This window comes from Betta splendens, chromosome 15, assembly GCF_900634795.4.
Source record: "Betta splendens chromosome 15, fBetSpl5.4, whole genome shotgun sequence".
Classification (NCBI taxonomy): Eukaryota; Metazoa; Chordata; class Actinopteri; order Anabantiformes; family Osphronemidae; genus Betta; species Betta splendens.
Genome location: NC_040895.2, coordinates 7974821 through 8111591, shown reverse-complemented (window position 1 = coordinate 8111591; position 136771 = coordinate 7974821). Strand labels below are relative to the sequence as shown.

The following is a 136771-nucleotide window of genomic DNA, read 5'->3' as shown; positions in this document are numbered from 1 at the left end:
ACAGCCCACTATCTTTAGAGATCTCAGCCACAACACCCTGTGTGACAGGGTGAAGTTTGAATGTGACACTCCCCAACCCATGAGGCGATCATGCAGTTTGTTATGAAAGGAAACACAATGGCCCCGCATGACATACATCAAATGCCAATTCAGAATTTCCCACGACGTCCGTGTTTAGTGAGACGAGGCCGAGGTCTGAAACACTGCTATAATGAAATTCTATGAAATTCGTGTTATATAGGAAGAGTTATGTGCATTGTACCACGCCTGTATGTCAACAACTGGCGTCACTATTACCACTAGACAAAAAAAAAAAACAGCTGAGGCGGATTGTTATAGGTTTTACGGGTTATATGGCGAAATTATGACAAAGTAAAAAGTCAAATGACACCAAACCTTGCTTTGAAGGGGATGTGAATGGGGGGGGGACCAATTTAATGGCAATCTGTCAAACAGTTGCTGAGCACTTTCACTCAAACCCCAGAAGGTCAACACTCACAATAGCACAATAGTGGAAAAATCACAATGGTGTGATTTGTCCTGTGGAGACCATGAAAAGCATTCAGTGGTTACTGTGGTAATTGAATTGAATCACTGGACCCACACCACCAGCGTGACCTAGAGCATCATCAGCCCTTGTCTTGATTATATTTGTTTATAATTAAATTAGTTCCATAGCATTATAGCTCATTTTAACACCGTTTCTTGTCACGGTTGTCTCTCCAGATGTGGTGTGGCCCTGCCTCGTGTAAACTGGGAGCCAAAGGTCGGGGTGGATGTCCTTCAGGTCAGAGCTGCGTCCCCATCAGGGAGGGCCACTGCTTTGTGAAACCCTGCCCTGACTCGGGAGAGTGCTGGCGCTCCAACCCTCCCCCACCTTCCATCATATGCCACCCCAGCTCCAGTTACCAGGACAACAGCTGCGCCAACATCACCTTCACCTTCAACAAGGAGTTCCTGACTCGAGTGAGTTACCTAGGCACCGAGGAACGAAGAAACAGAATTAAATTAGGGCGGTGTGTGAATAGGGGCACTTTACTGTGAAAGATCAGGATTTTAGAAGCGTTCGACCATCCGTCTTGGGAATAAAGGATTCTAGTCTCGGGCTACTGAATATTTCAGGAGGAAATATGAGTGGAAGCAATGTCTCCCTCTTGTCTTGTTGTCTTTGTTTTGTTTCTGGGAATCATGCATTCATGAACCCAAACCAGTCCCTTTCTAACCCAACCACACAACAAGATTAATTCTAGGATTATGTGGATTTGAGCTACACAGGACCGCTGGCGACTCTGTCCCCCACACGCGATCGTCACTCGCCAGTTGCCTAACAAGCATAACAGCAGACACTGACAAGCATTTGAGGCTGTGGTCTTTAATATAGAGGAGGTGGATCCCTACCAGATAGCGTGTGACATACTGCCAAAATGCAATCTGCTTTCTCTCTGATTCCCCTCTATTTTGTGCATAAATTGACATTTGCTTGATTTCTTCTTCCCGTGCAGGGCTTGACTGTGGAAGGAGTGTGTAAGAAGCTGAGACACTTGTACATAGTAAAGAATTTCTCCTTGGAGCATTCTGTGTCCATAACCTGTGACCCCTCATTCTCAGCCAGCAACGAGATCCACGTCTGCATCGTAAGCGCCTCCTCCCACTCTCTGTCTGCCATATGTTTGTCTGCCTTTATTAGTGCGCACTGAAAAATAAAACCATCATCCAGTTATTGCCTGCGGCGTACGGAACTAATCCCCTCGTTCTTCTTGGCGCTTGCAGTCTACGGAGGACCATCGTCTGGACCCGAGCCCCATTAAAGAGATCACAGACAGGATAACAAGTCTAGTTAGCAAACGCAACGGGAACAACACCATCATCTCCGCCATCACAGAAGTGCGCGTGCCAAGCCCCAAAACCGGTACGAACCACCTCTCCAGCTGTTTCCCAGTCGTTTCACAAACGTTCACACATTTTCATGTGTACAAATGCACGGAAGCCTTTTTTTTATAGAAGACAGAGCCAAGTTCTAGAAGTCTGAGCACTCAAGTAAAATGTGCAGGCATATAAAACAATTCCGAACCCTCTCACAATAAATAGGTTGCCTGCTCAGCTGTAACGGAGCTGAAAACAAAAGTCCAGCCAGTTTTCAGTAGAGAGACCAGCGCTTCTTGGATGCATGGCCTCGGGTTGGCTGGACTCATAATAAGACTCCCACATGTGTCCTCCATTCATCAACATGGTGACAGCAGACTGCTGCCATGGCCAAATAGAAGCAGCCTTCTGCCCTAGCCCCCAGCTCAGAGGTCAGGGTGGGCTGGCAAAGGCATGCTAATGATTTAGCAAGCTTGATGTAGTCATAGAAAACCTTGTGTTGTTTTTTATGTATTATTCCCTGTACATTAATGGCATCTCCGCTTAATTCTTTTTTTTACCCCACAGACTACCTAGTGCCCCTCCTCACCTCCATCTTCATCGTCATCTGGGTCCTTATGCTCGTCTCCATCTTGCTGTGGTGCATGCGCCGCCGGCGGAAACAGAGCAACCACAACGGGACAGCGGCCGCCGGCGCCGAGGACAACACGACCAACAACGTGCGGGAGCAGCTGAACCAGATCAAGAACCCTATAGAGAAGCACGTGGGCCTCACGGTGGCCATCAAAGACTACGAAAACAAGAACTCCATCATTGCCAAAATAAGGACAAATCATCCGGAGGGGGATGAGGACGACAAGGAGAGGCACCTACAGAAGGGCCGCTTTGCCAAACAGCCAGCATACACACTAGTGGAAAGGGACGAGAAGACGCCCATGTCCAATCCCAACTCCACATCCAAACACCCTAATTGGACTAATAAACAGGACAACAGAGACTTGGAGACAGCAAACAGCATAAACAGGATGGACTACATTGTATAGCAGACAGCTGTGTTGCTGAGCAACCAAGCCTTATGCCTTCACACCCCGGTGGTGGGTGAACCAGGGGAGCGTTGGCGCGTCTAGTTGGTAAACTGTCGTGTCAGCTGTGACCCCACAGTATTTTCTGATATTCCCCGTGTTAATTTAAGTTTTGACAAGCTGGCTTACACTGGCAGTGACAGTTGCTTTAGTTGGCTGGAGACGCAAGGCACCGGTATACATTTCACTATAAAACTAGTCGCAAATGTGTCCTCTTACGCATTTCACTTCTTCCCTGTTGTGTTTTTGTTCTCTCTTCCTTTTTTTTTTTTTTTTTAAACTTAGCCGACACATGGGGGTTCCTGGTGTAATAGTTGTACCTGACGTGTTCAGCACTAGAGCTAATTATATTTTAGTACATGTTTGAATTCTTTCTAGTTCCATTTGGAGGAAAGTGCCTTTTCAGCAATGGACTTCAGCAACTGTCAAAAGAGGAAAAAAAAAAAGATCAACTTTATTATTTATTTTTAGTTCTGGGGGGAGGGGGGGTGGGAAGGGCGAGTGGTTCAATGTCAGCAATCGCTGCCAATATGAAGAATTTATGTGTTGATTTAGAAAATGTAGATATGTACATTTTTTTTATTAATCGTTGTGTATATTTGATTTATTAACTTAATAATCAAGAGCCTTAAGATATCATTCCTTTTTATTTATATGTTCTGTCTAGTTTGAAGGTTTTGATAGCGGCAGAAGCCTACCATTTCTTTCAATGACTGTTTTTCAATGCATTCTATAAAAGCTACATTTCAAAGAAGACAAAGAATAGGCATTTTGGGCCTAAAAGAAATCTTATGGGTTGTTTTTTTCTTTTTGGACATTTCATTATTTGTTGATTTGAAGGCAAGTGAGGTTAAGACAACAAACGATCGCAGCTGCGGCGTCGCATGGACATGGTGGCAGACATATTGCTTGCCGCTTATGGAAAAATGTATAAATAAGGGAACAAAAATCCTTCAGCAGCGTCAGATTTAACGAATTTCAAAGGCTGCCAAAATTAAAGTCACACCCGCACAATACGCCAGAATTCCCATCTGCTTAAGTCAGCATAATATCATAAGCTAGACCACTAGTACTTGAACAGTAGGGGGGCAATGGGAACACTGTAGAATCAGATAAAATACACTGCCTTGCTTTGCAAGAGTCCACATTGTTTCTGTGCACATTTGTTTCTGTTTTAAGATGAGGCTCTTAAAGACAAACATGTTTTATCTCATTTGTTAACCCTCTGAGATCATGGCAACATTTTGTCCTATTTTTGACTTTGTTATGAACTTGAGAATTGTGTTGATCTGGCAATATATTTTTGAAAGTCATATTTATTAAATATTTTGTATGAAAAGAGAATTAAAGTTGTCTTTGTTCTGGAGAGGGAGTGAAGAGTCTTGCGTATGTTGCATCAAGCCAAACATGTTGGAGCATATAAAAGGTTTCTCATGGCAGCTGGCGTGGGAACTGCTGCTGGAGAGACATCATAGATTTGAACAAGGTCTCTGTCCAAATGTGTTTACGGCTTATTACATTGTAATATGTTGTAAGTCATCCTTGTATTAAGCCAGTCGTGGAGACAGAAATACCCTTTGCTCCTCGTGATCCTCAGGCAGCGCCGGCCTAAGTAGCGGGATTATCAGTCCAAACAGACAATGTGAAATGAATAGCTGTTAAGATGTACTATCCTGCAGAATCTGTTTAAAGGGATTAAAAGCAAGGCAAGAGATTATCAACACCGTTAACATATTAGGATCTAAAACATTAGGGCTAGTTTCACTAATCCCTCATATTGTCTCTGCTGGTGACTCATATCAGGTCACACTGCTTCATTAGTAACATCACTGCTGGCCTGACACTCACAGTCTAATTGCCATGATTGGACTGTGTGTTTGTTCATCAAAGTAATAAGATCTGCATGTTACTTCATGCTGGCTGACTCATCCCGTTTAAATATTTCCACAGTCCAATTTTTTTCCTGAGGAAATTATTTATTAAAATTTTAAAACATCTTTCCAGTAAATAAAATCAAATAAGGATTGATGTCCATTTGTCCAACATGTCAAAAACAACAGGTTTCATAAGAGACTCCAAGCTGCTTCATGTTCTCTCTGGCCCTGTTGAATGTTATAGCTACAATTTAACTTTAATATTTCAATATTGCCTATATATGTGCAAATATTTGTGGCATGTTCGATATGAAATTATCTCAAATTAAGACAAACATTCCATGTTCTTAGCAACTAAATACCGAGCAACTTGTGCATGAATGAAATAATAGTAAAAAAGTACATTCTTGAGAAAGAGGTGATGAAATAAATCTGGAAACAGCAATCAATCACAGCAGAGCTTCACTGGGGAAACTGGACAGTTTTCAGACACATAGGAGCCAGCGTTTCAGACGGAGAGCCATGACGTACTGCATGGCTCCTGCCTGTCTGAAATCCCCAATCTTTAACACAAAACCAAATCTTAACTCCAATTAAAGGTTTTTGACTTTCATCCGCGAGGCTCTCTTGACCACCACTACTTATGGGTGGAGGCAAAATCTGTTTCAAGTATTTGACAAAGCGTAATTTAAACACTCGCGTATCAGTTGCCATAATGTGTTCAGCATTTGATCTGTCTGTGTGTGTCTGCACCAAATGTGAAATAATACATATTGTAGTAAAATGTGACTCATCTGAGGAGGCTGCATGGGGTAAACATGTAGCCTGGCACAATATCATCTCTATCTCCGTGGCGTCAGGCATCTTTATTGTAGCTTGTCTCTCCCCCTCAGGACCTCTTCAGTCGTCGTAATCTGGAGGTTCTGGGCACATTTTCACTCCCCTCCTCTACGAGTGTGGATCTGGAACTAATAGAGGCGCCTGAGGATGCAGGCTTGACAGATAGGCCCCTCAGACTTGTGGCCAGCCTGTTTTGGTTTGTCTGTGCCGTGTTATTGCTTGTGAGGGGGAGCCTCTGGGCCCGTTTCCCTGGAGTAAGCAGCTCTACTTCCAGTGTGGTTTTCTTGCACTCGGCAACTGGGAAAGCCTTGGATTCTGCGCTGGCCTCGGCTTGAGGAATGGGCAGCACAGGAAGATCTTGCCTGAATGCTTGCGTGGAGCACTTAGCCGAATGACTTAGTGCTGTGGCTAAGGGTCTTCCAAGGCATGTCCTCTTGGCCCTCTGTGGGTTAGGGTCTTCCCCTGCTTCCACTGGCTTGCACCTCTTGTTGTTAGTCTGATGGGTTTCTTGGATGGCCCCATTCGGGTGGATGCTGTCTGGAGCACTAAGCTCAGTCTGACCCACCTCTTCAGTTACAGCATTCAGATCTGCCTCCGGGAGGACCTTCTCTCCAGAGCTGCTCACTGTGTGTTTCTGCCTTAACTCAGAATCTTCAGCTCTCACGTCCCTTCTCGTGTCTTTGGGACGGACACTCTGGTGAGTTTCCCGCCCTCTAATGCTACGGCTGTCGAGCTCCTGCTGGACACGAGATTGTTTGGCTCTAAAAAAGTTAAAAGGAGAAGAGGTTATGAACAGATGCGCGAGTGTCCGCTAAGACTGGTGGGGTTGGAAAGTTCTGCATTAGATCATGCTTACATCTTTTGAAGAACTGTCTTCTTTGTTTTTGCGGGGCTGTTTAAAGGCTCTTGGGTTTCGCCAACTCTGGAAAAATATTCCGATCTGCTTTGTTCGCCCAGCTCAGTCTAAGGAGAATCGGTGTAAACAAAAATATTATTCCTGGCAGCCCCTGAAAACATTCGACTCCACAGAGGACTGTCATAATCTGCAATATTGAACATGAAAAAACAATCCCTAGACCTTTCTAAAAGTCATATTAAACTGAAGGACAAAATAAGCTGCTGTAATAAACAGATACAGTATATACAAAGTTATCTTCTTCTGATCTTGAACTGTTGTTGCCTCACTGTTTGAACTATGATAATTCATTGTAAATTAACCATCCCAACCACTTGAGAAAATAATCACCAGCTTGTCACAGTGTGACATGTGTTTCAGAGTCTCTGCTGTCTCATTTTTGGAGTGACTCTCGCAGCCTGGGGCAGAATTACTAAACTGTGAAACCATGTTGACAAGTTAAAACAATGATTAAAGAAGCGTCATTATTATGTGTAACACAGAGAAAATATACATGCGAGGCAAAGGAATAGAAAAATGTGAAATATGAAAACAAGCAGGGTAATATGCACTTGATGTAGCACAACCTCCAATATAACATTGAAGGTTAATCCCAGGTTTTCTGCCTTGCTGAGGCAGAGCAGGCCCTGAATTTAGAAGACAATAGAACACTGCACGTAAATTGTGCAGAACTTCAATCATGTCAATTTATTATAAATTGGTAGTTGGTATATTAATAACTTTCTATCTAGCTGATTTTGGTGGCACTAGAAAAAGCCCTGGAGCAGCCTAAGGACCAGAAAGGTCACTACAACTCACCCTTAAGCTTGCAATCAAGTCCACAAAGGTCAAGGCACTTTCACTTGGTGAAACTTTTAACCTGCTGTTTGTCAGAGACTCATCAAAGCAAATAGAAATAACTGCACCGATGGGCAAATAACATTGACTCCATGCGCAAATTTTCATGGCAGTTCATCAAAGTGGTGACCAACGTTCCCAGAGCTACAAACTCTACAAACCATTGAAGTAGGAAAATAATACAGTCGAATCTTGGAAAATTCAAATTTGTGGCCATTAAGTTTATTTTAAAAACTATTTCTCAGATCATTGCTATTCTATAAACTATTTAGTAAAATAGCCAAGGTTCACTCTACAAAAAGGAACTGCAATGTGGTTAGCTCTGGATATTCACCACTCGTAAACAGAGGAAAAAATCTTATATGTCCTCTCCTAAAATGTCACAATACCAGCAACAACATAGGACTGACACACAGGGAACGAGTAATTGTCCCAAACTGCAAGGGCACGTTGAGGCATTGTGGCTTTTCACTGGGTGCTGGGGCCTAGCAACTGGGCCAGACAGAGGGAGGGGAGTGAATAAAGAGGCTGGACAACAGGAGTAGGCGGAGATGACAAGGAACAAGGGACAAGATACAACAGAATGAATGAGAGAAAAGAGAGCGCGTTTAGGGGGGAGCACAACAAAAGAAGAGGAACCCCCCAGAGTTGTATCGCCTGACCTCAACAGTCCCTCCAGCATGCCCACAAACACAAGAATCTTCACACAGGAAGTTCTCCACAGGCTGCTCTTTGTGTAGAAACGGAGTCGAGCTAGAGTGTGGGCAGCGATTCAGTCCTTGCGCTCGGTCATAGCCAGAGTCGGCCTTGGGTTCGGATCCGGGACAGTGACACGCATACAAACGTTCATTTGCCCACGCACTCGCCCGCCCACCTCAACAACAACAATTCTGAGAAAGATGTGGGTTCCATTTGCATTGTAATGCCTTGATATGTATTCCCCCCCCCCTCTGTTTAATATGAATAAATGCCGTTTGAAAATGAACTTGAAAGAAAAATCAACAAGAGGTTCCCTGGGAAACTTCAGTGCTTTGCTGTTCCTGTCGGCACAACTTCAAAAAGAGAGAGAGCGAAATAACAGATTGATGGAAAGGAAGAAGCGTGAAGAGAGGAAGAGGTTGGATATACACAGCAAGCAGACAGAAAGAAAGACAGGCATAAATTATTATCACCAGGGGTCTGAGGATTCTGTATATAGCAACTAGAGAAGAAAGGGATTAAAGATGAAGAGGGACAAGAAGGAGCAAGAGCAAGACAGGAAATGAACATTATCATCAGTTATGTGCAAAAACAGTGATGATGGTAAATGATGCAGCCTAATCTGGTGGAGAACAATGCAAGCATCCAATAGCTACAGCACTTCCCATAAAAACGGAGATGGGGATAACAATGTCTAACCGCCCCTGCCTCAGCCAGAGGGATTTAGCCTAGCCCACCGCCAGCCAGTCTGCTCGCCCCCACACTAAGCTGCAAAACACTTCTGGTGATGCAACACATGGAGAGAGCCAACAGTGCCCTTCCGTGATCCCGCAGCCTCCAAAACAACTTGGCTCCGTCACAGGAGCTGCAACGCAGCCGCACATCTGGATGGGAGAACGCTGCGATAAGCCTGGCAAAGGGGCAGGAAGAGTAGTACGAGTGAATCGCAACAGAGGCCGCCCTCCCCGAACGACTCCTGGACGTGACTTCAAAGGCAGCCGAAGGCAGGCTCCATAAAATACGGGGAATGAACAGTCTCTCCTCTGCCATCGCAGATAAGTCGGGAGCTTGGAGAGGAGGACTATCTTTATCTTTAAATGCAGCTGCACTTGAAAGTGAGGCGCTGATACGAGCGGGCGGCCTGTGAGTGGTCTAAAGGACTTGTTGCACAGTGACAAACTGCCTGGAATACGAAGACACCGCTCACTTAATTTATGTATTTTTAATCCTCCATGGGTTCGTTAGAAGCCAAAAGGTCAGTGAACTTACTTAACCCACAAAGATAGAGGCACTGCAAACTGTTACGGTGAGTTTCACCATAAAGAAGGCAAGTCAGAAAACACGTCTGCACAGAAAAGTCCCATCAACCATCAACTCACATCTGCTTTCATGATATTAATACCCGACTGTTTGTTTTGGGATCACGCTAATGCTTTTATCTCACCTGACATGGAGGAAATTGAGATTGCATCATATGAAACCAGTTATTGTCTCACTAGTGACAAATGAATCATTTGTACCACATAAATCCAGCGAACTCGGGTTGAAGAAATGTAATTATTTCAGAAGGCTTTGAGGAGCTTTGTGATGGTGCAACTAAGTACAGAAAATCTTTCAACTGGCACCAAGACAGAGCAGCGCTGTTTAACTGTGAGGGCAGGAACACCTTCTGCAGAGACATACGTGGAGCTGGTCCACGTGTTCCACCCATGGCCCTCCACACACCCTGCTCCCACAGAGGAAACATGCTCTGTTTGCCTAAGCCTTCCACATCATCCATGCACCAAAGTCAACAAACATGCACGGGCACATACCTGTCTAAAACAGATGACAGGTTTTAACCCTGAACAATGATAAAAGTCTCTGGATCCACCCATGTGTAAGGATTAGGACAAGCTGTTAACTGTTTTGACTTCACTTCATGCAAATCAATCAAAGCAGCCGGAGTCGGGGCGGCATGAAGGGAATGAGCGTGTGCAGCGAGAGATTCTAGCTGTGTTTTTTAGCCCGAGTGGGGAGTGGATCAGCCGACGCTGGACGCTTGGGAAACTGCTGCAAGCCGCTGCGAGCCGCGGAGGACTGTGGAGAGCGGAGACGTGCTGAGGTCATGAGTAAACACGCAGGCTCGTCCAAAGCTCGGTGGAGGGGGGGGGGGACTGAAAGCACATCTGCGCTGCCTTTGATCCGAACCGCTGCGGCCCAGCACGGCGCTCACCTCGGCTGCCCACTCTGCGCCTGACTGGAAAACAAGCGGCCGCGCTCCCAAGGCCCCCCCCAGGACGCCCCCCTCGCCGTCGACAGACGCCTTTTCGCCCGTTTCCCGCCGCCGCGTCCAAAATGCCCGTTTCATCTTCAGCGTCAGGAATGACTGCACGTACAGCTCCAGACACGACTGCGAGGGCGTCGCATTTAAAAGCGCCTCAGACACCTCCGGCCGTAGCTTTTCAAAACTGACAATCCAGGTAGTCGGGTATCGCCCTGCGAGGCAGGTGTATGAACATGACAAAGAAAACACGGGTCGAAAGTTTATGATTAAAAAAAAAAAGTGGAGCACTGATACTGATCGCTATCGAGGAAGACAAGACGATCACTATAATTAGTCTTGAGCTTACCTCACTCCTCAGTGGAACATACGGCCTCTTAGCTACTTGATACTCAAGTGTGTTACCTGCTACCGCTAAAACACTAAACCTGCAACTATCAACCCAAACAAACTAGCTATAAAAAACTCCTCTGACAAGTGATGCAGAGTTAAAGAGAAGGTTTTACACTAACTAGCACAACAAATCTAATTTGTTTATGTTGGCATTAAGTGATCTGCACTTACTGAAAAGGCCTAAAACCAAAATGTAGTCTTTGGTACTGACTGAAGTATTTAAAAATCAACCAAAACTGGCATCCTTGTTCCTTTGACACTACTGGAAATGACTAAATCTCACCATGTCCTCTTCCAGCTGCTTCACAGCTGAAAATATGACTAATAAGAGCAGAGTACACAAAGGACATACAGTATGCCCACGTGTGGGAGCGGGACAAAAGGCCAACAATGATGTCACCAGAGTTCCCTCAAAACATAACCCCCTGACCTTCTAAGAAGCCCTAATACGCTGAGTCGACGTTTCCACAGGCATTATGTGTTTTTGCTCAGCGAGTCGCACAAACTGAATCCTAACAACAAAACCTAAACTTTCCCAAATAAAAGGGAAATGTGGCATTTTCTGGAACTAGCCGGCTCATGCTGTCAAGAGTTGAGGGATGAAAGGCCCCTCCTTTTACATATGACCAGCTCTGACACGAAACTCAAGACAAGGCCCTATAATTTTTAGACAGCAACATTAGTATGCCTTACATCAGCTGTGAGTCACTGCATAAAGTTGTTTCATTTAGATTCCAGCTTTCTGGGAAACTTGCAGAATCTCCCCATGTAGCAAACGAGAACAGATCTAGAGATGTAAACAAATAAGTGTTTTTGTCATGTGAATAAGTTGAGCCTCGCTGTCTGGTATCTTTCCCTCACTAAACCACGCTCAAGGTTGGGCTAGTGAAAGCGCCACCACAAGACTCCCACCCTCCGATTCCCAACGCATGTACTGCATGAGCCCAGAGAACCACATCCTGAGGAGAGGAGCGCAATCGACAGCAATGCCTCCTTGAACTGGAAAATTGGTTACACAATCTGAACTTTTCACTGACGACTCTGTTGCTCCACTAAAAATATTACAATCGCTGCTTTCATTGGAAGCCAAGCTGTGGAGAGCGCAGAGACATTTCAAAGAGAGACAATAGCAAAAGCCCCGCAGAAAAACAGTGGGCCACTGATCATGGGATGTGATGGGAGAGATGATCGTCCTTGATGTCAGTGCCAAGGTAAGAGGCTTCACCATTATTTCCTAAAACACTCTGGGGACTATGGGATCAAATAAGCACTGGCCTAAGGGGAGTTGTCTATAATATGGACGGAACCACAGTCGCTGGTCTTGTGACATGGGCAAGGGAGAAACATAACATGCACAGCATGAACTCGTACTGTACAGGGAAACACCCACTGACCCCACCTTTATCAGTCCCATCAGCCCAGACACATGAGCAGACTGCACACAATCCCATCAGCTGAAATCTCCTAGGACGATGAAGAACGTTGGTGGGAATAACATTCTGCTCAGTGAATAATATGACATCTTTATGGTGTACTGACTATTAGCGTTGACACACACAGTGAGGCAGTTGGGAGCATCAAAATGAGCTTAAAGGCACAAAGCTGGTTGCTCTGGGATCAGCATATTTAAGGTGAGAGTTCAATTTGGCAACGCATCCCTATAATAAGACGCAGACCCATGCAGGACTTCTTGCCAGGCGACTGGAAGAGGAAATGGAGTATAAACAGAACTCACCGCGGCGAGGCTCAGGTTTCCACGCTGCGCCGGGGCATCCTCTGGACAGCTCACACACACAACGTATCGCTCAGGAAACACACGCAAATCTGAGGGCAGGAGGAAAAACACAGGGCACGCTGGTTAATAACGTGGACTCTTCTTTAATTGTGAGTCAAATAATTGTGGAATTGCGGCGGCGGTTTGGGGTTTCATCTACAAACACTGACTACACCTCAGCAGGCATTTACCGTCCCTCAAGCCAGAAAGAAAATGGTAGTTTACAGATGACTGCTGAGCTTTATGAGCTGTATAAACTGCATGAAATATGATAAATATTAGCATCAACTAGAGATTAATGGCCGTTGCAACGGCTTCAGGGGCGACGGCCATTCACAACTATACGCTAATACAAGCGTTGCAATAAATCTAACCATCCATCATCACTCCATTTGAACTGAGCTCATTCAGCAACATTAACTGGAACTATATCTGTCACAGAGCATGTAATGAACTGCAGTGCAATGCAAACATTATTCTTTTGCCTAATGACTACATGGGTTCTTGCTGATGATGAATGGCTGATAGACGATAAATTCTTGGGGCACAATCTTGCCCAAAATGATCCACTCATTGTATGGAATGCAATGAGAGAAAGAAAAATCTTTGCTTTTTAGATAATTAACTCTTTGAGATAAGATGTTTCACAGGCTTTTCTCTACAGTCTGTGTTTTAAGGCTGCAATGACATCTCATCTGCTCAGCCATCCATTAAAGGAAATAATAAGAGTCTTGGATTTTACGTAAAATGTGCAACGTCCAATTAAATTGATATATATATATATATATATATATATATATATATATATATATATATATATATATATATATATATATATATATATATATATATATATATATATATATATATATATATTACAACTTCAGATTTACTGACAAATCGATAACATGGTGTTTTTTTCACTCTCTTTCTAACATATACAGCTTTATCAGGCTACATTACACAACCTTTGACCTAAGGAGACTGGGTCTAATTTGAAGTGTAATGAACCTGCTGAGAGTAGTCATCATCTCAGTCAGCAGCAGGTCAGAGCTGCCTTAACATCCAAGCCCCCAGGGAGCAGATATTAACTTTACTGACAGGAAGAGAGCCTTGTTGGTCCCATGAAAAGGTGGCCAAGGGTCACAGACACTAGATGGGCCGTGGAGATAGATTCTCAGTGCCCCCCGTAGACAGCTCTCTCCCACTCTCAGTAGCCTCTCAAGGGAACCACTTAATGGTGGCCTGCTCTCAACGAGACTCCAAGCAGGTAGAGACAGGACATAAAAACAAGTGAGGGGGAGAAAAAATAACACGCAGACCACAGATGACTTGCTGTTTCTGTGGGAAATTTAGCTCAGTAAAGGCCACTGAGATTTCCATTTCTGGGTGGTTTAACTGGGCATTGATTAATTGAAAACATGTATGTTACAGTACATACCCCCGTACAGATGCTTGGAAATACATCTGAGGTTGGAGTGCCGCTTCAAAAAGTTGGCAGCCAAGTGGAAGTTTTTGCCTGTTGAATAAAAAGGACAAAGGCAGTAATCAGTAAAAAGAAAGCACAGAGAAGACGTGAACATACTGTAGACGTGGTACTGTGTCCAACTCTGGAAAAGTGCCTCCACAGACACCAGTAATTCACTTTTGAAAGCTGCATGCTGGCCTGCTTGTAATTCCCAGAAACACTGATAACGTTGATTCAATTTATCATGGTGACATAAAACAGTCACTGTTGCATTCAAATGATGTTTTGGTCAAATGTTATTAACATAATGAGATAAAGTGGTTCATCAAAGGACACATTGTGCAAATATTTGTTATACAATATAAAACTCTGGTAATCCATCATGTACTGTAAATGAAGGTGAAGCACACCAACGACTGACAAACCCATAAAGTATAAACACGGGCATAGAAATAAAACCTATAGCACTGTAGCTCGCTGTCTACAGGACACAAAAAGTACATATCACTCTCACTCACACAAATAATACCTTATCTCATGCTTTGTTTAGGGCCCAGAGGGCCACAGACACGGATCCCAGGTCCCTGGTCTATTTGTCATGGAATCTTTGTCATGGTATGTAGGATGTGCGGGGCAGAAACAGTGGCCTGTTGCTTAATCTGGTAGGAATTTGTTGACTAAGACGAGGGCTTGGCTAACACGCTATCCAGTTGTTCCTAGTACACGCAGCAGCGGTGCTGGGAAGCTGACAAAACACGCTCCTCGCTTTCATATGTTGCTGGTGCCACTTTCCTTTATGTTACAGTGACTGCACAACTACACTTGATTTTACCACCAATTACTTCTTTATTCTGGTTTGGCATTCTTATTTTGCTGTTGTCGTGTGAAAACCTCATTACCTTTTAAATATGGGAATTTCAGCATTTTGACTTCAATTACGGGATTATGTGAGCTCTGTACTTCAAGGGCCTCCTGACCTCTAGCACTTAAGGCATTTTTAGCACTCCCTGGATAACGTCAAATATCACTGCTATCCTTCTAAAACCGATGCAGACATTTCGGCAGCGTGGCGAGTTTTTAGCCCACCACCAGCAGCAAATTTGACAGCCATTCAACAATAAAACCTGGAAAAACATGTTTGTGTTTGGCACAGATGACACAGTCAGCCAGTTCTACATTCATCCACGCACGTCTAAGCCGTGACAGTCTCTCCACAGATGAGCTGGTACGGTCGGGCTCATGAGTAGAGCCTTTTTTTTTTCCCCTCCACACTTCAGCTTTTAAATCGATCCATAAAACTTTGTCCCAGAACTTATGCATCTAATCTCTAGATATCTGAATCCATCTAAATCCAGCCTCATTTTGACGCCTCTGATGGGGGCTTTGCATCTCGTGGCACGGTCGCTGCTGATGCTAGCTGTTTTTCCTTTACCCTTGCTCTTTAAAAACTTCACAGACAGCACGGTAACAACTCTGACCCATACACAACAGTAAAGGGAACTATGTGAACATTCCCATGTATCTGTGAGCTTACATCATCTCAGCGGGAAACTCAAAGCATCTAATTATTGTCTTCAAAAAGAAGCGATATTCTGGATAATGGCATGCAATTACACAGACGGTTTGTCACAAAACTGCCACAGGTGTACACTTAAGTCCACTGGCCAGTGATTAATGGTACCACCTCTGCTTCCTTTCTCCCCTGTGCTCTGGCTGAAATAGAAGCCAGGGTCACTTTTTTAATAGAGAACATTGCAGACGCATTTTATTAGACTATGACAGAATATATCATTATTGGCCCACTTCAAACCTCTGGTTATCATCTCTGGGCTCTAATACTGCAGACGTTACTTCATGGTGAGGGGTGTTTGTTGGTCTTTTCCTAGTCTTCTTACGCCTTTCCTTCATTCTTTCATATTGTGACACATTAGGCTCGGGGGGGTCTGTGACCAACTTGAAACAGCATTTTCCTTTTTCCAATTTGAATAGACAGTGGCCAGTGCAGGGGCTGAGTGAGGAAGTCAAACAAATGCCTGATGTGTTCTGGAGGACAAGTTTCCTCACAGTTATCTGAGCTGAGCGAGTCTGCTGCCTGGTGCCAGAAGGGGCGATGGCTGGGGAGGAAGTGGCACAGCACATTTTATGGTGAGGCTGTGAAATATAAATTATGGGAGTGTGTGTTATAATTCATGCTTTGTAAGATAAAAAAAACATTAGATCCCCTATATATTGTATAGAATTCTAAACATGTTATTGGAGTATGTCTATTACTTTAGGATCTCTATCCTTCACACCTGGTATATATAAAAGCATGTACTACTGCTGAATAAGTCAACACAGTTCACATAAAGCATTTTATAAATTTCAAAGGAAGACTATGCTGGGCATGCTTGCAGTTAACAATAGCCACATTCCTTTATTGGAAAAAATCTGGTATTCTGTTCTTTAAATAGCAAAGCAGTGGTCATTTACTTCCCATTCTGGATGTCTACCCAGGGAGGAATGCAGATATGTATCTGTTTTGTTTTCTCTGCCCATTCTGGGTTCAGGAAACCAACTGTCTTTCATTGAATGCTCATTGCTTTCTATGTTTTTGGAAGCTTTTGATTTAGTCCATTATACTCTGTAGCCTCATGTCTAGTTCAACAACTATGCTCACTGCTTTCCCTGGTGGGTTGCGCTTGCCAGTTCCCAGGACAAATCTGACAGGGATGTCTGGACACAGAGTTGGGAACCATAGCTGCGCCGTGGCCTGAGACATCAGCTGTTGCTCCAACTTTATAATGTCCTGCACAGTGCGGAGTTGCTCTTGGCCCCGTGCCCGGGTTCTCTCGTGCTAAGCTTACATTCATGTTCCTCTCTCACAAACAGCTTGCTGGTGCCTCCTCTGGGAATGAGTGGCCTCTTTCTGTGGCAACTGTGGCCCACAGTGGTGCAATACCCAAATCTGTGGGGTATAGACTTTAAAGGCTTTCATTTGTACTTCCTTTATGTAGATGCTGTTGCTTAATTGTTTTGAAACCCAATGCACAACAATATTGTGACAGGTCAAATCAAACAGTAAACAGGCCAGCGTGCCCTGTTTTCTGACATGTGGTATATAACATTGTAACCACTACTATCTTGGACTGTATACCACAGGAGAAGACTGCACAGGGGTGGTGCCAAGGCTAGAGCACTGTACGTTCAGCAGACACACACACACTCACACACACGCACACATCCCTTCAGCTTTCACCGCTTCCTGGGAAAACAATGACAGAAAAGAAAAGTCAACAAACCACAGGGCATCCAGAGTGACTAGCACTGGAAACTGGAAAAGACAGAGGTGAGAGGCATTCAGACCAAGGTCAAAGGTAAGATCCCATGGATTGCACATCATTAACTTCGGATGTACCCTTTGAAGCTCATTAAAACAAGTGTAGAAAACATGGCCTACATGTACTTCTTTGCACCACTCTAGCAGCCGGCGCTCTCATGGCTCCTACTGGAATCCACCAGAGTTTCTAGCCATGCATGTGTCACATCCCTCAGTCCAGCACATTCACTCAAACTTGCTTACTCAACTTCCTGCAGATTTCATTGATGTAACATAAGAGAGAAACACTCCTTTAATCGCTTCATTCATGCAATACAGTGTGAAAGGATCAATTAATTCAATAACATGTAATTTATTATTTTATTTGCACTATAAAAAAGTAAGTAGTTTCTCAGTATCTTCTAATCACAGTACCCCCATCTGTTCTCAATACATACAATTCAAATTCTGTGGTTGGTTAAGCCTTGTTGAAAAACTTCTACAACTGTAACTCTGTTGCTGGTTTTGTTAAGTACGTCTGGGTCACGCACAGCTTCGAAAGCACTTCTGTACATTGAGATATGTTTGTCTGTTTCTGCTCTTGTGCCATATTTACAATGTGTCTTCATGCTTTGCCAAATCTGCTTCAAAACATGCTACTGACGCGGAACGAGAAATCTGGTTATCACGAGGAAACTGCAAGCCCCACAATAGTCTCGTTATCGCAGCGCATGTAAATGTAATAACTGTGTCAGGAGGATCTTCCTTCCCACGTAACCCCGTTATGAACATTAGTTCAATCAGTAAGGCAGTCAGACATCAGTGCCTGGGAATGCAGCCCTTTGGACATCTACACTTTGATGTGGACCTCCTACCTCTGTCCACAAGTGTGGGTGGAGAGTCGGGGCATAGAGTGAGAGAGTAGAGTGGTGAAGCATGAGAGAGCACGAGGAAGTTACCCATATGTAAGTGGGGGCTTTCCTGGAAGGACATCACACTCTCTGTGCAACTGTAACTACGGCTGCAGCAGAACACTGTGCGTTATCATCCTGCACAACGTCCACCTGAAACAATATTTGCGCATAAGTCTTCAATTTAACATTTGGGTGACCTCTTCATCGCAGTTACAAAATACGCCGCAGCATGGTAGCTCAGGCCAACCCATAATGCAGCATGTGACTAAAGTGGTGGGGAGCACTTTGGAGGACAGAACAATTATCAAGGGGGAAAAAAAGCACTTTCTCAGGAACATAATCTGACAAGAGCAATGCAGTCACAATGCAAAATCTCATACTCAATCATCATTACAGCTCAATTAACACAAGTTCCAACACTTAGATACAAGAGCCTTGGGAGAAAAACAGCTTATCTTGCATTAAGCATCTATGAATTTTTACAGAGCAACTAGTGGATTTATCTTACAACTGTAAAATGCAATAAAAATAAAAAAAAAGCTGTAAACGCTGCACTTGTTGTTACTACAATAAGTGTCTCAAGTACCGGCTATGTTTTAAAATACAAGTGAACTAACAACAAAGTAACAAAATGAATAATAGAAAGCAAATACCTACAGCAACATTTATTAAAGAATTAAGAATTTGTTGATATAATAAGATGGTTTAGAAGTACATACTTACAAAACAAAAACCTTGACAAAAAATGCTATTGTATCTATTTGTTTTCCATGTGAATACCTTGCACTACAGTGACTCTTCAGAGGAAAACATAACAAGAGCTCACAAGAGCATGTGACAAAGGGCCCGTTTCTTTAAGTCAAGCAAAGAGCTGAGAAAACAACAACATCCTCTGAAACGTTTCAGTAATTCCTGAAAGAAGGCACTCGGTTCAGGCTAAACGCTCAGCTTCGGTTCAAGAGAACGCGTGCCATCTTCCCGACCAGACTGTGGTAAGGGGGAACAGTCACATGAATGCGATCTGTGCTCGGGCCCTAATTATATGGGAAAAGAGTGTGGTGTGACAGCTATGGCAGGGATTGCGGTTATGTCGTACGAAACTGCAGCTGACCCTGCGGAGGAGAGAAAGTGAGAAAACACGAAGACGCAACATGTTCGAAGAGAGGCGAGGAGAGGGCAGAGAGGAGAAGGAGGAGGAGAGAGGAGAAGCGAGGAGAGAGGAGAGATGTATAAAAAGGGGAGTGGAGTCACAGTGTCCAGTGCTGCTGCTGAGTAAGGCTCAAAGCATACAGGGAGAATTTAAAGAGCTACAGCAACAGCACAAAGCACCGGGGGGACGGGGGCTGCTCAGCAGGGGCCAAGGGGGGGTGCAGGCTGGTTGCAGCGGCGACTCTGATCAGGATCCATTTCCAGCCTGGGCCTTGGAATTCCTTTGTTCCCTTCACAGGTCTCCATTTCCCCCTTTGCCTTAATCCTAGCCAGCCTCGCGCCCAGTAACACAGAACAGGGCAGGTAACTCTGCCACAGGCATTCCTCTCTATTTACAGACCAGTCCCCACATAACAGCCACCCACATAAATAGTAATAGCTGTGGTAGCACTGGGAAGACATAAGGCTGTCACTATAAAAGTACTGTCTTCAAAGAGCTGTCACAGCAGAAGGTTTCTCCCTAAACTGGACCTCCAGAACAAATACAATAGATCATGTTGTAACAAATCTCTCGCATTTAGAATAAACAGTAAACTGTGGAACTTTGAGCCAAAACAAGGCAAATGAAGCGAAGCCTATCACATATCAAAACTGGGCTCTTCCTTTTGTTCTATCTAGGTTGTCCGGGGTTGATGCCGGAAGAGAGATGGTCATTTGTAAACACATTCTCCAAGAGCAAAGTTATCCGGCAACGCTTTTCTCACAATGGCTGTGGCCAGGCTGCCTTAAGCCCTCTTCATCGGGCTGCCAAGAAGAGTCAGTGGTACACTGTGCAGCACTCGCAAAGCCCTCTCCCACGGCTATTAGTGACCATTCATCTGGAGAGCCTGGGAAAATGCCTCTCCAGTCTGCTGTGGCCATGGGGAAACAGGCTGGCAGGTGTTCCCTCCCCCTAAGCCCTGGCACCTGTGCAGGCAAAAGAAGAAGGGACCAACTCTGCCATGGCCTCAAACGGAGTAGTAGGTACCACTCTGCCTGGGCTCCTCCACCGCGTCCACTCGCTGACTGGAGCTGCTCAAGCACCAGACTGCACACACTGGGCAATCAACGTGGTCGTACCAGCACTGGTTTTCACTGAGACACATCTGGTAATGTGCTTTGGTAGCGTGAAACGGCACGCTACGAAATCATTGTAAAATGTGGCTTTAAACTCTATACATATAAAGAAATATATGTGCCCCTTGTTAAACCAACACAGAGACCAAAAGAGATTAGAGTAGCATGCCATCAGAAAAATGCAATCTGTAAAGTAAAGGAATATATAGGGTATATCAATAAATGTGAGAAATGGAGGTATGGATACTTTGTACACTATGTTTTGGAATAGGAAAACCTTTTCTGCAAAGCAGTGGCATCTTCACGAAGACAACTGACACTCAAATATCATATCAAATGACAAAAATGTATTCCACACTGCACAGAGGACCTATTATGCACTCGTTCCCAATCCGTAATTGCACTGAGAAATGTGGGTGTGTTCAACACGGTCTACCAGGGAGAATGCAAGAGGCCTCTCCCAAGCTCCCCTTCCCTGGGCTAACGTCGAGCATGTCCACTCTGCTCGGCCGGAGCCAAAATGTTTGGTGGGAAAAGTTCCCTCTGTTCATGTCTCTAAAAACATAAATAAATCACATAACTATGAGCTAATCACGAGGGGGGAGGGGGGGCTGACAGTTGACAGTCACTCCAGCTGAGATTTGAAGGAACGGCTTAGTTATGCTCGCAGTTGAATGGGATAAGCCCCTCTCTGACATGTATGTTCATAAGCACATGTTCATAAACGCAATAACCCACGGCGATAACTCAGACACAAACGCTTGCAGGATGGGCCTAGAACCTGTTGATGGCTCATTTGAAGCGCCAACAGCTGAGGCGGTCACGCTGTTCTCACCGCTGTCTGTTGGCGGAAGCCGCTGTGATTTCACGCTGGCACCAGCTCAAACACCACCTCATACGAGACCCACAATCCCCCCTCCCATACCAGCCGACACATCAACACACTCCATTCACCAGTTCTTGGCCCAGACGTGGGTTCCACTGTACCCCACCCAACACCTTTCCCCTATATGCAGCAGCCCTCGCGCGCACGTGTTCCAAAGTTGCGCCAACATTGCAGAACGTGGAAACATGTCTTCCACTGAAACACATACATACAGAGATCCACTTCCTCTCTAATGCTATGAGGATTAGCCGGTTAGTGTCTGACCTGCCTGCAGAACAGGTGACCCCAATGCATAATACCCACCCTGAGGTTTCCCTAAGCCTATAGTCTGTCCTCCCTTTTTTATGGCCCCTGCCTGCCTGCTCACTTCTCCCAATCACAGCCTCCACCTTTACTGCTCTGCCACCTCCCTCACATGGGACAATCAAGACCAAGAATGCCATTACACTCACTTAAGACCTTTAATAGGACTAGAGCGCATGAACTGTGCACGCCTGTGTGAGGCACTAGGGCTTTTCATGTTCTGAGAAGGGAAAAACTCTCCGATATGGTACGATGTCACGTTCCTCTGGTTATATTTGCTTTGGCGATGCTGCTGGGAGCCTAATCATTTTTACATGCATACTTTACTGCTGAAATACTGATAGGTCCCCCGTTCACTCACAGCAGTGAATGCGCGTGCAAAAATGTGTGCGTTGAGCCTCAGTCTGTGATCCCCATCATTAGACATGTCTGTCTCTCTTCAGTTTGTCATGGGGAATATGAGTCAGGCTTCCCGCTAACCTAACACTGTCAACCTGTTCACACCTAACCCAGGGGGAAGATATATATCTCCTATCACGCTATCACTTCTTCCTCTCTTAGCGCTGGTTGTGATGTGATGCTTATCAGTGAGGGGGCATATACAGTACACGTGCATTTCAGTATCAAAACAAACGGGACACAAGGCCACAAACCCTAAACTGGAGGGCAGTAGCGTGAGAGGTGGAGCTGAAGCCACAAGGGAAACTTTATGGGCCTGAGTGCCCTGTAATCCCAGTCTCTCAGTCGGGCCTGCCCTGCTGAGTGAGGCCAGTTAAACTGCCCTTAACTGCTACCTGTGACAAACCTGTCTGCCTTACAACGCACAGCTGGGGGGTTCCTCTGAAGCTTGACTTCCACTGCTTCAAAGGCATGAGCGTGGGTGGCTGGGGAATGTGCACATATGAAATACATAGGGATGAACTGAACAGGTTTATTTACATATATATTTTGAGTATGTGCCAGGGCAACTGTTTCTGTTGTTCTTCTTGGAAGCAGTTAAACACAGACGTGACATCACTGTTTTAATTGCAAGGGTAGCAAGCATTAGCAATTTTAATGGCGTCGCCATCTATAACCGACACATTCTATCGGCTCCTTACCCCACATGTCACACCCAGGGCGTACAGAGGCGCCGTGTCCCAACTAGTTCTGTTGTCTTTACACCCACACTCTTGTCAAAAAGGGAACCATCAAATAATGTGTAGGGTGTTTTAAAAGCCCATTCCCATCTTCCTCACAAAAAGCTCATTGATTCACAGCCGTATCTCTGCCCTGAATAAAGAATTACTCTATTTCATAGCCAGAATAAACCATTTTCCCTATGCAAAAGGTTGAGGTAGACACACCTAAGGCGAAAGGAAAAACAGAGATGACTGCATTCCAGATGAATGACAGGGAATTCAATGCGCAATAACAACATAATGTAATGTGCACTCTTTAGCAAATAACAATTTCAATTAACACACCATACCTTTAATTATATGTTATTACCTTTCAAGTAAAAGGTGGAGGCAGGTGTAAGCTCCTTTCTTTGTTTTTGGTGTTTTTTATTGCGAAGAGAATCTGCATACGCCTTAACCCTCTGGTCGACAGCATCTCGAACAAGCTCTGCCACCTCCTGCAAACAGTGAGCACATAATGTACGTCAGCCGAGCAGATGAGCACAGGCAAACATTTAAACATTTGATATCCATGTTCTGTTGAGCAGAATTTCTGAATTTTGTAGGTTTAACACTGCTACTTCTCGCCACCCTGTGTCTTTACCTCAGTATTGTCTGGAGTAAACCAGCTGGCATCCTGTGGGTCTCGAAGGGGTAAAACGTGGAGATCCACAAGCACAGCAAAGTTCCCACACTGTAAAACAAAGAGGAACAGCCACAGGTTGCTGAGGGGCATCGAGCTTACAGACAACAAAGAAAACAGAGTGTGACTGATTGACAGGCCGACAAACCACAACGACCCCCCCCTGTTCTAACACATCACCCGAGGACGCTCTAAGCAGTTTCCTCTCCTGGTTCTCTGTCTAGTCATCTTCTAGCTAATCTGATTACAATATAGTTCAAATCTTTCCATTGTTTTATCAAATAAAGTATGTATCATGTTCTACAAAATTTGCAACACGTTCCCTGGCTCAAGGACAACAAAGCTGTGATAAAACCCCACAAATTGAACCTGAAACATTCCCTGGTTCTGCACCACAACTGTGTGCAAAGTGCTGTAGAAAGTTGAGTAGGGGGCTGCAGGGTGGATTCCTGTAGCACTATGTCATCATGCCAGTGACAATGAGCTACAAGGGACGGGGAGGCCAGAAATGCCACGGCAGGTTAAGATGCTGTTACATCTCTCTTAGCCCGGCCTGATTATGGTTTACACATGAGTGCTTCCCGCTGCAGAGAGCGAATGGATGTGGGTCTCGTGTGAACTTCGCCTCTTGCTGGACAAGGAAGTAATGGATGGACTGAGACCACCCACAACATGACACAGAGGAGCAGCAAGTTCTGCCTTAAAGTGTCAAGGAGCATCGTCGCAATCCTACAGAAAGCAGGCAACACCAGACGGGCTCAGGATGTAAAACTGCAAAGGTGGGAAGAGAATGAAAAGTTATTAATTTAACGTCAGGTGATACTGAGCGCACACTACAAACCCCACGCCGTTGACAGAAGTGTTCCAGACAGAATGACTAAACCCTGCAAACCAGGCTTGAGGGATGTTGCTAAAAACTTGCTCAGAATGACGTGAGAGAAAGAACGAACAGGGTGTGTGTAGGGGAAGCCCCCCGGTACTTAGGTCCTAATTCTGGACAAAAAAACTCAACGGCCCAACCCTCACCAGCTTTGAGATTAAGGGTTTTATTCAGCGTTATAAAACTCAAATTGGGCTGAGAATCTTTCATGTGGCATTAAAAGGCAACATACTGCGTCTGAGCAAATCGAGCTGCCAAATATTTTGCATTATTTTTTTCCCATGAGAGCATTTTCCTTTCTCGTTTCCTCTTTGCAAATAATAACTCTAGAGAAGCTGTTGTTACTGCTACTAGCAGGGCAAAAAGAGGAGAGGGCGCCCCCACATGACCGAGGAAAGATCGCATCGCACTGCAATATGTATTTTCAAGTCTTAGAATCGCAATGTGTGCCAACTTGCACTAAACCATGTCTATGCATCAGTGTCACCAAAACTAATGGGAAGGTACAGTACAGTAATATTTTCTAAGTCTTATAAAAACAGCGCAACAATCTCTGATCCTCTGACTCATCCCAGCATTTCTTCAAATATGTGAGAACAAAAGCGTGTATAGAAGTCAAAACATCTACACGACCACAAAAAACAGAAAACTGCTGAGCATTAATATTCTCTGTGCAAAACATAATAGCACTTCCCAGAACGCTTACTGTAAAAAAAAAGATCATGGCAAGAGTCGTTGTACAAAGACACAAAGACACAAAAAGGCCATGGATTAAAGTGGGGGCCCCCCTTTATGTGCCAGCTCCTCATGTATAAGTTGTGTGCGTGTTGCCTGTCAGTGTCAGGTCGTCCCTACAGATCTGTATTCGCTTCATCTTCTGCTCTTTGTCTCAGGTTGGTCCACGGATGACTGGCGGTCTCAGCTGACTGCCTCCAACAATTACCACTGTGTAAAGCCTAGCAACAAAGGGTCAAGCCCTTGTCTATCAAAACACAGACAGAAAGGTGGTCGAGCCCCACAATGGTTTCACGGGGGCTGGACTTGATACACACTGGATATAATTTGGTATCAGATTTCAGAGGACTAAGATTGCTTTTACAGATTAGTATTAGAACTCTGCCATTCTGTATCGAGTAACAGTTGATTGGGTATCATATTCAGCCTGTCAGAGAAATGTGGGTATTAACCTGCTTTACAATGAAAGGTGAGTGTTAAATTCTGTTCCCTGCATATGTATAAATGGCAGGAGCCTCAAGATGAGTCTTAAGGTGCTGTACATGTCTTATAATTACGTAAGCTAATAAAAATCCCGCAAAGCAGTAGGATTTTGACATGAAGGGAGAAGTATAGGGTATAGAGTGCAGTCCTTATGGCAAGGCCCAGCAGGGTGAATCCCCCAGAGGAGTTTATGAGTTCCTGATTGAGCCTGTTATTTGGGCTGGAAGCCAGACATCTAGCAAGCCTAAGACTAACTTCCTTTTATCACATTAGGGCAGCAGACGGGATTCGACTGGAAAGCGGACATTAATGATAAACACTGGTCTGCCTCTTACACAAAAACAGCATGTGATTCAGTCAGATTCTCAGAAATTGGGGGATTTTGTCAGGAATGCGAACTAATGCAATCACACTAATGAAACAACTATTAATTTGGCCAGCAAATTCTGGCAGTTTGCTAAAGGCGCAAATTTCCCCCCTAAAGTGTCAATCTCTGAGTCCAAGCTGAGATTTCTCGGCCCCGCTAACCAAGGCTTTTCCAGAGACAAAAGTGCTGAGGGTGGCAGACAAAGGCTAGAAATCTAATTTTACAGAGACGTTCTCACTACTCACATCATGTGGTCGGACTTTGTCGACTCCAAGCACAAAGAGTGATAAGTGGGATCCTAATCTGAACTCTGCCATGAACTGTGACCTCCATGTACACCACCCCCCACAAAGCCCAGCTAAGGCTGCTCTTAGTCAGATCTGTGCAGGCAGCCTAATACTTGCATTAATACAGACCACAAGGTCATTTGTGTTTTAAGTACTTCAGTCTGAAACTCACTAAAAATCTCCATCAACGCAGGACAGCAGAGTTAACTTCTGGTAAATAGCAGCAGATATAAATAACATTCTTTCATTATAGCCCTAATAATTGTATTAACCTGACACCTACTCATTTGTCACATACATGGGCTGAGTATTTTGCTTTGACACATTTAACGTGATGCTTTAAACTGTTGCTGATGTTTGGAATATGTCTTTAGAGAGCCAAGTTCCAGAGGAACTTACTCTTTTCATACAAACTAAAGTGGGCCAGCACTGCTTTGTTCTCTGTCTTGCACGGGCTTTTTAGGGTTATGAACAGAGGCTGGAGGGTGAATGAGAAGCGGCAAGGAGCGCTACTTAATACCAAATCCTTTATTTTGCCACCTTTTGTGTGTTGTCACACACTTAATGAATAGGACAGAGTCTTCCCGGAGGCTAAGCTCATCTTCTCTATCCTAATCCCCCCCAATAAACATGGCCTGCAGTAAAAAAGGGGTTAACAAAGACAAAAACATGAGGAACATTTAAGAAGTGTCCCACAGTGCACAACACATCTGAAGAAATGTTCCATGTTCTTGTCTGCCTGTAAATAAACAAATTCTGACTCAAACTCACTGGCAAGTCTTTTCCCTTTTCTGGACTCGTGAGCTCTGGTCTTCATCACGCTCAGTTCCAAAAACACTCTCTACCTTTCGTTATCTCTTCCAGACCCAGCTCTCCATCCTCCTGCCTGTGCTGCTCCAAGTTGGGCACGGGGCCTAAAGTCTATGTGCAGCTGCACCCGCCTCCCCACCTTGCTGCCCTTTGCCACTGCTATTGCACACTATAAGAACCAGACCTTCTCGGACTGCACTTAGCTCCGAGGCTAACATTAACCAGCCACAGATGTTTACGTTGGGAGAAAGGGGCAGCAGATGCGGTCTCACTCAATAAAACTTCTCCCATACTTCTTTTGTCTCACTGTTTTTCAGATTTTTTCTCTCTCTCTCCCTTGCAAGTCTGCAAAAATAACCCAGGGGAGCTCTTTAAATGTGTGGGTGTGACAACTTTGCTTTATTTTCCTCATTCCCAGCTCTCTCTGTACAGTGAGTCACCTGGGTTTCCCCTTAAAAACAAGACAAGTCTCTTTTCCAGTTTTTCAAACTACCACATTCAGAGCAGTTAAACATGAGACATGATTATTACTGAAGTGAATGTTATTTACAAATAACGTTAGGAAGTTTTTTGTGAGCAGAGCGCCCCTTATTCAGACAAATGTTAGCACACCTGAGTCGTCTTTATTTGATTATTATAAAGAGACACAACCCATGAGAGGAATTCCAGCACAAGAACAGACAGGAATATCTCCAGGTAACATTCTGCAAACAAAACTCAGGCAGTCACATCTTCGGTAGACAGACAGAAATAGCAGGCTGAGAAATGTATGGCCTCATTAGAAAATGAGAATTCTGAAGAGCAACATAGAGCGGCACTGAGATGAAAGGGGGCATTCATCTACCCATGTCACTTTCTCCTACAAAAGATACCCAAGTTGGGAAGTGTCAAAGTGTTTCTAATCAAAGTGCAATGATTGAGCACAGATTGCATTATGTGTGGTCTGATATGAGCTCATCTACAACTCGACAACATTAAACAGCACATAAACCTCTCATAGTGCTCTTTGATACCTTGAACATTTTATTCTTAAAAACCCCCTTTGCTCTCTGACCAACTACATTAAGTGGTTAGACGTCAGCAGTGCATGCTGCTAATAGAAGGCAGATTGCTGGATTTTGCAGCGGTAATGTCCTGGCAGAGAGCAAGTGTTTTAGTTGTTCAGTGATTTAGCCTGCAGGCCCATTTTAGGGGGTCTGAGTAGGGGCAGGTCACTATATAGCCTAAGCCTATTTAAGAAGCAGCATACCAGCACCTCCTGCAGCTCCAGAGACAAGGGGGGAAGCTGCTTTGAAAACATCTTAGGATAAAAGACCATAAAACACACTGATTAATAGTCTGCTAAACATGACATGGTCAGGCAAAGAACATACCTCATAACTCATAACTCTTCTTCAGTAATTTTCTTTTACTTGTACAGGTTGATAAGAGGCGTTTGCAAAGTCCCTGTGTGCTAATTTAGGTTACAACTTGGTGTTCATTGAAAACATGGTGGAAGTGTCCTTCATTTCACAGAAGAAGACTCCGTGGGTAGCGCCTGCAATGCTATTGTTTGGGCTGATCTGTTCTAACATAGTTGTTTGTGGTCAGTTGGTTAAGCATGGTAGATGCTGCATGCATTTTCTCAGGCAGAGTAACACAACAGTATCATTATGTGCCCAGTGGGGAGGAACCTTCCGTGAACCTTAAGAGTTTTACTCTCCCACAGCCAAATGAGGGGGTGGTGGTGGGGTAGTCTGTATGCAGGCATCCATATGAAACAAATAAGGGAGTGAATGCAATATCTGGTCAAGTAGGCGCACATGGCATTATGGAGGATGTGAGAGATTAGTGAAAATGTCGGCAGCCTTCGTCCAAAACTCTCAATAAATGAAACATCAACAAAGGAGAGATGAGCTGCTCTTCCTGCACTTAACAAAAGCATCTGAAGTGTATTATTTGCTACTGAACATAAGGCTAAAGATGAATAGCTTGGCTTTTTAAAGTTACCTTTGCTCTGTAAAAGTGTCCATCAACAAAACAAATTCAAGAATTCAATGAGTTAGGATTTGCAAAAAGCAACCAGAAATGAATAACAGCATGTAAATGACAGTTAACACACGTACCTATACCTCCCTCTAGTGGTCAGTGAGTTGAAATGTTAATATTTTTTTTTTGTCAGAAATACTATGTTTTTCCAAGCATCTAAATACACTGTGAAAGTAAACTTTTCACACATATATATGTTACATAGTTTGGCAAAGTTATGTACAGATTTAAATTATTTTGCAAGGCACAGTATACTGTTTATTTTCGTTTCACTAACCTTAATGACAAATTTACGAGGAGCCATTGTACTGAGCACCGTCAGTCAGCTTTACCTGGAATAAGACGAAACACAATACTTTCTGATCATAAACTTACCTCTACTCTAATACATCTAAAAAAGAGCGAGTTGATGATGTACACTCAAACCACCAGTACACTACACTTATAGCATTTGTACTAGAAGCATAGTATTCTATTTCTTACCTTAGCACTATTACTTTAGGACCTAAAGTTTAGGTCCTTTAGTACAAAGAGTCCTTACATTAAATACTGCATTATGAGTACTTAACGTTAGCAAGCTGAAAGTGTTTTATTAGCAATAGCTTTAGTGGCTAACTTTCAGCATTCATGCAGTTGTTTTCGTATAGGCATGGCTAAACATGGCTTTTTCAGATGTAGCAGGATTAAACCTGAAGTCGTTTAACCAACTATTAACTGTATTTAACCAAATAATGAATTTTACCAGTTAAGGTTCACTAGGTGATCACTATAGTGACTACTTCAAAGGATAAAACAATTGTCGGCATTAACAAGCAAATGGTACTAAGCAGTTTCAAGCACAACGCTATTACATTATAATTTGCAAAAGATTTCATACCGCCAACAGTTTGAATGATTTTCAGAGCACGGGCCGCATGTGATGACGTCACTGTTAATGATTGAACGTCACAACATCCGTTGGATAAATCTGAAGAAGATACATTCTACAACAAATCTGAATAAAGGCGTTAAATGACAGCTCTATGTTATAAAATAGGTTAGAGTCCTAGAATGTTTATTACTGCACTGACGGCAAATGCGACTTTTGATCAAATAAGCCCTCACTAGGACCTAACGCATTAACCGCTACCATGGAAACGAGTTGGCCATTTAAAACGCCTTTTTGATATTACGTTAAAAACGTGTAATATATATATATAACATTTTTCATATCTGAGGCATAACATAATTGCATTAGCAAAATTCAATTTATTTTAGAAAAGCATTAGCAATTTTGTTTGCAAATGTCCCAGCTGCTTAATATTAGACAGGCAGTACTAAACGTCTCCATAGCCAGCTCGAGGTACGTAAGGTTTACAGTGCTTCAGTTATGTTAGGTTGTTATTAAGATGAACCCCTAATTATCGCCAGTGTTTCTAGACGTTGTTTAAATTATGTCTCGACTCGTCAAGAAGTCTCCGTCTGTATGTACGGATTTACCACTGAACAACACGGATATTTGCGCAAAGCTTCGCCTGCTGAAACAGCTTGTAGGATCTTGTTTTGGTCCGACAGGTAGATTAAAACACGTTCATAACAACATTGGTGGACACGTTGTCACCACCTCCACCTCCGCGGTTCTCCTCGCAGCCGTTTCCTCCTCTCAACCTTTAGTCAGTTTAATAAAAACGTCCATTCTCAACCACGTGTCTCGTTTTAGTGACTGCGGATTGTTTGCTGCTTTTCTCTGTTTGGATCTTATTGAGCAGACAAAGCGGACCGCTCTCAGAGAAAGCGTTGCGATCAGAGTGAACAAGCACCTGTTGGCTCTGTGCACCACTTACCTACAACAAGAGGACTGTGGCTGTAAAGTGAAGCTGGACTTCTGCAGCAGCCGGCACCTGTTACAATTAGCTCGCAGTATTATCTCCAGCAAGCCGGCATGTGTTCTAACGGAGGCAGAGACGCTGCACATCAGCAAGCTGGCTGTGCAGGCATTTCTGCTTTCTATACCTTGTGCCAACCCAGGTATAGTCAGTCTGGGAAGGACAATGAGGGTCTCCCTCGAGGGTTACTCTGTGCTACACTCTGCGGTGTTTCCAGGTTTACTGATAAACATCACTGATGATTTGTGTGTCAGCGAGCCAGAAAACCTGCATTCAACGCCCCTGAGAGTGGTTCTGTTCAGTGCATCCCTTGCTGGGGACCTTTCTGAACTAGGAGATGGGACAATTGAACTTCACCCAGGTGCTGACACGGATTCACAGATTCTGGATGAACTCCTGAAGCTTGGCAAACAGGCAGTTGATCATGAGGTGAAGCTCTTCATGTGCCAGAAGGTCATACATCCGGTCCTACAGCATTTTCTCAGGAGTCAGGGTGTCATTGTCTTAGAGAGACTGGGAATCGCACTGATGGAGCCGCTTATTCAGCTGACAGGTACAGTCCATACTTCTAAAAGTATATCTGACTGAATTTAACTTTAACTGTTCTGTCCTGTTTGACATTTGCCTGCTTTCCTAACTAATAGGTGCTCAACCAGTGGCCACATTACATTGTGCGATCCCAGCAAAGGCCTATGGGATAGTGAGTGATGTTAGTATTCGGCAGTTTGGATCAAAGAAACTGTTGCACTTGCTCCCCTCTGGAGAGACAGCAATTTGTACGATGGTGCTTTGCCACAGAAATGAGACTATGTTGAGTGAGCTGAAGGTAAGATGAAGGGAGAAGTATTGAAATCCATCACATATCACCGGTATTAGATTTTTAAAGAGGATTTAAATTTAAACACGAATATCAGATTGGATTTCCTATTAATGCAAGGTTAATACTATGTTTGTGTTTTTGTTTCTCCCTCTGTGACTTTGACTATTCAAGTTGGTGTGCCAGAAGACAGAAGATGTGTTGAGGCTCAGCCTGAAGGAACCATTTGCCTTGCTTGGAGGTGGGTGCACAGAGACGCACCTAGCTGCTTATATCAGACATAAGGTGGGCTCCAGACGTTATCCTCACACTTTAAATTTGAAAAATGTCACAACTTTACAGGTCATGAAAACATTTAATATTTTCATTAGACTCTGAGGGAGGCAACAGATGCAGCATCGGTATTGGGTTGCTCACAGGCTGAGTACCTTCTTGGCATAGAGGGATTCTGCCGCTCTCTGGAGTCTGTGGCCACAACGCTGGAACACAGCGGTGGATTTTCATTAATCGATCTGACTCATGCTCATCACTGGCGTCATGCCGCTGATGTCATGCCAGAACGCACAGAGACCATCTTGGACCTCTGCGGCTGTGGACTGCTAAAAAGTAGCCCAGACAAGAAGTGGATGTACCTGAACACTGAGCATGCGGAGATCTCACCCACGGCATTGTCTAGAGACACTGTAATGCAGCCACGGGTGCTGGACTCATTCACGGCTAAACTTAATGCTCTGCATGTCGCTGTGGAAACCGCTAATCTTGTGTTAGACGTGAAATACATTATTCAAGATGTGAATTAGCAGGGAATGTGTGGTTGGTGTACTGTGAGACTCTAGTCTAATCAAAATGCAGCAAAAATGCTGCAACATATTTTGGAGATATTGTAGAATTCAGCTGAAATAAATCATCCTGCTGCTACATCCTTCAACGGGTTCTCTCTGTAAAATGTTTTTTTTCCTAACCGAGCTACTATTTCACCTACACTTATTCAACTGTATTGTTTATTGTATCAAGAGTTTATTTAGGTTAATAAAATGTATCAACAATCAGCAATTTATCTGTTACAAACAAGTGTCTCCAGCCTGAAGGTAAATTAGCATTGCTAAACAAGAAAGTCAGAAGGTCTTTTGCAACTTTAAACATTTGTGGCATTCTTTCAGCTATTGTCCTGCGTGAAAACTAACAATCCTCCTTCTAAGGGCAAACCAGATGTATTGGCATGTTGCTGTGTAAAATGCTGCATCACTGTTTTCTCACCAGTTCACCAACAAAGCATCTCCACAGCATCACACCCTCCTACATGCTTTACATACAGTATGGAACCATCCATTCACCCTCAAACAAAGAGTTTCAGTCTGAAGCCAAGCATCTGAAACTATTCCAGGTGTTTATATGTTTACTAAATAATTTCTTGTTTGTTCCATCATAAGATCTTGAACTAATGTGTAAGAGATTCTACATCTAGTATTTACAGTACTATGAAACACACTTTTATAAATGTCTGCAAAATTTTACTTCCTATGGGCTGTAAGTTATTTTCTCAGTGTCTTTCTTTTTCTTGCACAGCAGTTGACAGACATGACTGCAACTTAAAATAAACAGGTTTTCAAGTACAGTGACGGGCATAAAAAACGAGTCATGTCAGCTTCACATTCAATAGTAAGTTGGTCCTCGGTTTGGCTGTTCGTTCATTTACGTCTTTACACAGTAGTCAGTGTTTCATTTAGAAAATGAAGGGGATCAGAGCCTTTCTCGCTTTGGGATACTGTTTGAATGTTTCCTGGTAAAACCTGTAACAGAAGATCAAGATAATGATTATCACTGTGCCATGTCAAGACCACTGAGCTTTCCATGGACGTCTAAGGCACCTGTGGTGATAGTAGGCTCTTGGTCCAATGAAACACAGACTGAACACTGCGAACGACAACGCTGGCAGTGACCAGGTGGCCACAGCATAGCCAAACCACTCCACGATCTCTCCTAAGTAGTTGGCACCAGACACGTACTCAAACAGACCCCCTGCAGTGAGTTAAGCAGATCACGGATCACTGACCACAGAGTCCAGAGGTTATTCAAGTGCAGTTCAAGTGTTTTCCTACCTGTGGGAATTTTGTATATTACTTCCCCAGGTTTCCTCAGGTTGCGTAAGGTGTAGTCGCTGTGTATATTAACAGCCATGCCGATGAAAAACAGCAGCAAGCCTAGAAGAAAATCATACTTTTATCCACATGTAAACACAAAAATACATACATTGTAGACATTCTTCACGTGAGACATTAAAACACCTGTTGATTACAGTGACGTGCGTTGAGGTTCATGGCTGGTGAGGCACTGGCTCCTCATCAAACTATTGAAGTCAAACTATTGAAAAGGCAGGATACATATTGACTACTGGACACGTTTGGTACCTTATCAACATTCCTTTCTCACCCACAGGAACATACATATTTAGTTTAAAAAGAATGTTTTCTCTTATAACAGTAAGAGACAACAGACAAGGCAAGTATGATCTGTGCCCTTCATGCATTCGTCAAAATAAATACTTGTAAATTATTATTGTAATCATGTTATCGTCTTCTCTGCCTCACCTGCCTCCCCTGGCTGCACGTCACAGGTTTAACAGTGTTCTAATATTTAACTAATAATGACCAAATAATGTTCCAACCAGCTATAAAGCGATAGTCAGAGGACCAGTCATCACTGAACTGGGAACAGTGCAGCAGGTAGTGTCCCTGCAGGAATCCATTCACGGAGCAGATGCACCATGCGTTGACCATCACGCCCAGCGGGAACGATGTTCCTCTGATCAGCAAGGAGTAGATAAATGTCCTGAAAACAGTGGACACAGTAAGTGGAACGAGGAGAAAGAAAATGGTGCCGGTACAGAGCATGAATGGAAATTGCTCACAAGCAGATGGTGGCTGTGGAGGGGGGTTCTGTAACAATGGTTCAGCATTGAAAGGTGTCATTAAGCCCGACATATCAGTGCATGCCACTGCGTTCCCTACAGTGATTTTGCTTTACAATTCTAGCAACAGGTGTCGTGTTTGAGTCCTGCTTGTGACTGAAAGCTAATAGTTTACCCACAACTTTTGGATGCATTAGTTTTATTAAAATATAAGATATTAATACCACAATTTAATTATTTTATAAAATGCTAACTGACTGGATATAGTAGATATTTACTATACTTTTAATTTTGACGTAAAATATTCCGTTGTTTCAATTTCAATGATAAATTAATAAAAACATATTCCATAATGAATAATTACTTTATAGAGAATATTTCGCATTTACCTGTGAAAATAGTGCAAGCAAAAGGTTCCAAGTAGCAAATACTTTCCCATACTGGAGGGTGTGTCCGACGTAAGCATTAAGAGTAGTGGAACCAGAAAAGCTGGCATCTCCTGGAGGAACCAGGCTGCTCTGGCTGGTATCATCCAACATGGAGGCCCTGGCGACCTGTGGCGCCCGTAGGAGGCCTGCGACTTTCTGTGTTCAACCAAGTTCCAGAGTCCTAGTATAACGAAGCCACAGTTGAGACAGGTGACCAAGCTCCCATAGCAGTGCATCTTGCCGGTCTGTGCCTCAGGGCTGCCAGTGTTGCAATAATAGGTTTCTTCCTGTAAACCAATCCTGAGTATCTGATTACATTTAAAACAACATGAATAGCCTCCACCCACACCATAGAGAGAGGTGTGTCCAACTACCCAAGGTCTCACCTTTACCATCTGAGAACAGGGGCTGAACTGCAGCATTTGCTTATTCATGATCAAAGATCTGCACCCGTCTCAGATTACGCAGCCGTGTTCATTGGATTCCAATGCACGAGGAAATTGCCTGTGTTAATTAAACACCATTAATTCCCCTAAAGACAAAATACAGCAGCTAAATGTCCACTTGTCCCTGTAACAACAATTATCACAGGGACATTCAGCATTTTATCAGCTTTGATTAGTGGTAAGGTGACCAACTAAACACACAGCTTAGACTTACTGTACAGTATAAAACCTCCTGCATCCAACTGCTGCAGCTGCTTCCAAAACAGAGTCATTACTCTTAAGCCAGGAGCATGTTTTCCAGCATCATTATTCAAATGTCAGCTGTAGTGCACATATTTTCAAAATTATGCTAATTATCCTCTTTGGAATTTGTCATCAGTGGTGGAATGAAAAATGTATGGTTAAAAGTGTTGGGAATAAATTCATTTTTACATTTTTTTTTACAATTTTAATTTTTAGTATTTTTGATCAATTACACTTTAAAATAAGACTTTTTCTAATTATATCTATTGTAAAAACCAGAACATGTTGTAGTATTCCGTTGTATTTTGCGTTGTAATGGTGTGTTGGTGAACTCATGGCAGTAAAGAAGGATGGTTTTGTTGAGAATTCATTAGTGAAATGTTGCTTTTCTAAAGTGTGATGTGTGGAGATGCGTGATGAGAATAGATGATATGTAACGTCACTCTAAACTTGCTCAAGAATAATGACTGACTGATTGACTGAGAGAAGGTCATGCATGAAGGTCAAACATGAAGCTGTCATGGCAAAAAATGCTGGCTGCGCCAAAGACAATAAAAAGGAGGCTTAGCATTGATTCTGTTAATTCGACGTGCTCTTTCACTCTTTGGATGTTGTCAGTATCAACGCACTATTGACAATAAAGTGAGTACTGACCCATAACCTAACTTAACTGATAGTCATGAGGTAAAGTAAACATTACAAACATTCTCAGAATGTCGCAATAAAAGCACAAACAACGACCTGAGAACTCACTAATGAGTTTGAAAAGGTCAACTGAAAACGAAACATTTTTCAGGGTTTGTTCAATCATTGTTGTAAGTCCACAGCATACTTTAGACTATATACTAAATGCATATATATTGGTATCTGGAAGGCCTTTAGTTATTTGAAATGAGGGAATAATGATTTCAATTCTATTACGTTCCTCCAACCACTGGCTCCCTCTACTGGGGATGTGGGTTTACATCTGCACCAGCCCAGGACGTCTACTGCTAATGTGCTGGCAACAGGTGGCAGAACCACAGAATGACAAAGTGTGTTCCCTGAAACTCACTTCACAACTTCCAATCTTAAAGAGTATGATAAGTTATTAAAATCTAAATCATTGTGCAAATGCATGTAAATGAAATATTTGTCACTAAAGGCAAGAAAAACAAACACATTGTTGGAAATAGAGGTTGTAAATGCAAAATATGTGAATAACAAGAGACCAGAGCAGACGTGCTTTTCAGTACATTTTACTTATTTTGTAACATGAAACCTCAGCTTCATCTGAAGAGCCTTTTGGGATGCTTTGTCAGTGGAACCTGAGATTAAAAAAACTCCATTCAGGGAGTAGTTAAGTAGTATACTTTAGGTTTGTGATGTTAAGTTTCCATTCTCTAATCAAGAATAAAATAATATTACAAAAAAACATTTCTGAAAGATAAACAAAGATCCATAAACATAAAATGAACAGTGTTGAGGTTCAGCCTTTGTCTCTCTCTCTCTAGAGGAATAAGGTGAGGTGAAGAAGACAGAACACCACTCCCTGCTGGAGAAAGGAGATAACAGTTGGTGCCATTTTAGACCAACGCATGTGTGGGGCAGGTCTCACACCCCTGGAGTGCTGGGTCAGCTGGACACACTTCTGGGCACGAGTCGAGAGGGAAGGTACAAGGAAAAAGAAACCTTCTAAAACAAACAGAAACATTCTAAAATAAGAAAAGAACACGCCATATATGTATATGTGCAACAGTGAGAAAAGGCACAATAGCACAGTGTGTCATGCTTTACTAGATTCCCTTAAATTAGTCAGAGGTCCAGAGAGTCTGGGGATTAAGCTTTCGGGTTTGTGCCCAGTTGCCTCATGGAGATATCGTAGCTTAATTGCCAAGTGTGATAACAGGAGGAAACGTTGGACTGCGTCGTTTCATATTAGCAGCAAATACCCATCGATGTTTGCAGCACACGCCGAGCACTGCTTGTATCACACCGTCACTCCACGTCTGCATTGCCTCAATTAATCAGCTAATTTTGCAGTGAGGTTTGCGGCCTGTTTACACGTGAACATTGGAGGAGATAGTATTTATTTATATAGAAATTACGTGTCTTTATAGACTCAAATCCAACAAAATAAAGAACGCAGCATAGAACGCGCCACCATTCTGAGTCGATTGTTAAACCCTATAACAGACCATTATTATGTAGACCTGGTCTTAAAACCAGGACCCTCCTAATACTGGATCTAGCCAGCATTTCTAATTACTACGCCAAAGTGTAGGTGCAGCAAAACTGAAAAGGCAAAGCTAAAAAACAAAGATAAAGATGAAATCTTATCAACACCTTTTGGCATGTTCAAATAAACACAGTAACAAGAAGTGTTATTCACGACCCGGTGAACAGGTAGAGCAGCAGCTCACTAAAAGAAAAGCTTTGATAGAAAAAAAAACGAACAAAAGACTTTTGTGCTCGACTCTTCTATGCTGCATCGACTGCTGGGTGCAGTACACTACGACTACTTTAACTGGTAAACTATGTTGTTGGCCTTAACAGACAACACTGCTTTAATTCAAATCTACACACTACATGAGTAAATACAACCACATCTAATAAAGTCAAAGAAAATAAGAGTAAAATAGGATTAATAAACAAATGTGAGAGAAATTATGTTTTTGGCTTTGTGCAGGGGGTTAGTGAACTGTGTTGGGTGCAGCCCTTTGTTAGCAACTACAACGGATGTGGAGCAGTCGGTCAGAACACTCACTTCATTTCCATCTGGCAACATTTGAATATTCTCCTTTAGGATCTGCATTTTTATATTTTCCTTCCTTTTCCAAGTCACATGACAGATCGGCAGGCGTCCAAATGTAAAGATTGAATTTTTTTTACAAATAAAATCTAGCATCTGTCAGGAGAACAAACAAAAGGACTGAGAACAACTGCAGTCCTTGCAAAACCTGAAATAAGACTCCTCGCTTCCAGCTCCAACTTCAAGACAAATATAATAATATAATATGCACTCTTTCTGTGTTTTAGCTCCTACACAGGCTCTGACACACTTCAAACTGAGAAGAGGGTAAAGGAGAGCTGAGGGAGAGACAGAGAAAGAAGACGGTATTGGCTTTGACTGTTTAGGTCCTTCCTGCAAATAGTGGGCGTAGGTGGGGATGGGTAGAGAGAGAGAGGATCTGGGTCGGGTTATGGCGATAGACAGTAAGGGAAGGACAGCAGCGCTGCGGCGGCCCCCGCAGAGGTCGACCTCAATGAACGACGAGCGCCCCGGCAGCGTAACTCACAGAGCTGTCCTGCCAGTTCCTGCACTCACTTGACTGAGCATAGTTCAGGAACGTGAAGTTCATTTCTAAACCAGACTTTCTTAGCTCAGCCACAGCCTGCAAAACAGCACAACACACATAGTGATTCATTCATATTTAAATCTGGAGCATGCTGTATAACTGGTTGTCCAATCAGAGCTTAGGCACCACACCACGCAGCGCCTGCTGTATCTACCAACCGCATCAAGCCAGAGGCTGGACTGGTCTGTGCTACTTACATTTAGCAGCACTCCAATCGGGTGACGCCCACAAATCGTGTTACGATACTTTTTCAAGTAGTTGGTGAAAGACATGGGATCCAGCTGCTCTATAATGCTCATCCCCTTTAAAAGCAGACAAAAAAAACTTATGACTTTTATGAATCTGGCTCACTGTGACATTCATGTTTATGTACATGTTTGTACCTGTACTTACCATTTTATCAAGATGCTCGATAGACCTGTAGATCTCTCCTTGAGATTCATCATAGTATGTGTAACGGAACCGTTGACCTGAAGCGGAAAATGGGCATCAATACAAAAAAGAACACGATCCTGGATTTTTACTTTTATTAACCAAATAATCAAAGATAATGTGTTAGCTTCATTGTTTTCTGCTGTTAGTACCTACCCCAGTGGCAGAAGTCAGATGAGATAATGAATAGGTTGGTGGGGTCTGCCAGATACTTGCTGAGTAGCTTCCCATATTCCTGTTCCTTGGATTCACTCAGCGCTCCCACCAGGACAGGAACAATGCTAAACTCATCTTTGTGGCTGCAACAGCACATAATTCAATTAACGCCTTTGGTCAATACATGCACATTAAAAATATAATCTGCGTTTATACAGTTCAAAGGAAGCAAAGATTAATAAATAAATAATCCTAATTTAGCTTTCTTGTTGGCCTGCACTACAGATGTATGTGTTTATTTCCTACATCCTAATCCCTGCTTTATCTCAACCAAGAAATGTTTGATTCCTGCATCATAACAGACAGCTATATCAATGATGCTTACAATACTTTTCATCCACTATTGAGTTTCTGCTTTAGAGAATATACAAAGAATGCAAACAACGAATATCAGCATTAAAACTAAAAGCTCCTCTGGTTTGGTTTTATGAGTCGTAGTCGATAGATCTTTCTTGTGTTTGTCCTTTAGTTCAATGTGTGTGCTTCAATGTGCAGTACCTCTCCATGGCTTTAGCAGTGTAAGGCAAATGCATTTCAATACTGTGCTCATCTTCATCTGTCTGCAGAGTCATTCGCTCAAACAACCCAGTTTTCCAGAGGTCAGCATAAACTGTAAAACAGAGGTGGATTTAACTTTGATTTGTGCATATTATCATATAGCTTGTCTACTGAGTAGGTCCTGTGTAAAAACAGTAAATACCCTTCTGGTCAATTCTCAGGTCATACAGAGGCGTTCTATAGATGTCTGCAGGTGACAGGGCACAGCGAGAGAGGGGCACGTGGTGTGAAGGACCCAGGATGAAAACCCTACGACTGAAGGACAATTTCCTATTATCTCCCTGACATTCTTTGCCAAGCAAAACCATACAACCATACTGTTATAATAACTAACATCTGTTCACCCTGAGGGGCTTGAGTAAGATAAGAAACAATTCTAGGAAATATGTCCTATATACTGTAGGCAGAAAACCCAATGACTTACGTAATAGAGGGATCAACCTGCTTGTAGGCATGTGCTGCACAAGCACCACAGTAGGTATATCCAGCATGCCTGCAAATGGAAACATGCTGAGTTAGAACGAGCCATCGCCACAGACACTACTTGTTCAAATGATTTTTTCTTTCTGCATGTCAATGTGTGCTTACGGTGCTATGATGGCTCTAGCAGGTCTGATTGTGGATTGAGCTTGGGACAGCCAGCCTTCTAGTTGTGCGTTCAGCTGGGACCCTGGACATGTAGAATACACATGATGAGTAAGCAAACAACTGGAGGAAAAGGAATCTAGCAACCCACAATGTTTCCTGCCAACAAATAACTCTAAAAAGGATTCCATCAAGAGATGGGAGCAAAGAGAGCGTTTTTGCATCAATATATAACTAAGATGCCAAATGAAGGACACACTCAGGGTCAGATCTACCTGATGCGGAAGTATAGTAAGTGTTATATAATATTAGATGAGTAACTGAGATGAAGCAGCATGAGATTTAATAAATCTAAAATGTATTGTGTATAGATAATAAGCTGTCTGCAAGATGTTGGACAGTTGTTCATGATTTATAAGATGTTGGACCTTAGAAGAAACCTTTTCATGGCTAATTTATATGTGAATGTTTGGCACTGACAACAACAGGCAGATGAACGATTCTGCAGGAAAAACAAATAATGAACATCATTAGTACAATTTGGAAAACACGGGATCAGGGTGGATTACCGCTAGCTCTAGTGTATCTTGCAGGTTCTGTTTCCATGCGAGACATATGCTGTTTTACGCGTATGGCGGAAATCTGTCATTACGAACAATGAAGTAAAGCAAGCTTGGAACGATAAACAGGCAGACTTGCAGCCAGTGACTAGCGAGTGAAATGGGGGAAGGGGTGCTACATGAACCTTTAATTTTTTTTTGCCCTGCCCAGTCCTTTGTTTCACGCTGTGGTATTTGTGCCGTTATTTCTGTCACTCGGGGCCCGACACTAACTACACTACGGCAATCGTAGCAGTTTAGGTTAAAATATTTGCGGACAGGCTGTTTCGAGAGATGTCTAACCCAGTCAGATATCAGGTAGGCCGGGGAAGTTCAGCAATATTAGCCGAGTTAGCCACTGGTGAGTTGGAAACTGTGATCGCTCGTCAACAAGCTGAGCGGCAGAGGTCGGTTTTATTGGAAACGTGCTAATCCACCATCTGAAAAACAAGTGCTGCATAAGCGCAAAAGAACCATGGACCATAGCAGATGAATCGGTAAATGCCTGCTAAAGGTTAGCGTGCAGAGTTTCCATCAGATGGATTAGCGGTACAGCCCGAACGTTAGCTGTCGTCATCTGCCGTAGCAAGACACACGTTTAGCCTTTTTTTCGCCCTCAAGATAACAAGAGCTGTTCAAAATAAAACTCCCAACCAATCAATTTAAACATCGTAATGGAAACAAGGCAGGTAACGCAGTGTGCTAACGCGAACGGTGCTGTGTTGACAGTTACCCGAAGCAGAGTACCAGCTCCCGGCGTGACTTGCTTCTCTGCACACCACTCGGTTCGACATCTTGGTTCCCAAGCCGCCTATCTTGGTTTTCTTAACTCTTGTCAGGTGAAAACAATAAAAGAGCAAAAGCCAGCGTTTGGAGGAGAAACAACGCTTGTTACGATTAGCTAACTTGGTTGTAGAGACAAAGGGTACTTGAACTGGAAAGACGGCTAAGCTAATAGGCTAACAGCTCCGTGCTCCCGTCAGCTGGCCGTTGTGTTGTTACCGGTTAATAAGTTAGCCACACAGAGCAGCTAACGTCACGTTCTTGGACAATCTAGTAAAATAAACATGGAAATTTGGAAAGGCACGGAACATAAAAGATCTGTGCTGTGCCAATATAGAACTATAAGAAGAGCAATAACAAAACCAAGAGCTGTCACCGTCGGAAAGTGTGGATTACTGGTTGTCAGTCAAGCCAGGTAAGTGGTGTCTCTGAGATGTCATCACGGTGACGCAAAAGCATTCTCATTGGTTGCAGGAATTGACCATCGTTGTGTGATTGGTTAAAAAGTTTGTAAGGCGTGGCCGTTTTTCAAGCAATTGTTTGGTTATAGAATTGCTCTGCCCGTAAGGTGAGCGGATACAAAGTGATGCTTGTGCCTCATATTAAAAGTTGTTTGATATTATTAAAATTATCTTTAAAACATCATCACCCATCTTATGTGACTTGCTCCACTGGCTTTCTAGTCAGCTTTATTGGAAAGTTATTGCACCATCTGCAGTTTGTTAAATTTGTTCTCTTAACGTAGTCTCTCTCTTAAGGTAGGCTATATTCTGTATTTATATCAGAATTATTACTATCTAACCTAGTTCACTTCTCAAATATTCTTGAGTTTTGACTTTTCTCTGTAGTTACTTTGCCCTATTAAATAAATACATATATTAAACGGCCTTATGTCTTTTCAGTTACTTTCTGAGATATCTATCATCTTTCTACTGTATATCTATCGTATCTGAGAGCTAGGCCTGCTCAGTTACCCAAAAACCCACACTGTGTAATTCCACTAATCCAATTGTACAAAGGTAATAACCTAAAATCAATTCTTCCTGTTTTACCATCAAAATAAAAGTCTAGCCCTTTAGCTAAATATTTCATGTGGGTCATGTTCATTTCCGCCTATAATATGTAACCCTCAGGTTTGTGTTGTGTACGGTTTAAATTATTGTACATCATGCAGACCAAAAGGCAAGCCTTGGCTCAGGTGTGTTATACAACCCCGACACTAAAAATGAACGCGGCTACACCAAATGTGACTCACGCCGACCTTTTTTCTGAAAATCCACAAGGAAGTTGCGTCTTTGTTTTCTACACAGCTACAGAACGGGAAGGCGGGGACTCTTCGGGACTGCTAGCAAGCGTACACACGGGGGAAGCGGAAGCTAGCTTTGAAAATATTTATGTAGCGATGATACCAATAATTCTGTGAATTACGTGGTAAAAAATGTTGTTTTATGACTCTCATACTGCACATAGAGCTTATTGTAAATGCAATTTAAAAGCCGAAATCCCATATATTCTCTTTGACTAGTGACTAACTCCAGTTACAACTGAGGACAGGGAGCCAGGATCGTAAACGTGAGAGGTAATGTCGGCCAAAATAAACCCAAGTAAAGGCAAAGACAGCTGTGAAGTTATCAAAAGCTATCACAAGCAGGCGTTTGAGTATATATCGAAGGCACTACGGATCGACGAAGACGATACAGGTTTGTGAGTTGTGTTTAAGAGCTATCAAGCTAATGTCTTGTGGCGTGGGACAGCTTGTAACAAACCCCTGTTTGTGACGGCAGGAGAAAAAGAGGAAGCGGTGCAGTGGTACAAGAAAGGGATCGCTGAACTTGAAAGGGGTATTACTGTGGAGATCACGGGAAGAGGTAATGTGACTCATGCATACACGTCTTGACGTCACTATGAGAATTGTTGACATGCTTTAGCCTAACACCGCCGCATCTTGGCTGCAGGGGATCAATATGAGCGAGCAAAGAGACTTCAGGACAAAATGGTCAACAATCTCACCATGGCAAAAGACAGGCTTGCACTGTTAGGTGGGTGTCATCTGTGCCTTTCCATTCATCAATGAGCAGTCATTGAAGTTGCAAAGCAATACTGTTGTTTACAGAGACGACGCTGGCGTCTAAAAGGAGGAGTGATCCCCAGAAGCCCTCGAATCAGTTTGTACCACAAGCGAAGCCCGTTCCTAAAAGCCAGCCGGCTGTGCGTGGCGTGGCCGCAAACATCAGACCCTCCACTACATCTAGATTCACACCTAGACCCACAGATCCAAAGGTACTTTTTCTATAATATTCAATAACGCACGCCTCTAATAGTGTTTAATGCTTTGTGGATATGTGTGCTCCCACCAAGACGACCCCTCGGGTGGGAAGAGCCCAAAACGGAAGACCTCCAGCTGCGAAACAGCCACCGAAGAGGGATATGAAGAACTTTAAGAATGTGGACAGCAAACTGGCCAACTTGATTATGAATGAAATCGTTGACAGGTATTTAGAGGGGAAAAACTGCTTCTGTAAAATCACTGCTGTCGTGCACATGCAAATTTTAAACAGTAGCTCATTCTGTTCAACACAGTGGAGCATCTGTATCCTTTGAGGACATTGCAGGACAGAATCTGGCCAAGCAAGCACTCCAGGAGATCGTCATCCTTCCTGCTTTAAGACCAGAGGTGAGTGCTTAGAAATATTTAGTTACTGTTTACGACAGTTTGGGCTTTTCCAATTGATTTCGTGTTGACATTTTTGCTGTGTAGCTCTTCACGGGTCTACGAGCACCAGCACGGGGTTTGCTTTTGTTTGGCCCTCCCGGAAATGGGAAAACCATGCTGGTAAGTGAGCTGTTAATTCTAACACAGACGAAAGGTTGTGGATTCTGTGACAGTGCCCTGGTGTTATCTCTTTAAACATGTCTCTACTTCCTTTTACAAGGCCAAAGCAGTCGCAGCAGAGTCAAATGCCACTTTCTTCAACATCAGCGCTGCCAGTTTGACCTCTAAATATGTAAGAAAACAATGTTACTACATTTTCTCTGGTAGCTGTTACTGTAACATTACTTTATATTTAGTTGCTTTACGTCTCCTGCCATCTTCATTACAGGTGGGGGAAGGTGAGAAGCTTGTCAGAGCACTTTTTGCTGTTGCCAGAGAATTGCAGCCCTCTGTCATCTTTATTGGTTTGTACTATTATTTTTTACATATATAGAATAGCATTTTTTCGCATCAGCTTTTGGTCAACATCAGTATTTCTACCAATAAAAGCACATTGCCTCTTTGTTTACCACTCAGATGAAGTGGACAGCCTGCTTTGTGAGAGGAGGGAGGGGGAACATGATGCATCTCGCCGCTTGAAAACAGAGTTCCTCATCGAGTTTGATGGGGTACGAGCTTCTGACATAGAGTCAGACTGTAGAGTGTTTATGTCACTGTTCAACACCGCATTTGAGTAGAGGAGCATGATGTACAAAAACAGAAATGCCATGTAGGTTGTAAATAGTTTTCAGCAGTAGTTCGCTGACAGTTCTCTGTAAACCTTATGATGCACAACAAAAACATTTTAAATGCATGACATTCCACAAAGTGCACTTATAACACGTAAGGAATGGGGCCCACAGTGACGCCTGCAGTGTCCTTTGGTATCCATGGCAACCAGAGGCTTGCTGGGTTTTTTTAATCTTTATCTCTAGAGTTTATGGCTAATCTGTGATGATTACAATACAGTTAGTAATAATTAATAAAGTCTCAATTTTTTTGTTGGCTCTGAATGTTTTTCTTTTCAGGTACAGTCAGGAGGAGACGACAGGGTGCTTGTAATGGGAGCAACCAACAGACCTCAGGAGCTTGATGAAGCAGTACTAAGGTACATGATGCACAGTATAAATACAGTCTTATTACTCCCTATGCAAAACTCATTATCTCCTGTCTATCTTACAGACGCTTTGCAAAAAGAGTTTATGTGATGCTGCCAGATGCAGAGGTACTGGCTGTGGAACCTGTGGAAAAAACTGTGATTAATTTCAGTTTTTGGTTATATATATTACATGTCATTACATTGTTCCTTCAGACAAGATTTACACTGCTGAAAAATCTTTTGGGAAAGCATGGGAATCCACTGAGCAAAAACGAACTGGCCCATCTTGCAAAGTAAGTTTTATATTTGGATGCTACAAATGCTGACGGTCATCGTGAAGATCATTATTACTTGTATTAACTCTTGAAAATGTATTGACAGAATGACTGAAGGATATTCAGGAAGTGATCTCACATCATTAGCCAAAGACGCTGCACTCGGCCCGATCAGAGGTACGTCCTTTGTGCTGTATAGCTCATACACATTCATGATGGGTTTAATGATATTATAGAATCTGTGTTACAGAGTTGGGGCCAGACCAAGTACGCAGTATGGCTGTTAATGAGGTGAGGTGGAAGTACTCAGAACCACAGAAACTCTATTACATTACCATATTACCATTATGTGAAAGTATTAGGTTCCTGTTTCTATTCACAGATGCGTAACATCAAGATGAAAGACTTTGAGGATTCCCTGAAGCGCATTAAGCCCAGCGTTAGCCCGGCCACGCTCAGCATGTACACCAAATGGAACAAAGACTTTGGTGACACGACAGCTTTTTGAAATGTACTTTTAATGACCAGTTGTAAAAAAAAAAAAAAAAAAGTGAAGTGAAAGTGAAAATAAAACACCAGCTGATGCATCTGTTTCTCCTCTACGGGTACAAGACATCAAGTACAGTAATAAGCAAACCTTTTGTAGTTTGGTAAAGCCTTACAAGGAAAATGTAGAGATGTTTATACGTTTCCTTAGTTACCATGATTCTATATTGTATTGTTTTACTTCTCTAACATTGTCTTACTACTTGAAATATTATTTATTCTTAAGAATGTCCTGTGAATCTCAACATAGATAGTCTCACTGGTTCAGGTAGTTTTTGCACATGAGAAATCTGATGTACGGATGCGCTGATCACCAAGTGCTCTCTGTGCTCGTACACATGCAAGAATGAGGATTAGAGGAAAAAGATTTATAAGTTTGAACCATTGTGTATTATAAATCCACAGCACTTAATGTCTACATGCGTGATGTTATTGACAGGAGTGGACTGCAGTGCAAGACAAATATGTCTTCCCCCAGAGGAGTCATCAGTGTTTAGATTCAAAGCGCTTCATAAAACTGTAAAGACTTCCCAATTTTCTCATGCATCAATAAAAACATTCTTGAAATGCTGTTTGTTTTCTTCAGTGACAGATTGCTTATTTAATAAATCAGATATTAGCTGCAGTATTAAACCCAGATGACGACTAAAGTTATTTTTCTACTGGGAAAAACAAAATGTGTCATCACTTGTATGATTATTTATAATAAGTCAGAAAGAAGAACAAAACGCTTTATTGACAAAGGGATTAGTTTTTAATATAAGCGAGTAGATTTTCTGGTTAAAAGCTTTTTAATAAAATAAAAAAAAGGTTTTGAATCATCCCTACTGTACAAAGAAAAGCTTTTTCTTATGAACATTATTACAGTGGAAATTCAAAAACATTTTTATAAAGGCATAACATTTAAAGCAGGTCTTGTGATTCCATCTACTACAGACCTTAAAGAGCTCAAGCAAGTCGTATCCTATCCTTACTGAAGCTGCAGTCTTGCAGGTAGATGGTGCTGCAGACCTGTTTTGCGCTACTCCAGGATTATGTCCTGTGACTTCAAGTTGCAGCCTTATCCCTGCCTGCAACCACAGATGTGTGGAATGCAGTAAATCCCTACCAACAAAAATAAGTGTCCTGCCATGATGAATGACGGACGTGATGGTGCATTTGTATACATACATGTCACGTTGTCACGTGTGTGTGTGTGTGTGTGTGTGTGTGTGTGTGTGTGTGTGTGTGTGTGTGTGTGTGTGTGTGTGTGTGTGTGTGTGTGTGTGTGTGTGTGGACATGAGACCAGAACCTGCCTCTATCTAGTGTGCAGGCGTAATAACCAGGCGTGTGCACAGTTACCAGCTGTCAGGCCACAGCTGATTCAGCTGAAATATTCATGCTCAGTCTGGGATCTTTAATAAAATCAAACCACTTGAGTCCAACTCTCCCGAAGGCCTCTCATATGGTTTCACTCGTGCCTAATGATCCTCAGGGGCTGCAGCATTTCTTCCTGCACATGTTTACAGACTCTACAAATAAAAACATTTTTTCACAATTAATAGTTTTTCCAGCTGAGATGAGGATCTGCACATGCGCTGCAGCCACACCTACCGTAGGACTATTCTGGCTCCCTCAGGGGAGAGACGTTGGCTGGAGTGTGTTTTGAACTTGTCACGACTGAAGAGCTTCTTTCATGACGCCAGACGGGAATGGAGAGTGTGTTAGGGCTCCGGGTGAAGTCGTCACCTCTCCTGTGTTTACTCTCCGACGAGTGCATTCAGCACCGTCAACAAGCATCCTCACCTTTCACCTTGTCTGAGTAGGAAATAAGTGCCTGCAGGTGGTATAATGAGCCATTACCTACCATGTTACCAGCAGTCTTACTCGTGAAATATCCTGTAATTATAGCAAAAAAGCAATTATCACACTGTATGTACACGATGGGCTTTAAAACTGGTAACAGGCAGGAGACAGAGCATGACTGAGGCGGTTCAGGCCTCGCAGGTGATTGACAGCTTCCCTTTCCACCTCCACAGTGGCTCATTGATGCTCTGCCACTCAGGGGACAACAGAATAGGTGATCATTTGATACCTCCAGTGAAACAGCCCACCCTGTAGTGAATAACACTTAACACACTGAGCGCCTGAGGAAACACTGGGTGATTCTTCAAGAGGCCCTTTATGAAAACAGTGTGCGAGTGCGAGGGCGACGTTACAGTAAATGCACGTGTCTCGCTTTATTAGATTAATCTTGGGATGTGTGGACGTAAGTTTACAAATCTGACGTTATGCTGTACATTATGAAGCAGAACCCCAGAGCTCTATGTGTAGCACTCTTATGGACATGATTGGGTTTTGTTTATGGGAAGCGATTTCCTTCAAACTGTGTGATTTGGCCCTTTTTTATGACTCTGAGTTTAAGGATGTGGTTCAGAGCTTACACAGTGGAACGCCTTCAGGGCTGGGGTGCGTTCACTTTCCAGCACTGGCTGCTACTGTTCCACAGGGCAGCACACCCCAAACATCTCCTGAGTTACCATGGGAGTCTTATCTTTCTGCCTCACGGGAGTCTGACCTTGTATCCAATGGCGAAGTCTGTGTCTGTTATGAGTTCATTTGTTTATCTTGCTGTGTGTGTGTGTGTGTGTGTGTGTGTGTGTGTGTGTGTGTGTGTGTGTGTGTGTGTGTGTGTGTGTGTGTGTGTGTGTGTCGGGGGGTTATTGAGGCTACAGTAGGTCAACTTGAGTTTTTAGCAAAACAGCAAACTGTTATGTGTCAAATTAAAGAAATGTTTTAAAATTAGATGACTGGCAATGATGAAAAGTCAAATTATGGAGGTACAGTATAAGATTTAAATCCAACACTTGGTTTTAGTTCAATAATTCAATATGTACTATCCATTTTATGAGTTTTTGGTCGTGCAAACGCATAAAAAATGACTTTAATCAGATGAATCAATCGTTCCACCCGCTGTCTGTGTGATCAAATACAAATGTGAGAACACTTGTACGTATTTGTTTTGACGCATCAAGAGCCCAAATAAACACATAATAATGTGGGAGGAGTTTACAATGACAATGACTGACAGCAGACAGACGGATCTGTGCTAAATGCTGTTGTTTAATAGCTGATTTCTCAACCTCACTCTCACTGAAATAGCTTACAAACAAGCTATTTCAAACAGTTTTATACTTCAGCCCACAGGGGTTTTGGATAAATGATTAATAATATCAGCTTTATCTTACACCTGCGTGTCTTGAAATGCATGAAGTTTAAGCCAATGATTTTTTTTCCTCTCCCACTTCAGCCTGCAGCCACGGAGCCGTAAAAGACAGAGGTGGACGGAGCAGAGGAAAAACTGTCGTGTCTACACATGACCTGCAAAGCCATTAATCTCAGTAGCCTTCGCGAGGTGACCAGGAGCCAAATCCTCGTCTTTGACACCGTGCAGATGTACCAGACCTGACACCAGTCGATGCAGCTTGTCAACACGTCTCCAGCAATGTCTGTTTTCAGTCTAATATCCATTGGAGCCTCCAGACAACGCAGCAGATAAGATTTGTGGGAAGGATAAGCGACACTGTACACCTTGAAATGGAGGAAAATGGCGTTATCATTCTTCTGCGTGGACATATATCCCTTCCAGATGATGCTCTTGTGTTCAATTTGAACTCAGGCGGACGTGTCGAAACACGGGGTTTCGCGCGGTGAACGGGGGGGTGTCAGAGTGAGTTGCAGGCTGCCCTGGGGAGCATTCCTTCAGCTCATGTGCAGCCTAAACACTTGATGAGCAGTGAAAGTGAGGAGAGGACTTATCGCTTTGACAATAATAACGCTGTGTCTGTCTGTCATCCTGCTCTTCCCACTCCCCTTGTTCTCTTGTTTTATCTCTTTGTTGCCCTTCCCTGGGGTCATTCATGTGAGGACAGGAGGCCTCGGAGCCGCCCCCCTGACTCCGCTCAGGTTCACTGTGCTCAAAACAGAAAACCACCCCATTCCCAGCACAGATCACATGAGTGATGGGAACTGGTACAATCACTTAACAGCTAAGGTATGTCCTAAATAAATGAGAAAGTTGGCCTTATTTTTCTGGCTTAAATTTAATCTCGTGCCTTTCCTTGCACCAGTTGTTAGGAGTTTTGCTAACAATCAATCCCTCATAATGGACAAATGGAAAAAAGATTTTCAAGAAGATAAGAGCTGCTCTTATCTAAACAACATTTGTACATATGTGGTGGGAGAGCAATTAAATGCCCCGTCGGCCCTCTGATATGATTTGATTTGGCAGGTACCGAGTGAGTCAAGCAGAGCACACATTCCTGCCTAGGCTTTAGACCCACGGGAACCGAAGCAGGCTGACCGTATTGTCATGCAGGCGTATTTGCTGCACAGATGTGACTGTGATTTGCAGGAGGACTTCAGGCGAGACCTCGGCAAACACCGGGATCCAAGGTTTCACACTGTGCGCTGCCTCCGCGTTGCTGTGATAGCTGGCAGAGGCCATGTGTACCTGTTTTCACAATTCAGACATCAAAAACTAGCAGAGATGAGCCCGGGTCGCTGAGAAGCAGGCTGCCTTGGCCACGAGCCCGGGTCGGGCCCAGAGCCCTTTCATCTCTCCGTCCTACAGCGCATCGCAGCAATACTCACCACACACATCACACAATCTGAGATGTTTCGTGGGTCTTTGTGGCACAGTTGAAAACATTCCCCTCCAGGGCCACAAACCGTTGCTTTTTATTTAATCTATGTTTATATTTCTGGCAACGCTGATTTTAAGTACTGGGTCGCACGTATTACCAGAAACAGCTGCAATATAAAATCTCACGGCTTGAGTCTGACGTCGCGCTTGGAGCCGAGGCGAAACCTCCAATAACAAGCTTTGAGGAACCAGGCTTGCACATATTAGAGATGTCACAGGAGGAGCTACATGTGGAAATAGCCATTAAAGATAGTGCCTCATGCACGTCATCACTCATCATGAAGATTCAATGTGACACAAGGCGACAACGTAAATGTTTCAGTACGTTCAGAGTCGAAGGACCTGAATCTGCAGCTGGGCTCATGGGGAACCTCCAACTGTGTGCTGGCTGCACACCGCTGAGTATGTTTACATCCGGTGTCTAGCTGTTAGCATGGTGCTAGCAGTCACGCTGGGAGAGAGGAACAGATGATGTTACTGACTCTGATCACATTATTAAATGGGCTCATGACTACGTTCACTCGATGCTTCCACTGCTCAGATGCAGATGCAGATTCAGGAGACAGGTACAGCTCATGTGGATGTAAATGCAGACAGGAGGAAACCGATTTAAGTTGAGGCGTGGAAGGCGAGAACAACATCCAGCTGATCTGCTTGCTCGTGTTTTCTATCGGCAACAGATGCTGACGGTGTCTCATGTTTTAAGTGAGAGCTTAGATCCTGCCAGATGTTTTACAGCTGGACACTGAACGGTTGAGTGAGACACTGTATGGACAGTCTGGAATGCTGGTCAGTAAAAAGCTTCCTTTTAAGTCAGACCAGAGCCCAGAAGCTTGGACCTTCAAATGTTTTTAAATGAAGAAGAGAAAGTAGTACACAAACCAGTAATTTTAATATTAATATTACTGCGCCTACTAGTAATAACAGCAATCATAATTTCAAACAGATCTTGTTTTGCAGTGCCCTGTTTTCCTCTGATGTCTAATTCTGTCCGTGCGCTGACCTAATTTCTTCACGCAGCTCCGTGGAGCTTGGTGGAATCAATAAAACACAAGGCATGCATTGGGTTTTCCATGAGGCAACGCATGGTCAGATTTTTATAATCTCTGTATAAATACTTTAATCTTTTTAGCGCTAAAATATTGTACATGCTGCAGTTGACCGGGTGGGGGTTAATGGGCCACACTCATCCAGGCATCAACAGGTCAGTTGGAAAGTTATGTTAATTATTTCCTAATTAGGCCCAAACCCTCGTGTATCATGGGTCAGCAGGTGTAGCATGTGTGTCATCTTTAATGATAGCATGCTTCTGCTAACGGAGGGCGCTTCCTGTCACATGGGTCGGCTCACTGACCCCGACGGGGAATCAGGACCGCTGAGGGAATGCACGCCGCTCCCCGGGGTGGTGCTCGCTCAAGACCATTCAAAACGGCTCTTTGATGTGACTCTAATCCCGAATGACGGCTTCGAGCGTGTTTGCCTCCGTCCGCCGTCAACAGAGGCACTGGAGTGTTGCGGCGCGTCGGGGTCGGGTCCAGGTGGGCTCCTCTGAGGTTACAGGTTATAAATCCCCTCGACGCCCGAGCATCCAGAGAGAGGATCCCGGGGCTTTACCCTCTCAGCTGGGCCAAATAGAGCCTCGAGGCTGCCAGATGCAGGGAAGCTACTGCCGAGGACATCACACCATTCTGGATCCCCACGGATCCTTTTATTGGGAACACAGCCGTGCGCTGTGCGTCCCGCTCGGTCCAGATCCCAGCGGGATGTGGAGTTTTATTTGCGGATTTTACATTTCCGCGTCCGTAGTTTGGCTAAATATTCCCTCGTGTCGAAACCGATGTGAGGACCCCTTCAGCAAAGACCTGCTCGCATAAGTTACCTGCCTAAATACACAGACGCTGGGGGAGGAACTGCAGGCTGCACCCAGCGCCCGCATGAATGTTTGCTTGTGGTTCCATCTTTGGAGCCAAAGATCTTGAGCCACAAAATCAGTCCCCGATCCTCCACACAGGCCACGTTCATTTGCCTTTTAACGCACACTGAACCATTCATTTATTGTTTCCCTCATTTATTTATTGCTCACAACAAGCTCCTCGGGCAGCGGCGCAGGCCCTCATTCCTGGACAGGCAAATAGAAGGTGCTCCTTTCCGGTGGGCGCGTTTATCAAGCTCAGCCGGGCACCGAAATTACACTTGTGCAGCGCGAGGCTCTTGTTTCTGTGTAATTAAATTTCAAACATTAGCCCGGGCTTCTGCAGGCTGCCCCTGCGGCTGCGAGGTGCAGGAGGAAGGAGCGGAACAGGCCCGTCTTTGTACCTGCGGCGAAGCCAGTGCGTGACCCATGAGCTGCACTCTGGGATTACTGAGACGTGTGCACGGGTCTCGGAGAATGACTCTGTGCAGCAATGGTTGTTCTTAGATCACCATCGTGCAACAAGACCTGCATCTGTATCTTGACCTGTAAAATTATTGGAACCACATGAAACGTAGAGGAAGTGTAAAGATGTTGTGGGCAGGCAGATGTGGTTCATCCAGATGTGGGGTTTTCTCACCCAGCTGGATGCTCCATAAAAATACCTGCCTGTCTGCGAATATTACAGGAAGTATATTATTTATATTAATATTCTACCTTAGCAGCCAGAGTAATACAAACCCGACCATATCCTCCACAGAGCCACGTAAAGGAGTGACAGGCAGGTCGTTTACCTCCATCCTGTGTGGAGCCTTCACACAAGCAGACCCTGTGTCTGGCAGCAAGCGACGGGTCTCTTGACCTGGTGAACGTCCTCGGTGAAGAGGAGCTTTGTTGCCCTCAGACAGCTCGCACCCTTTCACGCACGCCTCCATAATAGCATCTGTGTCTGACTTTCCCTTTGGAACATTGTGGGCCTCGCGTCCCAGGCGTTGCTCGGCAGAGAGCGGCGAAGGAGCGGAGGAGAGTAATCGTCCTGAGCCTAATGATACAGTGGCCCAGTGTGGTTGACCTGGAGTCACACACACACACACACACACACACACACACACACACACACAGACACACACACACACACACACACACACACACACACACACACACACACACACACACACACACACGTGACGAAAGCGAGAGTTAATCCAGGCTTATGTCTTTTCTCCTGTGACGTGCCATCACCTGAGCCTCCAACAGTGTAAAGTACAGATACCTGTTATATGAACTATAACGCTTGGCTCAGTCTCTGATCTATGATTGTCCCCAGCGCCTGTTGATTATTCCACGTTCTGTTGGTTTGGCCACAGTGTCTCAGTAGCGACTGTCCTCAGGACCAATGGAGCAGCAAACACTGCTCACTTGGTGCCAGGCAGCGTAATCTTCTAATAGTCTCCCTTTCACTATAAGCGGATGCCATTTCTACCTCATCTAGGTGTGATCACCTATGGGTGGTTTCATAAAGAACACGAGAATAGCATAGCTCCGTAGCATCAGCTACAATGACATAAATTGTTGCCAGATGATGATGCAGAGGGACTCAACAACACTCTCTACAGCCAGAACTTTAACATAAAGTGCAATTTAGCCAAGAATTATAATAAAAAGATAGATATACAAGCCTTTTATGTTAAATATCAAGCTGGAGCCAGCAACCAGTTGCCTTTTGCAAATGTTCAGTATTGGCAATTACTTTAAAACCAGTCCAACCTTCTAAGTGTAATTTTAGCTGACTAGACGTTTCTCCGCTCCCTGGTGTTTCCACCCAAACCTGTATCTTCTTATCGGTTGAGAAATAGATGGGATTAAACCTGCGGTCATTTGGCCAACGGGCAGTGAGGCATTAGTGACTGTGTGTAAGCTGGATTTAAAGCGGGCGACCGTCCCCGCCGGGGAACCGCAGTGACGAGTCCGCAGAGGGATCGGATTCATGCCTCGGCACCAAAGCGCGCGCCGACATGGAGATAACGCTGAAGAGCTTCCCGCTGAAGATCGTGAACATCCCGTGGAGGAATAACAACCTGAGCACGCTGCGCACGGAGGCTCACCTGTCGGAACAGGGGGAGAACCTCATCGGCGTCTACCTGCTGCTGCTGGGTGAGTTCTCCTGCAGTGGACCTGGACCTGGACCGGTGCCATGCAGCACCTTTAAACTCTATTCTATTTTTGTCTACTCTACTCTACTCTGCTCTATTGCCTCTACTTCACCCTATTCTACTCCTAGGAAGCTTTTCCTCCTCATCTTGAATCATATTTTTATATTTCAGGTCACATTCTATTGCACAATGCTGACTCATCTATTATACTTCACTACTCACTCTACTTTGATTCTACTTTTCTATACTATTCGCCACATTGCACAGCAGTTACTGTACTGAATGGACTGCCCGTGTCTGTCGCCACAGGATGGATGTCCTGGTTTGGCAACAGTCTAGTGATGTTCGTCCTGTACAGGCAGCGCTCGTCGCTGCAGCCGACGGATTTCCTCACGCTAAGCCTCGCCGTGTCCGACGCCAGCATCTCGGTGTTCGGCTACTCCCGGGGAATCCTGGAAATATTCAACATCTTCAAGGACAACGGGTATTTGATCACGTGGATCTGGACCTGCCAGGTAAAAAGCACACACGTCCTCAAGTGATGAAGCACATTAAAAGAATCCGGCGACGGGAGAATCCATGCGAGCGTGCGGGATTATGCTCGTAGCCATGAGGGCTGGTGGCTGAATCTGTAATGAGATTACCACAGTGGAGGCCTTTATGTGAGGGGGGCACGTTGAACCGCGTGGCACCTGTCAACAAGCACACAGGAAACAAACAAGCGCAGCGGGAGAAGGATTTGTTGCATAAAAATAAAATCAGCGTAATTTGCTGTGCTCTTTTTAAAATCCGATGCTTGAGTTGAAATAGTTTTCATACTTCAGTCTGGAAGTGATCCAGGCTCATGTTTTTGCCCAAGGTTAGATGTGGCGATAGATGTGGGCTATCCATGCCGCCGCGAGTGAACTCTCCGAGGAATCCTAGCAAAACAGGCCGTAACCAGAACACCTTCAGCCTCAGACGCGCAGACCCCAAACGCTGAGGTGGAGAGTTGCTGTAAGTCAAGATCTGCCTCACGCGGTCTTCGGCACGAGATTGCGCTGCACTCGGCTCACATCTCCTCTCCCGAGAGAGGCGGCGTGGAGGGGAAATGAGGGGGAAGTGAGAAGTGCTGTGAGTGAGAAGTGACAGAAGTAGAAAGTGAGAGGGAACGACAAGGTGAAGGAGACAAGCATGTGGAGGGTATTAGCAGATTACCGCATGGAGCATGACGGGACATGAACAGAGCCGGGCCGGATCCCTGCATTTTACTCCTAAAACCGGATGCTACTGAATATAATACATCCTTGTGGGACTCTGTGACGGTGTAGGAAAGGTCTCGTAGCAAAAAACAAGGCAGAAAAAAAACATACATCTTCTCATTTAATCGGTTAATTCAACTTTCTCCCGTGGATAAAAAAATTTGAGAAAATGTCTAAATCAGAATCATGCTAGTCTAGACGTGGCACAGCCGTGACGAGTGCGAGGGTGAAGAAACGTGATGACTGACAGTAAGAGGATCTCGGCTAAGGAGGATCAGGGGAGTAATCAGCCAGGCCTTAACTGATCCATGTCACCTGGAAATTGCACAGCAGGGTGCAGGGTGTCGCACAGCGGGGGGCCGACCCAAACAAAGACCCATAATTCCCTTTAGGAAGAGCTGTGATTAAAAGATTGTCTCTGTGGACAATAGGCTGAAAGCCACAGAGCTCGTGCTGTAGTAGTGGGAAAATGCCAAAAAGCAAAAACAAACTCAGAGGTCTGAAACAATTAGTCAAGCAATCGCTCCACAGCCCGGGGCTCCAGTGACAGCTCAGACGTGGCGATTCATCCGCCCTCTCCATCTGTCTCCCTCCAGGTAGACGGCTTCTTGACGCTGCTCTTCGGCCTCGCGAGCATCAACACTCTGACTGTGATCAGCGTCACCAGATACATCAAGGGGTGCCACCCGAGCAAAGGTCAGGCCGAGCGCCTCTAAATCCAAGCGAGGGAACACGAGGAACGCCGGAGAGCAGGGTCTCTGCCTTCCCCACATTCCAGTTGCGCTTATCTGACGGAGAAGCGCGTTGTTCATGGAAATAACCATCGCTTTTCGGTGGAGATTTCTCTCACGTTCCACCAACGTGTCATTAAGTCACCGTGAGGTGACGGTGGCCCATTTTTTAAGGGCGTAAGAGAGGCTGAAGAATGTCTTAATTACACGGACGTTTACTTCAGCAACTGGTGCCATTGTCAGTGTGATGGTGGTTTTCCATACAACATGTGGTGCATAAACCTGCATGTGGGTATTTTTATATCTGGGGTCAAGCTATGAACATCTACTGAGACCTGCGCCGACATTGACCCAGATATAGAATACAGCATTCAGTAACTCATAGCAACAGCTGTATTTTTTTTACTAGTGATACATATTTAGAAGCTAAATTTCACTTTGTACAGAGGAGGTTCTGTAGATATTTGTGAGATTGATCTTTTTCCTGGCCACAACACAAATATTTCAACTTTCAGCTTCTGTTCAGCCACAGATGTTTGCAGAGGTGGTTAAAACAAGACAAGAACTCATTGTCCATTAAATGTCACAATCTTGACATTCGTAACACGTCAGGAATGTCCCATCTCAGTTGTTCCGTCTCATTTTGGCCAGACTGGTTAAATTTAACCTTCTTCGTGCGCATCATCACTCACTGTGGGCTTTTCTTGCAGCGTACTGTATCAACATTAACACCATCATTGTTTCGCTCATCTGCATTTGGACCGGGGCGGTTTTCTGGTCAGTGGCTCCATTGCTGGGCTGGGGCAGCTACGCAGGTCTGGTACCACTCACTCGACCTATAGCGGAGAGAAAAGCCAATGGATTAATTATTATGAAAGATCTCACCTTTATATTTTCCCCCTTGGTCTCAGATCGGGGTTACGGTACCTGTGAGGTGGACTGGTCCAAAGCCAATTACTCCACCATCTATAAGTCCTACATCATCTCCATCCTCATCTTCTGCTTTTTCATCCCGGTGATGATCATGCTCTTCTCCTACGTCTCCATCATCAACCAAGTGAAAAGCAGCAACGCCATGTCGGCCGACGGCTTCCTCACTGCCCGTCAGAGGAAGGTGGAGAGAGATGTCACACGGGTAGGAAGGAAGGAGGAAAAGGCTGGTTCCAGTAGTATTTATGGAAGAGTTTAAAAAAAGACTCTTCAAAGTTCCACTTGAAAGCTCCCTCAGTAATAAACCTCTCTCGTGTAAAGCAACTCCTGACAATTGTTCAATCATGTTCCCCGGTCTAGATTTCCATTGTAATCTGCACGGCTTTCATCATGGCCTGGTCGCCATATGCCGTGGTGTCGATGTGGTCAGCCTGGGGTTTCCACGTGCCCAGCACAACCAGCATCGTCACCCGCCTCTTCGCCAAATCCGCCAGCTTCTACAACCCGCTCATCTACTTCGGCATGAGCTCCAGGTTCCGCAAGGACGTGTCGGTGCTGCTGCCGTGCGCGCGGGAGCGCAGGGAGGGCGTGCGCCTGCAGCACTTCAAGCCCAAAGCCGAGGGCGAGGCCGCGTCCCCGGCACCGACGCACCCGGTCCGGAAGCCGGAGGCCAAAGACGCGGCCGCGGACCTGAGCCAGTGCAACACGGACAGCGACTCTGGGGTCAACAGCCCCCCGGAGACGCCGCCGTCCGACACGCAGGAGGTCTTCCACATCGACGTGCCCTCGCACACTGAGGCACAGTCACAGTACTGGTGCGACAGACTGTGACGCCTCTAGTTCAGCCAATACTTGAATCACAAAGGGAGATTGAGAGTATTTTTATATGTTTTGGTCTTACCTCTGTCATTGACCTGTATGTGTAACTAATGTGAATAAATCATTTTCTGAACCTCCGCTGACATTTGGACGTTCAGCTTTCATTCCGCCCAACAGCGGCCGGCTGGACCTTCTCAGAGTGAAAGCAGCCGATGAAAGGTGCGCTCCGTGACGTGTGCAAACACATCTGGAAGCACTGAAAGGTCCTCAGCGTGCGATGGCCGTTTGCCCCGCTGCCCCCGAGGCTGCTGATTCCAGATCAGATGCACCCCCGTGCGTTACATTACATTCCCCAGAAGATGCCAGACTCTTTCAAGTACATTTGCCTCCATTGAAGCATCATCATATCAGTCAATTAAATACAAGTCAGAGCGAAAGCAATCTTAATAATAATTAATATTAATACCAATAAATCTGCTGACAAAAATCAAATATCACCTAAATAGAATTTTTTTTGTGTCTAATTGCCTCAAAGAGAAATTACCTAGGTTCTCTAAACAACACAATACACCACCATCAGAGCAGCCATATGCTTATAAAGTGATCTGTTACTGTGGACCACAATATTAAAGGAAAGCCACAAGTGAGAGTGGATTTGACTCTGTTCCTCAAACAGGTGTTAATTGTTCTCTCTGATGGAGGAGGGTTAATCACTGTGGTGAGTGTTGACACAGCGCTCCTGGTTGTCTTATTTCCCAGTCAGAGGCTGAAGTGAGAGCGTTGCAGAGAATCACAGCTGGACTTTGGTTTCCTCTGTTCTCCTTTCCTTCTTCAGTGAGACGCAGATCCGTTGTAAACACGCGGTAGCTGTTGTCCCGCACGTCAAACAAACAAAAAAGAAAACCCGTTTGAAGTGATGAGCCGCAGGGTTCCAGCTCGTTGCATCCTCCCCTGATGACCTCGGGGCACCGATCGTCCGCCTGGGTGAGGAGCTGGGAGCCTGAAGTGGGACGGGCAAAGAGGGGAAGCTCTGGCCCCGTCCCGTCCTCCGCTCATTCACGCAGGAGCTGCAGCCCAGGTGGAAGAGCTCCGCGCTCGCACACGCGCTCCGAAACCGCCGTTCAGCAAAGCGCGTGAGGGAGTTTCCTCCTTTTAACGCCTTGAGGATTATTTTACCTTCACAGGTAACTTCGTTCTGCTCCACGGAATCAGGATTTCGATGCGTTGTTTTTGCTGTAGCGTGACTCCAGTCATTATCCACTTTTCGAATGGTGCGTAATTGCGCGCCGCGTTTTCAACACGTTAGTCTTAAAAATCGCACCTGTGTATTAAACACCGCATGTTTTTATAGAATCAGATGACATTTATATCTATCTTTTTCAACTTTTTAGCCTCACAGTGTCACTCTTTGGTTAATTTTTTTCAGTATTCAGTATTTTGATAGTGCCAAAATAAGAGCCCTGTTTAGTTAATGTTATGTGGATGTTCATATGGCTGATTTAGGAGATATATTCTAAAAGATGAAATGTTTTCCTTTTGTTTGATATTTCTATAAAGCATGTTTGACATCTCTGCCTTGTTTGAAGACGCCAGATTAAGGCCAGGTGGGTTCCACAAGGTCCAGCAGCTTGCTCTGGCTTGCACCAAACCGGTGCCAAACAGAAATAAGAGCGATTCAGCCCCATCTGTGCTCGGTAAATAAATGCTCCAGCAGCAGCAGCAGCAGCAGAATACTAACGATATGACCTTGTAGAGACATGTTAGTTTCCTTTTGTGACTGATCTCTGCTGTGTTCCTTTCGCTGGCTTGTTGCTACAACACTTGGCTCGTGTAATGTGCTTACAGTACAACCCTGTCACACTCGAGCGCTGGGATCTAACGCCGCCTGGCACTGGGTGCGTGTGAGCACCCGCTTCGGTGAAACCAAGTTTTCAACTGCAAGCGTTTCCCTCTGGTGCCTAGTGGGTCCACAAGGAATGTGGGTGCTGCTGAAACGCAGTCCTTGTGCGTCGAAATAAGGCTGCGTGGCCCTAAAGTTCACCTTCTTTGGAAACTCCAGGAGCAGAAGTTTAAAGCACCGGCATCAGTCACTGGTGTGTGTGGTCTGTCCGTTCTTCCAGAAGCTATTGTGCGCCGTCCTTTGAAAACAGGCACCGGCAGCTGCTGTGCATCCTGTTTGCATTATGGCTGGTGTACAGTACCTGTGCCATTCTCGCCAGGTGGGATTTTCACTGCATTATCACATCGCTGCTGCAGCTGAAGTCAAGCCGGCAGAAATTCATTCATGCCCGGAGCAGCTTGGAGTTGTGTAATTGTGCTGAGCGTTTAATCCACATTGTAGTAAGATTTGAGATTTGAAATGAAGTATGCCCTTTAATTCCTTGAACTATGCGACCTGCAGTGGAAGGGCAGCAACCATGCATCTTTTCTCCTTTGCAAAAACCACATCACTTGTTTTGTATGAAGTATCTCAAAGTTAATTGTCGGCATGTGGACGGCTTGTTTGTGTCCCCACCCAGATGAAATTAGATGCTGCAGAATAAGAGTGATATGATGGTGGAGGTGAGGTGAGGTGGCGCTGGGCTATGGACTTAATGGCTCACTTGACGTCGATTACAGGTGGATGCAAACTGTACAGCACTTCCACAGTATGTAAATCAGCCTGGCTGTGATTCATGGTGGCGGTGAGTGTGGAGTCTGAAAGCCCTCACATAGCGTGACATTCTCTACCCGGGCATGTGATAAGTTATCGCACATCTCCGTGGAGTGTGTGTGTGTGTGTGTGTGTGTGTGTGTGTGTGTGTGTGTGTGTGTGTGTGTGTGTGTGTGTGTGTGTGTGTGTGTGTGTGTGTGCGCAGGAAACACCCACCGTGTTGTGTTTTCCCAGGCATATCATTTGCCGTGCATCTCATCTCGGGAACACAAATTAGGAGTTCTCAAATTATTGTTATTTCTTTGCACATGGCGTTTTCCTACAGTGATGTCACCTTTTCCCCTAAAGACGTCCTTACGGGACCAGAGTCGCTGTCGCATCACTTTCTCTGAGCCTGGATTTTCAAAGCGTTGCCGGCGTCGCGCGCAGGAGTGCGACGGCTCGCGTTTGTGTTTGGCCCAGTGGAGCGTGCTCACCTCTCGTGTAGTGGAGGTGTTCATATCTGCCCCAGCTTGTTCCCGGCCTCGGCTTTCTTCCCCCCGCGAGGACAAATGGTAGCCCTGGCGGCGCAGCGGTGATTTAGCTGCCTGTCAAAGCACAGCGCTGTGGAAAAACCACGTCAGTGCTCGTGATGTCAGGTAGAAATGTCGGCCTGCGTTAAGGGAAGTTCTATCACTCCCTCAGTGACACGTGTTCGTGGCACCATACACATTGTCAGCCTTGCTCAAGGGCACACAAACTCCCTGGAGCTGCTGCTGTGGGGCGGCGGTGACGGACGCGCCGCCGCCGTGGTGGGAGGCGCAGCATTCCTCCGTTCAGTCATGGCCTTTCCCAGCAGGCACAGCAGGGGGCGGGGCCGCTCCCCCTCAGGTCCTACTCAGCCCAAACGCCGCCGCTGAGGTCATCGCCGGCGCTGTTATTACTGTACAACAATCCTGCCGCGCTGTTAACACAAGCATTTACTGAGATTTATACCTCTAGCAGAACCTTTAAATGACAGGAGGCAAAGGAGCCAGCTGATCCCAGTTCCTCATTCCGAACGCCTTAAATGATGTTTCTAATTGAGCCTGACTCCTGAGGTAGTTGTCTCGGAGCCCAGATGTGAACTGCGGTGCGTGCGATTGACAGCTACTCCGCTGGAACAGCAAGCACAGACGAGCTGATAACTCAAACCTCATTTGAGGCCTGACAGCGTGAACAGAACAAATCAGAACAAAGGCTTAATTCTTTGTTATCTGCTCATTGTCTTCGTCTCTGTAATTCATCCAAAGAGCCTCTGGATCGCGAATCTCTCTCGTTTCCAGGCGACAGCAAAAGACTTGTGGTTTTTTTCTTCTTTGGAAGCTCGCGCCAGGCCTCCCGGTTGACCCGCTCCTCCAGCCCCGTCGCATCATGACCAGCGCTCCGCCCGCCGCCGTCTGCCTCGGTGAGCCGCCCGTCGCCCTCCCTCCGCAGGCGCCGCCGTTCGCTCCACGTTTCCCCTCCTGGAATCCGGAGCGGCGGCGGCGGCGTGTTTACAGTCAACACGCCGGATGATTATGTTACTTTGTCTGCCGATGTGTGACACTCCCTCTGGCTCGCCCGCAGTGCTCCTCCTCTCCTGCGCTTGCTGGGCCAAGCCCAGCGGATCAAAGAACAAGAAGCCAAAGCAAGGTAGCGGTCATGACTGTAATCAGCTGATAAGCCTGCAATGTGTGTTGGTCCCAGCCTCACTATGGCCCTCAGCTGATTCTAACTCAGAGATATATATTATTATAAGGTGTTTGGAGACCATTGTACGAGCATGTGAGAGAAACCTCTACTTTTTATGCGCTTCCTCTTCCCTGCACAGTGGTTCCAGACATCGCGTGCGACCTGCGCGGGGGACGGATCAACATGCCGGAGTTCATCGTCAAGTGTCCCGCACACTGTAAAGAGTCCAAGCACAAGGTGTACGGAGCAGGCGTGTTCGCCTCCATCTCCAGCATCTGCAACGCCGCCATCCACAGGTCGCCAGTAAACCTCTTCCCTTTCAAAATAAAAGCTCGGGGCGAGGCCCGCGTCTGATGCGAACTGTGCGTCCGCAGTGGCGTCATCACCAACGCCGGGGGCAAAGTGATAGTGAAGAAGGCGCCGGGGCAGGAGAGCTACAAAGGGAGCAGCTCCAACGGCGTGCGCTCGCTGTCTCTGCCCAAGTGGAGGGAGTCCTTCGTCGTCGCAGGTATTAACGATGGCCGTTAGACACCAGGAAGGGACGCCTTGAAATAAGCTGCTCAGCCTCCACGCGTGTGTTGCGTTTCAGCGGGGAAGCCCCAGAAAGGCGTCGTGTACCCGCCTACTCTGGACTACATCCCCACTAAAGCCACCTACGTCCCAGGTGAGAGGCCTCAGCGCCATGATTTACCCGCAGAGTCGCCTTCAGCCCCGTAAATCTGCCGAGCTCTGCTTGTGGGGACAAAGGGCTACCAGACGGCTGGTCGAACCGTTGTAACCGGTGTAAAGGAAGATTCCGCCTGCTGAAGAATGTGAAGAATGTATTACAGCGCCGCAGTAACTGTAGACGCGCTTCCTCCTCTGTCGTCTCCTCACAGGTCAAAGGGAGGCCAAGACCACGACGCCTGAACCCAGCACCACCACAACGCCCAGGCCCACCACCACCACCACCACCACTACCACCACCACCGCGGCTCCCACCACCACCACCACACCTCCACCATCATCCACCACCACCAAGGGCCGAGCTGCTGTTCGAGCTGGTGATTAAAACAAACACACATTTAAACCATAATTATTGGATCTGCGTATGCTGGTGTCCAACTAACAGCATTAGCGAGATGTAGCTGATGCAAGCTTTGATTTGTGTGATGACGATGACGATGAGGATGAAGCTGGGTGATTGCAGCTGGTAATTACGTGTACACCAAATTACAGCTGGTCTGCGACACCAGCTTCATTGCGTATTGCGCTGGTGCGCTTGCCCAGCGGACCTTTCATCGCTCTCATTAAGGCATCGTCAGATGCTAATCGCCGCGCGTTGGACAAAAGACTTCAGAGCTGCGGCGTCTGAAGGCATGTGTTCCACGGAGATGGGCTGAGCGCCAGGCCGGCGTCCAGCCCATCTCCGCCTCCTCTGTAACAGTATCTCCTTCCTCTCCGTGCTGGCACCCTGTCTGTCCCTGTTCTATCCAGGCAGCAGCCACCCGTACCTCGCCTCTCTGGCGGCTGCAAGTTCAAGTAAGTGAAGCAAAGCGCGGCGGCGAAGCTTATCACTGGGGGGTGCGTCACATTTAGCCTGGGGTGTTTGCTGTACAGTATGTGCAATAGAACACATCCACATTCACCCTGGATCAGGGCTTTGAACGCTTTTAAAACCCTGAGCTGCGCTATTGTTACTATTATTGCAACTATCTTGATTTTTGTTGTAAATATTTCTCCGTGAGCTACATCTTTGCCTAAATTTGCCCACGATGTGTTACTGGTGTAGGACTTTCACAGACGGGTCAAGGACGGAGTCCCAGCCAAGGTACAGTACGTCACTGTCTCATTCTGAAGCTCTTGGAAAGCTTTAGAAACAATCAATGACTCAGATTGAACTAAACGTGGCGTCTCTTCAAAGTATTCAGAGGACCTTCCTATTCCAGTAGATTCCCACAGCGTACCAGTGCAGGTAAAGCAAGCTTCAGTCCGTCACTCGCTTTGTCCATGTTTGCTTTGCCTTCCTTTATGCTAAGCTCAAAACTCTGCGTGTGTGTGTGTGTGTGTGTGTGTGATCTGTCAGCTGCTTTAATAAACCACCTTGAGCACAATACAGAGTTGGCTCATTCTGGACTCGGGAACCAGAACGCTCCGGAATGGCCAAGCATCTGTTTTGCGGATGTTAAAACAAATCATGATGATCTAATAGCTTTAATTTTATTCCTCGTTCTCCAATTTTTGCCCCCAGGTGTTCGCAGGCCCGAGACAGGGGCGACTCGAAGGCAGCCGTCCTCTCCAGCTGTCCCAGGTCAGCCTCGTCAAAACACACACACACACACACACACACACACACACACACACACACACACACACACACACACACACACACACACACACACACACAGACACACACACACACGCACGCAGGCACGCACGCACGCACGCACGCACGCACGCACGCACGCACACACACACACACACACACACACAGGTAGAGCAAGGGCAATGCAGGACACAGATCTGTTGGAACAAGAATCCACTAGACATGAAGACACGGGCTGCTGTGAGTCTGGCTCATCGGCCCCTCTGGTTTCACCTCCGAGGTCACCACTTATCATGCCCATCAAGCATCTCGGCTAACATTCCTTTGCGATAACCGCTGTTCTCTGTCATCAGGCACATCCTCTCCTTTGTGTTTTCATTTTCTAAGATGAAAAGAGGCAAATGAGGCTCAGTTTAGGTCTGTAAATGCTCCCAGTGTATGTCCTTTAGTTTTTCGATTTCATGCTGCGGAGCGTAACTGAAGCAGAACAGCTGAGCTGAATCTGTGGATGAGGCCTGAAGTTCTTTTCCGCCCCACTCTTCCTCTGTTTCTCATTTCTACACACAGCTTTTAACAGGGTTCATCCGGCCTCGCCCGAGCGGACTCCAACCATGAGCCAGTCCAGCCCTGGTAAGTGTCTCCAGACCCGGACACCTGTAATGTACAGTTGTGATCAGACAGGGAAATAACGACAGCCATAAACCAGTGGTAGAGAGGTTTTATAGAGCAGCACTGATGTTTACTCTCTGTGGGATGCTCTGGTTCAACGCGGACACTGGGTTCACTGGAACCAGCAGGAGGAAACGGGTCAAGAGTAGGTCAAGGAGCCCAGATGAGCGATGATGTGATAACATTATCCAAAAAATCCTTTCTCATTCAGATCAGACCAAGGAGATGAATGCACATTGTCTGTGCTGTTATAATATTCCTTATAACAAACGCTACAGCACCAGAAGGGTCCAGTCTGCAGCCTGTCAGGAATAGAAAGCTGTCACCATTCAAACCAGGCGAGGTTTGGCTCACTGAGGAATGCGCTTTGGTTTTTGCTTCGGTGGAATTCAAACCCCATGAATCCTTAAAATACAACAGGACTCCCTCCATGGAAATGATACAGCAGCTGATTGTACGATGTGAAAACACACGTCGCTTAGCTACTCAACCTGATGGACATAACGTTTAGAGCAGAGAAGGAGCTCTGTGATAACAATGTGATGCTTTATTGAACGCCTCAGGGAAATTCTTCCTGCTAGAGGTCAGAGGTCAGGATGAGCCGCAGAGCAGCTGACAGATCAGCGTTCTCAAGGACACTCTAGCACAGTAGAAGCACTCTGACATTTGATTTACCGGTTGCAGGCTTTTCGCCGGGGTCACTGCTCCACCCAAACAGGTGTTCGCGGCCATTGTCGACCTGGAAATCTGCTTTTGACAGAGATTTTAGAAGAGCCATGGTCAGGTGTGAGCATTCAGGAGGCTGCCTCTCATGTTAGGGCTGCTCTGCCTCTCATGCTCTGCTCTGACCTTCTGGCCGCAGTGACCACTGAACCGTCTACGATCAAGAGTTTAATTCAACTCTTTCAAAGCAGCGTCTCATCTAAAGCAGCGAGGCTTTGACCAGCAGCAGATGACGCTAATCTCTGCTTGCTATTATCTACACTGTCCCTGGTTTGACACCACTTTTAGAATAATACTCCCACGCTTGACTGGGCGGCGGGATGGTCTCCCTCATCCCGGTCCGGTCAACAAAGGCCCGGCTCGCTGGCTGCGTCTGGATGGGAACCTCGGTGCCCGGGCTGTGTTTGTGTAAGCCGCCCCAAGCCCAGCAGGGGGGGGGTGGAGTGTGTGGTCAGGCCTCCGTATGACAGCTGTCTGGGCTTCACATTCGAATTAACACGGATTCATGCAAAGATCAGTCCTCCCTCTATTTCCTGCAGGATTCAGTGGTTAAAAGCAGTCGCTCTTCATTAAAACAGCCTCGCGTTGCTCAGCTATGGTCTGTTTGAGTGTCTACTACAGCCTACTGTAGGTCTAGGGTTTAATGCAAGCCTGAACATTCGACGCATACCCCTCTAATAGTGCGGCTGTTTAATGGAGGTCACACGTGTTGCTCCTCCTCGATGCTCGTCTTGAACGCAGCTTTCTCGCATTTTTCCCTCCACAGCGTTTCCCAGAGGGGACTGGCTGCGCTTTGCTCATCCTGATTGGTTCCCCGGCGCCAGACGGACGTCAGGTATTCCGGACTTTCTTATTCTACTTATGGTATATAAGAATATATTGCAGTTTGAATGTTATGTTATATTGAATGTTCACACTGAGAAAGACCGATGGCCGCAGGGTGTGTAATTAATCGTTGATTGATGATGATGAAAATGTTGAAAATGATTCATTTTTTTAAAGCTTTTCACAGATTTTATTGCGACAAAATGTAGCATGCCTCACATCATTTATGGCAAAAATCAAACGCTAACTGCTGGTGATTTGATCTACAAATTGCAGCAGAGGCCAATTTGAAAATCATTTGTCTGAATCAGCATTAGAGCTCACTGTAAATATAACCCTGCCTCCACCTTCTCTGCTGCACATGCAGATGTTGGCTATGCAGCTCCAGACTCAGGCTACACATGGAGCGAGACAGACACACCTGAGACTGCAGGTAGGGTACATAACCCCCCCCCCCCCTTTTTGACGGCCGTGGGGTCCTCACTCCTCCACTGTGGAAGGAGCACCCTGTATCCATTAAGGCTGCATGTGCATGTTTGTGTGACTGGTGAACTCCAGCATCTGCCGGACATGTACAGTATGTGTTGAATTGGCTCCACGTGTAAGTACACGTCTCCCGGGACTCCATCGTTCACCATCTGCCCGCCGTGCGGCCTGTGAGTCCTGTGAAGAGTGAGGAAGACGAGCACAGGGCGGGTTTATCGTCCGTGCATGTGATGCTGATGATTCTGCACAAAGCCAGTGTTTCCAGTGGTGTGGGGTTGGTCGGTGGGGGCGGTTTGACCAATCGCAGCCATGGAAACGTGTGCTTTTTCCCTCTGACGTTCAAGGTGGTCTTACTAATGGGTTTGTAAACATCCCCCTCTAGCTCGGGATCACAGGCCTGATCTGTCAGAGTATGAGCGCTGGTTTTATAACTATGGACCATACCGTAAGTGTTCTTCTGTTCTTCTCACTGGGGACTAACAAGAGGTGGGGTGTGCAGTTCAGTCATACATACTGTATGTGTTGGTTGTGATTGTGTGTGAACGTATATTGTTTATATATATACATATTTTTTTATATGTTTAATGTTCTGACACTTTCACATTTAAGGTGAGATCCATGTGTTATTGCTATTGTTTCATTAGTAGATACAGAATTTTAAGTCAAATGTCTAAGTCTGGTTCTGTTTAAAACTGTATAATTATTATTTTTAAACTTTGAGTCTTCTAATATTACACACAACGTTTGCGGGCTTAACTTCTTCTTTTGAACCTCTGAGTGATTCATGCACAGTGTTTGATGGGTGTATCTGGTGGTCCTGCATCAGTTCTTTCATCTAATTGTGTTTAACCGTTCATATAAACAGAAAACACGGTGATTTTCTTTTTTCGCCGTTCCGTCACCATTAACACCAAAAACATAGACTTGCTGAGGGCTCGGTAAACTGAAGGGGCATTCACAAAGCCCACACTGTCAGATTACAGGCCTCCGTCTATTTACTGACAAAAAAAACATTCTCCAGATCTAAGTAGAAGGGACATGGTTTGGAAAACCAAGCGGTTGAGCCGTTTCCAGTGCGCGCCACAAAAATACCACCACGCATCCAAGTGAATCAGTCGTGGAGCTGATGGGAGCAGGCTGCGTCTTACGACAGTGTGTGTGATCACTGACAATGTCTTCACAGCGCCGCGGCCCAGTGACTCTGATGCCAACCGCAAAGTGCAAGTGGATTCAGTCCATACTAGAGGTGAGTGGCGGTTACCATGGCTACAAACATCTGTTTCGGCCTACGAGGGCATCACTGGGAGGTTAGTATGATTTGTATATTTGCTGTATATTTGTAGTGGAGCCAGTTGATGCCTGGAAGCCAGACGTAAACCTCTATGAGTCAGGTAAGGGGCTCTTTTTTCTGCCTCCACAATAATCAGTTTGCCAGTAATTCTCATTCCTGACTGCGAGTGCAAACCAAACAGAGGCTATCCGAGGAAATGCATCTGGATTCGCCTGTAATTGAAGGGATCTGGAGTGCGATGGCATGTTTGCTTGGGGATAAGATCAGTTCCTGTTGTGTATAATGTTTGCCACAAAAAAACACTGGAGAAGAGTAGGAATGTTAGAATAACATACTGCATTTACATGATAACATGTAACTTGGGTTTTGTGATGGATGCAAATGTCATGACCAAGTCAAACAGAACCAGCCCTAAGGATTGTGATTTAACTGAATTCAGCCCCTTGTGTGTTTCTCAATGCTCAGGCTTCAGCCTCAGGGAGCAAGAACCTGCACCCAGAGCCCCAGAGCCTGTTTCCCAGGGAGACCCAAGTAGGTTGCAGTTGTGTTTCCGTCTTCAGGGTGACCTACTTCAACACTGACACGCTGTCTGTTTGCAGACTGCAAGGTGGACCTGGCGTTCCTAATGGACGGCAGCTGGAGCATCGGGAAGCGGCGCTTCAAGATCCAGAAGGACTTCCTAGCTGAGGTGGCGCAGGCCATTAACGTGGGTGTGGCTGGGCCCATGATGGGCATCATACAATACGGGTAACCTCGCTGCTCCTCGGGTGTCGCTGCGTCCATCTGTCAAGTAGGAGCCCGTGACCTGATTGCTCCTTGACTTGTGTGAAGGGATGACCCTGTGACAGAGATCAACCTGAAGTCCCACTCCAGCTCCAGGGAGATAAAGGCAGCCATCGATAAGATTGTGCAGAAGGGAGGCCTCTCCAATGTGGGTGAGTGACCGGTTGGCTACCAGCTATAGTAAATGCCTACAAACGCAAGTGTGAAAGCAAGAGGGGGGCAATTATCGCGTGGTTTACTGCCCGGGCACATTTTCACATGCAAGGATAGAATTAAATCTAAATCTGATGCAAGACACTGCGAGCTAAATTACAGTCTTGATGCTGGGAGTCGTGTCTTTCTCCTGCTCTGACCCAAGTGTTGGTTTTACCAGCCGTTGGGGGTCAGCTCCCGCAGGACAAGTGCTGTTTTTCTGCCTCGCTTGGTGCGTCAGCACGCATCCACAGCCACATGTGTCTTTATGACTTGCTAAATTTTGCGTCCTGATACAAAGATTGCAGATTGTTTTGTTTTTCCAGAAGTGCCTTCTCATCATATATAGTGTAAGTGGTTGCACGGGCCTCACTAGAGCCACCCATGCTCTGCCGTCCTCAACCGCCAACCATCCTCAGCCTAAATGATGGCCTCTCCTTCACGCCCGCGTTGTGACCGTCTCTCTGCTGCCCCCTGGTGTCCCGACAGGAAAGGCCCTCTCCTACATCAACAAACAGTACTTCAGCGACGCCAACGGGAACCGCGGGGGGGCTCCGAACGTGGCCGTGGTGCTGGTGGACGGCTGGCCCACGGACAAGGTGGAGGAGGCGTCGCGGCTCGCTCGGGAGTCCGGCATCAACATCTTCTTCGTCACCATCGAGGGCCCCGACGACAACGAGAAGCACAACTTGGTCGAGGCCCACTTTGTTGACAAGGTGGAGTGTCCTCGCAGATGTGTGAGTGTCGGGTTGGTCCCGGTGTGAGGCACGGTGTGCTCTTCCCCCCCCCCAGGCTGTGTGCAGGACCAACGGCTTCTTCTCCCTGCCCGTGGCCAGCTGGTTCGCCCTGAGGAAGGCCGTGCAGCCGCTGGTGAAGAGGCTGTGCGACACGGACCGCCTGGTGTGCAGCAAGACCTGCCTCAACGCCAACGACATCGCCTTCGTCATCGACGGCTCCAGCAGCGTGGGCACCGGCAACTTCCGCACCGTGCTGCAGTTCGTGGCCAACGTCACGCGCGAGTTCGAGATCTCCGACACGGACACGCGCGTGGGCGCCGTGCAGTACACCTACGAGCAGAGGCTGGAGTTCGCCTTCGGCCAGTACGACAGCAAGGCCGAGCTGCTGAACGCCATCAAGCGCGTCAACTACTGGAGCGGCGGGACCAGCACCGGCGCCGCCATCACCTACGCCGCGGAGCAGCTCTTCAGCAAGTCCAAACCCAACAAACGCAAAATCATGATCGTCATCACGGACGGGCGCTCCTACGATGACGTCAGAGCCCCCGCCCTGGCGGTGCATCGCCAAGGTGAGATGTGTCCACAGCCAGCTTGTTTCTCCTGGTGTGTGTGCGTGTGTGTGTGTGTGTGTGTGTGTGTGTGTGTGTGTGTGTGTGTGTGTGTGTGTGCGTGTGTGACCGTCTGCCTTCTCCCGTGCTGCAGGTGTGATCGCCTACTCCATCGGCATCGCCTGGGCGGCCCAGGACGAGCTGGAGTACATCGCCACAGACCCGGACAAGGAGCACTCCTTCTTCGTGGACGAGTTCGACAACCTTTACAAATTTGTGCCCAAGATCATTCACAACATCTGCCAGGAGTTCAACTCGCAGCCCAGAAACTGAGCGACGGGTGGGGGGGGGGGTCGATCCTGGGCCGTCTTTAAGCAACACTGACAGTAGATTTACTCTGTTTCCCAGATGGTGGTGCTGAATTGAGCAGGGAGGGGGTTTGACTTTAGGTGAGGATTGGAGATTTGAATAAAACAAAAAAAGCAAAAGCGTTCTAAATGAGTGATTGGTGCTAATGACAAAAAGGGTTGATGTGCAGTGTTGACATCTGACGCTGAGGTTCCAGTTCTACTTTGTTTGTGCCATAAGGAGAACAGATTGTTAATAATTCTTTACAATGTCTGTACCACTTCCTATTAAGGGATGGTTTTATAAGTTGTACCTAAGAGTTTAGGTCATTTTAATGAACAAGCCATAGTTTGAACCTTTGGGTTGCCACACTGCAGAATTCCTGTAGAGTTACAGCCATGAGACTTCTGCTTTTTATAGTTTTAGTCAATCCAAGCCTCAGATTCACCGTTGAGCTCAGGGAAAAGAGCTGCAGAGCACAATCTAACAACTGTTAGATGGTGTATAACAAATGCAAACTGGGAAACCTGGAGGTAATTGTAAACAATACAACTCTTAGACAGAACTTATAGAACCTTTCGAAGAAATGGTATTAAACAACCTCACGTGGTACCGATGTATTTAAAGCATGCTTAGCACTTCCTCTTCTGGCTTAATACAGTACATTTCATAAACCTAATAATATGATGCTTTTTCATACAATTCTCCGTAGAGAAGAAATCCTGGTGCTTTGTGATCTTCCTCATAGGAGAGATTTGTTAGTGGGGACCTTGTTAAAGGTCCTCGGAGACTATGGTGCTGTGCAAAATGCAAAAGATGAAACAAGGCAGTGGACTTCGACGACAACACACACACTTGGATGTGTTTGTTCAGAGCGATGGCCAAGGATGGAAGCGATTCATTTCATCACTCCTGTCTTCAAATTATGTGGTTGCTTCAGACGATGCAGGCATTTCTCACTTTTGTTTGAAGAGTATTTATGATTTTCTCCCTCCTATGCTGCTTGTACATATGCGTATTAAAGGTTTAGTGCTACTAATATTCAGGTAATTGATCAGAATTTTTAACCATTTTTAATAAAATAAAGAAAATTAAAAGAACCTAACGTGACTTTTCTCTTTTTTTGTATTTATTTGTTATTCCAGTAACGTATCTGTACCAAATCTGATTCAGTTCTTCAGGTACAACGCAACATCTACAGATACGTCATTATCTTCTCTTTTTGTTGGTAGAACAGCAATGACACTGTATCAAAATCACCAAGATCAGAGCCCTTAAAACTTTTTACAGCAGGTTTTATTTGAACATGTTTCATATACAAACCAGTGACTGAGAAAATGGCTCATTGGAAGCTGTACATGTACAACATCTCGATAGATTCGTTCCTTAAACCCACACTCGTTCCCTCCTCGCTGCTTACTGTAAACTGGCATTTGCAGGACGCCTGCTCCCTCAGTGACAGATGGTTAACTCCTACAGTACTGCACTAATGTCCTGCTAAACGTCAGACTACTGTAAATATCTGGACATGATACATCACATTGTAGTCAAGCGCGTCCACACAAGTGGGGGGAAAAAATAACTACATACAGTACAAGCCATTCAATTCAAACAAGAGCAAACTGGCCAAAGTCAGTGATTCCTAACATGGACATCTACAACCAAGTTTGAATTGTATTTATATAACCAAGATGGTTTACTTTGGACACATAGGTTTGTAATTTACTTCTGAAGTGTACAATTACTTGAATCTAACAAACAGGCATTATATTTAATGGTCTGTATCTACCAGCTTTGCCTTGAAATGCACAAAATTGATTCCCCAACCACACTTATCAAAAAGGACCACTCAAACTCACGCTGCACAGTAAATCTTAAGACTGAATATATATTTTGTTTATTATAAGCATTTGTAATTTTACATCCAATGTTAAAATCGACAACATTGTGACAACCGGCTCCGTTTCTCCGCCATCCCGTCCCTCCCTGTTCCCCAAAACAAGCTTGTTAAAATAACATTTTTCAAGACCTTTTTAAAGCAAAGGCACATTTGTCAATACGTGTTTTAAAAAGGAAAACAAAGGCAGGCTAGCAAGCAGAGTCAGTCTGGGAAGCAGAGGAGGAGGAGGAGGAAAGAGGCTTCCGCGACAGCTCCAGCAAGCCTTCAGTACCCCAGCTATCTGGAACAATACAACACGAAAACCTGACTTGGAGTAAAGGGCGTGGGCCTCGTGTCTGAGGGGGAGAGCGAGGGCCTGAGGGATTCGGAGGGTCCCAGGGAAAGAAAACCACGTTTCTCTACTCCACGCTTCTAACACTTGTCCTGAGCCTCCTTGCTATGAGGGTTGAGTTGGAGTCTGTCTTCAGGGGCGCTGTGGCCGGTCACACCAGGGCCTGCCTGGATGGGTGAAGGGAGGGGGGGGCAGGGGAGCAGTTCTGCTGACTGGCCTCCCTGCTGACCCTTTTATATGGAGAGTCACAGCCCGTTTGGGGCTAGTGGCTACATAGTCTGCCAGTCCGACAGGAAACCAGTGGGCTGTGTGAGGTGGGACTGGACCTGTGGCTGAAGGTCTTTCCCCTGCTGTGTCTCCATTGGTCCCTTATGATGGGAGGCTGAATCAGAGAGCTGGGCTGCAGGGACAGACACAGCTCCGCGTCATACGAACACCTTTGCAAGAGCGTCTGCTCCGGCGCTGGCGATGTAACATTTAGTCGGGTGAAAAGCTACATCGTGGATCGACTCCTCGAACTTCTTCCTATGAACTGTGAACTCCTGGATGCAGGTTTTGCTCTCAAGGTTCCAGAGGCGAATAGAGCAATCGTGACCTGGGGAGGAAATGAGGAGTTACAAAAGTTAGAGACCAATACCAATTGTTTCCAAAATATCAGCATCAACCTGTACTATATGTGCACCAACATTCATTTATTTTGAACAGTAAGTGTTACTTACTGCCTGACATGAGATAAAGTCCATTAGGATCGACAGCTAAGCTGGTGACAGCATCAAGGTGAGCCACCATGGAGTGAATTAGTTTCCCGCTGTTGTTGTCAAAGAACTTGATGTGTCTGTCCTCTTGTGCTGTGATGGTGATGGGAAGAGTCGGGTGGCTGAGGACCTTATTGATCTGACAGGGAGTGCCTGGGGAACAACACAGGAGAATATTAATTCCACACAGGGGGAGCCTTACTACATGCAGAGTCACTCACACAAAAGAACTACTAGCAAACACACAAAGCAGCTTAAGTGATGCGTGAGCATCCCATTCTACCCAATTGCTGCATCGACAGTACCTGGCTCTGTATTTGACTCCAGGCTGAGAACCATCTGGCGCGTTTCCATGTTAAACAAGCCGATCTCTCCATTTGTGAATGATGTGACCAAGTGGGCTGGATCACTGCAGACCAAGTCTACAGAGGAGGGAACTCCTAGTTCTTGGGACGCAAATAGACGTGTCAGCTAATCACTAAAGCAAATAAGAAAATAGAAATGAGAATAAATATACAAGCAAAACAAAAGTCAGTACTTTTGTTTTCATTGAACACTGCAAGAGCAGGGGAGGTGGTGTTCGGGTCCCATAATCTCACGGTCCCATCTGCAGAGCAGGAAAGGAGGCGCTGGTGTGCGCTGCTGTACACCAGACCCCAAACTGAGTCAGTGTGTCCAGTCAGTGCTCCACGTAGCACCGACGGGTCTGTCAGGAAAAACGCAACAACCGAGTCAGCAAACAAGCTTCGATTTTAAAATCCTTGGATCTAGATAAAGCCATTACCATAGGAGTCGTAGGAGTCGATGTTGGGACTGGGGGTGTTCCAGCACTGTATAGTCCCGTCAACACCTCCACTGAAACACTGTTCCCCTGTATTGCTCATTACAACACTCAGTACAGCCCCCCTGAACATTAATAAATAAGACAAGATTAAAGATGGTTTTATTTAAACCAGTGTTTAGACTGAACTTACATTCATGTATGTTCAACTTTTTACCTGTGGGCCCTGAAAGTGTAGATTGGTTCCACATCTAAAGATGTACTCCTGAGGACACACAATAACAATCAATGTACAGCAACAAATACAGGGATGTATTCATTCTGTCATGCTGCTCTATTGTTTTTATTCACAATAACCTTAACTATAAAATGACTTCCGCCTCTAAAAATAAACATGACATCACTAGAGACTGTGTACAGGCTGCAGACTTGTGATGCGACATAATGAGTCTTTTGGAGTAGGATCTTTGTTATATAGAAATAGTTTCTTGTAGCTAAACTATCATACAGTGAATTAACAAATTAAGGTGCTGTATAAGCCTTATGGGACTGTAATCACACAATGGCTTTTCCTTCTAATGATGCTCAGTCTGCTGCTTCTAACACAGGAAATTAAATTAAATACACAGACATCCGAGTGTTGATGTGAAAATGGAAGACTGGAGAGGAAATCATCAAAACATGGGCACATCTAAAATTCTTGACTTCTCTTCTAAGAAGGAGTGAAACCAAAAGTAGGAACTGATAAGAGACTAGTGAATAATTAGTGTGAAGCTAGTCGTCGTAAATGAAGACATTCTTACTTTTTGGCAGGAGCAGTTTTTTGCAGGTTCCACATCTTGAGGGTGTGGTCCTCTGAAGCTGTGATGAGAACCGGCTCGACGGGATGAAACGTCAGACCACGAATCCCATCGAAATGGCTACGCAGGGTGAATTTGGGGTTCCACGTCTTTCTCATGGCATCCTTGTTGTTGCCAATCTGAAAATAGGGAATTATGTTACTCACTTTCTAAGCAATTTCCTGTTAAGACACAAATGTCTAATTTCGAGCGATGTGATGTTATAATGACGTAATTCATGTAGACACTTCCTACTCACATCGTATCCAAGGCTGTCGGCCTCGTTTGCCACGGTGAGTCCAGCCAGCTCCCCCAGTCCCAGCTCGCTCTCCATAGCTTCATCTGTGCCCATGATGAATGACTTCCCTGAGGTGGGTGGGAAGGTCAGCGCCTCAACTACACACAGAACAAAGAAGTAAACAACTGCTGTTGGCACATTTTACATTCAGTTAATGAGGGTGAAGTGAGAAAAGCAAACAGTCGTTTACTACAATCGGAGTGTTTTTGCTCAAGCACCTTCATCGGTCCGGGTCCCGTCGTGCTCGTTGAAGCGGACCACGTTGGGGCGGGACTGAGGGGTCGATGGGGGTTGCATGTGGGACAAGTCCTCTGCATCTCTCAGGTTGGCCAACATGTCCTGCAGTTTGGACCGGTTTGGCCCTATTTAACAAGTGATGGTCACCATTGTTACCAAACAGACACACAGTGATGATAGAGGAGATGCAATTACAGAAACAAAAAAATGTGAGTATTGGGGCTGAAAACAGAAATCACATAAACATGTGGTAGGAAAGCAGCACTGAAAGGTAAGAAAAGAAATTATTAACTCATAAGAAAATGGGAGAAAATGAAGGGGAGCCAAAAGCAAAATCATTGTTAGCTGAATTAAAGAAGTAGAAATCTGTATAGCACATTTATCTCCAAGTGTGGGCTGTGTGGAGAGAATTCAAGATGAAGCTGCAGAATCATTTCGTGACAAAATTATTGCGGGTTATTGCGAGTTTCAACAATTTTTAGCATTAGAAAAAGAAAAACCTACAGTACAATACTGTAAATAACGACACAACTGCGTGAAAAACAAATCTCCTGATGAGCTCATACACACATCCACAAAGGTGATAAAGTGCTGACACAGTGTGAAGAATGCAGACAGATTTCTGCTGAAACCAGAAGAAGAGAATGTGAAGTGTAAAAAAAAAAAGTGAGATAACTGAAGTGTTATTTTCATTTCATGATTTAATCACAGCATGAAAAAAGCCAAGAATATACAGTATCTAGATCCGGAGAAATGGAAAATCTAAGAGCTCTCAACCCTTGTGGAGTCATAGTACTGAGCTGAGTCAATCCACTGAGTCACTGAAAGGTTTTAATTGACATTACTTATGTTACTATTATTAAAAAACTACCCAGCCGACTACTGCTCACCCAGAGGTGACTACCTTGAACCTTAATCTTTTAGTACATGAACGTGATGGCCATGAGAAACATGGTGAAGGTAATGGCTATGATTATGAGAAATGAAACATTTAAACAAATCGCGAACAAATCAGGCACTGCAGTCTGGGTGGGAAAAGCATGAGGACTGATTTCAAAACAGGAAACACTGAGTAGGAAATGACAGACAAGAAGACAACAAGAGGAGGAAATGAAAAAAAGAGGAGGCGTTTGTTTTTTTTTAATTTGGCTTTTTAGCTGAAAGTCAGGCTCTACAGAGAGAGAAGGGAGGAGGCATCGATGCCTGACAGGACTTACTCTTCACCCCCTTTTTCCCCTTGCGCTCCTTTTTGTACTGCTCCTTGAGTTTGGTTATCAGGCCCGGGTCCACGTCCCAGGCCTCAGAAATGGGACCTTGCTCGTCCTTCTCTACACAGGGAGAACAAAACCAGACCGAGAGGCTGTTGAAAAATCTGCCCTGAGTGACGCCCGAGGCGTATGGCAGGGTGGCTCAGATTCGTTCTCTCCTGGAGGATTTTCAAGTCTCCAGGGGAGCAGCAGGTACTCGAGACCCGAGATGAGCAGGTCCCAACCACCTCAGTGATAATAGACTTCTAATTGTGAGCAGGACAAATCTTAGCTATTTAGCTTTTTGTATTGGACAAAGCAAGTGTGGTGAAAGGAAAGTTAATGTCATGTGGTGAGTTCTTTCAAAGAATCTGAAGAAAACATCAGCATGACATTAAACCCACTGGAGTCTAAGAATGACTGAGACTCCAAAGAATTTAGGTTGATTCGACAACACGGGAGTGGACACTGTGGTCACAGGCTGGCTATGGGAACACAGTGGAACAGATCACAAACTATGGGTTAAACAGACAAAAGTTCAAACATCATGATTTATGACCACAGTATGACATGAATGATGACTACTCCATTAACAGTCACACACCTAAGTTGGTTTAGAGAAGCAGGCAAATGTTAAGGATGTAGTATTAAATAATTAAAAAGCCATTTAGATTCTCAATGTGCAAGAAAAGATAAACTAGCACTGTATCTGTAGTGTTTAGATCACAGCATTCACTCACCCCAGTCTGTGCCGTCCCCAGTGCCTCTGGACTCCGGTGAGGTGTCCATCTCGTCGGTGCTGGACAGAAAATCAAAGCCCTTCAGTGCCTCCTCTGCGTCAGGATCCTCACTGGTGTCCATATTAGCAGGAGATGAAGATGATGGAGGCTTCTTCCTCATGATCTGGGAGAAAACATTGAGGCTGTTGCTAAGAGATCTGGGGCAACCTTCTACTTAACAGTGCAAGAAGAAGGACAAGCTGTTTTCTTACCGTCCTGGATTCCACGTGAGTCCGGTCCTTTCCCTCACTGTCCTCATCCTCATCTTCATCACTAAATTCAGCTGCTGCATTCTCAATGAACTTGAAGGCCTCCAGCACAGCACTGGTGTCAGAAAGCTCAGCTTTCCTGTCGATGAATCAATACTGTTATATTAACAATGCCATGGTGTTATTACAATGCCTACATCTGAATTCGGTCTGAATGCATCAAAGAAAATGAGAAAATAAAAACAGGGTATCTGTACATAATCTGTATCTGTACATAATTACTGCAACATACGTCTGTATTGCTATTTAAAGACATTCTATGTTTTGTGATATTCAACTGTTACCCCTGAGCAGGCACTCACCCTCTGCTCCCCATGCTTTTTGTCGTGTCTGTTCCATTGACCAGAAGATCAGAACCGGTTCTTTCACCCGTCTTACCGCCTCCGTCGCCCGCTAGTCCAAGCAGTGCTCGGACACGTTGAGACTTCACGTCTAAGATGGTGTCTGTGTAGCCCACCTCCTGCAGGTACCTGCAGAATAAAGAAATCAGCCCTCTTTGTACAGTATATGGTTTGACCAAAACATATACTGTAGATGTGTCGAAGTGCAGATAAAATGCTACAGCAGCCCCAGATTTAATGATCATCAGATAGAAGAGAGAGAAACCTGCTGTAGCCAGATGAGCCTGTAATAAAATATTTCACCTACCCAGCAAGGATGCACAACCTGTACCAATTTGAAAGGGTAACCGACTGTAAGGGACGGTGTCCTAGCACATTACTGATCTGTCCCTTGACATAGTGAATAAATTGTCAGCTTCATCAACCGGCCCATTGGGCCAGCTGACAGAGTCAAAGCTTAATTTGTTTACACAGAAAGAGAGTAGGATGATAGGATCACGATCCTCCCAGTCTACTGTGTACACACACACAGGGGAGGAAAAAATTTAAATATAGAGCAGGTAGTGACTAACAATGTCCATGTGAGGGCACTGTAGTCCACAGCTGTGAGAGTTCCTGCTGGCAAAGCCTGTTCCGACACTGGAGGCAACACTAGGACTGTAACTAGGGTCCTGTCATCCTCTTGCTTTCTAGATTCAGTTAATTTTAGAAAACAGCACTGATTTAATGTTTTTGTCTCGGTGACTTTCACAGAGCACAAGATAAAAGCGCCTACTGTCTGAGGAGCTGACGGCCTTGTTTCCAGGACAGCTGATTGTTGAGCGATCCAGACGTCTCGTTCTCATTGGCCTCATCTGGAGAAGAGTAGGACACAAATCAGGGCTCCTCAAATAGCACAGTCTCTGACATTATTTCCACTCTGTAAACACAGACACCACATTCCTGCATCCTGGCAACTCCACACATCCAGTGCTTAGTTGCTTTAAAAAGGAAATCAGCAATGGATTTGCGTCAAATATGAGATGCAAAAACCTGCAAAAAAATGGCAGGAGTCTACTCCATTGTGCCCACAAAGCCACGCGTCAAGATTTCTAGCCATCTATACTCTTAAAAAACAATAATGGGACTCAAAGCTTATTTTGATATTCAACAACGTCAGCACTCTGCTTGCGAGTCAGCTGGGAATTTTGCATTGGCAGGAGACGTGTTAATACGATTTGGATAAATTCAGTGTGTGTGCGTGTGCGTGCGTGCGTGCCCACACGGCCAGGGGTTGATTTGACAGGGCAGAGAGCTGAGGATGCACTGAAAAGTGGGTCACTCCTGATTCAGGAGGGTAAGGGAGCAGGCAGGTGTGCCACCATACAAGAATCCCCTCCATCCCTCCCCTCCACCTAACCCTCGCCTCCCTTCTTTCATCAACACTTCAAGGGATTGGGTACTTTGAACAGCTCTCATGAATAGAGATGAGGACAGAGGAAAAGAAATATCGCAATCTGACTTAATGATGGCAGAGGACTGAGATGAGAGACCAATTAAACTACAATGTTATAACAAGAAACGGGTAGTGCGACGGTGGGGACATGAAACTGGGGTTAGAAGTGGTGAACACTAGCTACTGTAGATGAAGCTAGATGTTTAAGTTAATGGATAATCGTGTCTTATTCCTGGTGGTATTCATCCAGGACAAGTGTTTAAAGGTTTGCTCGATTACTAATAAATCAATCAATGTTGTCAAGTCAGTGGTATTTTTTCCACCAGGATACTAAGACATTCCTATTCTTGTTCAGAATGGAATTTTATCTGTGCTAAACGTGTGCAATGATGGCTGCTAATGTACTAGCAATATTTTTAGCATCAACTCCCCTGGAGAGCAACTGTTGTCAATGTAAACCACAAGACAATTACGTAGAAAGAAAAGCAGAAGTAATAGTCGTAATAATAGTAATAGTGAGTGGAAATTTTTCTAAACATAGGAAATACGCAGCAAGTAGAGATACAAATGTTTCTAGTCCTGCTTCTTGCCGCTTGGTCAATGTAATAATATGGCTTTCACTATTCACCTCCATGAAAGATCTCAGCCAAAATAACTATATTCACAGCAGCACTATTACAGCAACAGCTGTAATGAAGTAGCTCTTTCCGCATTCTGTAACATACATTATGAAGAAATCTATTGAGGCAAACAAGATTCAACATGAACACAGCCTTCATGTAAAAGACCTGCCACTTGAAAGTATGTGAACGCAACAGTCAGTGATTTTGTACAAAGAGGCGGAGTCAGCTGTTCAAGCAGACTTAAAAACAGACTTACCAGAGTCGTAGCTTGGAGGCTTCATGTCACCCTGATTTAACTCTGTCCCATATTTTAACTTGTGGTACTTTGCTCTGAAAGTAAAGAGAGAAAAACAGAGGAATACAAATCAGGACTCAGGGTTCTGAGAAGAAGCTGTTGGCTTAGAAAGACATCCCAACTGCAACCTGTTCCAGTCTTCAAAAATAAATTAGCAGATCGACTTGTACGTAGAATAGTCACGCGCCTAAATTCAATGTAATGTTTTAGAATGTGATATGCATTATTATATTCAAAAGAGCTTTAAAAATACAGCAAGTACTCACTTTCGAGCTTACATGTTCATTTTAGTGTAAAGAGTTAAAATAACATGTGCGTGTCTGGTTGACACAACCACCACGTGACTCAAAGGAAGCAACCCCCATCAAAATCAAATTCATTTTAAATTGGGTGCATCCTACATCTAGAAAGTCATTTCTTATATTGCTTCCAGATACCCTCTGAGACATGACCTGTTGCTTAGCAACCAGGCAAAGTGGTAGTAATTCCGAGTTAAGTGTTGCTCCTGAGGCAGAATCTGCAGTGATCTCACTGGAGGAAAGTAGATAAATATACACTACAAACAGCCAGAGGAAGATTCCACGCTTAACAAATCTAATGATGACGCTTCATGCAGAGCACAAAAGGCAAATTCCAACCAAGAGCTGAAGAACAATAACAACAACAACAGCCTATTTTGACACTAGTTGTGTTTAGGTGCTTAGCTTAGACAAGCCCCTAAATTCTAACATCTGCAGCCAGTCACTCCCAGTTTTCAATCAGCTATTTCTACATCTTTTCACTCTGTGCTCATTTCCCCCATGCGTTGCGTAGTCATTCATAGAATTCCATACATTCCTATGTCACAGCTGTCCAATCCAGCCAAGTCTACTGTCACAAAGCTGTTCAGTCCATTCACTGCGGTTCATGTTGACAGAGGACACAATCACTGCACAGGCTACACAGTAAGAGCATTAAATCACAACTTCAGATTAGTGGTCAAATATCTGATTCTGTGGATAATTTGGTTTAAACACAACCTTTTAAATCTGGTGACAAACATCACTTAAAATGTTGGGTCAACGTTGAACCAGGATGCCAGACTGTGACCAGTGAGAGATATGTAACATGATTTGGTTAATACATTTCACCTTGTTGTGTTTTCTCAAATTTTGTTCAGCCATGCAGAGGGCTGGTATACTCCATACGAATGACCTGAAACCCTCATAAAGCACAGCACTGTTGCAGAGAGTGAGTAAAAACCAAAAGAGGAAGATGAATGCAAAACATATTACATCAAGACTACAGACACCCTTTGTGTGATGGTGTTGGTAACCGCGAGAGGGACAAAGCTCTGACTGTGACCTCATGTTAAGGTAGAGAGAGATTTCTTCTCCTCTGCACCTCCTTTGTCCTTTAGCTGAAGATGGTGCAGAGTTATCAGCAGCCAACAGCAAACAAAGCCTTCCTGCAAATACACGCTCCTGTCCAGAGACTTTCTAGAATCTCTGACACTCCTACTCTTTTACTGAGCCACCATATCACAGCCACTCAATCATATCTAAACTAGCAGACAAGTTATTTAAAAACATTAATAATCCTTTGACACAACAATATTTGCTCTGTGCAGGTACAGCAAATGTTGAATTATTGACTTCTGGTCTGCTCTTTTATTCTATATTTCCTAGCAATATAGAGCAATATATATTTAGAATCATATGAAGCAAAGAATCGCTGCTATTGTTGCAGACAGGCAGAAATGTTTGTGTTGTGGGAAGACTGGAGCAGCAGTGAGCGGTGAGGCACTCACCTCTCCTGTTTTAGCGCGTACTCCAGCATTTTGATCCTCCTCACAAGGTCTTTCTTCAAGTTCTCCTGGCCCTTCCTCTCCCCCTGCAGAAAGGCGATTTGAGCCTGAAAACACAAAAATAGGATTGTCAAGTCAAATTTATAATTAATAGGAAATTTACAGTAGTTGCTTTTATAAATAGATTTAGTGATTCTTGTGTTTTTGGATGTTTTGGATATGAGCTAACTACAAAGACGTGACTTTTAAGACTAGTTCCATGAGGCAACATCTAAGAACAACTACTGAGACAGAAATAGGATGATGTCAAATCAATATGCGTGGCAGGATGAGAAATAAGAAGCCAATTTGCGCTGTTCTATTTTAATCTAACCTACTCACTCTCCCACACATCTACAGCCCTCCTCTCTCCTCTCAAAACCCTTTCTTCTGTACACAGCTGTCCCTCTTTAGTAACACAACACACGCAGTTTGACTCAGCATTACAATATTACATTGTTAAGAACAACACAAACACACACACACACACACAGCTGCATGCAGCCGTGCTCACTTACAGTGTAGCACACCGGCCACTGGCTGCAGCTGATGGATTATTAAACTGGCGAAAAACATGCTACAACTGGGTCTTTAAGCTAGGTTTAGCTGGCTGGTTTATTTTTGCAGGTGTCTATGCAATCCGAGCAGTGATGTAGGGGTTAATGAAAGATGGAGACTGCCAAAAATTCTAGAAGCTGCTAAAGTCTTTAAAGGCTGCATTGTTTAGAGAAATGAGGATAAGCGTGGTGGGATTTCAGCATCACATTAAGCTCTACTTCAGAGTACATGTCTTCATCCATACCTTTAAACCTAAACAAAATTACTTTGATTTCCCGCATTTCACTCATGCAGAGAGGATGGTGAGAGTTTGAGTGGGCAGGATCACAGTTTCACACGGGTAGAGAGGAGCACTGCTGCCTGCAACAATGACTCATGACTGCACTCCAATCTGCCTCACATTAATAACAGCATTTCTTACAATCCACAGTTCTCCACAGAAAAAGTCATAACAACCTGCCTACTTACGATTTAGGGTACCATTTCCCAGACCGACAGCATAAACAGTGTCGGGTTTAGTTGGCATCGGTCACGTTAGCCGCCTGCGTTGTTGCCAAAAGTCGATGTTTTTAAAGTGGGTCAGCACAGCACGACATCAGTCTGATACATCTACAACAGACTCCAGTCCATTTCATGGGCATCTCCATCTATACTAATGCATTTGAGACTGACAGCAAAGTTAATGATATTTAGCATGCATTGGACTTCCACATCCCTGAGTCAGTATCACTGTGCATTAACGCAGAAGGGCAAAACATGTTAAACTTCACGCTGGTGCATTTATGAGATCAGTTACAGTAACATGGAGAAGGGCAGACGATGAATAGAGGAAATACCAGCAGAGCCCAGTGGCAGCTCATTCTTCTCTTGGACAATATCGATTTGTCCTGGTCCTGACTGAAATGGTTTTTGAATATGACAGCCTGAGATGACAACTAATGAATGAACTGGCTATAATCAATAAAGCAGGGGTCTGTCTTTACTGTTCTTGGAGGGTGAATAAAAAAGGATCATACAGCATATTTGGCATTTGGCAGTAAACTTCCTTTAAACTGCTTAACTGGCTTGTTGTGTCTATTACTGCAATATTCTAAAGTGGTTACAGTGTAAACATTAGTAAGGATCCGTGCCTCAGGTGTCGCAAACAGTATCACATGCAACAGCACTGCTAGATCTTAAAAATACAGTATCTCAAAGATAACAGGCATTTAAACAACGGAATAAAAGAAGGTTATGTCCAAAACAATGACAACATGTAACAATTTGTAATTGTGTTATTGTGGACACACAGTAATACTTCACTGCAGTGTAGGTGAAACTGTACATCTGCGTTGCCTAAAAGAGTGTGCGACCAGTTCTTGATCCACATGAAGAGCTGGCCCAGAGACCCCTGGGGTCCCGCTGAGCCAGAGACAGAGAAGAGTGCAGCTCTGTGAATCTCTGGCTCGCCACATCTCCTCCATCAAACATTAACCTTGGGAGGAATGCAGTCAGTCAACTCGGGCCATAAAGAGACACAGGAAGCATTTAATTCCCGGCCTCACACTGACTGCATTATTGGGCTGCTGGATAAGGGCTTCTTAGTCTGTCTGAGTAGGAGACATGTAGAATGGAGCATCCATCTAGAGCTCAGGGCTTTTCAGAGACAGGAAAAGGAGGCAGAGGCAAAAGGTTAGCAGCTAGTAAGGAAAATAAACACCAGAAAAAAGTCACAGTACTTTGCTTTGGTGTATGATTAGTACTTGTTTAGGACTTGATTATATACATTTTCAGTTGAAACATGTAAGAATGTTGTGCCCCTAACTTTAATCTAAGCAGGAAATTATTTTATTTTTCCGCACTTGACCATGACATGGACAAAAGCTAACATATGGGCTAGATATTGCTGATAATGAACTACACAACAATTCACAAATGTTTGATCAAGTATTGCAAATTGACTTTATAACTACATGCTCACCATTTTTATTTTGAGGATCTCAAAGTACCTCAAGGCCTGAGATTTGTGAATTCCAGACGTGTTTTCTTTCAGACTTCTGCGTCACAGCTAAAGACATCTTTACAACAAGATAAGGCCATTTAATTTACTGTACACAGAACTAATTCTATGAAGTCTAATACGACCCAACAAGGAGACTGAGATCACTTCATCTGTTGACAATTAAGACAATCTCAGGCTTTACACACAAACAAACAAAATGGTCCCAAGCTCCAGCCCATTAGCGGTTATAGTTGTAGAGAAATGTACTGGTGTCAGTCTCACATTTACTGTACAATACAACGACCGTACTTTAAGCAAACACAGTTTGCTCTCGGTGCAAGCCAATGATGGCCATGATAACTAGCCAAGAACATTCCACACATACCGCTACACTAGTAGCAACAGAAAAAAGGCAAAAAACATACGAGGTTGAGAAATACATACATACATACATACATACATACATACATACATACATACATACATACATACAGTACATACAGTACATACAGTTGTGTTCTCTGTTAATGAAGCTACTCAAAGACCGTTTCACTTATACAGACCAAACACTACAGACACTGGATCAGTCTTAAGAGAATATTCTTTTTGCTGGAAGCTGCTTTTCTTTTCAAGACAAATACTAAGCAGTTCAAGTAAATTTATGTTAAAGTGCTTCCTGTTTCCTGGAAAGCTCCATTAAGAAATAGTTAGAATGTATTGATATGTTAGTTTCTGCAGTATTCCCAAAAATACATTTAACACCAGAAACAAATGAATGGCAGCCGCTTATACAGTATAAACAATTCCACCCACTTTGATATGCAAAAACTCATTGTGACCAAGATGACTCATGCATATAAAAGGTGAATTATGCCATTAACCTCCTAAAGGAACTTCAGTAAAGATTAACTCCAGTTTCACCACTATTCCTGCTCAGGGTGTCGAGGGTCAAGTGCTCACATTCTTTTTGGAACCATATTCTGAGCATCTCCTAAAAGCTCCGACTGTACTGTACGTACATGCATTACACAATCATCTGCTTACTGTTGGGCGTGGGCATCAAACAAACAGATTAGTTTAATCCACTGCTCCATTTTCTCCTGCCGTGGCACAGAACCGGCGAGTTAATGTAGACGGCAACACACGGAAGACCTGTGATCATAGCTGGAGCTTGTTCCTCCAAAGGAGGACACTGCAGATTAAAGCGGCTGGCTCATGTCAGCGAGAAGCACATTCAGGATCGCTGAGGGTCATGGTGACAAGTTGAGCTGCTAAAAGTGTGATTAAAAAAAAGGCAGTTATCTGGAAGGAGACGAGCTTAAAGTGCTGGATATTCATCACAGTTAAGACCCCACATTCTCTCATTTGCTAAAGCTGAATTTGTCGGTTTTTCAATTTAAGCCGACTTTCCACTGTCCAGTAGCAAAGATCACACAAAGTTTATACGGATGCTATCTTACAAGAGGGCGCAAACAAAGATGGCGTGTTTGAGTTTGTAAGAAGAGTGCTGCATCCCATATTGTTGCATAAATATTACATATAGCTAATGGGGCACATGGACCTATTTATACATGCAGGCAAAGAGCGGTTCTTTTCCTTTATCAGCATTTTGTCTGACTGGTGTCTGACTGTTGTGTGACGCTTAAGGGTGCCGTGCTGGAGGAATTGTGTTGGAACAACAGCTTCTAGGCAGTAAAGATGTGCAGCAATGGAGCAGTCAAGATCTAAAAAAGGTTTAAATGGACCTGTTCGTAATCATTTTTAGCTTACCAGAATTTAACAAAATGCATATTAAATTTAAATTTATAAATATATGAACGAGTACTTAATTTTAGAATACGAAATTAGGGAAACGATAAGGATACTACCCTGCTCAAATCAACAGAGGTTGCTTTTTTTTTTTTGCTATCTTCATGTGTGGGCCCATAAGACAGAACCCCTGGACTGACTTTATCACTGCAGAATATTAATCAGTGCATTTAACTTATGCTGGATGATCCCTTACCTCTGCTGTCGATTCAACAAACTTAAGACATCACACATCAACATACTCAATCAGAACAAACGGCACACTTTACAACTTTAACAATACTCCCTTTCTACTGTACAAAAATAGCATGTTGATATTGTTCCTCAATGTAAAGGTTGTCAGTGTTATCAATCACATGCCTTAAAAACGATTGCTGTAAAAAGAACTAAACACTATACTTAGACACAGGCTGGATACAGAGTGTTTGCAGAAGCATGAAGCAATTCTAGTGCTTTAACAATTCACTTTCATAAAAAGGGACCGTTTGCGGGGGAAAGCAACACACCAGATTACATCACAGCATAACCCCACATCACAGTGAGACAACACCAATGTGATCTAGCGAGTACACTAATTTACAATTCTGACAGACCCACGACATCAGATTTACTGTAAAATTGGTGGAGGCAGGCAAGTTTGTGGCAGCTGTCCCACACACCCACGCAGATAGACAGGCTGTAAGTGTGAATGAAGGAATGAGAGGGGAATTAACAGGGCGTTAAGGAAGCTCTACAGCACAGAAGAGCTCTGGTGTGAGTCCAACGGGGACAGTGGCGTAAAGCTCAGGGCCAGTCTGGCTTTACTTAATAAACATGGGTCTCCTTAGGTTTTCTCACAGGGAAAACACAAACCGGTGTGAACTACTTAGCATTATCTGTACACAGTGAATGTGTTATCTGAGCTGTGATGGTGCTTTTATTGAATAGAACTTATCTATTCAATAAGAGAGACGAGTGTCTTTGTCTAGACAGACAAAGTTGGTGAGTTATTTCATTCTGGTTACGCGAGAATCCTCCGAGTCGCCATGTAGCATTAGTGTCTGTGTAACCAGGGTTTGTTTTTTTTTTAACATTTGTGGAGCCTCAAACAACCAACCAAGAGAAACGACATTTACAAACCAGCACTTATATTCTTGAGGGGACCTAGGCTTCTTTTTTTAAAAAAAAATAAACTTTTCCACTCAAAGGCACACACTAAGAAGGCAAAAATAACTGCAGCTTGGGGGTGGACGCAGTGGATGTAGTATCGACTGAGGAATGACGGGAGACTCCCATTTCTGAATGCCACAGTATTTCCATGTGTATGTTTGTGCATGTTGCAGCACTTCTTAGCGCTCCAGCAGCTTCCCTATGAGTGAAGTTAAACAAGACGAGACACATGAATAGGTCGTCTAACTGGCTGCGTCACAGCTAGAGTCAGATGACACAAAGAGAGGTAGAATAAAATGAGCCACATGCTAATCTTTTCCTTTACGCGTACAAGAAACACCATCGTTTGCTTGAAACTAGGCAACCTCTCAATCTGCACCCTTACAGAGGCATCTCACACCCCAATTCACCTTCAACCTCCTCCTGGTGTCAAATTATTGCTTTTGACAAATACCCTTAGCAAGGAGACACCCGCTGGAGCAGGGATTTCCCCATAGCTTGAGGGCTGGTCAAGCACACAGGAGCTTTTCTTGCCTGTACAGGGTGTAACATGAGCTTAAACCTTTTATTAGATGCATCTTATTGGTCAGAATAGGAAGCTTGCACTTGATAAGGCTCAGAGTATGCAAGGACCCATTTGAAATGTGTTTGAAGGAATCAGGTCAACAAATACTGTATCACAACATATATATTTATTTTACGACCCTGTCAAAATCGAAGAAATGCGTGAAATTTAGTGGCAACCTGTTTTATTTTCACTGCTAATTAGAAAATAAATACACTTGACTTGTGCCTGACCACTACTTAAGTAACACCTTCACAAACTGCTATTACTCAGCTTCACTGCCAAAATGAAGCTACTCTAGGTGCTAAAATTGTTAGCCAAATAACTGTTAATTAGACAAAACCAATTAAATAACAAATGAATTGAAACTCTAAGAAGACTTTAGGATAAAGTAAAGGGAATTAAGAATCATACTACAGGTAATGCTCTCATTATCAAAAATGTGATTTTTCTTCCTCCTTTTCATTTTTATGTTGTTTTAGGATAAAGAAAGACATGAGAGTATAATTGCAACAAACATGACATTTCAGAGATTTAGAGACAAATCAGCTAGACAGCTCCGTGTACTTTCACTACGACAGATTGACTCGAGCTGTAACTTATCACTAGCTAAGCAGATCAGCCTCATTGAGTCAATCAATAGCCAATAAACTGGAGTCTAGTCAGGCATGACAGCACCCTATGCATTACACAGCAATTGCTTGCCATGGAGAGGACAGTCTCTCTACTATTTCACTGCTTCCTATTAGGAGTGGCTCTGAGCATGACCTAACTGGCTGGATGGGTAACATTCCGAATCTACATGCCCCAGGCTTTGCCTTACACTGAAACAGACAGATTAAGACACAGCTTCAACTGTCTAACAATTAATTGCTCAAAAGCAAAGCATCCCACAGGAGCGCATTAACTGAGATTTTTTCCCCTTTTAGAAAGGTTTTACCAGAAGCCATGTGTGTAGCTTTCTTAAAACATAAAAATAAGTCTATATGTGAATATGACAATAAATATACTATTTTAGGCAGGAGGTGGATGGAGAACACACAGTAGACTCTACCCTAGTGGTTCTCATCATTCGCGTCTATTTACGTAAAGGTAACTGGCTTTCTAATGTTTTATACAGCACGGTGCTCATCTCACTAAAAGTTAATCCACCAATAGCGATCACTCAAGGACACTACAAGGTTGCATCTCCTGCGAATTTTCAAATCTAGGCAATCCTTGCAGCACTGTTGCAGGGAGACATACAATTGTGAGCAAACCAGAACACCAAGACTGCAAAATACATACGTATTGGATGCAACAATAACAAGAACTCAAATTTAGCGCGCACCATTTTGCCGCCACAAACAAACCACTCAATAAGCCATTTAGCAACCTCACTTCGCTTTGCCGCAGTTGCTGCTGCCTCGCCGATAAGCTTGCTTCATGACAGCAGACAGGAAGCTTAATACTCACAGGCCAGAATAAAAGCACTACGTGAGTCTGATGAGTCAAGATCCTACTACAGCAAATGTGGTGTACGTCACCAGTCTACAAACAATGCACGGTCTTCCTCTGGTCCCTTTGTTAACTGAGCCCTGTCTGTTGATGGACTTACCTGCTGCCAAACTTTAAAAGTGATCCAATAATTGTAGTCCCATACATGGGTAAAAATAATGGAAATAAAAAACAATTTTTCCCCAAACACTAAGCATGAAGACAAGCAGAACAGATGAGTTATTGCGTATGCTGGAAAATAGGAAAAGAGACAAATAAGGACACAAATAAATCTGTTATAATATTATAAAAATCAATTTGAGCCAAAACGTTCAAGGCTTAACTTGTTGACATTAAAATCTGTGTATAAAACATCTAATCTGATTTCACCCTCAGAAGTGCAGGGGGGAAAACAAGCAAAAAAAAACAAATCAAACAAAAAATTGACAAAATAAAATAATGGCCCTTTAAAGAGCATCAAATTAAGTTAATCACCCTTTTGCCACATTTGCTTCTGAAAAATTCAGATTCTAAAATAAATTCTGTATATGAATTATCTGTGCATCATCTCGAGCAATGTGACCTTTACATACGATATTTCTGATTTTTCTTAAGGAGTGGCAGTAACACGCTTAATGCATCATTAGACATAAAGACGACATACACAGCCAATACATTAAGTGAAGCATACTGTACGTTTAGTTTAAAACACCTACGAATGTTAATACTACATTTTACTGTATAATATGGTTTTGGGGTTCAGTCATAAAATTAAATAAAACAGAGTAAATCTTTAGCTATAGAAGGCAGTTAGCGGTTTATGTTTCTAGTCTCAGTCACAGTAGAGAGCTCGCAAACAGTCATCGTGCCGTCGGGTCAGGGGGCGCTGCAGCCTCTTTAGCTGCTAGGCTAAAGCTAACAAGCTAGTCTGGTAACTAGAACAATCAAGCACAAACTAACGAGAGTCACTAGAGAGGAGCATCGCTACGCCACGGTTGTGCCGCTGATGTGTGGCCGTGAGCGCGTATTCTGTGGTGGTTCTCACCTGCAGTTCGGCGCGTTCTACCTCCCATTGTGCTCTCTCTACTTCGAAACGGGCCCATTCGTGCTGCAGGAAGTGCAAGATCCCCGGGATACTGTACTGCGCCCTCGCCGCCTCCCCAGCGTCGCCGTCAGGCAGCGGTCCTTTCCCACCGCCGGGTAAAACAGAGTTGTTATTGTTGTTGAAGAACACGCCGGGCCCCGCCTGCTCGTCCATGGCCGGGCTCGGGGAAAGGTTTGTCCGTTCCCTCGCAGACTCGGAGCGCTACGTACCAACGGAAGGGTAAAAAGCTGTCGACGGCGCTCCGTCTCCTTGGCTCGGGGGAATGAACTCACTTTCTGACAGCTAGCTGTCACTGTGTGACGTCAGCAGCCCCGACCACGCCCACTGGATGGTACGCTCGGTTCGCTCACCCACATACCCCGGAGGGTTTTTTTCCAAAAGAGAACCTTGGTTTTCTATTATGTATTGGTATGTTTCTCTACCACCAGTGGCCAAAATCTGCCCCCAATCCAGACAACAAGCACCACGACGTCATCCAAATTTTATTCATGTTTGAAATAATTTTACAAGGAATATTTTTTAACAACTTATTTATTTGAACAACTATGCCAATTTGTGATAACTGTAATAGCTGATATGGACTCAACTACAGTCTCCATCACTCATAGTGGACCACAATCAAGTGAAATGAAAACAACGTAAATGATTTGCAACACTTACATTACATGATGTACCATTTCTCATTTACCAAATTCAATCAACTGTCTGTGGGAATATTTTGACTACAACAACAGAACATATAGTAGGAATGTTTACACCCTAAATTAAGAATAAGAAAAACAAAATAAGAAGACACATACTAGTAAACATAGGAATAAGGTACAGCTACAGTCATTGTGGTTGTGTCAAGCAGCAAACCAGCTCCATTAAATCATAAACACACAATTTGCAATCTAAAGAAATAAAATAGCTCATGCTTATTTTGATGTAACATCACAGAATAACATGTTAATGGCGACACGACAGAAATAACCAAACCTGAAGGAAAAAATAACATTGTAAATGGAGTCCCTTTACACATGTGCACAAACTCCTGAAATTACATTTCCTACAGTAAACATTCAGAAGATTTTTAAAAAATTCACATTATTTTCTTCATAACGCCAAGGTCAATTTCTATTCAACAAATACAAAAATGAGATGTTGAATAAATAAATACATTTAATAAGATGTAGTACAGGTACAGATGGAGATACAGATATGGCATGTGGTACTTGCAGACAGAAAACAGACTTTTAGTCAGATAGGCTGTGAGAATGTGCAGTGCATTTTTGGGAGTGTTCAGAAGAAGCTTTTCTTGAGTTTGATGGTTGGTGCAGTTTGCACAGTTGGCTGAGCTTGCCTGGCTGCAGCTTTGGCTTTGCTGCTTGCCTGATTTGCCCGTATAGCAGATTCCAGGCGGGTTTTAAGCTCAGGTGCTGCACCAATTACTACTTTGAAGGCAGCTGGATAGAGGGGACCAATCCACATTAAGTTCTGAAGGGCAAAATCATGCAGGCCCTTGGAGACTTGGGGCGCAGAGGATATGGCATTTTCATCCAAAAGGTAGGAAACGAGAGTTGGTACAAGAAGAGCAAGCAACTGAACCCCTATTAAAAACACAAAAACAGTGGTCACTTGAAGGTTGTAGCCGATTAGCTGCAGAAAAACTCAGAACTTAAGTACAACACATCTTATTTATGAATTATACGTTAAATAGTAAATAATACAGAAAAACAGACAGGCATAATTAAAAAAAGCTTCTATTTGAATAAATACTATAGAACATAAGAAATGCAGGTCTTAAATGTAACATTAGAATGGTACTTACGGTTCTGTTCTTCACCCATGCTGACCAGGTTCTCTAAAACCCTAATGCCCTCCTGCACAGCCTGCAGCTCGGCAGCAGTACCTGGCCGACTAAACTCCACTGCCTTCAGTTTCTCCACCATGAGTGGAGCCAGGGCGTGGATGTATGGGGTAGAGAGAGCACGGCTGGAGTGCTGAAACACTGACAACAGCAGCTGGTAACACCGGGCCTGAACCTGTGGAGAAAATGAATTCATTTGTTTAAATTGTCCACACAGCTGGAAAGCCCAATACGCCTTCTCCCCTACTTTCATTTGCTTATACTAGAGTGTTTACCCATGGATCACTGGAATTGAGGCCATTCTGGAAGCAGTCTATGCAGCCCTTCTGCAGGACAGTCACTCCAACAAGCTCGTTGTTGGCTGAGAGCAGAAAGAGTGTCATCGCTGTCAGCATACTGACCTGATCCATATCAGGTCTGGAATCATCTGCAAATATGCACACCCATAAACAAACATACAATCCGTTATTAAAGATTAAAGAGAGTCCTTCAAAAAAAGTGTCTTGACACTCAGATATCCAAGTGCTTATGGCTACCTGGCTGTGAGTACTCGAGCACAGATGCCAGGCTGCTCCTGACTAGTCCAGTCCACTGTGTGTGTATGCTCTCCACCCGCACCAGTGCAGAGGTTATGATGGTCTTTATGCCCTGCAGGGCAGCTGCTACCGGCACAGGCACAGAGTTGTCAGAAGTCTTAAGTGCAGTCTCCCTCAGTACCCCAGTGATTAGGAAGAGCACTGTAGGTAGGATGGTCATGCTTCCTATAAAAGGAGATGAACAACTGAGAAATTCACATTCAGTGAATCACACAATGCTATGACAATAGTGTTTGAACCTAAGTCCAACTGCACACATTTTATAACTATTTTTTTATTCACCAAGAAGAAAATTATTTTACTAGAGCACAAAGCAAACATGAAATAATCTGTCTTGTTAATAAATGTAATCATGATGATTATTATGCTAATCATATTCTCTGCCAATCTGAACTGTGCAGAATGAGAAGACAACATTTTCTAAAAATTGTGAAAAAGATAAAAACTGGAACAGTGTCAAGCTGTATTGTGATTGCATAGAGAAGGCAAACATTGGTTGTTCTTTTGCCTCAGGCCTCACCAGCAGGAGAGCAGAGGGAGGGCAGCTCTGCCAGGATGGAAACTGTGTTGGCCACCAGCTGTGCACTTTCGTCTGAGAGTCGTTGAGGTCTGAGTGGGGCATGGCTGGGTGATTCCTTCACACGCGTATTAAGCTGTGGTAAGTGGCGGACCAGGATAAACACAAGCAGCTCCATGGCTGCAAACACCAAAGACTTTCCCGGGACCAGCTCCCCTGTGTTTTCTCCTTCCCCTAGGCTGGGCTGGAAGTCTTTCTTGCCTTCTTCCTCTTTGTCTATACAAAATAACACAGTGACCTAGATCACTCAAACAGCCACACAACCAAGATAATTTTACTATAAATTTAAAAATCAGCTGACTTCATTTTAATGTTTACATCTTTTGTTCAGTCATCTTTCAGGTGGACAAATTAGCATGACAATTTTGTGTTTTCAGAATACAGCAGTTTTTAAGTAAATGTAATCCTGTAGTATGAAAAGGTTGCTAACCTTTGCTGCTCCTCTGTCGCTGAAGATGATCCTGTGCAGCCCTGATGGTCTCCTGTACCACTGCAGTGACTTGGAGCTGTACTGCAGGAGGATCCCGCGTCAATAGCAGCCTGTGAAGCACATTGAGGAGCTCCACTGCCAACTGCTACAAAAAAACAACAGTGGCACCAAGGTTAAACAGTATGGATGTCAATATCATATCATTCCTAGCTCATTGCCAAAAGGTCCAAAAAGCAGTTTCCTGAATAGAGACTAGGAAGTGAGGTAGGCAGACAGACATTTTCATTCTCAGCTTCAGAAAAAACAGCTCCACAAATGTTTACATTGTTTAAATTGTATTCTATTACGATCTGTGACAAAGGACAAAGTGGAGAGAGGCATACCGTGTCCCAGTTCAGGGACTCTATTTTCTGAATATACACTTCTTGATTTAGGGTTGTACAGTTGTCCCACTTAAAGGAGAAAGACAACCCAAAACTGTGTCTGTCAATTGTGTAATGGAGCAAATCTTGTCACCTTGGAAGGTCTGTACACGTAACACATCCCTGTTGTTTTTAGCAAATGGATGACTAAATTAAATCAAATGTTTGTGCTTGATGCTTTGTGAAGTTATTGTTTGCTTGTTAGGCAACATAACACTTTTCCTTGAATTTATTTATACATTTCAATTGAAACTGCAATTGCATTGCTTAACTACTGTAAATTTAGACTTTAAAATAATTTAATGGCACATATTTATCCATAATTCCTGCAGACTGACACGTGTCTTTACCTGGTCCTCTGCAATGTGGGTCTTGGCGCAGGGGGATTCAAGCAGAGTGCACAGTGCCTGCAGGCAGGACATCACATGTTCAATGGGCTCCTCAGGACGTGGGAAGCAAAGAAACTCTATACTGACACCTAAGAGAATAACACAAAATTGCACTTAGGTTGTTTATTTACAGTAAAGGAAGATGAAATTTTGAGAGAAACACTGTAACTACTGTGAATGTTCTACACCACTGATGGTAGCCGAAACGCTTTACCCAACATAAGATGCATCCTGTCTTTCGCAGACTCCTCAAAGGTTTTTGTAGTGGAGGAGGCTCCTTGAGGGAGGGCAGGAGTCTTTAAAGGAGCCGAGGACATTTCTTCTTTTTCTTCACCAGCTCCAAACCCAGTGCTGCTCAGCCACAGGGCCACAGCATGCAGCACAGGGGCCCATGAACTGCGGTAATGCAGCCTTGCTGTGTCTATAGTCTCCGGAGTATAGAATGCTCCACCTAAATACAGACACATAATTGTTAAAAAAAACACTTTGATATCAAATTTAGTGTTTGGTCAGGTAAACTGACTCTTTTACCATCAGGGGGCAGCTGACTGGAGAACTCAGCCGGCAGTGTGAGCAGAGCATAGTCTCGCAGCATAGCCAGCCAAAGGCGGCTCAACGAAGGCAGTTCCGGCTGCACCAAGGTGATGAGGCTATCGGGTGGCAGCACGTCGGCGCCTAGATCCTCCTCATCTTCGTCGTCATCTCCACTTCTGACCGGCTTAGAGGGTTTAGACTCTGCTTCTTTTTTAATTTTCATTGCCACCACATACACCTGTGCAAGTGAGCCAGTGCTTACATACAGTATATAACGATTTTTGTGTATCATTTGCAACACAACAAACGTGGGCTCTGCTCAGACACTTTGGTCTCACCTCAGCCCATGCCTTCAGCACAGCCAGTTTCTCCATTGTGGTTGCACTTTCACTGTACAGTTGACTAGATGAGCCTTTCCCAGTCTGCACTTTGTCTAAAGATGACACAAGCAGGTTGTGGACTCTCCGCAGGTCATTGAGGTCACTGACTACACCACTTCCAATCCATGTACTGCACACCTGTATCAAGACAATAAGGGGCAAAAGTAAATGCAGATTTTTCACCTCCTCTCTCCCCTATACGTTTAAAAAACTACTATACACAAGAGATTATTTATGACTGACAGGGCATGATGTCATTATACTAGATGGAGGAATCAAATAATATTTATTACCACGTACAAGACTTTTTTAATAATACTGTAAAGACGGTTAGGTAGAAAATATGTTACAGCAGAAGCACAGCAGTTTTGTGTTCATCTTGTGCATCTGTCAGCTTCTTGGCAAGAACATTACAGGTGAAAAAAAATGTTTTACTGTACCTGGCATGCCTTGGCTGTTATGTCAGAGGGTGTATCAGGTGAAAATGCAGGTCTGAGTGCAGCTCCAACCTAAAACATAATAACATAAGTTGAATCATCTAGTTTGGTGTACATTTAGCGTTTTATTCTTAAGTAGAATGCGGTATGCTAATGCAACTCACATTGGCCTGGTATTGTTCCAGGATAACATGCCCTGGGAACTCAGGCTCTGGTACAGATGCAAACTTTTTAATGATATCCTCTAGGGCCTGAAGGCCAGCCATCCTCAGCTGGTTACTATGATCTGTGGCTGCCATGAAGGCCATGCGGATGAGGTCAGACAAATGGAGCACCAGCAGATCTCCTGGGCAGAAAGGAGGAGGAGGAGGCGGTTACCTCAGTGAACAGCAACATTAATCAATTACAATATTTTTACCACTTCACCAAGTCCCGCTTGCATTTCTTTATACCTTTGTCTTGTTGTAAATGAAACACGTGCTTGCATCGACTGAAAAGAAATACTGATCTTGAGACTGTGCTTTAATTGAGTTTTAGTTAAGCTGCACCTTTGGGGAGATTAGCTGGAAGCACCAACATGGAGATGACCCAATCACTCCCAGTCACTATATTTGGCTCAGCTGCTTCCCGAGCTGCAATATGTGCTATTACTGTCTAGCCTGCAGAATGCTTTCTTTTTTCTTAGGAGTCTATATACAAACTGGTCACAGTAAAAAAAAATTACATTACCTCTGCTTACTCATGTCTGTTTTTTTGCATCTTTACATAACATGAACAAACTACTGGAAGGTATCTGTCAGCATTGCATATCATACCTTTGGGGTTCTTAGCCTGTGCGGATCGAGCAGCTGCCAGGTCAAAATGTGCTTTGTTTGCATTCTCACAAAGTAGGATGATGCGGCACAAGCAGTCAGCGGCAAACACCCGTGTAACCCAGCGTGGAGCCACAGAGGGTTTGGACTTGTCATCTTCACCCAGGCCTGTGAACATGGTGTCATCATCCATCTCGTCTTTCTTCTCTGATTCTTCCTCATCCTTTTCCACCTCAAATGCAACAGCTCCTCCCACATCTGAACGAGAAGATGGACACAGAGCTGTGTTTGTTTTTTTTTACTAGACTGGAATGTCTCATATTGTGCACAAAGTTTGGTGAGTAGTACCAACATTCCTTTCTTACACTTTCAAGTTCCTTTGAAGCAAAAAATAGTAATATATCATATTAGCTGTTTTTAAGATATACCTGTAGTTGCTGCCAGGACATCCTTGCAAAGTTTAAGCCAATGAGAAAGCTTTTCAACAGCAAGAGAGGACAGCATGTGGCCTAATGTGTCATGAATATCAGAGCACAGCTTCCTATCCGTCTCACGGTCCAGCATTCCAAACAGCACACCCTCCAGTCCTGTCTCTGTGATGTTCAGATCTGAACAAGGGAGAAAACCAACATCATCAAGGCTTACAGTGCCTTACTGAGTCAGACAAACAAAACAGACTGCTCCTGTCAGGTTCACATTTTGCACTCACTGATGGTAGTGTTGTCTCCTGCTCTCTTTGCTAGGCTCATAGCATATTCACAAACTTCTGCAGCCTCTCTCTGGGCAAGTTGTCTCAGGCAGGCGACAGCAGCACGCCGCAGCAGCAGGTGAGAGCTGCATAGGTGCACCTGCAGGTACCCCATAGGAAATTAAAATTAAAATAAAGACAAAAGTAGAGCTGTCTTATAGATAAAAAAAAAACATATCATGTCTTACACAGAGACAGGGCACCAGGCTGGACAGGTTGACATGTCGTGGTGCAAACATGTGTAGCTGTTGCAAACATGAGATGGCAGCAGCCTGTACGAGGGAATCAGAGTGGTCCTGCATTATAGCACAGCCAACCAGGCAGGATGAGCGGATCGTGGAGATAGTGGCTCCATTTCCTTGAAAATCCACACATCACAGATAAGGGAGAGAGAGAAACATAAGAACATTTTTACTGAGAAAATAAAACCAATCTGCTTCAATGACATGGTGTTATAAAGATTATTACACTGCCACCTGCTGGCAAAGGTAAGGTATGTTTTATACATTATAAAGAAATGGGTCAAACCATAATAAAAGGTGTGTGATTTAGTTTTTGTCCCTGTTACCCTGTAATTCTGGGCCTACAGTAGTGATGAGAGCTCCTAAACAGCGGCCCAAACACTGGTGCACTTCTGTGTGAGATGGGGGGACAGTGAGGAGCAGGGTGAGCACCAGGGACAGAGTGGGCTCCACGTAGCCTCTGTACATAGGACCACTGGAGTCCACGATCAAAGCCAGGGAGTGTAAAGCCCATGTCTGTCAAAAAAGCACAGACTATAAGTACTTGTAAAGCACAAATGATAAAACAATGCTTGATGTTTTCTCATTAAAATTATACTTAGAAATTAAATACAATCAAACCTAAAATGTACAGCTCAAAACCATAAAAAGGTTTAAGCAAAAAAACAAAAAAAGTAAAAAATATTTAATGACTATGAATAAAATATAATATATAGTATGGTCCTGCTTATTAGTTCACTGTACCTGAACCTCATGAGAGGATCCATCCTGTGCCAGAGCCAATAAAATGCTGACACTGGTCTTTAAGTGCTGACCAGAGCCAATTCCTCCAACATATCGATGTAGACAGCCAAGAGCCAGCGAATGGCCTGTCCTTGAAACAACATCGCGGGCCGACTTCAGTCTGGAGGTTAAGAAGAAGTGATATGAATCACATGATTAAAACCAGGGATAAGAAGGTAGTACAAGCAAACACACAAGAAATACTTACTTGTCAAAGCTGGTCTGAGCCATTCTGGCAATGAAAGTAGCCTCTCCCACCACCTGAGCCATCCTGCCCAGTGCCTCTCCAGCAGCACAGCGTAGGATGGGGTTTGGATTGTCCAACGCTCCCATCACCAGGGCAAGGGCTGACTTACGTACCTCCTCAGGACCCAAGGTACTCTTATTTTCTGCTAAGCCCTTCAGTCAGCAAGGTAGAATGACAGATATTAGATTTACTCAAAAACATGGTGCCATGTCCATTTGTATCTGAGAGTTTTCTCACCTTGAGAGCACTAAGTACTGCAGTAAAGATGTTCAGTTGGACTGCCTGCTGCCGAACACCTTTAGCCTGCTTGATGCACTCTGCAAAGTGATCTAGCATCTGCAGTCTGAATCATACACGGTTATATAAGTTGGGTACAATGAAGAAAGTGCATGGCAGAAAGATTTTAGATTAAAAGTAAATGTTACATATAAAAGAAACATACACAAATATGACATCTGGTGGTGACATCTTTTGAATGTTTAAACTAATTAACATATTACATTACAGAAAACATCTAAACTTAATAAAATACACACCTGTGTTTGAAGGAGACATGGGGGAAAACCACACCAAACAAGGCCACTGACGCATCAATAACCGACACACCCAAAGGAAGAGGCCCAGGAATGGCCTCACCAACAGGGATACGCAGGTAGATGGAGGAGGGATCATGCTCCAGCGCTCCACTGCCAGACGCACTATTGGGCTGCAGCTGTTAATACAGCAGTATCAAAGTCAATCAGGACATGATGTTAAATAGTGACCAAATAACACAGCAATCCTAAGAACTACCAATCAGAAGAGATTATTCAGCAGTAATCTCTGTGCATTTTCTAAATCTACAAGTAATTTTAACAAACCTGATCCTCTATGCATTTGTGGTCGGTTTCCTGTAGCCAGGAGCCCATGAGAACGCTGTCATCATAGTGACAGAGGGAACGCAACAAAGATGTGGTGGTGTTGGCCGAGTTGTCAGTCAAAGTGAACTCAGCCACCAGCTCCCTCAGAAGGGCGTTGAAGCTACCTACAGAAGAAGATTAGGAAGTTTAAATTGGGAGGTTTGATTATGTTCTTACAGCTGTTGGAAAAATGAACAAAAATGTGTTACCTTCATAGGACTTAGGAGGTAAAAGAGCCAGGATGTCGTACAACCTGAGCCTCACCATCGCCGCACTTGCTTTGAGGTGAGCTCCATGGACCTTTATGATGGCAGGGACCCTAACAAAACGTAAAAATATGATCATTAGCAGAAAAACACAAACTAATTCTCAAAAGGACTAAACTGAACCACTCTGAACAAAAATACTTAACAGCACTGCACTCACTGAGACATCATTGTCATAGCACATTCAATGGGAGTCATCAGTCTTCTGATCACATCTTCTGTGAGAAGCTCAGGACAGTGGGCCACAAAACTACGCATGGCTAGGAAAGAAAGAAACGGGGTGTCAGCTAGAAATAGGTCTGTTGAAATTACAGACTTAAAGGTGTGAAGGTAAACAGGAAGGTATTTCTTTACCACACAGGGCTCCGGCTCGGCCCTCCAGGGTGACCTGCCAAGTGAAAGAGTCTCCTCTGGCCTTTTCTGCCTCCAGTTCTTTCTGAGAGCGAGGAAACACATTCCTCCATAGGAGCAGCATCTTGGGGAGGTGATAGCGCACCAGGGAGGAACCTGGCAATACATGCAATCAGAAACTGGTGACATGGTTGCCAAGAGCTTAACGACAAATTGCCATGAAATGTCTGGAAGGCTCACCTAGGGTCATGAGGGCGCCCAGCAGGAGCCATCCAGCCTGTGTGCGCTGAAGAGACAGTCGACTATTCTGAGCTGCTGTCCGCAGGAGGTCTTCAGCTATACTCACCACCAACTACGAAAAACAAAAACAAATTGAGTTTAATGTTTAGGTCTGCATTACCTTTAGAATGTTTGACAATTCAAATGTGTTCTTATGTAACACATATATGTATATTTAACAAAATCAAAACATTCATAAAGTTATAAACCATCCTGTTGGAAACTTCAGTGAAGTTGAACCATTAGGTGTGAATATATGCATGTCATAAGGGGCCACACACCTTTCCTTTGGACTGGGGGATACCCAGTGGACACTGATGTACCCCTCCCAGCAGGGCAGCCATGGCAAAGCTGTAGCCACTCACAGCCTCAGGTGAGCTCTTCAGGTTGTTTATTCTCTCTGCACAGCGGTCAAGCAGTGGGGTCAACTGATACGGCAGTGCCACGGCGACACAGCGCAGGCACCACGCAGCGGCCAAACGAGCTGCCATGCTTGGATGCAGCAGCACTGAAGTCACAGTTTCAAGAAGTCCTGGGGAACGGAGCAGACAATGCAGTATAATATTTGATTAATTTAGTCTAAACAAAGGATTTACATCCGCTCTACTGTTATTAATGTGTTATGTGCTGTTTAACACTTTGTGGCCCACCTATGGACGGTTCCTGGATTAGTGGGGAAGCTGTGGCACTCAGACTCTGAACTAGACTTCCCAACTCTTTCAGTGCACACACCATAACATGCTGACTGGCAGAGACGTCAGCTGCCCCTGCTTTGTTCTCACCACTGATGTCATTCACAACTGCCTCTGGAAGAACACATGGCAGAATAAAAAACAAGCAAAGAGCATGTGTTAGTGTAAAATGTCAAAAACAACATTTACCAACAGCAAATTTTACTAAACCTTTCACAATAAAATTACTTGATTCAATATTCACTATGTGTGCAGCACTGATGGAAAACATGGCCAGTGATTAATTGTAGCTCAAAGGCTGAGACTTCAGAACGTAATTAGAATCCTTTACAATCTATTAAAATGATGCTGTATAGTAATCATTTTAATTAGTTTATTAATTAGATTCCCGACTGACCACATTAGATCATGCATTGCTGTCGCACATGTTTTTTTTTAAGTTCTTTAACTACTATAAAAACCTACATTACAGAAAACAAATAGAGCCTACTGCTATATTGCCAAAACTCAGAGCTCTTTGAATTTTTAGAGATGCAACAGGCAAACACCAATTATATTAGTAATAAATATGGCAACAGAGAAACTGTTAATGTTTTAACGGGTTGCCAATAAGGTCATCAAATGATTATTTATCAGTCACTGATATCCTCAGAGCTCTAAACAGGCAACAGTCAACAGATCACGCTTAAGAAAAAAGTCAATTCAATGATTTCAGGAAGAGATTTGAAACTAAAACAGGGGAATACAGATTCAAGTCTTCATTGTGACTCCAAGAAATGTTTTACCAGTTACTTTTCGCACAGGGATTTCACAAAGTTTCATTTCAAGAAGTTGCACAAATCCAACCATTTGAAAAAAGTTGTTTTTTTTAAACAGGTTTAATAAAAAGTCCAAAACCAAGTCTTGACTGACACCAACATCAACATCTTCGAGTTCTATTTTAAACTAAGTAAAGTTGACATAGTTTTTGTAGGTGCAAAGCAAATCAGAGTAAGAATCATCCTTTTGAATAAGATTATAAAATGATTGGTGTATAGTTGTAATGCAAAAACAATGAAACTTAGGTGTACAGTAACTTAAAATTCTGCAAAATACATGCATCAAAGTTGTGAGTGGAAATGGCTTGTTCCTAATGTCAGTCCATTTAGTGTCACATGCAGTTTTTATGATGGTTCAAGCCAAATGGCAGAATGAGTTAAATATATGTCATCTGCCCCTCAAGCAAAAGCATAACGTGAATATGAAGGCAAACAGCCATAAGGGTAATGCCATAACAAATGCTTGACTAATGAATATCCTGACCTGGCTAAAATTCAGTAATGTTACTTAGTATGATGCTGATCGTGGTTAAAATAAATTGGTGAAGAAAAGCAAGTGTGATCCAAAAGAAGCAAAAGCAGAAAGCAAAGGGGAAGCAGAACCAGGCAATGCCATAGTATAGACCACACAGGAAAGGAAAAACAAGTCCTTACACAGCACAAGCACAAAGCATGCAAAGAGGTTGGAAACTAATTGAAGAGTGGATTAAAAGTAAAAATAATGGATGAGTACTTACTCTGTAATGCTCTGAACCGTGATATTTCCCCCCCATCCTCCTTACCCACAGCCCTCATTTGCTTGCTGATGGCTTGGCAGATTTCTTTGCCTGCTGCGATTTGAGCTTTCTCTCCGAGTAAACCCCCCAGGGTGGCGCGTAGCATGAAAGAGACGCAGCGGCGCGAGTACACAGCCTCAACATGTGTCTGGGTGGCCCGTGGGTGAGATACCAGGTCCAAAACATGTGACAAGAAGGTGGCAAAGTTGCGCTCCAGCCACTGACCACCAAGTGTAGTCACAAACACAACATAGGCCTGAGGAAGAACAGGGAAGAATATGTGTCAAGTATCAGATCAGACAAAATGGGTTTGGTTGCTATTAGATTCTAAGAGGTCAACTCACCTGTGTAACGCCCACCCGCACCTCCCTGCTGACAGAGCCACCACCCTTTAACATTTCGCCTCCGCTCTTCAGGAAGCCAGATCCACCACGCAAAAAGCCTGTAGCCATTAGCTCGAGCACCTCCTCCAGAGTAGCTCGCTTCACATTCTGACGCATCACTGTGAAACAATATTAGAACTATGAACTACAAAAGTGTGTTAGCCAACATATTTTTACAATATTCGCATAAAACCTTGAAGTTACCAGCTGCTTGTTTGGGCATCAGTGCAGTAGCCATGACGGTCCCCAGCAACTTGGCCACTACTACTCGAACACCATAATTAGATCCCTCCAGGGCCTTGAAACACAAAGTGGCTACGTTCTCCAGCTCTGTGGTCCACATGAATACTGCCTCATTCTGCAGCTCCAATAGGCACTGACCACATAAAGACAAAGAAGATATAAAGACAAAACATCCTTTGGGCACCTTCTGTATTTTAGAACAAATAGTCCAGTGGCAGTTTGTGCATTTGTGTTTACCTATATCCTAAAATGAAAATGTATTTTGTAAATTGCACATTTCCTACTACAAACCTTTGCGACTGCACAGCGCACAGCCATTGACCTGTCTGTGAGTAGCGAGCGTGCATTCTTGTAGATATCTCTGTGACATGATGCTGCAGCTCCACCCAGTCCACTGAGCACCTTCTGTAAGCTAAGGAGGATCTCCCCTCTGCCTTGTGACTAGATCAAAAATTAAAGCAGAGCAGTACTGCACCGATATTCTACAAAACATAAAACATTCTTCCTGTATAACACTGATCAGTTCTCCATTCAATTTTGCAAATTTGTTCTTTTAAAAGTCATACCTCTGCACTTTTTAAGGCCTTCAATAGGTTATTAATCGTGTCTGGAAAGGAGCTCCCCAGCATCCTGCCCATCTTTTGATAAAAAGCTCCAACACATGCCACTGCAGCACTAGAAGGAAAGTTAGTGTGTGCATTAAAATTAAAGTATATTATACATCACTGTGCAGTGGTTCTCAACTGGTCTGGATTCGGGACCCACCATCATTTCTCAAATGCATTTAATCTTAAGGCAGACATAACAATTTAAAACTTTTCAGCAACATTTTTCTAAATGTAATCATTTCTATTCATAAATTGACTTGTTTTAACTGAGAATACTCACTGAATCTGAACCAACACTGAATTATGGAAAAATTCTGCTTTTTAAGAAGCAGTTTTTATGGAGTCATACTTGCATTTCACCATGATCAATTAGTATATGTGGGTTTTCTTCTATGGTCAAACAGTGGGTGCCAGTATTACAGGGCATAGTCGTCACCTACTGTTGAGGAGTGTGAATAAACCACACATTGTAAAAAAGGTAAAAAGCCTGGCAAAGCAACCCACTGAAAGCGGGTCTGTGGCCTACCAGTTGAGAATCACTGATTTAATGCTGCATACTGGGGTCTTACAGTTTTGTAGGCAAGTATGCAGGTGTGTCGTCCTTGCTTTTGATGATGTCATTACATTTATCCAAAGTCTGAAAAACAGTGAAAGTGTCGCCGATGCTGTAGAGGGTAGCAAGGTTTTTGGCCAGCAGTTTTCTTGTTGGAGGACCTGGGGCACTGCTGATTAGGCCTGTCAGCTGTTCCACCAGCTTCTTCTGCTTCTCTTTCACATCAACCTGCCATTCATGCAACAAGAGTTCAAACAAAGATGCCTCCAAAAACATTCAGTGAGAAACAAAATATCTAAAAATTCACCTTATTCTCGGCCACAATAACTTTATCCAAGAAGCGGAGCCATTCGAAGATGAAGACGGGCCTCTTGGCTTCAGTAATCTGGGCCAGAGCATCCTCATTGAGCAGCAGACTGTGAGCCAGCTCCATGACGAGGACTTTTTAACACAATGCTGTCCTCCCTCGTCCTGTAGTTACACTGCAAATAAATGTGACTCCTTCAACATTCACTCTTTCATCTCATTAACCTAATCTCTAAATAGTTTAGTTAAACACAGCAGTTGGGTTGCTTTGTGAAAGATTTCGGCTGAGCCAAATAAAGTATGTCTTTCTACTAGCAACAGAAACCATCTATGGACCCTTTTCTCACAGTGCCTTTAATAGTTAATTGGCTAAATGTCAGTACACTCGTAATATTATACCAGATGACGCTTTTTTAGATATTTAAAAAATGAGTTCATCTTTAATTCATACTTGGGTAATACTCGATAACACCTGCTTCCAGCTGTTGACAGCAGAGCCGAGCTGGTTAGCAACGTAACATTAAGCTAGCTAGTTCCTCAGCGGAACAATCTAAAACCTGTGTTTGTTATGGCGCAAACTGAGCGTTAGCTCTCGTGTACTTAATCGTCTAGCTGGTCAAAAACATATCTGCAATCATTATGTCCCAAAAGTGCAACATACATAACAAAAATGTTAATCTTACCAGTGTTTCGAAGACCCAGGACAAATGACGACTAGCGTCAGCGGTGTCGCATTGGGATGTGTCCGATGTGAAAATAGGGAAATAAATAAAAGGTCATATAGCTTTAGTCTAACCAGCAAATATTGTTTCATTTTATATCAAATACATTTATCAATATACTTTATGCGTTCATAAGCAAAATATTTAGTCTGAATGACTTTAGTCAAACGTTGCGGAACTTTACACAAGATTGGTACGTTGTAGCTCGTCGGAAGGCATATTTTAACGAACTAAACATTCGTGAATTAAATACAAATCGCCAACCTTACTAGAAATTAGTCGGTGTGCTGGTTTTTCTACATATTCTTCTATAAAACGATCATAATGTCTGACGAAGAGGATGATTACATGTCTGATGCGTTTCTTAGTAAAATGTGAGCTTTTGTGAGGAGTATATGTTGGACTGATGGATGTCGAATACTTTTATGTGGTGTAAATTAATGTAGAGAGCAAAATTAGAGCGATGGCTTCGCAGACATAGTTTTAAGACCAACTATCACCGATTTGACTGTGTTCTTTTATCTGTTAGACAAGATGTGAAGCCCGGTGTCAGCATGGTGAGACGAGTCAAGGAAGCAATGAAGAGGGAGGAGCAGCAAAAGGAGAAGAACATCCAGAACCGACAGAAGACCTACAAGGAGCAGGAGAAGGAGAGTCGAGAAGCAGCTTTACAGAGCTCCATTAGCAATGAAAACAAAGGATTTGCACTTCTGCGAAAAATGGGTTACAAAGCTGGCCAAGGCCTTGGAAAGGAAGGCAAGTTTCTTCTTTGGGGAATAATAATATTCTTCATCTACTTTGCAGCTGTTTAGTATATTAACATAAACCTATCACCTCTTCAGGAGCAGGCAGAGTTGATCCAATTCCTCTTAATATAAAAACTGGTAAGTGCCATATTTTTTATATTTTGAGGCAACTGGGGGTTTTGGCTTAGTCTTCTTTTCTGATGCAGACAGAGGTGGCATTGGAATGGAAGAGGCGAAGAAACGAAAAGCTGAGGAGGAGCTTGAACATTATCGACAAAAAGTACGAGCCAAACAGCAGAATGAGACGAAATCTTTGGAAGATTTCAGGTGAAGGTTGCAGCTGGCTGTGAGAGGTGTTTTGCCGCTGAACATGCCTCATTGATACTGTAACACAAAAATATGGTATTAATATAATTTTGTGTTTCCCCATTCCAGATCAAGAGTAAGGACTGAGAGGGAGGAACGAAAGATTGAAGGAGATCTCGGAAGGAGTCAGCGAGCCTGTGAGCAGCTTGACAGTCAAAAGGTTGTAGAAGTTATGACCATAACAAAAACTCATCAGGACATTCCAATAATCATACCATAAAATAATTATAACTTTTATGTAGTATTAGAATGCTGCAGTTGGTGTTATATTTGAGTTGCCTTTCCATTGCAGGGTACAACTGTCCCAAGAGAGGACTGGTACTGGCCTAAAGCAGATAATGGTGAGGAGGAGGAGGAGGAAGATGTTCTTAACCAGCAGCCGGAGGAAGAAGATGAAGACTTTGTGGAACTCACTGTTAGTATTAATTCATCTTGTATATTCAGTGAAGTTTTTAGATCAAATATATGACCATAAAGTAAATTGTTAAATAGCGTTAATTTGGTGCTGGTGTAAATACTGTGAACTTACACTATATAATAAAACTATGCTTTATCTTTTTATTACAGTCTTTTGATAAACTGCAAATCTTAACATCCTATTTGAGAGGAGTCCATTTTTACTGCATATGGTGTGGAACCACTTATAATGGTAAGAGAGCTAATAACATGGCTGTACATGTGTGGCACTTCTTGCTTATAAAAATATATATCATTTTCTTTTTGCAGACGAAGAGGACTTATGCTCTAACTGTCCGGGGGATACAGCAGCTGACCATGAATAAACATGGGCTTTATTCTTCATGTTTTGGGCTGGCAGTTTTTGATTTTTTTACATTTAGAAAAATTAAGTGATATATTTGATATTATATTTAAAATACATTGTAAAAACATTGTGCTGTGTTTTCATTAAATATTTTATGTTCTACTTTGCTGTGTAATGGTTCATTTCATTAAATATTATTAGTTTTATTTACGTTACTATTTTATTCATCTATTTTAACTATCTCCTAATGTCACCACAGAAAGCAAACTTTTTTTTTCACCAAAAATTGGATTCTCTGAAAACTATCTACACTATTATAATTTGAAGTTAAAAGGATATAACCTATAAAACGAATACTTTCCTCGTACTCTGAAGTGCTGAAATGTAATGTATGTAAGTCTTCTATTTGCTGTGAAGTTAGATTTCGTGTGACACTATAAACTACATTTCCCATGAGCCTTGGTTGCAATAATACGGAACGGAAGCTGTTAAAAGCTACATATAAGGACGTTTTGGTAAGTGTGGTGACCCACATTTCATTACCTATATGTAGGTAAATAAAGAAACAATAATACTTAGAGAGAACATGGTTTATATTGTCAAAAAAAACTTTAGTAAAACGTTTGTTATATTCAGACGCATCATGTGTGACGTTGGCCGACAGAATGAAACTTAATGCAAACGGCCCACCCTTAAACAACATGGACACGGAATGGATGACTGAGTGAATCTATGTTCTTTATTTTTATGTACAATTGTTTATGTAGAGATTGCAACCGTAGAGTGACTTATCATGGAAGCGAAAAACTATATAGCTAGATTAAACGAATTCGCACAAAAAACACGGTCGGACGTGAAATACGAAGACGTAGGAAGCGTTGGCCCCGACCACATTAAAACGTGAGTTCAAATAATATTCACGTTTATCTTTTGCACAAGTAGCAGCTGAAACACCTGTGATTTTAGAAGGACTGGCTCCCATTGAAGGGGAGCTTCGTATATTTCCGTATGCGTCATGCAGTTTGACATTAAGCCCACTGACTTATAGTAAGATGCGATATAGACTGAAGTAAGTTCAGAGTAAGTTAATAAACGGCTTTGAATGTCACGCAGAAGAATTGGAGTATGTTCTTATTGTGCCAGGTTGCATTTAGAGTTCCCAGATGTTTTCCGCATGTTAAAAGCCTGTGTTTAAAAGAAACACGTCTTGAAGTGAGTGTCACCATGTGACTGCTTCTGGGAGTTAAACATTAATAGTATTTGTGTATGGACTGAGCTGTGTAAAGCGCATAGTGCCATTACACAGGTCGATCAGGTGTTGGCACAAAAGGTGCACATCCTATTAATACACAAATTTCAAATACTCTATACTGTATAGTACTGTACCACTGTAGCACAATCAGTGGATCCATAACTGGGCATGGTCCTCTGTTTCACATCTTTCTGTTACATACATGCATTTCTAGAATTATTTTGCCATTGTAAAAGGGCTGTTATCCTTTTCCTTCAGATTCACCCAGAGAGTTATTGTGAATGGTAAAGCGTATCCTGAGGGCGTGGGCAAGAACAAGAAAGAAGCCAAGCAGAACGCAGCTCAAAATGCTCTGACGGGCTTGTTGGAAGAATCCACCGATAGTGTAAGATTATGACGTGTCCATTCTTGTGTTCCAAAGTATTTAGATTATGGTGAACCCATTACAGCACACATTTTTTAAATTTATTATCATTTTTACAGACAGAGAATGTATCAGAAGTCTTTACTTCCCCAGTTCAGCAGAGAAATATCAGTAACAGTATCAGTATCAACTACATAAGTTGGCTGAATGAGTATGGTCACAGGAACAGGGTGACTGTAAGAACTGTGGAGTCAACCAAGCTGGGACCACATAATATTACTCAGTAAGTCTTGGCAATGTGTCTGTATTCATCCATCGTTAGTATATTCAAATGGGATGTGTAAAATGTGACTTTAAATCTTTTAATGTATTTGTGTAACTGTTAGGTACTGTAGTTTTGTGGTTGGTGATAAGGAGTTCCCAGCTGCTTATGGAAATTCAAAAAAGGAAGCTAAGGAAGAAGCAGCAAAGCTTGCATATCAAGAGATCCACAATATTAAAACAACAGAGGTAAGTGGTTCCGTAATATGTCTACATGTAACCCAGCACAGTATCATCCTATGAATCATAAATACTGTACGTCCCATGCTTTGCAGACTGGAGATGAGAAACACACTGATGCATCGAGTCAACAAAAGGAGGAACTGAAGCAAAATGTGTCAGACCTTTGGTGAGTGTGAGTGGCTTTAATTCAACTCTGTTTGGTTCTTCAATGTTTTTAATGTGCTTTGTTTTGTTTTTTAGTAATATGACAAAAAATCTGACCATAAAGACCGAAAGCGTCAGACAAACCAATGAGACGAAGGAGAAACATTTCATCCAAATCATCCACGAGTACTGTCAGAAAGCAAAGCTGCCCCACGATTACGTCTTTGAGAGGAAATGCGGCCCACCTCACAGCCCTCAGTGAGTATTAGTGAAGCTGCAAAACAGAAATTGAAAAAAAAAAATTAATACTGGGGTCTAAATGTTCACTGTTATAGATTCTTCTATAAATTAGTCATCGATAAGAAAGACTTGGCTGTGGGCGAGGGTAAGAATGTGAAGGAGGCCAAGCAAAATGCAGCTCAGCAGGCCTTGCGTACTCTACAAGCACAGCCAGACTGGGACAGTAAGGTATTCCATTCATATTCTGTGGCTTTAATACAATGAAGCGTCTACTAAACAGTGGTAAGAGTTTATGGTAATGCTTTCAGGCTATGTCTGATGATGATCCACCATCCAGTCTGTCTACACCACCAAGCACATCGTAAGGCTGCAGCTGAGGAGTGAAACATGCTAAAGATTAATGAGAACAGTATTTTATTAATGTGTCTGTTTTCTTTAAGGGCTTCCCTTGATATACAAATGAAAAACACTCCAAGTGACTTGACCCCTGTAAAGGATCAGGTTTGTTTTTTTCTATTCACCCCTACAATATTTAAGAAATAAAAACCATTGGAAAATGCTTCAATAATTTGCATATTTTTTATTACAAAGGGTCAGAGTCCTAGTGTTAAGCCAAAAATAAGGTAAGCTAGTCTTTTGAGACCGCCTGAATTATGTCTGTATGATAACTAACATTAGTTTATGTTAGAAACCCCATGTTGTTCCTGATTATTTGTGTTTTATTAGACTTGCAGCAAATTTCAAAAATCCGGACAACAACAGGAAAGAGGTAAATCTTTGCTGTTAATCATATATATTTTGTGTCACATTAAAATCTTAAAAATATACTATACTTTAAGGATGTAATGCCCAACTTTAGTGACGTGATTCCAGAGTCTGTCCCAAGTGAGAAAAAATCTACCCAGTCAGTAACTTCAAGGTATGAAAAATGACATCAAATCGATTATTACACTATTAGATTCACTTTGGTTGCCTTTAATTCATGTTGTCTGTTCATATGTTTTCAGTTTGGATGTTTTTGTGTTCATGTAAAAGGTTTCTGTTAGAGTTTGACAACATCGAGTGCCTCGGCAAAGGAGCGTTTGGTCGCGTTTTCAGGGCGAGACAAAAACTGCTTGACAGGTTTTATGCTGTAAAGATCGTCCGTTGCAAAGAGTAAGTAAAGTTAAAAGTGCAGTATTTGTCTTTTGAATATTGGATTGTAGACAAAATATGGTTTTATGGTTCAGAAAAGCTCTACAAGAGGTGGGAGCACTGTCAGACCTCCACCACAGCAATATTATCCGATACTACACATGTTGGATGGAGGACAGTCAGTACCAGTGGGACAGTACCACTGAAAGCTTTAGCAGTACCCAGTAAGATTCATTCACTTACTAAAATACATTCCGTGTTTGATGAGATAAGATATTTTAAGATATATTTAATTTTACCTTTCCTTTTATTTTTAGGTCATCTCATAATTTATCTACAAAGTTCCTTTATATTCAGATGGAGCTGTGTGACTCAAAAACACTCAGGGTGTGGATAGATGAAAAAAATACTCAGAATGTGAAGAAGTCTCTTCGAAGCTCCAAAAGGAGAGAAGAAAGTCTGCAGATTGCTCAGCAAATGGTCAGCGGCGTCGAGTATATTCACTCCTGCATGCTCATCCACAGAGACCTGAAGGTGAGCCGAGCAGAGAGCATCATCTTTAATGGGGTCAGATCTGTTCTGAAGCTGTTTGTTTGTTTGTTTGTTTGTTTGTTTGTTTGTTTGTTTGTTTGTTTGTTTGTTTGTTTGTTTGTTTGTTTGTTTGTTTGTTTGTTTGTTTGTTTGTTTGTTTGTTTGTTTGTTTGTTTGTTTGTTTGTGTCCTCTGCTTAGCCGGCCAACATCATGTTTGGACAAAACAGAGAAGTGAAGATCGGCGACTTTGGCCTGGTCACTGCTGAGAACGATGCCGATGCTGAGAACCTGCTGGAGAGAACAGTGTGTAAAGGAACCCCGTCGTACATGGCCCCTGAGCAGGTCAGAAGCACACTACGCTTTGAATAGTTTAGATGTTTAAGGCACCAACTACTAATGTCTTTAAATCATGTGCGCTTATGTTATCTGTGACAGAAAAGCAAGACCACGTATGATCGAAAGGTGGACATATTTGCTTTGGGCCTCATATATTTTGAACTTTTATGGAACCTCCCTCTTGGACCTGAAAAGAAAGAAGTGAGTGGTTTGGGTTCTATGGTGAACCTCAGTGTGATACCACAGCAGGTTTAATTACAGTCATCATCATCCCAGAACCAAAGGCTGATTATTTACATAATTAACCAGTCATTACTTCCTACAAACCACTTCCATGCACGCCAGATTTTAGGCTAGATGTGGGACAGTTCAGTCCTCGTCAGTCATATTTTGACCTGTGCTTTTCCTTTTGTGACTCTCCCGTCATCACTGCATAATTCCAGATTTGGGAGAATGTCAGGAAGCAGCAATTTCCTTTGGCATTTTCTAGCAACTTTACTGAAGAGGTAACTTTTTGTCTTCACTTAACAATGTTAGAATCACAAACAGGGCAGGGAGTCTGATGTGAATCAAATAGTAAAATAAAGTTTGTTTTCTTGCAGAAACTAATTATAAAGTCAATGCTGCATGTGAAGCCAGAAGAGCGACCGGAGGCAAGTAAACTAAAGATGGACTTGGAGCAGTTCATTACTGATCTTAGGCAAATTAAAAGCATGTGCAGCGAGAGTAAGAGCGTCTGAACACTATGAAGAGGACCTTGGTTGACTGAAGCCTCCGAACGTCACAAGCACAAATATTTGTTTAAAGCTATTTTTTATGTGTGGAAACGTTTTTATCATGGACTGATATGAAGAGAATGAATTGAATGTGGTACTGCACTGGAAACCGACGGATGCAACATATTTGTACGATCATGTCCTTAATGTGTTGTAATGTATGTTTTCAGTAACTGAATACATGTGTTTGTATTGTAAATAAAGCCTGTAGATCCAATGGATACATGTAGCTGTCTTTGCAGCAAATGGGAGGTGAAGTGTTGTAGTGTACGTGTATTCATAATAAATATGTGTCACACCTTTTGGGGTGTGGCACAATAACCCGGAAATGAGATCCGACCCCAAGTCTGTTCACATGAGCCTGCAAATAATATAGTATAGTAAAGTATAATATAATAAAGACTGTGGGTATATCAGACATTAATACACAACAACTAAACCAGCTGGTGCGTGTAATCAGGTGTAATTGCGCATTTATAGCGCAACCTCTCACAATTATACAACAATTTCTTTGTGGCGTACTCGATGCACGGTTTCAGTTTCGATTCGTGACGTTTACGTGACGAAGTTAAAACTGGCCTGCTTTTTTATTACGGTATACGCATGCACGGAGAACGGGATGTGACCACAGGAGCGCAGTGACTGAAGCTGCGCCTCTACGATGGAACCTGGACGTTATGTCGCTAGACTAAACCAGTTTCTTCAGAAAAGACATTGTGATGCAGTGGTAGAGTATTTGGAGTGCGGCGAGGATGGCCCTCCCCATGAAAAAATGTGAGTCAAATACAATTGAATACATTATTATTGTCATGTTTATTATCGTAAATTATTGTAAAGTGTTGAATTTGGTCAAAGTTTCTCAATCGTAAGTTTGTATGTACGTTTAAACGTACGACGTTAAAATAAAGATAGTTTGAATCAAGGACTGTGCAAAACCCCACACATATGGTTATTATAATGTTCAGTGTATGGGTGGAGTCGATGAATGCAACAAAAATAGGAAAAGAAGAAAGTAATAAACGTCGAGGAGGAAGTCAGCAAACCGTCGCCCCCTAAAGGCTGTCGGCGGTAGCGCAGATTCAAGAAAAATAGGATCCGCTCAAAGCCACCAGCCACTCTATGATGTCAAATGAGCGTTTCTGTTTAATGAAGATGTGACATTTGTTTGCAGTTTCACCCAAAGAGTCCGACTTAACGGGGTCGAGTATCCAGATGGGGTCGGGAGGAGCAAGAAGGAGGCTAAAAATGTTGCTGCTAAATATGCCCTGGAATGTTTGGAGGGCCAACAAGACACAGATAATGCAGAGATATTATCGTCCCCTCAATCCAACACATTCACAGGGGCAAATTTCGTAGGACTTGTCAACCACTACTGTCAGGTTAAACACCTCCACCCCAAATATGATGAAGAATGGAAATCTGGGCCGTCTCACAACCCTCAGTGAGTTGAACCTGGCCTCCTGTAACACCTGTGACACCTGTCATTTATGTGAACAGTGAGCTAAAATGTTGCCTCTTTTTCAATACACAACACAGATTCTTGTGCAGATTAGTTATTGAAAACAAGGAGTATCCTGTATGCGAAGGTAAGAACAAAAAGGAAGCCAGACAACGTGCAGCTCATCTGGCCTGGTCTGCTCTACAGGAGCAGTCTGACTTTGACAGTAAGGTCTGTAACATTTGTGTTGCTCGTGTTGTATGATTGTACTGTAGGCTACACAGTAGTGAACACTGATTAATGACTTGTCTCACTGTGTCTGTGTATTTTAGGTGTCACTCAGGTCAACATGTTCAGACGACAGTGAATCAGCAACTACATCGTAGGTGCCATACACAGTACAGTCGCACTGTAATTAGAGCTAGACACTAAAATGTGCGCTATAACAACAACAGGCAAAGCTACTTTAAAAACAAACTACCAACTACTTCACACGAGATGAAGTCAAACTACTGCAAAACTAGTTCTGTGGATTAACACAATATTAATTTATTAGATAAGGTGGCTACATGTATTTCTTGACAGGTCCTACATTAATATAAAGTCATTGGTGACTGTGACTCTTTTTTTTAGAGAGCCTCTTGTGTCATCTGATGCAGCAATGGATATAAGTGACCCTGTAACGTCAAAAGATTCATCCAAGGACCAGGTGCAGTGTATTGTTCCTCTCTTATACAGAACCTCGTTTCCTGTTGAATCATCTAAGAGCCTGTGGTAAATGATTTGATCCGTTCATGTTTTAATTTTATTGTCTACGGATGCTGTTAAAAACAAGAGTATGGAGCAAAGTGTCAGTGATCCATCCGCCCAGTCCAGGTAATATATAATAACTGTATGAACATAGAGTTATTGCTTTTGTGTAAATTGTTTTACATGTGGCTGTTAGTGAGCTTTACTACACACTCAAACAACTTGTTGTTTGTGACTCTACAGATTCACATCAGACTTTGATTCCATGGAGCGTCTCGGTAAAGGAGGCTTCGGTTCTGTTTACAAAGTCAGAGATAAAATGTTGAACAAGTACTGGGCCGTGAAGATTGTCGCCTATCATGAGTAAGTTGAGAACTGTTCAGTATCATATATAGTTTGATCATTCAAATAACTGAGCTATTTCTGTCCAGAAAAGCTCTTGATGAGGCAAAGATATTATCAGACCTCCAAAACAAACACATTGTTCGATACTATCATTGTTGGAAGGAGGATTCAAAGTATGAAGAGGAGAGGGGAGACAGAAGCACCTACTGCTCTGAGTAAGTACCAGGTGTACAGTATACTGTCGTAGTACTGTGACGTTAGGGTAACATGCCTCTTACTTTTTTAAGGTCTGCCAGTACATCAAACATGTCATCATCACAGTACCTCTACATTCAGATGGAATTATGTGACTCAAAAACACTTAGAAACTGGATAGATGAGAGAAATCAGAGGACTGAGCACGTCTCCAAGAGAAGCGAAGACAGTCTGAAGATTGCTCAACAAGTCGTCACTGGAGTGGAGTACATTCACTCTAAGAAGCTGATTCACAGAGACCTGAAGGTGCGACAACGCTGATGTTCTTGGCTTCTGTTCCCTTTGCTCTCTTTGCTCTAATTGTTGCTGTTTCTCTGCTTAGCCTGATAACATCATGTTTGGGGGCGATGGAGCAGTAAAGATCGGAGACTTCGGTCTGGTCACTGCTGAGATGCATGACAGCCGTGAGACCTCGCTGGAGAGAACACTTCACAAAGGAACCCCGTCTTACATGGCTCCAGAGCAGGTGAGAGGTTCTGCAGTGTTCATTGTTCTGTTCCTCACTCTTTTCATTTGTTTCATTGGTCATAGTTGATGTGTTCCTAATTATTCCAAACAGTAGCAAATCTTTCCACCTGCCAATACTGTCATTATTTTATTACAGAAGATTGATCCAAAGTACGATCACAAGGTGGACATATTTGCTTTGGGGTTGATTTACTTTGAAGTTATTTGGAAAATTTCAACTGTACATGAAAAATTTGAGGTGAGTTTGTCCTAATTAAACTTAAAATTGCCTTTAAATACTTTATCCTGTAGCAGTGATACAAAGGTAACAGAGCTGACATCTGTGTTTAACTTAAAATGTCCTGGATAATAATATTAATATAATAATATTTTGTGTGTTCAGAACATAAAATGAAATATATTTTATTCCAGACAAATGAATATGTTCTTTTATCTTATTTTGCCAGATTTGGGAGAACGTCAGAAGTTCCCCAAAGGCTTTACAGAGACATTTTTCAAAGAGGTAGATTGACTTAATCTTACATGAACCTGTATTTCATGAACTACAGACTATCCTGTTCGGTACCTCACCGAAACAAAATCATGTACAGTACAGTATGTTTGTACAGTAACAAGAGCTTTTAAAGGTGGAAAGAAAGATATTTACTCCACAACTTATATTAGTAAAAAATCTACAACTGCACTTACAACTTCAAATGTGGTGCATTAGAAAATACAAACATTAACATGAAGTAGAAATACTCCTGCAAGGAACCACACAATTGTATTTTATTGCTAAGTTATGTACATTTTCTTTTTTTGGAGGCACCAATAATAAAGCTGATGCTGAGTGAGAGGCCGGAACAACGACCTGAAGCACGTTCTGTGAAGAGAGAGATCGAAATGTTGACTCAGCAACATCTGGGACGCGTGACTGTCTGAGGCTGAGAATTTGGAAACGTATTTGCCCTGATGCCTGTGATGTCGTCCAATGAAATTACGGGAATTTATACCCAAATCAATCAAGCAAAGGGACCAAATCTAACGGTTTTAATAGTATTTAGCTAAACACAAAATCAGCTTGTAGACATTTCTGTCTGGATTTAGTTTTAAATAATTGCATTTGTTGGGAAATTTGTATTTGAATTTACTATAAAGTAACTTTTACTTTAAAAACCAGTGGCCTTATGGCTCAGTGGGTACAACTTTGGCCTGGGAGGCAGGAGGTCGCCCTCAGAACCCATGTAATCCATCCAGGCGTGTCCTTGAGCAAGTCACTTCACATTAGCTCTCTGAGCGCCGCATGTGTGGCTGCTCGCTGCAGAACGATTTCCCCAAGGGATCAATAAAGCATGACTTATCTTAAAATATTGTTTGTGGCGATGAAGGTTTTATTCACAGGACTTCAAAAATTCTTCATGAATACTTTTATTTTCAGTACCATCCATCTATTTTTCTAACAGCTGTGCTTGCATCCAGTCACCATTGGGTGAGCGGTGGGATACAGCCTCCAATTAGAACCATCAGTAGTCTGACTGCATGTGTGGGAGGACACCAGAGCCACTGCACAGACCCTACACAGACCCGGTCACTCCAAACAGAAGGGCAGCTCAATTTTAATGAATGTTATATGGTGGGATATTACTAATCGGTTCATAAGCTGTGGGTTCATTTTTGATCAAGATAAAAACATTTTTTCTATTTAATCTGAGTATAAAACTTCCTGCTGTCGTTTGGTCTATGAAGCACTGAGCAATCATTTGAACTATTTAAAAAAAATACATCAAATTACAAATCACAATATTAACAGCAGTATATGTTACAATACTTCTACTGCTTTTAAATTAGTATCTGTCTATTAAAACCGTTCCCGTGATTCTTTAGTCTGAGCTTTCGAAACATTTTAGCTAAACAAACACTATCATTTCCTCACTGTTATCTAACGTGGTGTACAGTCTCAGGTGGAAATCCATTAGTTTGTTCTCCGCCATAAACCTCTGCTCCAATGCTAAACTATGAACCCAGCTCATAGCCAGATGTGATGACGTCACCGTGACTGGACGTGGCCGATCACATGCTGAGTCCTCTATAACAGAGGTGTCCTCATTAAATGGTTGCTCTGCCTGAACACCTTCCTCGTGCAGGTGACTATGGTGATGTATTAATTCTGCAGCATTCCTTTAGTCGTGACTTACTGTACTCGTTCAGCAGTTTCAGTTTCGATGAATGACGTTTATGTGACGAAGTCGAAACTTATCGACGGTAGGAACACGGGAATCAACCGCAGCAGGACGTCCAGGGACGAGCGAGACGCGCAGTGATCCCAGCACTTTGTTCGCACATTCATTGATTTACGCTGCGTCATAACGATGGAAAATGTGAACTATATAAACTACATCAGTAAACTGAACGAATATGCTCAGAGAAAGCAGTTGAAACCAAATGACGTGAAGTATCTGGACCTCGGCTTGGATGAAACAACGCAACTGTGAGTTAATATGCTGCATTATCTCATTACTGTTTCTTATATATGCCTGTTTAAAGCTACAGTATATGCTTATTATCTTGGGTTGAAGTGTAAGGTGATAAATTAACTGTTTGGTTGGAAATGGAAAGAGTTTTACTCTTAGATTTTTCAGTAAAAAAAAGCATTTTAAATATAAAATACACTCTATGGAATAAGTCCATTACTGTAGCAAATTTAGGAAAAGAAAACTTCCGGGACATGATGATGAATAAATGGCGCCTCCTGAAGGCAGGAAAAGGTAGCGCAGATTCAGGTACATTAGGCCCTAAACAAAGCTATAACTGAACAAACAAATAAACCCAACAGACAAGCAAGATGACAAATCTACTTTCTCAGTAAAGAGCTGATGCTTGTTGTACAGATTCGTCCAGAGAGTGGTACTTAAAGGTGTAGAGTATCCACAGGGTGTGGGGAGGACCAAGAAGGAGGCGAAACAGGATGCTGCTAAAAATGCCCTCAAGTGCTTGGAGGACCAACAAGACACAGATGTAAGATTGTTGCTCTAAATGTGTAGTTCTTCTCTCAGATCGACTATTTTACTTGGTATATTAGTTAATATTATCCTTGCAGACAGATGATGTAGCAGAAGCTTCCACAGTGTCCGGTCACCTGCTCCGAAGCAACCAGAACTATACATGCTGGCTCAACGAATACGGTCAGAAGAACTGTGTGACTATAAAACCTGTGGAGTCGATGAAACCTGGGCCGAACAGCACAATTTTGTAAGCCTTCTGCAGTAACTGCTTTATTTGTTCTGTGTTTTAACCCCTTTCTAAATGGTTCTAAATGTAAACAAACATGTTTGGTGATAGCTGCTGTAGGTTTGTGGCTGGTGATAAGGAATATCCAGATGCCACTGGAAAGACAAGGAAGGAAGCCAAAGAGGAAGCAGCAAAGCTTGTGTATGAAATGATATGTGGCGATAGAACAACAGAGGTATGTTTACATTTATATAATGGCATTTGTTATATCGGACGTACTCAGCAGGTCTCAGTCCACTGGTATTTTAGTTTTCTATTTCATTTTCCAGTCTGCAGCTGAGAACTTCAATCCTGCGTCAGATCAACTGGATGATGAAACTGATCCGAATGTGTCTGATGTCATGTAAGAGCCGTCTGGCTTTTTAGTGCTTTATAAAACTGTCATGATGACATTGACTGAGTGGTTCATTTGTGATTACAGTAACCAAACAAGAAGCTTAAGTGTCAAATCCCAAAACAACAGCGTTACAGAGAAAAATTTCATAGCATTTATCAACAACTACTGTCAGGAAAAAGAACTTGGGTATTCATTCATTGAAATGGGGAAATCTGGACCACCTCATAACCCTCAGTGAGTTAAAGTGCTGTAACATCTGTACTCTCGATTGACAGTGCAGTGACCTTTATTTCTTTTTCCAAAACAAAACCTAGATTTCTATGCAAATTAATTATCAACAACGAGGACTACCCTGTAGGTGTGGGTAAGAATAAAAAGGAAGCCAGACAGCATGCAGCTCAGCTGGCCTGGTCTGCTCTACAAGAAACATCTGGCTGGGACAGCGAGGTGAACACCTTGATTTCTTTGTAGTTTTTGCCACAACAGGATGTAATCATAGCAAAGCTGAGCTTTCTAACACTGTGTGTGTGTGTGTGTGTGTGTGTGTGTGTGTGTGTGTGTGTGTGTGTGTGTGTGTGTGTGTGTGTGTGTGTGTGTGTGTTTCAGGTGTCCTTCGGATCAACATTTTCTGAATTTTCTGACAGTGCACCAACAACTTCCACGTACGTTTCATCGGTTCACAATAGAACTAATGACGAGAAGAACTACTGCAAAGCTCCACAAGAGAGAAATGTGCTTTTGTGAAACAAATGAAAATGTTGACTTTAAAATAGAATCTTTACAAATGCTGTCATATTTATCCACATTTGTTCCTACTTGATGTGCTGGTTCCTGAGCTTTACTACCTCACACTCTTTGTGACTCTACAGATTCACATCATTGTTTGACTCCATTGAGCGTCTCGGCGAAGGAGGCTTCGGTTGTGTTTATAAAGCCAGAGAGAAACTGTTGGACGAGGTTTGTGCTGTGAAGATTGTCGCCTATCATGAGTAAGTTGAGGACGTAGCGCAACGCATGTCACGTGTCCCACATTGTTTGATGCTGAGCTACTTTCATACAGAGAAGCGCTTGATGAGGCAAAGAAGTTGTCAAAGCTCTTTAACGAACACATCGTTCGTTACTATCATTGTTGGATAGAGAATTCAAAGTACGAAGAGGCGACAGGAGACAGGAGCACAGACAGTGTGAGCTCTGAGTAAGTAGTGTTTACTGTTGTAGTCCAATAACATCCATATATCATAACTTATTGGCTTGCACGGTTGTAATAATGTTTTTAGTAGAAGCTAAAGTGTCCCTGTCTTTTGTAGGTCTGCCAGTACTTCACCATCACAGTATCTCTACATTAAAATGGAATTATGTGACACAAAAACACTTAGAAACTGGATCGATGAGAGGAACCAGAGGACCGAGCAAGACTTCAAGAGAAGAGAAGAGAGTCTGGAGATCGTGCAGCAAGTCGTCACTGGAGTCGAGTACATTCACTCCAAAAAGCTCATTCACAGAGACCTGAAGGTGACACCACATAGTAATGACTTTCACTAATGAGGAGGGGAACGTTGGTGACTCTGTTGTTGCCCTCTGGCTTTAACTGCTGCTGTTTCTGAGCAGCCTGCCAACATCATGTTTGGAGGCGATGGAGCAGCAAAGATCGGAGACTTCGGTCTGGTGACTGCTGACGACCCTGAGACGCTGCTGGAGAGAACGAGGTCCAGAGGAACCCCAAGTTACATGGCTCCTGAACAGGTGGGATGGTCTGAGTTGATCATCCACAAATACCTCTCTGCTTATGCTTGTTTTTATCACATTTCTATATCATTTAAACACATTTAGAGAATTGTGCGGTAGTTCTGAATATTTTTTTACTCTGTTATACAGAAGAATAATCTAACGTGTGATCGCAAGGTGGACATTTTTGCTTTGGGTTTGATTTTTTTCGAACTTTTTTGGAAAATCTCCACTGGTCATGAAAGATTAGCTGTGAGTACCTCGTACACACTGTGTCTTATTAGTGCAGTTTTTCTTGTGTACACACTGTACTCAGTTTACTACAGAGGCCTGCATCAGGGATACACAACCAACAGTACAGAAAAACTGTATTGGATTTATTTTGCCATTTATTATTATGATGTTATTTTAATTATTAGTTTGTTTCAGATGATGTAACATGTTCACCCACCTTTTTATCTGCTTAAATGCCAGATTTGGATGGACGTCAGACATCAGAGGTTCCCCGACGGGTTCACTGATTATTTTTTCCAAGAGGTAAATCCTCATGTTCTTGTTACAGGAAACTGTATTTTAGTCAGTTTAGTGAGTTACAGTACATTATAATGTTATTATATCATATTAATCATATTAATATGACAGTATTAACATGAAATGGATTCACTACTGTGAAGTACTACAAAAGTTTATCTAATTGCTGCACGTGAGTAAATGTACTCAGTTACATACTTTTTCTTTGCAGGCACAAATAATAAAGCTGATGCTGAGTGAGAAACCAGAGGAACGACCTGAAGCAAGTTCTCTGAAGGCAGAGGTGGAGAAGTGGACTCAGCATTATCTGGGAACTGTGACAATCTGAGGCCTAATGAAATTATTTATAACCCGTTAATACTGTTGAGGCCAAACAAATCCGTTTCAACAGCATATAATCAAAAGCAGGTTATAGACATTTTTACATGAATTCATGTCTGTATTCTGTTCTAATTAATCATGTGTTGGGAAATTAGAATTTTATGTTTTTCTGGGCTTTGTATTGAAGGTTACTTTGACAATAAAATAATGTTTTTGGTGATAAGGTTTGATGAAGTTCAATAGGGGGTGTTGTCAGTAACTCAGGTATTCAGATAGGAAGCTGCTATCTCAGCTGTCACTGGCTGAGAGGCAGACGCCACAGGGACATGCCATCAGTCTGTAACAGGGTCACACAATAACATCACTGTTACAGTAATAATTACTGTAAGTTCTCTGAGAGGTGAGAGTCCTCAACATCACTTAATAGGAAAAAAAATATGGGGAAACCTGTGAATAAAATGAGTCAAAATTTACTCTGTACAATATTTGTGCAAACTGTGCAATATTTATTTTATACTTATACAACATACAATAACCCTACCTATGTCTCCACCCACTCTGTATGTGTGCTGTTTGTGAGATGAAATTTCCCTATTGTGGGACTATTAAAGGGTTTCTTATTCTTATTGTTCTTATTCTTAATCAAAGTCTTTCTTTTGTCTTAATTCTGACAAGTACTGTACACATTCAGCCCAGATTGACCGTGTATGAGCTTGGTTCTGTTGCTCCATGGTCAAATCCAGTCAGGCTTCATCGTCTTCTCTGTTCTGTCTATTTACGAACGGCGGATGCACGAACCTCTTGTGTTATTTTGAGTGATTTGTTCGCGTGCAACATATACTTTGCGAACAGCAAACGCTTTGAAAACATACGTGAACACAACATATTTATAACGCGTGTGCACGTTTGACCAAGCAGGTGTCCAGTGGGAATAAAACGAGTGACGCGAGGGTAAACGCCCACATCAGCCCACCTCAGCGCAGGACGTCCCAGCTTTCCCACACTTTCAGTTTCCATCCATTCGCGAGGAAATTGAAACTTACCGATCTGAGATCAGCCCGAGAGACGGAGTGGAACGAGAAAGAGCCGACAGACACAAACGTGAGGAGCTCAGTGTTGTTCGCATCTTTATTCTCGCCTGCGTCGTTTTCGATGGACTCTTCCAACTACATCGCTAAACTCAACGAGTATTCGCAGAAGACGCGGTCGCAGCTGAACTATAAGGACCTTGGCTCGAGTGGCCCCGATCATAACAAAACGTGAGTATAATAATAATAATGACGCCACATTTAGCGCACGCTCTTTGAGGGTTTGTGTGTTTTTTTGCTGCTCTAACGTGAAAGGACGGTGCCTTAACATTATGGGTGAGGAGATTGTAGTAAACAGTGAACAGCTGATCATCCACAGCGTCAGGTTATGAATGAATGTTAAAAGGCTGTATATTATATGCAGTATTAAGTGCTGCGTTTCTGATTATTTCCACAAATGAAGGTGTGTGAGCACTTCCTGGAGGGGTTCACTGTCACAGCATGCCGTATGTCACAGCAGCTTTTCTGTGACGTCACAGATTCACCCAGAGGGTTGTGCTGAACGACGTGGAGTATCCGGAGGGCGTGGGGAAGAATAAGAAGGAGGCGAAACAAGAGGCCGCGAAGAAAGCCCTGAAACAGCTGTTGGAGAACCATCAGGACACCGAAGACTCAGTAAGATTAATATCCTGCGTGTACACGGTGCAGAACTCTCTAATTGTCAGAGTGCACTGCATGTTTTGGAAATGTCCCCATTGTGGGACGAATTAAGGTCGATCTTATCTTGTGTTTTAATAAGGAAGATAAACACAAATCACACTTTGTGTTTTAACAGAGTGGAGCTGGAGCGTTTACCTCATGCAGTTTGCTCAGTGAACGTGTTCAGAAGAACGGAGCGGCTGTAAAACCGGTGGAGTCAACAATAGGGTCGAATAACTCCATTATGTAAGATTCATAGTTGCGTAGTGATAATTCAATATTTGATTGTCGGTTATTTATTATCATAAGTAGGTAAATTTATTGTTGAAGCCATCGTGATCGTGGGACCTTATTTTCATCACAGTGACAAGACGAGACGCCTGAACATGAATTCTCAAGGCAACGGTTTTACTGAGACCAACTTCACAGGACTTGTCAACCAGTACTGTCAGGAGAGGAACTTCTCCTGTGTGTTCTCTGATGAAGGGATGTCTGGACCGTCCCACAACCCTCAGTGAGTTCTAACCTGGACTCCCGTCACACCATTCATCTAAGCTGACAATGATCTGAATTGTTTCCCCCGTTTTCAATACACAACACAGATTTTACATCAGATTAGTTATTGACAACAAAAAATATCCTGTGGGTGATGGCAAGAATAAGAAGGAAGCCAGACAACGTGCAGCTCAGCTGGCCTGGTCTGCTCTACAGGAGCAGTCTGACCGGGACAGTGAGGTTTTTAACATTTCACCTTTTTATCATCAGTACAATGACTAACTAATTCACTAAAGTCAATATAACTGTGTCTGTGCATTTAGCTGTCATTCATGTCAACGTCTTGTGAAAACAGCGCATCTATGACTAAATGGTAGGTACCTTTCTTTTTTTAGCTACCCATAATTCATTGCTCTCCCTCATAGCTATAGATGATTGCACTGTTAAAGCTCACCTTCAGGTTGTCTGCCGTCGCTTTTTACCAGGAACAAGCGTGAGTCATCCTCACATGACAAGCCAATGAGCATCAGTGACTCAGTAGTATTCAGACATTCATCAGACCATCCAGAGGAACAGGTTTGTCCCCCATTAGTAAAACATAACCATAAACATTATCGCCAATTGTTTCTAAAAATGCGTTTTTGTGTTTTGTTGTGCGTTGCAGATGAGCCTCGGCTCGACAAAAGGCCCGTCCACTCTACCTTCAGCGTGAGCAATTTATTAATAAGAATAATGAAAAGGTACAGCTGCTCGTATTGTTGGTGCCGCTGTGGTTTATCGCTGCTCGTCACTGTTTTCATCCAGAGGTTCTCTGAAGACTTCCAAAAAACGGGCAAACGCTACAAGTGAAATTGTGGCATTTAAAGCTAAGAAGCAGGTACGTTATTATGATTAAAGGAGAAGACTTTATATTAAGCAGGACGTTTAATCCATATTGTGTGTTTATGTCATTCTTGAAGGATGAAGAGATGGAACTTGGCGTCAGGAAAACATCAACTCCTTCCAGGTTTGAGAACATGAATCACCATCAAGCTGGTTGTAGAAGCATCTTACTTAAAACCAGTTTGTGACTCTACAGATTCACAGCAGAGTTTGATTCTATTGAGCACCTCGGCAAAGGAGGCTTCGGTTCCGTTTACAAAGCCAGAGAGAAACTGCTGGACACATGTTATGCTGTGAAGGTTGTCAAGTATCAAGAGTGAGTAAAACTGCAGTCGTGCGTACATTTGCTCAGTAAAATACGTCACGAGAGATGGCTTTAATGAATGAACCATTATAATGCAGGAAAGCTCTGCGAGAGGTGAAGGCGCTGTCAGACCTCAGTCACCGCAACATTGTTAGATACTACAGCTGTTGGTTGGAGGACTCACCGTACAAACAGGAGCCCGGCAGCCTGAGCTCCGAGTGAGTCCCTTCAGAACCTTATTAAACTGTACGTCACATATCTACTCAAAACCTGAGCGTCTGTTTTATTCTTTGCTTTTTTAGGTCTACCAGTGCTTCATCATCACAGTATTTATATATTAAGATGGAATTATGTGACACCAAAACGCTTCGGAACTGGATAAGGAACAGGAACCAGAGGACTGAGGACATCAAGAGACGAGAGGAGAGCCTGAAGATCGCGCAGCAAATTGTGCTCGGAGTCGAGTACATTCACTCCAAATATTTCATTCACAGAGACCTGAAGGTGCGATAACATGAATTATATACTCACCTTCATTACACCTTGATCTTAATCAGATGTTCTTTATGGCTTTGCTGTCGTTTGGTTAGCCTGATAACATCATGTTTGGACATGACAAAGCAGTGAAGATCGGGGACTTTGGTCTGGTCACTGCTGAGGATCGTGCTGATGACGGACACCGGCTGAAGAGAAGCAAAGCTGGAACCAAGTCTTACATGGCTCCAGAACAGGTGAGGCCTCGTTATGCTTTAGTAACACAGCAGTAATAGCAGTAAGAGTCATTTTCCTAAGTACCTGACTCATAGCCACCTGTTAATACAGTGTTATTGTATGGGTTTAATTACAGAAGAATCATCCAGAGTACGATCACAAGGTGGACATATTTGCTTTAGGCTTGATTTTCTTTGAACTCCTTTGGAAAATGTCTACCAGCCATGAAAAAGTGGAGGTGAGTTTCTCATACACAAAATCTAACACTGTGTTTTGTTGTTGTTAATAGGTTTCACCTTTAACTTCCCTATGTGCTGCAACACAAGGAGTAGATTTTTATAACAAATATACCACAAATATCAAATTAATATTAGACCTTGTTAAGTCATGTTTAATATTACTTGTTAACCAGAATTAGATGTCTTTGTTCATTTCAAACCAACTAACATGTTAATTTTCTTTTTATCTCGGCATGAATGTCAGACTTGGGGGAACGTGAGATGTCAGAAGTTCCCTGAACCATTTAGAGATTCTTTTTTCCAGGAGGTAGATGATCATACTCTTCCCATGTCTAACAGTATTGTACATGTCAGTCAGTTGTGGTGGTCACAGGCTGACAGCCAGTGATTTTAAACCTATAGAATCTGATGCTGTAGGTTTGTACAACTGTAGAGTTTTGATGTTGAAAGTGCCTTTAATTTTATGTACTGACGTGTTTCATCTGCGTCATTACTAGTTAGTTAGTTGCATTGTTTTATTTTATAACATCTACAACAGCTGCTAATTAAAAAGCTGTCAAGCAAATAAAAATGAATGTACATTTCAGACACCAACATCACATAGTGCTTTGCTTGTTTGTTTGTTTTTTGCAGGCACAAATAGTGAAGCAGATGCTGAGTGAGAGGCCAGAAGACCGACCTGAAGCAAGTACTGTGAAGGCAGAGGTGGAAAGGTGGACTCAGCAACAGCTGCTACTGAGAAATGTCACTGTCTGAGTTTGTGTTGTCACGTGGGATTATGGGAATCTGTACTGTATGTATGGCTGTGATGTAGTTGATGAAATGATCATGACAGTTTGTAGTTAAACTAGATTTAAAGTTAAACTAGTTAAACTAGTTTTAACTAGTTAAAACTTTAAATTGATAAAAAATTAAAAAGCATCTCTTACATGAATTTACACAACTTTTTATATATAATCTTTTGATCATTTGGTGACAACAAAGCAATGGTTATGTGATGGTGATTCACTTTGTAAGATATACATAATTATTTTTACTTGGGACCTCGATTTGTCTATAACTTGTTTGTCTATGAATGCTGTAACATACATTAAATTATTCATAAGCCTGCTGTTTTATTCTACTTTTCATCAAAATCATGTTCATTACATTTCTGGATAAATAAGGATCATAAGGACTATTCTATAAAGGAGAATGTCCAGATACAGACTGGTTTATTTGTCATGTTTAATTTGGGTATAAATATAAATACCTTAAAAAATGTGCAGTCGAGTGGAAACTGAAGTAAATTGCGTCATCGTTGACCCTCCACACCAGCTGGTGGCGCAGTCATGGACAGCTAATGGGCTATTTGTTTAAAGATCGCTGTTTATAGGCGGAACAATCCAGAAGGAAAGTGTGAGGGAAATTTAACTGGGGACGTCAGTGTTTCTCTTACAGTTGCAGTTCAGCACGTAAAGCATAATGGGAAGAAATCAGAACATGATGAAACTTATGGCGTATGCACGGACGACTGGATCAGCGCTGAAGTTTGAGGAAGTAGCGGATGGTGCCGGGAGGTGAGATGCAGTACATTATTATACAGCAGTGTCGGTATGTTCTATATGGGAACATCTGTAGGTAAAAGCATGCGCACGCATAATACGCTGCAAAATAAATGAATAACATAGATAAGATAAGATGAGGTAAAATAAAATAATAAATAATAAATAAATAAATAAATAAGCCCTGCGATGGACTGGCGACCCATCCAGGGTGTACCCTGCCTCTCGCCCATAGCCAGCTGGGTTAGGCTCCAGCACCCCCGTGACCCCGCCTTAGGCAATAAGCGGTTTAGAAAATGGATGGATGGAAGATAAGGTAAAATAAGATAAGACAAGGCAATACGTACTTATTGATTCCCTTGGGGAAATCGCGTTCTCTGTAATTGTCCCATCCCCCCCAAGCAGGGAGCAGTTGGCGGCCCCAATCGGGCGCCAGGTGAGATAGTGTGAAGTTGCCGCCATCTTGTGGTAAGAAAGGTGCATTGCACGTGTTCATTTAAATCCAAGATGTTCTACAGCGGAGCCCGAAAACCATTTCATGGTTAAAACTTTAGTCTTTAGATTGAGTTGGTATATAAATTTGACATGTTTTAGCAATAGTAAAAATTTAGGAGGCCTCTAACTATAAATTACTTGTATGAAGACATGGGGACCATGTTATCATGCATTGTCTACGTGAAAGTGTAATGACTTCATGACTAAATGGTTATTTGCCCCACCTTCAGTTTTACTAATTTTTACGTGAGCTATGATCACAACAGTTGCACGTAGTAGTGTGAGTGCACAATTGCGAGCGCGTGCCCACTCGTCCTGCGATACTATGCTTAATATGACATGACTGAGTTGTTCATTTTTTCTTCTTCAGAGTCGTCTACCGGGCAGTGATCAATGGTCAACGCTTCGCCGTTGGTGTTGGAAAGGATAAGAAGGAAGCCAGGAAGAATGCAGCCAAGATTGCCCTGGATAGTTTGAAAGAAAAGGAAAATCAGAGACCAGTGGTAAGTTTATGGTGAAGATCATCAGTGTTACATAACATATTATAATAATAATAATACTTTGGTTTTCATTCATTAGGAAACTGTGCGTGAACTCAACCATAGAAGTCTGCTCAATGAATATGCTCAGAAGAACAGGATGGTTATAAAAGCTGTTGAGACATCAAGGAATGCTTCACCGTAAGTCCCCATGCTGCATATTTATTTAATTCTTTTTGTTTACTTGTCATATTAAATGCTTTAAAGCAAGCTCTCCTTGATGTCAGATGTTGTAGTTATGTGGTTGGTGGTACGAAGTACCCATCAGCCTCTGGAAAAACAAAGAAGGAAGCCAAGGAAGAAGCAGCTAAGCTTGCGTATCATGAGATAAATGACAGTAGAACTGCAGAGGTAAGTCATAGGTGAATAGATTTGAGATTTTTATTTTGAAATTCCAAAATATGACATGTACAAACATTTGTTAGTAACTGTGTTATTTCTGTGTCAGGTGCTTCGTTCAACTTCATGTGAAGCTGGTGAACAGCTACCTTTACCACGCAGAAGACTGTAAGACAATGACTGATGGCGAGTCTGCTATGGCAAGGTGTATTATCAATATCTGCCTTTTATTCTCTCAGGGAGTTCAGTGATGGCGAATCAAATAAGATGACAGCAAAAAGAGATTGTGTTGCATCAAACCATCCCAAGACTCAGGTCTCATATTAATTTTATCTGACTGAATTACCATACCAACTCTTAAAGCACTATGAATTATTTTAGGCATGTTGAAAATCTTGAGCTCCCTGTAGTTTTTTAAAATGTTTTTTATTCTTATTTTTTTAAGGACACGGTGAATTCTGATGAAACAAGTATAGGTGACAGTCATTGTGTGACATCATTCAGGTATGGAAAGATTAGGCAGAAAATACAGTTGTGTGTGTGTGTATTTGTAATAATACAGGAGACATGTCCATGTGTGTCAACAGGAACAAATCAGAATTCGACTCCATAGAGCCTCTGGGTAAAGGAGGGTTTGGCAATGTTTTCAAAGCAAGAGAAAAACTACTGGACAAGTTCTTTGCTATAAAGATTGTCCCCTGTAAAGAGTAAGTTCAGCATTGTTCATAATTTTACGACATATTTTACATTTACTGATATAGTCTGACATGTTTTTCTACTATTAACAGCAAAAAAGCTCTGCGGGAGGTGCAGGCCTTGTGTGAGCTGGACCACTCTAACGTCATTCGGTATTTCTCGTCGTGGATGGACGACACTGGATGTCCATGGGACAGTGCGGGCGACAGTTGTAGCACTTCAGAGTATTTGACTCACTCATACAACTAAGTACAGTAATACTGCATGATTTCAATTCAGGACTTCTGTATTGCCTACGTTGTTTTACATCTTACAGGTCGGACAGTTCTCAGGCTACAACGTTTCTATATATTCAAATGGACCTGTGTGACACCAAAACACTTAAAGCCTGGATAGATGAATATAACACCCTGGGTGTGAAGAAGTCGCTGCCAAACTCCAAGAGGAGAATAAAAGGCCTTGACATCATTCTTCAAATAGTCAGTGGACTTGAGTACATTCATTCTAAGATGTTGATCCACAGAGACCTGACGGTGAGTCAGTCTCTACCAGCTCTTAGGGAAGTTATAGGTCCACTCTGTTAGTTATTCATGTTACAGTGGGTGCTGGATTTGTATGGCAGTGTATTATATTAGGAGATGGCTCTTGTGCTTCATGTCTGTTTCTTTATCCCATTAGCCCTCCAACATTCTGTTCAAAGGGGAGGGGAACCTAAAGATTGCAGACTTTGGTCTGGTCACTACTGAGAAGGACCACAATCATGCGAATACGGATAGAACAGTGGGAAAAGGAACCCCAGTATATATGGCCCCTGAGCAGGTGAGAGAAGTTACTGTATGTAGACATGATCACAAACAAGCAGCGTAAAAAGCGCACAGTCCAGTTTATGAGTACATTATAAACAAATGCACTGATAACTGATTAGATTAATTTGATGGTTCATATGTTGCCTTCCTCAGAAATGTGAGACCTACGACCGAAAAGTTGACATTTTTGCTTTGGGGCTGATATACTTTGAACTTCTCTGGAAAATCTCCACTTGTCATGAAAAAACCAGGGTGAGTTTGTTTCATCATAAGTTGAACATAAAGTTAAGCTGGTAAATCTGAAGATTCTACACTTCATAAATTTAGATGTGAAAGGTGACATGTTGTTTTTCTGTTACTTCATAAATTCCAGGTTTTTATCGACATGAAAAGACAGATATTTTCCAAGGAGTTCTCAAAATATTATTTTTCAGAGGTACTGCCATTATTATTATACATAATGCAACATTATTGCCTACAGAGGGCTGGGTTACTGGCCATGATCACTAACAGCTACTGGTGTTTGTATTGTTACCTCTTTAAGACATGAGTGGAGTTTATCTGTCTCCATCTGAAACATATTTATTAGGAGTTTCTGTTTGGCTGGTTGAGCTCTGGAGCGATGCTATGTTTTCTTGTTCTCAAATCAGCTTTTAATCTTACAGTACGTGATCATAAAACCAATGTTGAGTCTAAAGCCAGAAGATCGGCCTGAAGCAAGTGCCCTCAAAACCAAACTGGAATATTTTAAACGCACACTTGACGCTGAAGAAACTGTGCGCCACGGCAACAGGAGTGTCTGACAATTTAGTAGAATAAAGGTTAATGTATTTTATCATGATTGAAAAGTGGTTGGTTGTTGTGATTGTTGTATTACTAAAGCATAGCATATCTTCTGTAGTTGTGTTTAAGATAAATATTGTCGTTATTCCTCAATTTTCACTGCCTTTTATTGCATTTTTTACTGCTTTTACTGCCTTTTTACTCATGTTGGGGACCTATGCAGGTATGTGGGGGTTGCATATTACTTGTTTCTTTCCGTAAACATATTCTGCACATGGAACCTTTCATAATAAAAGTACTTTGATACCACATCATGGAGCGTCCTGTGTCACATTTTTTTTTCTGCTTTTTCTTGCCTTTAGTGCTTTTGGTCCCTCTGAACATATCCACCTCTGGGGCTTCAAAACATGTATGTACTGCATGTATGGAGAGTTTTATTTGTATTAAAATGTTTTATTTGTGTTAAATCTCCACTCAAGGCCACCTCTTCTTTAGCAAATTGTAAAATGTAGTACTTTTTACAAAACTAACGAGACCATATTAAAGTCAGTTAATGAGTTGTCAAGCTTGCCGGTGGTGCTTTTGAGAGCTCGCTAAGCAGTATTCGGAGGCATCCAGTCTAAAGGTTTGGCTTCGCACCGTAAAGGTGGCGATCGGTATCCTGGAGAAGGAGTTCTGGTGGCGTGACTACCCTGGAGTGCAGGCGCTTTTCGAGGGGCTCAAGTCTGCGCGCGGCACCCGCTACCGTCTCGTCGGCTCAAGCTCACGTTTCTGTCGCCGCTCCGTCGGATCAAGCTCCAGCTCCAGACGCCGCCTCGGCGGCTTAAGCCCGAGCCCACACCGCCGCCATAGTTCCCCAGTCCGACCCAGCCACCGAACCCCCATTCTCCAGGACCCGGCGTCTTTGTCAACTCCAGTCTCCTGTCTGAATCCAGTCTGTGCCCTGGCCCCGTCTCCTGATTCATCTACGGCAATTGAGGAGACGGAACCAACACTCAGCTGTCGACGTTCTGGACGACGTCGGCAAAAGCCCGGATCCAAGGCCCAGGCTCCAGAGGCCTTGGCCTCTGCAACCAACCAACCAAACCCTCTCCTCCGGCAGAGGCCTCCCCGGTCCACCAGACAACATCCCCACCTCCATCACAGGCATTCCGGACAGCGTCTTCCAGCGGATTCGTTCTCAATGTGCACCTCCAGTCCTGTTTCTTTTCGGCAACGTCTGACCCAGGTACCAAAGAGAACCTTTTTCATGAAGCGACCACGGTCATTATCAGAAAACATGCACTGCGCGAGGCCCTGGGATTCACTGAGCTGCAGTTAGAACCTGCATCAGTCCCCGCGTCTCAGCTTGCATCGGCTCCTGCGTCACAGCCTGCACAGGTTCCTGCGTCACAGTCTGCGCCTCCGTCTGCACCCATCACTGTCTTGGCCTCAGTGCATTCACCTTGCCCAGCTCAAGCTCCAGCTCAGCCACGTCACGCTCAAGCTCCAGCTTTGTGCCAGCCAGTATGCACCTCACAACAGCCAAGCCCAGCTCTAGTCCAGTCAAGTCCAGCCTCGGCTCCGTCAAGCTCAGTGGTCGCTCAGTCAAGCCAGGCCTCAGCCCCTGTCGGCCCCCAAGAGGAGGCCGTTCCTGCCTCGGCTCCTGTCGGTCCTGAAGGTGCCATTCCAGCCCTTGTCGGCCCTGAAGAGGCCGTTTCAGTCCCATCGGCCTCCCTGAAGAGCCCGTCCTAGTCCTTGTTGGGCCTCCCGAAGAGGCTGTTCCAGCTCTTGTCAGCCCTCCCGAAGAGGCCGCTTAAGTCCCGGCAGCGCGTTCTGGGGTTCCAGACTGGCTTCTGCCGGCCTGGGACTCCGAGCCCTCTGTTCCTCTCTGTGCAGGTGTTCACTCCGAAGAGCGTGGGGGTGCTCAGGGGAGCACAGCTGGTCTCGTCTCTGGCGGTCCAGCCTTCGATGGACTGGAGGTGGCTGGTCCGCTCCTGGTTCTAGTGTTTTCTGG

At 43.5% G+C, this 136771-nt stretch overlaps 15 protein-coding genes across 29 annotated transcripts in view; 10 read left to right on the top strand and 5 right to left on the bottom strand.

Moving 5' to 3' along the window:
* The window catches only part of jag1b (jagged canonical Notch ligand 1b), a 23495-nt gene extending 19184 nt beyond the window's left edge, over positions 1-4311 (top strand). Inside the window, exons 23-26 of the mRNA XM_029175279.2 lie at positions 727-966; positions 1503-1634; positions 1771-1909; positions 2431-4311. Of these exons, the coding sequence (XP_029031112.1) occupies positions 727-966; positions 1503-1634; positions 1771-1909; positions 2431-2906 (987 nt within the window). The 3' untranslated portion in view covers positions 2907-4311. The remainder of the gene's footprint in view (positions 1-726; positions 967-1502; positions 1635-1770; positions 1910-2430) is intronic.
* Positions 4312-4900: 589 nt separating this feature from the next.
* On the bottom strand, positions 4901-30153 carry slx4ip (SLX4 interacting protein). 3 transcript variants are annotated; one of them, XM_029127303.3, is made up of 8 exons: positions 29946-30153; positions 29346-29400; positions 23440-23529; positions 23167-23293; positions 13983-14060; positions 12503-12591; positions 6516-6622; positions 4901-6420 (listed from the first exon to the last, which is right to left on the bottom strand). In XM_029127303.3, the coding sequence occupies exons 2-8, from the start codon at positions 29370-29372 to the stop codon at positions 5709-5711; spliced, it is 1230 nt and encodes a 409-aa protein (XP_028983136.1). In that variant the 5' UTR covers positions 29373-29400; positions 29946-30153; the 3' UTR covers positions 4901-5708. The 3 variants fall into 3 exon arrangements, with proteins under 3 accessions (XP_028983136.1, XP_028983137.1, XP_028983138.1); XM_029127304.3 differs by lacking the exon at positions 29946-30153 and adding an exon at positions 29811-29924; XM_029127305.3 differs by lacking the exon at positions 29946-30153 and adding an exon at positions 29552-29752.
* A 234-nt stretch (positions 30154-30387) lies between these two features.
* mkks (MKKS centrosomal shuttling protein) lies at positions 30388-32670 on the top strand. Its single transcript, XM_029127302.3, has 4 exons — positions 30388-31486; positions 31578-31759; positions 31925-32035; positions 32122-32670. Exons 1-4 carry the CDS (start codon positions 30502-30504, stop codon positions 32548-32550), a joined length of 1707 nt encoding a protein of 568 aa, XP_028983135.1. The 5' UTR covers positions 30388-30501; the 3' UTR covers positions 32551-32670.
* Positions 32671-32745: 75 nt separating this feature from the next.
* Positions 32746-35429, bottom strand: srd5a2b (steroid-5-alpha-reductase, alpha polypeptide 2b). Its single transcript, XM_029127306.3, has 5 exons — positions 35048-35429; positions 34416-34579; positions 33850-33951; positions 33619-33769; positions 32746-33540 (listed from the first exon to the last, which is right to left on the bottom strand). Exons 1-5 carry the CDS (start codon positions 35320-35322, stop codon positions 33474-33476), a joined length of 759 nt encoding a protein of 252 aa, XP_028983139.1. The 5' UTR covers positions 35323-35429; the 3' UTR covers positions 32746-33473.
* Positions 35430-36997: 1568 nt separating this feature from the next.
* memo1 (mediator of cell motility 1) lies at positions 36998-42711 on the bottom strand. Its single transcript, XM_029127038.3, has 9 exons — positions 42237-42711; positions 40908-40989; positions 40744-40812; positions 40462-40574; positions 40260-40371; positions 39702-39844; positions 39507-39583; positions 39311-39415; positions 36998-39149 (listed from the first exon to the last, which is right to left on the bottom strand). The coding sequence occupies exons 1-9, from the start codon at positions 42295-42297 to the stop codon at positions 39018-39020; spliced, it is 894 nt and encodes a 297-aa protein (XP_028982871.1). The 5' UTR covers positions 42298-42711; the 3' UTR covers positions 36998-39017.
* An 865-nt stretch (positions 42712-43576) lies between these two features.
* Positions 43577-47525, top strand: spast (spastin). Its single transcript, XM_029127037.3, has 17 exons — positions 43577-43717; positions 43812-43986; positions 44071-44154; positions 44242-44325; positions 44400-44566; positions 44645-44778; positions 44867-44960; positions 45045-45119; positions 45220-45291; positions 45388-45463; positions 45576-45667; positions 46067-46146; positions 46221-46263; positions 46351-46430; positions 46519-46589; positions 46663-46703; positions 46795-47525. Exons 2-17 carry the CDS (start codon positions 43869-43871, stop codon positions 46918-46920), a joined length of 1437 nt encoding a protein of 478 aa, XP_028982870.1. The 5' UTR covers positions 43577-43717; positions 43812-43868; the 3' UTR covers positions 46921-47525.
* Positions 47526-55178: 7653 nt separating this feature from the next.
* On the top strand, positions 55179-59976 carry LOC114841911 (opsin-5-like). The gene is made up of 6 exons (XM_029127154.3): positions 55179-55709; positions 56018-56223; positions 57546-57645; positions 58391-58495; positions 58592-58815; positions 58971-59976. The coding sequence occupies exons 1-6, from the start codon at positions 55571-55573 to the stop codon at positions 59439-59441; spliced, it is 1245 nt and encodes a 414-aa protein (XP_028982987.1). The 5' UTR covers positions 55179-55570; the 3' UTR covers positions 59442-59976.
* A 348-nt stretch (positions 59977-60324) lies between these two features.
* vit (vitrin) lies at positions 60325-73781 on the top strand. Of its 10 annotated transcripts, none has more exons than XM_029127791.3 (23): positions 60325-60613; positions 61016-61123; positions 63427-63508; positions 63670-63735; positions 63914-64070; positions 64149-64282; positions 64364-64438; positions 64653-64817; positions 65251-65295; positions 65546-65584; positions 65678-66064; positions 66647-66709; positions 68238-68306; positions 68664-68729; positions 69165-69227; positions 69966-70028; positions 70126-70173; positions 70539-70604; positions 70673-70820; positions 70905-71008; positions 71538-71764; positions 71841-72354; positions 72488-73781. In XM_029127791.3, the coding sequence occupies exons 3-23, from the start codon at positions 63475-63477 to the stop codon at positions 72664-72666; spliced, it is 2712 nt and encodes a 903-aa protein (XP_028983624.1). In that variant the 5' UTR covers positions 60325-60613; positions 61016-61123; positions 63427-63474; the 3' UTR covers positions 72667-73781. The 10 variants fall into 10 exon arrangements, with proteins under 10 accessions (XP_028983624.1, XP_028983623.1, XP_028983622.1 ...); XM_029127794.3 differs by lacking the exons at positions 60325-60613; positions 61016-61123 and adding an exon at positions 60656-60700 and having other exon boundaries at positions 65678-65728; positions 66005-66064; XM_029127790.3 differs by lacking the exon at positions 61016-61123 and having other exon boundaries at positions 63387-63508.
* Positions 73782-73959: 178 nt separating this feature from the next.
* Positions 73960-93563, bottom strand: LOC114842199 (striatin-like). 2 transcript variants are annotated; one of them, XM_029127799.3, is made up of 17 exons: positions 93220-93563; positions 84601-84704; positions 82773-82846; positions 81234-81312; positions 80420-80587; positions 80061-80196; positions 79810-79972; positions 79040-79150; positions 77804-77947; positions 77547-77683; positions 77252-77427; positions 76666-76713; positions 76452-76573; positions 76206-76373; positions 75973-76113; positions 75632-75820; positions 73960-75507 (listed from the first exon to the last, which is right to left on the bottom strand). In XM_029127799.3, exons 1-17 carry the CDS (start codon positions 93430-93432, stop codon positions 75338-75340), a joined length of 2343 nt encoding a protein of 780 aa, XP_028983632.1. In that variant the 5' UTR covers positions 93433-93563; the 3' UTR covers positions 73960-75337. The 2 variants fall into 2 exon arrangements, with proteins under 2 accessions (XP_028983632.1, XP_028983633.1); XM_029127800.2 differs by lacking the exon at positions 79040-79150.
* A 182-nt stretch (positions 93564-93745) lies between these two features.
* Positions 93746-108738, bottom strand: heatr5b (HEAT repeat containing 5B). 2 transcript variants are annotated; one of them, XM_029127785.3, is made up of 36 exons: positions 108583-108738; positions 107901-108075; positions 107610-107821; positions 106999-107107; positions 106724-106873; positions 106394-106565; positions 106151-106308; positions 105768-106062; positions 104171-104326; positions 103802-104052; positions 103482-103593; positions 103245-103397; positions 103051-103150; positions 102834-102943; positions 102586-102749; positions 102262-102437; positions 101963-102068; positions 101687-101877; positions 101440-101599; positions 101022-101211; positions 100642-100811; positions 100415-100553; positions 100134-100313; positions 99709-99963; positions 99058-99239; positions 98897-98965; positions 98415-98594; positions 98074-98314; positions 97757-97993; positions 97504-97631; positions 96732-96876; positions 96245-96517; positions 95665-95889; positions 95404-95555; positions 95090-95303; positions 93746-94868 (listed from the first exon to the last, which is right to left on the bottom strand). In XM_029127785.3, exons 2-36 carry the CDS (start codon positions 108024-108026, stop codon positions 94561-94563), a joined length of 6189 nt encoding a protein of 2062 aa, XP_028983618.1. In that variant the 5' UTR covers positions 108027-108075; positions 108583-108738; the 3' UTR covers positions 93746-94560. The 2 variants fall into 2 exon arrangements, with proteins under 2 accessions (XP_028983618.1, XP_028983620.1); XM_029127787.3 differs by having other exon boundaries at positions 105813-106062.
* A 95-nt stretch (positions 108739-108833) lies between these two features.
* gpatch11 (G patch domain containing 11) lies at positions 108834-110658 on the top strand. Its single transcript, XM_029127801.2, has 8 exons — positions 108834-108995; positions 109151-109377; positions 109464-109505; positions 109574-109694; positions 109803-109893; positions 110026-110148; positions 110301-110382; positions 110460-110658. Exons 1-8 carry the CDS (start codon positions 108946-108948, stop codon positions 110513-110515), a joined length of 792 nt encoding a protein of 263 aa, XP_028983634.1. The 5' UTR covers positions 108834-108945; the 3' UTR covers positions 110516-110658.
* Positions 110659-111148: 490 nt separating this feature from the next.
* Positions 111149-115999, top strand: LOC114842116 (interferon-induced, double-stranded RNA-activated protein kinase-like). Its single transcript, XM_029127633.3, has 19 exons — positions 111149-111396; positions 112007-112133; positions 112232-112395; positions 112499-112622; positions 112709-112782; positions 112857-113018; positions 113096-113228; positions 113309-113361; positions 113441-113501; positions 113592-113623; positions 113727-113769; positions 113840-113919; positions 114036-114155; positions 114230-114358; positions 114452-114668; positions 114865-115008; positions 115102-115203; positions 115446-115508; positions 115605-115999. Exons 1-19 carry the CDS (start codon positions 111290-111292, stop codon positions 115740-115742), a joined length of 2073 nt encoding a protein of 690 aa, XP_028983466.1. The 5' UTR covers positions 111149-111289; the 3' UTR covers positions 115743-115999.
* A 320-nt stretch (positions 116000-116319) lies between these two features.
* Positions 116320-120385, top strand: LOC114842162 (interferon-induced, double-stranded RNA-activated protein kinase-like). Of its 2 annotated transcripts, XM_029127738.3 has the most exons (13): positions 116323-116552; positions 116950-117219; positions 117315-117447; positions 117549-117598; positions 117850-117925; positions 118052-118092; positions 118210-118329; positions 118398-118526; positions 118599-118812; positions 118889-119032; positions 119171-119272; positions 119481-119536; positions 119839-120385. In XM_029127738.3, the coding sequence occupies exons 1-13, from the start codon at positions 116440-116442 to the stop codon at positions 119846-119848; spliced, it is 1458 nt and encodes a 485-aa protein (XP_028983571.1). In that variant the 5' UTR covers positions 116323-116439; the 3' UTR covers positions 119849-120385. The 2 variants fall into 2 exon arrangements, with proteins under 2 accessions (XP_028983570.1, XP_028983571.1); XM_029127737.3 differs by lacking the exon at positions 119481-119536 and having other exon boundaries at positions 116320-116552.
* An 827-nt stretch (positions 120386-121212) lies between these two features.
* Positions 121213-125841, top strand: LOC114870757 (interferon-induced, double-stranded RNA-activated protein kinase-like). The gene is made up of 15 exons (XM_029175809.3): positions 121213-121501; positions 121902-122028; positions 122111-122262; positions 122353-122476; positions 122571-122644; positions 122723-122872; positions 122953-123085; positions 123245-123300; positions 123508-123627; positions 123699-123833; positions 123946-124150; positions 124247-124381; positions 124514-124615; positions 124838-124900; positions 125106-125841. Exons 1-15 carry the CDS (start codon positions 121383-121385, stop codon positions 125220-125222), a joined length of 1812 nt encoding a protein of 603 aa, XP_029031642.1. The 5' UTR covers positions 121213-121382; the 3' UTR covers positions 125223-125841.
* A 376-nt stretch (positions 125842-126217) lies between these two features.
* On the top strand, positions 126218-135084 carry LOC114841871 (uncharacterized). The gene is given in 30 exon segments (XM_041074076.2): positions 126218-126474; positions 126783-126918; positions 127079-127188; positions 127307-127456; positions 127545-127677; positions 127761-127810; positions 127923-128013; positions 128102-128145; positions 128242-128314; positions 128397-128443; positions 128516-128635; positions 128722-129127; positions 129214-129354; positions 129471-129572; positions 129818-129880; positions 130207-130323; positions 131053-131132; positions 131983-132115; positions 132192-132292; positions 132379-132502; positions 132600-132658; positions 132730-132805; positions 132936-132994; positions 133078-133197; positions 133279-133410; positions 133503-133719; positions 133865-134005; positions 134146-134244; positions 134366-134428; positions 134658-135084. Coding segments are annotated over 30 exon segments (3432 nt in total). The 5' UTR covers positions 126218-126367; the 3' UTR covers positions 134796-135084.
* Positions 135085-136771: the final 1687 nt, after the last annotated feature.

What these genes read in the sequence shown, in the direction of transcription:
- vit (XM_029127788.3), top strand. An exon ending in GAACAAGAAGCCAAAGCAAG is followed by an intron (nt 63,736 to 63,913) that starts GTAGCGGTCATG and finishes TTCCCTGCACAG; the next exon opens with TGGTTCCAGACATCGCGTGC. An exon ending in AGACACACCTGAGACTGCAG is followed by an intron (nt 68,730 to 69,164) that starts GTAGGGTACATA and finishes ATCCCCCTCTAG; the next exon opens with CTCGGGATCACAGGCCTGAT.
- mkks (XM_029127302.3), top strand. Translation starts at nt 30,502, where the DNA reads ATGTCTCGACTCGTCAAGAAGTCTCCGTCTGTATGTACGGATTTACCA. An exon ending in GCCGCTTATTCAGCTGACAG is followed by an intron (nt 31,487 to 31,577) that starts GTACAGTCCATA and finishes CCTAACTAATAG; the next exon opens with GTGCTCAACCAGTGGCCACA. An exon ending in CTGCTTATATCAGACATAAG is followed by an intron (nt 32,036 to 32,121) that starts GTGGGCTCCAGA and finishes TATTTTCATTAG; the next exon opens with ACTCTGAGGGAGGCAACAGA.
- heatr5b (XM_029127785.3), bottom strand. Translation starts at nt 108,026, where the DNA reads ATGGAGCTGGCTCACAGTCTGCTGCTCAATGAGGATGCTCTGGCCCAG. An exon ending in GCTATGACAATGATGTCTCA is followed by an intron (nt 102,944 to 103,050) that starts GTGAGTGCAGTG and finishes ACGTTTTGTTAG; the next exon opens with GGTCCCTGCCATCATAAAGG. An exon ending in CATGGGTGAAGAACAGAACC is followed by an intron (nt 94,869 to 95,089) that starts GTAAGTACCATT and finishes TGTTTTTAATAG; the next exon opens with GGGTTCAGTTGCTTGCTCTT.
- gpatch11 (XM_029127801.2), top strand. Translation starts at nt 108,946, where the DNA reads ATGTCTGACGAAGAGGATGATTACATGTCTGATGCGTTTCTTAGTAAA. An exon ending in GATGCGTTTCTTAGTAAAAT is followed by an intron (nt 108,996 to 109,150) that starts GTGAGCTTTTGT and finishes TTTATCTGTTAG; the next exon opens with ACAAGATGTGAAGCCCGGTG. An exon ending in CCAAGGCCTTGGAAAGGAAG is followed by an intron (nt 109,378 to 109,463) that starts GCAAGTTTCTTC and finishes TCACCTCTTCAG; the next exon opens with GAGCAGGCAGAGTTGATCCA.
- srd5a2b (XM_029127306.3), bottom strand. Translation starts at nt 35,322, where the DNA reads ATGCACTGCTATGGGAGCTTGGTCACCTGTCTCAACTGTGGCTTCGTT. An exon ending in TGACTATCGCTTTATAGCTG is followed by an intron (nt 33,952 to 34,415) that starts GTTGGAACATTA and finishes ATTTTCTTCTAG; the next exon opens with GCTTGCTGCTGTTTTTCATC. An exon ending in AGAGCCTACTATCACCACAG is followed by an intron (nt 33,541 to 33,618) that starts GTGCCTTAGACG and finishes CTTCTGTTACAG; the next exon opens with GTTTTACCAGGAAACATTCA.
- LOC114870757 (XM_029175809.3), top strand. Translation starts at nt 121,383, where the DNA reads ATGGAAAATGTGAACTATATAAACTACATCAGTAAACTGAACGAATAT. An exon ending in GGACCACCTCATAACCCTCA is followed by an intron (nt 122,873 to 122,952) that starts GTGAGTTAAAGT and finishes AACAAAACCTAG; the next exon opens with ATTTCTATGCAAATTAATTA. An exon ending in CTGGTCATGAAAGATTAGCT is followed by an intron (nt 124,616 to 124,837) that starts GTGAGTACCTCG and finishes CTTAAATGCCAG; the next exon opens with ATTTGGATGGACGTCAGACA.
- slx4ip (XM_029127303.3), bottom strand. Translation starts at nt 29,372, where the DNA reads ATGGCTCCTCGTAAATTTGTCATTAAG. An exon ending in TTCCAAGCATCTGTACGGGG is followed by an intron (nt 12,592 to 13,982) that starts GTATGTACTGTA and finishes TCCTGCCCTCAG; the next exon opens with ATTTGCGTGTGTTTCCTGAG. An exon ending in AAGACAGTTCTTCAAAAGAT is followed by an intron (nt 6,421 to 6,515) that starts GTAAGCATGATC and finishes TAACTTTTTTAG; the next exon opens with AGCCAAACAATCTCGTGTCC.
- LOC114842162 (XM_029127737.3), top strand. Translation starts at nt 116,440, where the DNA reads ATGGAACCTGGACGTTATGTCGCTAGACTAAACCAGTTTCTTCAGAAA. An exon ending in GGGCCGTCTCACAACCCTCA is followed by an intron (nt 117,220 to 117,314) that starts GTGAGTTGAACC and finishes TACACAACACAG; the next exon opens with ATTCTTGTGCAGATTAGTTA. An exon ending in AAGATTCATCCAAGGACCAG is followed by an intron (nt 117,926 to 118,051) that starts GTGCAGTGTATT and finishes GTTAAAAACAAG; the next exon opens with AGTATGGAGCAAAGTGTCAG.
- LOC114842199 (XM_029127799.3), bottom strand. Translation starts at nt 93,432, where the DNA reads ATGGACGAGCAGGCGGGGCCCGGCGTGTTCTTCAACAACAATAACAAC. An exon ending in TGGGGACGGCACAGACTGGG is followed by an intron (nt 79,151 to 79,809) that starts GTGAGTGAATGC and finishes CTCCCTGTGTAG; the next exon opens with AGAAGGACGAGCAAGGTCCC. An exon ending in GGAGTCAAATACAGAGCCAG is followed by an intron (nt 75,821 to 75,972) that starts GTACTGTCGATG and finishes GTTGTTCCCCAG; the next exon opens with GCACTCCCTGTCAGATCAAT.
- spast (XM_029127037.3), top strand. Translation starts at nt 43,869, where the DNA reads ATGTCGGCCAAAATAAACCCAAGTAAAGGCAAAGACAGCTGTGAAGTT. An exon ending in CTTGATGAAGCAGTACTAAG is followed by an intron (nt 46,147 to 46,220) that starts GTACATGATGCA and finishes TCTATCTTACAG; the next exon opens with ACGCTTTGCAAAAAGAGTTT. An exon ending in TGATGCTGCCAGATGCAGAG is followed by an intron (nt 46,264 to 46,350) that starts GTACTGGCTGTG and finishes TTGTTCCTTCAG; the next exon opens with ACAAGATTTACACTGCTGAA.
- memo1 (XM_029127038.3), bottom strand. Translation starts at nt 42,297, where the DNA reads ATGTCGAACCGAGTGGTGTGCAGAGAAGCAAGTCACGCCGGGAGCTGG. An exon ending in CAGGTTGATCCCTCTATTAC is followed by an intron (nt 40,575 to 40,743) that starts GTAAGTCATTGG and finishes ATTGTCCTTCAG; the next exon opens with TCGTAGGGTTTTCATCCTGG. An exon ending in CGATTGGAGTGCTGCTAAAT is followed by an intron (nt 39,150 to 39,310) that starts GTAAGTAGCACA and finishes GCTGTTTTGCAG; the next exon opens with GCTGTGGCTGAGCTAAGAAA.
- LOC114842116 (XM_029127633.3), top strand. Translation starts at nt 111,290, where the DNA reads ATGGAAGCGAAAAACTATATAGCTAGATTAAACGAATTCGCACAAAAA. An exon ending in CAAAATGTGTCAGACCTTTG is followed by an intron (nt 112,783 to 112,856) that starts GTGAGTGTGAGT and finishes TTTGTTTTTTAG; the next exon opens with TAATATGACAAAAAATCTGA. An exon ending in AGCCAGACTGGGACAGTAAG is followed by an intron (nt 113,229 to 113,308) that starts GTATTCCATTCA and finishes TAATGCTTTCAG; the next exon opens with GCTATGTCTGATGATGATCC.
- LOC114841911 (XM_029127154.3), top strand. Translation starts at nt 55,571, where the DNA reads ATGGAGATAACGCTGAAGAGCTTCCCGCTGAAGATCGTGAACATCCCG. An exon ending in GGGCTGGGGCAGCTACGCAG is followed by an intron (nt 58,496 to 58,591) that starts GTCTGGTACCAC and finishes CCTTGGTCTCAG; the next exon opens with ATCGGGGTTACGGTACCTGT. An exon ending in TGGAGAGAGATGTCACACGG is followed by an intron (nt 58,816 to 58,970) that starts GTAGGAAGGAAG and finishes TCCCCGGTCTAG; the next exon opens with ATTTCCATTGTAATCTGCAC.